The 144,179-nt window shown below is 36.7% G+C and overlaps 1 protein-coding gene across 2 annotated transcripts; it reads left to right on the top strand.

Moving 5' to 3' along the window:
* Nucleotides 1–56,322: 56,322 nt before the first annotated feature.
* AGK (acylglycerol kinase) lies at nucleotides 56,323–142,340 on the top strand. Of its 2 annotated transcripts, none has more exons than XM_074267723.1 (16): nucleotides 56,323–56,568; nucleotides 62,901–63,033; nucleotides 83,039–83,078; nucleotides 96,370–96,449; nucleotides 101,453–101,528; nucleotides 104,070–104,162; nucleotides 106,681–106,713; nucleotides 108,108–108,202; nucleotides 112,228–112,297; nucleotides 117,357–117,436; nucleotides 129,570–129,627; nucleotides 131,299–131,446; nucleotides 131,998–132,095; nucleotides 134,944–135,014; nucleotides 138,890–138,974; nucleotides 142,009–142,340. In XM_074267723.1, the coding sequence occupies exons 2-16, from the start codon at nucleotides 62,933–62,935 to the stop codon at nucleotides 142,144–142,146; spliced, it is 1,266 nt and encodes a 421-aa protein (XP_074123824.1). In that variant the 5' UTR covers nucleotides 56,323–56,568; nucleotides 62,901–62,932; the 3' UTR covers nucleotides 142,147–142,340. The 2 variants fall into 2 exon arrangements, with proteins under 2 accessions (XP_074123824.1, XP_074123823.1); XM_074267722.1 differs by lacking the exon at nucleotides 56,323–56,568 and adding an exon at nucleotides 57,170–57,556.
* Nucleotides 142,341–144,179: the final 1,839 nt, after the last annotated feature.

The raw sequence follows: 144,179 nt of genomic DNA, 5'->3' as shown, positions 1-144,179 counted from the left end.
AATTGATAAGTACAAGGGCTGTTGGAATAAACATGTGAAGTTTTGTGACCTTACAAATAAAATATTTGGACTGGAGATTAACATTAGGAGCTTCTGGAAACTTTCCAAACTTTAGTTTCCACAGCTGCAAAATATTGAGGTTGAATCTCTAAAGTCTCTATCAGCTCGAATTCTTATGAAGTCTTATGTTAAAACTTTGTCAAGATAAAATTGTTCCTATGACTTTACTCTGTTGTATCTGGTTGTTTGTAAAGTAATGAGATTGATTTAAAGTAATGAGATTGATTTTCATGCATGGCTTATAGAATCTATTCCATTTCTTTTTAATCGTAATATAACTATAGACATATTACTCTATAACTCTCTAAACTGTGGTAAAGAAACAAGCAGCATCTGCTTGACCTTAATGGAAAGGGTGGGGGAAATATTTACTTAAAAGTGGAGAAAGATGAAAAAGTAAGCAAAGGCCAAAGAGGAACCCTCTACTTTTTGTTACTTTTCATGGATACTGGTAGTGAGAAGGTCACCCAGACAAGCAGTATCAGGAACTCAGATGGAAACATGGTGAAAAGAGTGCTGGGTTTGGTGTAAGAATATGGGTTTGACTCTTAGCTCTGCCTACAACTTTTTGGCCTGTGGACAAGTCATTTTTACCTTCCTAAATCTCAGTTTTTCTATCTGTACATTGAGCCAGATGATCTCTAAGGACCCTTACTATTCTGATGATCTAATATCCAAAGGCTTTCTACTTGAGAAAAACCTTTTAGGCATATGCTTTAAGTGAGGTACACAATAGAATCTGGCAGAAAATAGATTGTAAATTTGGGATTGAAGTGAGAGCAAAAAATATAGCATTGGCCCCTTATAACTTATAAACTGAGATATTAGTATACCTGTCTTGAACAATTGGTTATATAGCCCATCATCTGAACCCCTATCTGGCTTGCTGTTTAGCCATACAAGAGATATATTAAAAACTAACTTCAAAAGTATTTAATCAAGACATAAATCAATGTAAGTAACAAAGAATGAAATATTGGTAAAAAGAAATCTCTGCCGCTATATATGTGGATATAATTTCCCATGGGAGGATGGGATAGAAATCTTGAAAAATAGGGGAAACTGTCTCTCAGTTCATGAATGCTAAGAGGAAAATATGAATAAGCACTCATCTCATCTTACTGTCTTTCTTTTTTCTGATTGTGTGGTTGGGTTTTTTTTTTTAATTTTTTATTAAGGCTTTTTATTTTCAAAACATTCATCCTTGCATAACTTTGTGTTCCAAATATTTTCCCTGCCTTCCCTCCACCCTCTCCCCTAGATGGCAGGTAATTCAATATATTGTAATCATGTGCAATTCTTCTATATATATTTCCACAATTATTGTGCTTCACAAGAAACAGATCAAAAAGGAAAAAATGAAAAAGAAAACAAAATGCAAGCAAATAACAAAAAAGTAAAAATACTATGTTGTAATCCACACTCAGTTCCCACAGTCTTCTCTATGAGTGCAAATGGTTCTCTTCATCATAAAATCATTGGAACTGGTCTGAATCATCTCATTGTTGAGAAGAGCCATGTCCATCAGAATTGATCATCTTGTTGCCGTGTACAATAATTTCCTGGTTCTGCTCATTTCACTTAGCATCAGTTCATGTAAATCTCTCCAGGCCTCTCTGAAATCAAGCTGCTGATTGCTTCTTATAGAAAAATGGAATTGTTCTTATAGAACAATGGAATTCCATAACATAATTATTCCATAATAATTCCATAATTGTTCTTATAGAACAATGGAATTCCATAACATTCATATACTATAACTTATTCAGACATTCTCCAACCGATGAGCATCCACTCAGTTTCTAGTTCCTTGCCACTACAAAAAGGGCTGCCACAAACATTTTTGCACATGTGGGTCCGTTTCCCTCCTTTATGATCTTTTAGGGATACAAGTCCAATAGAAACACTACTGGATTGAAGGGTGTGCATAGTTTAATAGTCTCTTTAACATAGTTCCAAATTGCTCTCCAGAATAGTTGAATCAGTTCACAGCTCCAACAATATATCAGTGTCTCAGTTTTCCCACATTCCCTCCAATATTCATCATTATCTTTTCCTGTCATTTTAGCCAACCCAACAGGTACCTGCTGCCTCAGAGTTGTCTTAATTTGCATTTCTCTGATCAATAGTGATTTACAGCACCTTTTCATATGACTAAATATAATTTCAATTTCTTCACTTGAAAATTGTCTATTCATATTCTTTGATCATTTATCAATTAGAGAATGGCTTGGATTCTTCTAAATTTGAATCATATATTTTAGAAATGAATCCTTTATCTGAACCCTTGAATATAAAATATTTTCCCCAGTTTATTGCTTCCTTTCTAATCTTGTCTGCATTGGTTTTGTTTGTACAAAAAATTTTTAACTTAATATGATCAAAATTATCTATTTTGTATTTAATAATGTACTCTCTTATTAAGTCTTTAAAGGCAGGTTGTAAAAACTCCAGTGTCATCACAGGGTTGTCAGGATTTTGGGGTTAGCAAAATGTCATGCAAACAACCTCAACTTGGCTCATTTTTTGTCTCCTACTCCCACTTACATCCCAGAGCTTTCCTCTCTTGTGTCTGCTTCTTCCTCTGCTCGTTCTTCTTCTCTTCCATTTATATTCACACTACTCCTGTAGCTTTTTTAAACCTCCTACTTTCTATATCATCCTCTACTAATCAGTCTTTTCTTGGTGATGTTACCATCCTGTAGCCAGATATGGAGTTTTCCTAAAAAGCATTATCTCGATAATTTCTCCTAATTAACAATATTCTCTTAGCTCCAATGCAATATTCTCCAAGTATTATAGACAATGAAATCCTGGGAACATTTTTTTTACTTCATCATCCTCTCTATGGAAAGAAAGGAGTGGTTGATGGGGAGGCATAAAGACAGAATTCCTTATTTAGGCATCAGGCTGCTGCCTCTGATTTATGGCAGTTCACCAAGTAAGAAGAAAAGTTGACAGTGGGATTCCTATCAGCATCTAAGCTTGTTTGAGTTCTTCTACTCAAAATTTGCCCTCTTTCTGACCCTCATCCTTCCCTTAGTAATCTTGTTTACCAGATATCTTTGCTTTGGGCTCCATCTTTCATGAATACTGTATCCTTCTTATAGATAATGCCCCTAAAATATAGAACAAAATGGTAGAGAAAAAGAAATGGAAAAGATGAAAAAAACAGATAGGTTCTCTTCAACAACAGAAAAAGTTGGGGAGGGGTGATTGCTTCACAACTTGTTGCAGCTGCTTCTTCTTAATGTAGCCAGTCGAGTTCTTAAGCCTTGATATTTGAGAATCAGAGAAATTTCCTCCCATAGATGAATTTTCAGGATCTCTCATGTTTCCCCAGAAAGGATTCAAGACCTGAGGCTCTGGATGTTTAGGAGCTAATACATGAATAGAACCAGCTAGATACTAACTGATGTCTGTTCTGCTGAGGAGATTAGGAGACCCAGAGTCAGAGATGCTGGCTTGCAGGGGTAATCAGTTACTTTATTAGCTGACAATGTTTCATAGTTGTCATTTCTTACAGCACAGCAATATTACAGTTATGTAGCCCAATTTGTTTCTGTTTCCCTGCTTCTATGGGTCGAAGCAACAGGAGAATAGACTGATGAGAAATGAGAACTCAGTTTCTTCTACTTGGTACTGAAAGCAAGATTTCAAAAGAACAAACCCTAATGGAGATTCAATTACTTTTCCTTCTTTTCCCATCTCTCTTTTTCTTCCCCATTCCTTCTCCCTCTAAAATGCTTTATTTTTCTCTTGTCCTTCCTTTTACTTCTCCCTCCTTCCTCTTCTCTTCCATTTCCTCTCTGCCTTTTCAATTTATTTCTCCTCTTTGCTTTCTCTTCTCTCTATCCCAACACTATGCCTTCCCTTCCCCCTCACTCAGAGAGGAAGGGAAAATTATGAGCCCTGCATCCTGCTTATCCAGTGGGAACATCCCTGCTGCGAGGTGTCCAATGAAATCACTGGGAAGCAGTAGTAACAGCTCAGCTCCACATAGGCAGCTACTGTTAAGTGCCACTGCTGCCTACGTCCCTTCTTTTAAAGGAATCTCTTCCTCCTTTCACCTTTTGTCAGTTTCCTTTTCTTTCACACATATTTTCCTAAATATCACCCATTCTTCCTTCAAATTTCCTTTTTTCTCTTTTATACTCCTAATTTTACCCTCCTTCCTTTCCTTCTCTCCCTTATTCCTATCCTATTGATCTTCACTTTTTCTCCCTTTCCCCCTTGCATCTTTCACATTATTTCTTGCCCCTTTTTTCTTTTTTTGTCCCAACACATCACAACCTATGGATTATATATGAAAATAATAGTACTTGTTTTTCTTGAGAAATGGAAAGCATCTTGGAATTCTGCTCTTGCTAGATAGGAATCAGTCAGTGACAGCTTTTTATTTGTACTATTGGAAATGAGGTGTTATACATAAGGGAACTGTCCAGATCGTTGGTATTTCTTCCAAAAATATCCAAACTTTAAAGCCTTAAACATTTCAGATGGAAATCTTTCTGATTTGTATCAAATGGTGACATGCCTCCTTAAGGGAAATATGCTTGGAAAAAAATATAAACTTTTTTTTGACAATGCAGAAAGAGAAAGAAAGAATACAGGAACAGAGAAAGAGACAAAAGCAAGAGAAAGATCAGCTTAGCTAGTTTAATGTTCAGTTTGGGTTTTGGATGTCTTTTGATGGGGTCCTCATGAGCTCAGATAAAGTTGTAACTAGGACAGGGTGACTTGGACTTTGTTGGAGGCACCAAAAAGGTGGGGGTATGATTCTTTTGTATCTTATTTCCAGCACTTCCTGTTACTCTGCAGGGATGGTCTCACTACCACCCTACCACCTCATTCATCTACATATTGTCCAGTGTCATTGCACTAGATAGGTCTTTCTCTACAAAAAGAATCAACCGGATCTTTCCTTAGTCTTGTCCTTTTACCTCTGGACTACATCAGAACTTAATCATCAGGTATCCATGATATCCTTACTCTCCTCTAGAGGATCGAGTTGTACTGCTGTGATAAGAGAGCCCTTCTTCTCCCCTACCACTAAATCTACCCCCCCACACACCCCTTCTCCAGGGTTGTCTATTTACAGAACTGTACCAGAAGCAAGATCCATCTTCTGTTTCTGCCTTCAAGAAGTAAGGGAGTACTATTCAGTTTGACTTGATCACAAAAGACCAGCACTTCTCCCAGGGGCCATGTCTTACTAATAGATTCTATCCCTCATCTTCCCCCACCCTCAAATCTTCTTGACACCCTTTCTCCTTATCCCTAGAAGTTACATGGTGCTACGGATCTCTATTCTTTGCCCCCACCACTTTTAAGAAGTTACAAGCCAGGAATTCTTGAGACTGGACAAACTGTCTTTTGGGCTCCCCTTTCCCTAACACCCCCCACCAGGAATTGCCCCCCATGTTAATGCAAAATCTGGGGAAGGGGAACTTGCCCCTGTGTTTCCTGCTTCCCTCTTTGCCTTCAGGAAATGGAAATTGCTAGATGAAACAAGGTGTGCAATACCTTCCACCCCACTCTTACTTTGCTCCAGAAATTCCTACTTATTGCTTAAACTCAGGCTCTGGTCCTCAGATTTTCACAGGTTCAAAAACTCAATTTTAGCCATTTACCCAGGAGGTATTAAACCTCTAAAGAACTGATCCATGAACCCAAACTCACAGAGATACTGATTTATACACCCAAATGTCAAGTTATTAATTTACAATAGAAAATAGCTTTCCAGTGACTGGAATACTGATGGACTCTATCCAGGGTACCTTATTTCTAGTATCAATGCAGCTGGAAAAGCAAAGTATTCATCAGATGGTAGCTGAGTAAGGTTAGAATCAGAACCAAGGGAATTGGGTATTCCCATGGGGTGTTTATCCCAGGCTGTAGAGGAATCCAGAAAATTATCTCTATTGCAGTCTATTCTGTACCTTCCTAGTGAGTAAAATACTCAGCTCAATCAGGTACAATGTCTCTCACTTGGATAGCATTCAGTAAATACTAATAAATTCTTATGACTTCTTTTTCTAGGTACTATTTAAAGCATCATTCTTTGGAGATAAGCACATCACCTCAGATTCTTTACAATTAAATCATAACTATTTTCCATTAATTTCATTTTAGTTTCTGTGATGAGATTCTAGAAACATCCTACCCTCCTCAGCTACAGAATTACAAATTATTTAAACCCTGTTCCACTTGCACCATATATGCACTATATGTGATCGTGGGCAATTTAATCTCTCAGTCCCTTAAGTAACTCTGTCATGCAATTCTGTAAATTGTAGAGGAAGTGCTGATCTACATTGGCCAAGAGAGTTTCCTCATCTGAGAATTTACCATACCCCAGAAATCACAGTTCTACTATCTAGCCTCGTCTTTCAAAAAGTGACTTTTAAAAAAGTCCTTGTCCCAAATTCTTCGGCTCTTTCATTATTGGATCTTGCATTTTCCTTTGGGCAAGCTATATTAATTTATAAACATTAATTATTCTATTGTGCTATAGTTCCTTGATGTCTTCAAAGGCTTTTGAGGTATACAGAGAGGTATGTCCCTATGCTAAATGCCTGAGACTATGCTTTTTAAAATGTTATTCATATATATTTTATATGACCTTCCTTTCTGAATATATTTCTCTGCTCCCCTACTCAGCAAATCATCCTTCATAACAAGATTAAAAAAAAGAAAGAAAAAATAAAAGCGGGGAATGAGTTCAGCAGTATCAAAAAAAAATCTATCTGCTATTTTATAGAATATACAATATTCCATACCTATAGTCCTCCTCTACAAAGAAGGAAAGGAGATTGTTTTCTCAACTCTTCTCGAGGGGGTCAGTTTATTATGATTACATAGCATCCAGTTTTAAGTGTGTGGTTGGTGTTGGTAGTTGGTATTATTTCCATTTATATTACTGTAGTCCTTGAATATAATGTTTCTATGGTCCTGCTTATTTCACTAAATCTGTTCATATATCTTTCCAAGCTTCTCTTCATTTTTCATACTTGATATTTTTACAGTACAGTAATAGTCCATTGCAAACACATTCCCCCAATTTATTTGTTTCTTCTCTTCTAAGCACTTAGAATTTGCTCTAGGGCAGCTTTCCCATCCCTCTACTCTAACTCCCTTTTTCCCAATCTCAGTGTCAGAGAGGGAGGAAGGTCAGGGTGAATCAGAATCATCAGGAAGCACCCAGATGCTGAAAGACAAGCAGAGACCAGAGAATAAAAAGTTTCTTAATACCCCCAAACTGAGAGGTACAAAGAATTCTGGTGTTTGGAAATTAATGAGAAAACTGTGTTCACTCATTACACTTTCTCTACTTTCCTCTGTTCATATAATCCAAGACCATGATTTTCGAATAAAGTGGTTTGGGATTTTTCCTGGGAGGGCAGGAAGAATTTTGGGAAGTGACTGATGGCATCAAAAATGTTCAACCTTCTTTCTTCTTTTATTATTATTATTTATTATATTCATTATTTAATAAATAAATATTATTTAATAATTTAATTTATTATATATTATTGTTATTATATTATATATATTATGTTCACAATTTTTTGGAGTACTTGAAACCTGTGAAAAGGAGGGGAAAGTAGTTTTTAAAAGGAAAATCCAGATATAGGCCCAAAGTTATAGACTTCATAACTTTTACTAATTTGAAAAAATATCCCATATTATACACTGGGCACATTCTAAAGCTGCAAATTTGGATTCAAACTGGTCAGTTCCACTCAAAACTGGGTACCATGGTGGTGGGGAAAAGGCTGAGAGTTTGCTTGCAGAGTGCTATCTAGTGGTCAGAGAGGAAACTGCAACCTTTTGGAAGGCTATCCCATTGGAACCAAGGGACTGTTGGATTGGGGATTTAGGGACAGTGCCACCTGGTGGCCTACGTACATATTATACCCTTCACTGGATAATTAATCCAGTGACATTCAGTCATCCTGCAGCACACAAGCTACTTTGGATAGCTGCCAATACTGCGGTGCCCTAAGTATCGCATACAGGGCAACAAAGTATAACATTTCCCCCCTGGCTTTCACAGAATAACAGAATTTATGCCTCCCATTGAGTGGGGAGAAAAAAGAATGAAATTACTACCACCTTACACCTGCAATTAGGCAAATGTAACATTTTAAAGGTCTCTAGTAATGAAGAGCCACAAAACAGATTATGTTATTTCAGGAAGGTGGACTTTTTTTTTTTTTTGCTTAATATTACAAACCTGCTTTCCTGAGCAAAGAACTAAATGGTTTCTGCTTTGAAACAGATAAGAGATGGTTTCACAAATATCTCACCTTTAGGTGGAAATTAAAATGCATCTTCAATATGGATGCAGGTACTCCCTTCAAAGTTCTCAGACCAAATGAAATAATATTTGTAAAGTGTTTATTTAGCACAGTACTAGCACATAGTAGGGCGCTTGCTAAATATTTATTCCCTTTTCTTTCCCATCCCCTCCCTGCTTCCTGTGCAATCTTTGTCCATTTCTATGTATATTCTCCACAGAGGTTCTATCCAAGCATTCTAGGAGCCTCTATTTCTTAACATTTTGTGGGTACTTGTATAACACAAGGAGCATCCATTTATTATCCCTTTTCTTATTCTGTGACCACCCTACCTGCCTCCTTCAGTCATACATCTTTTTGATTCCATATTTTACCCTGTTTCTTATATGAGATTGATAATATCATTGGTAATATGCTACAACCTCTTTATCCCCAACTTACATCTCTGCATTGCCCTTTGCATGACCCATAATTTTTATTCTTCTGTGATTATGGTATTCCATGAGTCACAGCCACTGGAAGAATATCGGTGTTAAAATAGACGGAGTTTGAAGCTAAACATTGAGTAATTGTGAAGATTGATCTTGCCCCAGAGAGGAGATGAGAAAGTACCTCTCTCCTTTTGGTAGAGAGGTAGAAACTATGGGTGCTATATGTCACATGGACTGTCAGATGCACTCAGGATCTCATTACCTGTTTTTCTTTGTCACAAGAGAGGGTCTTTTTTTTAAGGTGAGATAGTATATATAGAAATTGCTAAACTATTAAATAAATGACATTGCTAATATTTATTTGAATTTAAAATAAAATTATTTTAAAAGCAAAAAAAAAATCAAGATGGGAGGTTTTTTTGTTGTTGTTCAATTTCCAAATGTACAAATTCCCAAATGCAAATTAATCCCTCTTTTTTTTTCTTTCTCATTCCAGTTCAGTGGGTTCTCCATCTGCCTGCATGTCAGAGTAAGCATTGGAAGGTAGTAGAGGACCTTGATTTGATAACTCTTCATTGTATGACTTTAGGCAACTTACTTCCCTACTCTGTTTTATTTTAATTATTTTATTAATTTTATTTTTTTCAATAGTTTTTATTTACCAGAGAGATGAGGGGGTAATTTCCCAACATTGACAAGTTTTCCCCTCCTCCCCCACCCAGGTTGACCCCTACATCTTAAATATGTTAAAGTATAAATTAAGTACAATATACCTATACATGCCCAAAGAGTTGTTTTGCTGTACAAGACCAATTTAGGATTAGGGTTATTATTGTGGGTTTCTGTTTCCTTCTTCATTTTTAAAATGAGAGGGTCATAAATGACTCCTGAACCCCCTTATGTGCTATGTTCTATGATCATAGTTTGGGTAATTGTTATTCTTTAATTAGTTGGTTTTTCCTGCATAAATTTCTAAGCTCAACTCTTCTGAATGAGTATGAATCTCATCTAAAAAAATCTACAAGATTCTTAGGCTTGTTACAAATTAGGACAAAATCATTCCTAAGTGTTAGCATCTGGAAGACCTCCCCAATTCTAGCAATATTTCTTAAACGATGGGTGTGGACTCCATATGGGTTTTTTTAACTGAATGTGGGGATTGTGAAATTAAGATTTATTATCAGTAAATGTTTGATCTGCACACCTAATTTATATACATATATATCCAGGGTGTTTAAAATTTCTTGCATCAAAAGAGGTTGCAAATGAAAAAAGTTTTAAAAGCCCTATTCAAGGTAATTGCATTTTAGTTGAATTCTAGACTTGGTATCACTGGTAAACATGTTAATAATCATGTAATTTTCTTTTCAAGTTACCCCTGTTGTTGCCTCTATCAAGGAATCTTGTATGACCTTTACACATCATGGGAGGTATCTTGCTGGAAAAGAGTTTTAATCTGAGATAAATACTTTTTAAAATCCACAAATCCACAAATTGTGGGGTCCTCTAGTCTCTGAACCTTTCATTCAGTTGTGAATGAAAGATAAAGAGTCATTGGGTCAGATTTGACCTACAGTCTGTAGTCTGCCAATCTTAGAATAGATGGTCTTCAAGGTTCCTTCCAGTTTTATATTTACAATTCTAAGAATTTCATTTACAAAAGTCTTCCTGTTCCCCTCTCAGAATATCTTTTAAGATGTCCTTGGTAAACTACACACCTGTCAGATTGGCTAAGATGACAAGAAAAGATAATGACGAATGTTGGAGGGGATGTGGGAAAACTGGGACACTGATACATTGCTGGTAGAACAGTGAATGGATCCAACCATTCTGGAGAGCAATTTGGAACTGTGCTCAAAAAATTATCAAACTGTGCATACCCTTTGACCCAGCAGTGTTACTCCTGGGCTTATATCCCAAAGAAATATTAAAGGAGGGAAAGGGACCCACATGTGCAAAAATGTTGTAGCAGCCCTTTTTGTAATGCCTAGAAACTGGAAACTGAAAGGATTCCCATCAATTTGAGAATGGCTGAATAAATTATGGTGTATGCATGTTATGGAATATTATTGTTCTGTAAGCAAAGACCAGCAGGATGATTTCAGGGAGGCCTGGAGAGACTTACATGAAATGATGCTGAGTGAAATGAGCAGAACCAGGAGATCATTATACAACAACAAGACTATAGGATGATCAATTCTGATGGACATGGCTCTCTTCAAGAATGAGATGATGCAAACAGTTCCAATTGTTCAGTACTGAAGAGAGCCATTTTACCCAAAGAGAGAACTATGGGAACTGAGTGTGGACCACAACAATTGTATAAATATGTATACATATATTGGGTTTAACATATATTTTAACATATTTAACATGTATTGGACTGCTTGCCATCTAGGGGAGAGGATGGGGAGGGAAAGAGGGAAAAATATGGAACAAAAAGTTTTGCAAGGGTCAATGTTGAAAAATTACCCATGCCTATGTTTTGTAAATAAAATAGAATGTCTAGAGATAGAGAGAGAGACAGAGAAGTGGGGGAAACAGAGACACAGAGAGAGACACAGAGAGAGACACAGAGCCAAAGAGAGACAGAGAAGGAGGGAGACAGAGAGACAGTGAAACAGAGAGAGACAGAGACAGAGAGAGACACATGCAGAAAGAGAGAGACACAGAGAGTGAGACAGAGAGAGGGAGGGGGGAGGGAGAGAAGGGGAGCCAGGCAGGGATGGGCAGAGTAGAAAAGCCTGCCTCTTTTGGCAGTCAGCATTCCTTATTTCTTGCTGAAGTATTGGCACCTTTAAAAGCCTTTGCTGTCCTCGCCAACCTCCCCACTCAATCACCAGCAACAGCTCCTGGGGAAAAAATAAGGAAAAAAAAATCAATGTATTAAATCTCAACTGAGCTCAGAGGCAGCTTCCGCTACACCTTCCTCTGGCAGCCATATCCTTCCCTTTATCTGAACTAGGTGCTGTGACAAATCCTCTTCCTCCCTGTGACATCACTAGCACAGATAAAAGCCCCTGGACTTCAGGAGAGTCTAAGCACTGGTGTCCATTGAGTTCTTCACTTTTTCTCTGTCTCCTTTTCCTCTCACACACAGCTTGGCGCCCTAAAAAGAATACAGAGGGGAAGATATGGGTTCAGAACAGCTGTTCTGGCACTTATAAACTTGGTAACCATTTAATCTTTGGGAGCCCCAGCATTCTTTATCTGTAATATGGACATAATAGTGTTCAAGGTACCTACATAATGACAGAGTTATTATGAAGAAAGGAAGGGGTTTGTTACATTCTCAAGTAGTAGACTTGAAGTAAGCTAATAAGTAAGTTAATATTTTTATTTCTAGGATTAATATAGTAACCTATTAATAATATATTATTAGCATATTATATATAATAGTAGTGTTATATTAAATGTAATAATAATATATTGATCAATTAATTATATATATTAGTACATTATACATAATATTAGTATTGTATTAAATATAATATTAATAATATATTGCCCTATTAATAACATTATTAATGTATTATATTAAATACAATAGTAATAATCTGTTAGTCCAATCAATAATAGATCATTAGCATATTAAATATAATAATGTATTGGTCATATTAATAAACTATTATTAGTATATTATATATAATATCAGTATTGTATTAAGTGTAATATTAATAAATATTGGCCCTATTAATATAATAATATTAATGTTGATGTATTATATTAAATATAATATTAATAATGTATTAGTCCTATCAATAATATATTTTGGATATCATATATGATATTAGCATATTAAATATAATGTTAATAATATATTAGTCATATTAATAAATTTATATTATATATTAGTATATTATATAACATTAGTGTTATATTAAATATAATAATATATAGCCCTGTTAATAATATATTGTTAGTGTATTATATTAAATACAATATTAACAATACAGTAATCCTATATCCATAATATATTATTAGTATATTAAACAATATTAATAATGTTAGTCCTATTAATAATGTTATTAGTATGTTATATGTGATATTAGCATATTAAACAATAATAATATACTAGTCATTTTAATAATATATTATATATGGTATTAGTATATTAAATATGATAGTAATAATATATGGGTCATAAGTCTTGAGAACTATCCTTTATTCCTCTCCCAATTTGGTTTGGTTTTCTCTGGATTTCACCGCCTGCTCCCATTAGGATTCCCTCACATACAGCTACTTTTTTTAAAGCTCTCTTTAAGGCATTATCTTTCTCTATTTGAACACAAACTCCTTGAAGGCAGGTAACATCTTTCTTGCATCCTCAGCACTTAGCTCATTGCCTAACACATGTTAAGCACGTAATGATTTCTTTTTAACTACAACAGGAGCAGAAATCTGGACCCAGGTCATAGGAGCATAGATCTAGAGGTGGAAACAATTTCAGATATAATCCAATGGCCAGGAAGGCAGCTGAAGTAGGAGCTGGGCAGAGATAAGAGTTCAAGGAGACATTAAAGATGCCATGGTCATCCACTGCTTCATGGGCCATCACCACTTGTCCTGACTTTGGTCCTGGCCCTGTACTTTGATGACTCTGGAAGAGAGTGAGCTTGACCACTGTACAATTCTGCCTCACTTAAATCCAATTCCCAGAAAGTCAAGATATTGTTCCATGATGTCATTGGTCCTCTTTGAGAATGATAGATGACTACCACCAAATAACCTAGGATTCAGATTTTTTTTTTACTACAAATTCAGTGCCTTTTCCCTCATACTGTGCTTTCTTGAAAAATGACTCCTTCTAAGAGATAATTAATAAACTAATTCCTCCTTTGTGTTGGCTCTCCAGTTTTTCTTTTCTCTTTCCTTATCACCCTCTAGCTACTGTACCATGCCAGAACTGATGGTACCAGATGCCATAAGATATTGATCCAATCCAGGAGAAAGCCCATGATGGCTAATCTTGGCTAAATCCAAGCCAACCCTTAGATTATAAAGTCTTACAAAGGAGAGGTCCTCTTGGAAACATGGAAACAATCATAAGATATAGAGCTAGGAGGCACCTTAGAGATCCTTTAGTCTATAAACAACAAATAGTGGAAACTGAGTCTGAAACCCAGGCCTCCAGACTTTAAATGCATCAATAACACAATTACCACTTTTTGTTTACTATAACACATTACCTCAGAAAGGGGGTCCTGAATCAATAAACAGGTGTTGATTAAGTACTACGTGCAAGATAGTGTACAATGTACTGAAGATATGAAGAATCCACCCAAACAGATTGATATACTGGGAGAGTTCTGGAGCACACTAACAAATCCCCTACACCAAAAATTAGCTAGCATGAACTTACTTCTCACCCTGGATTTAATACCATGGGATTTAAATAGATGACAGAGCATATTTGTCTTATTATACTCACTCGTTCTACCTGAGTTCCTAGTCCTTGCTATGTTCCCCCTGTAGGTACTCTCCTGATGAAATTAGTAATTCTGCACATTTCCAATTCTCTCTGAGGAGTTTCTCACCAAAGAAAGTGATTTTGTTAGGGAATGTATACATGTCGCATTTTGAAAGATACTACTCCGTGGTATAATCTGTAGGTGGCATTATGCTCCTGAGCATGGCTCAGTGCCTAGTGACTAAAATATGTTCTTGACAATCTCTACGTTTCTACAATCTGTGAAAAATAACTTAAACTAAAATGATGAAGGTTCACTAAGTCAAAAAAGGCAGAAGCAAAGTTCCTGTGGCTAATCTACTTCTGCATATTTGAAAACTGACATATTATTAAACAAAGCCTTCAGCATGAGTAGCATCACCATTTCTCCCATTTGCCTTTCTTTTGGTTTCTTTTTTTTTCTTTTAGTTTGGCCTATGATTTCACAGACGTAGGGAATTGCTGGCTAAGAAACTTCCTAAGAAACCCATGCAATCTGGAACCTCCTCTAAAAATCAAAAGTCATCGAGCAAAATGTCTTAACCCTCCTGTAGATTTAAGGGAGTCCATTAACTTGACTAGGTTAAGAAATTGCCTCTTTATTTTCACTATCATCTCAATAAAATTTAGATTTTTCCTTCAATTGCAAATGGAAGGAAGAAGTCAGTCATGTTATAAGGACCCATAACTTTGTCTCCAGAAGAAATCAGATACTTTCAAAGTTCATTATGGTTGTTGCAAACCATCCCAAAATATTATTAATGTTCATCACTACTTCAAAATGACTATAGATAGATATCCTACTAGATCTGTGTGATGCAGTCTTTTTGTCTATATTTATGCAACATTGCTAATCAACCATTGGAGTTCATAGGTTTCTTCAACAGCTTTAATTTACTAAGTACCTACTATGTATCAAGCACTGTGCTTGGTAGTGAGAATACAAAGAAAGTTCTGCTATAAAGAAAGGCCCTGATTTGAAGGAGTTTATAGTGTAAATTAATCAGATTACCAAAAGAATCCAGGACACAAAAGAGGTTAAGAACCCTGTTTTAGTGCACTAAAAATTAAATGCTTTTGAAAGGGTCACACAATTTTTATGTAATATAGTTGAGACTTGGGCCCAGCTCTTTTTGACTCAGCAAATACTCTGAGTATTCTTTGGGCTATCTTTCTTTTTTTTCCCAGATGTAAGTTTTATTGTTAAAAAATTTTAACGGTATGTTATTTTTTCAAATACATGCAAAGACATTTTTCAACATTCACCTTTACAAAACCTTGTGTTCAATATTTTTCCCTCTTCCCTTCCCCCTTCCTAAAACAGCAAGCAATCTGCTGTAGGTTAAACATGTACAGTTCTTCTAAACATATTTCCATATTCATCATGCTGCTCAAGAAAAGCCAGATCAAAAAGAGGAAAAAAACACAAGAAAGAAAAAACAAACAAACAAACAAAAGATGAAAATACTATGCTTAGATCCACAATGAGTCTCCATAGTTCTCTCTCTGGATGTGGATGGCACTTTCTATCCCAAGTCTATTGGAATTATGAGGCTATCATTCAACCATTTACTTACTGAGACTATTTAGAATAGACTGCATCATTTAATTTTGTTTTTGAGCTGAAAGAGGTGGTTGATATTTCTGGCCCAATTCCCTCATTTTACAGATAAAGAACTTAGAACTCATTCAAGTGAAATGGCTTGTCTACATTCCCAGAGCTTAATAAATGCCTGGCATATAGTCAGTGCTTAATAAATGTTTATTGAATGAATGAGTGAGTGAATGAGTTAGTGAGTAAAGCACCTGGTTAGAGTCCAAGCCATTATGAGAATCCAATTCACTTTTCTAAAATAACACAAGTTTAGCAGCTTTCCAGTTTGGCTAACAGAGACAAATATTCCTTTCCATTTAAAAAACAAAAAAAACCAAAAACAAAAAACACCAACCTCCTCTCAATAAATAAATAGAAAAGCCCACTCTTTCTTTGAATGTCATATGCAACCTTTCAGAAATCAGAAAAGACTTGACACACCTATATATTCAGTTTCTGTTCCTAGGAAAAGCTATTTAATCCTCCCCTTACTTCTGACCCCTGTCATATCTTTTCTCCTGCTCAGCTTTCACAGAAGGAATGAACCAGTTCTGTTAGGCTGAGACTAGAAGGGATGGGGCTGGAGAGTGGATAAGAATGAGAATAAAAGAACTATGTTAAGTGTTGTGCTTTACATTTATCTGAATCATGAGATTACTCAGTCCCAGTATGGAGGAGATGAGAAAAACTGAATAACTTTCCTCCCTCTCTGCAGTTGGAGCATCATGGTGCCTTCTTATTATTCACAGCGTGCCTATGTCATTTTGCTTGACGTATTATGAATTCCAAAGTTTGTGATATATACCCATATTCATCTGCAAATACAGAAATGCATTCAAAAGCCAAATAGAAATGCTGGGTTTGGCTCCCCTTTTTAAATTATTCCACACTACTGTTCCTCTCCATCAGTAAGCCTAAATCCTAGCACAAGATGGGAAGACGTGGCTTTATGGCGCTGTTCATGTGGAAAAGAATTAAGGATTTTGGTGGACTCAGTATGAGTCAGTTATTAGGATGACTGCCAAAAAAAAAAATTGATGTTAACTTAAGCTGCATTAATAATACGTCCAGGGGAAAAATCTGTAATAGCTCCACTAAATTTTGTGTTGGGCAGATCACATCTGAAGCAACACAGTCAATCTGGGGTATCACTTTTTTTTTAATAGTTTTTATTTACTAGGTATATGCATGGCTAATTTTACAACATTGACAATTGCCAAACCTTTTGTTCTAATTTTCCCTCCTTCCCCCCACCCCCGATGGCAGGTTGACCAATACATGTTAAATATGTTAAAGTATAAATTAAATACAATATATGTATACATGTCCGGAGTATCACTTTTGAAGGACATTGACAAATTGGATTTCATCCAGAGGAGGATACCCCAACAGCATCAGATGAAGATAATTGTGTGACAGAAGAAACTTGCATTAAACTTGCAGTCTGGGAGCTGGGGGTCAAGGAAGCAGACCTTGCTTCCTTACTATTTGTGAGTCCTTAGGCAAGTCATTTGACTTTATTTTTTTCATCTATAAAATGAAAATCACCTTATTCTAGGTGAATTCTGAAGTCTTCCAGCTCTTAATCTATGAAATTATGAAAGATGACTAGAGGCACTGGTGATGGTTGACCTAAAAAAGTGTGACTCAAATGAGAAGGCATGATGGTACATTCAAATAATTAAATATGGAGAGACCAAGTCTGTTATGAATGTCAAATAGATTGTGTGTGACCTTGAGAAGTGATAGCAAGTATTTATATGGCACAAAGCACTTTAATAAGTACTAATTCATTTTATCTTCAAACAACTTTGTAACGTGCTCTCCTGGCAGTTACAATTACTAGTCTGTCCTAGACCCACCAGAGTACCTTTGACCACTGACCTTTGCAGTGTGAACTCTACCCGGCTCGCCTCCTCTGAGGCCTTCAAAGGTCTCTGGCCACAATCTCTTGAATCTATAGCTTAATAACCGGTAGCGCACTCAAGAACAGCCACGTGTAATCTTAAAAGCCTTTATTATACCTACTCACATAATGCCCTGACTGATGCCCTGACTTGTTGGTTCCCGAACATTAAATTAAATGGCAATTAAAGTTATCCCTTCTACATGGAGCGGAGGGGTTTAGGCACAGTGTTCCTACACTCTGAAAAATCCATGTAAAATGTTTTGGCCCTCCCTTTTGTACCAGAGAGAAAAAAAAATCTGAATTTTTTCTCTTTCTTTTATGTATTTATTTATGTATGTAAGTATTTTTATATTGTATATGTATACAATAGTATACATATATTTTTTACTTTATTTTTTATTATTTATTATTTAGTTTTTCTCCAGTTATGTGTAAAAAACAATTTTTAACTTTCATTTTTAAAACTTTGAGTTTCAGATTCCTTCCCTACCTCCCTTCCTCCCTTATTGAGAATGCAAGCAATTAGATATATTTCATACATGTATAGTTGCTATAATAGTCACATTGTAAAAGAAAGCATAGACCAAAAAAAAAAAAAAAAAAAGAAAGAAAAAAGAAAAAGACCCTACCCTTAAAAAATAGAATTTTTTAAAAGTATGCTTCAATCTATATTTGGACACCATCAATTCTTTGTCTGGGTATGGATAGCATTTTTAAACAAATCCTACAGCATTATCCTGTATCATTATGTTATTGAAAATGGTTATATACATGTATTTTATGCATTTCTGAGTTTCTAAATAGTTCCTGTTTCTTCTGATTGCCTTTGCATATCATCTACAACTTCCACAAAACTCCTAAAAATTTCCTATGCAATTTTTTTATGTTGACCAGCAATATATTAAAATTGTGATGGGGAAAATTGCAATGTGGAAGGGATAGCAAGGTAGTGAAAGCAATAGAGAGTGGATCTGGGATTTCATTGGTATAGAGAATTCCCTGATGAGGAAATTTGTTCTATCTTTTCTTCAACTTAGGGTCATTTAGAGACTTCCTTGAGGTACTGAAAAGTTCTAAGTGACTTGTCCAGACCCACAGAGCCAGTCTATTAGAATTATGATTTGAACTGCTTCTAAGTTTGTTATAAGTAGCTCTCCCTGGCTTTCAGGTCAGTTTCTCTATTGATTATACCTCTCTGGGTAGTTGATATCTCTCCAATTATTTGTCTTCCTTCATGTCTGTGAAGAGTTTTATACTTCTAGTCATATACTAAGTATCTTTTGAAAGGAGTCCCAGATACTTTAAAAATTCTGTAGTTATTTTGAACAGGATTCCTTTTTCTAGGTGTTTCCTGTTGGATTTTATTAATGATATAAGAAGGACTGATGATTTTTATGGGCTTATTTTGTATCTGTTCCTTTACTAAAGTTACTAATTGTTTATTTTTTTTCTCTTTCATTGATTCATGAATCTGGTGAACACCAACAAAATGAACATTCCTTTGTATAAAGAAGAACAAAGTTCCTAATTGATAAATGGTCCAGGGATAAATAAAAGTTTTCAAAGGAAGAAGTTCAAGTTATCAATAGCTATATTTTTAAAAAATGTTTCATGTCACTAATAAGTTAAGAAATGCAAAGTAATGCAATTCTGATGCTCAATCTCATATTTGTTTTAAAGGCAAAGTTGACTAAAAAAAATAAGAAATGTTAGATAGACTCTGGGAAAATGGGCATATTTACAGTAGGGCATTATTACTATAGTGGGAAAATTGGTCTAGTCACTTCTGGAAAGCAATTTAGAAATATGCTTTCAAAAGTTACTAAATGCTGCATGTCCTCTGACCTAGTATTACCACCAGTAGGTCTATACCCTCAAAAGATAAATAAATAGGTATCTATTGGTTGAAAAAATATTTCTAAAAAGAAAAGAACAAAATCAAGTATTTGGAAGCGACCTTTTCAGGGGGAAAAAAAGAATAACAAAAAAAAAAAAAAAAGACTAACTGCACCCAGAAATCTCATTATGTACGTGTTTTTAAAAATCTTAAATTTAACATAGTTCTAAAACTGCCTTGTTTGTGTCCTACTTTTTTTTTCTTGATTAGGCAATTTGGATTAACTGATTTGCCCAGGGTCACACAGCTAGAAAGTGTCAAGTCTAAGGCAGAATCTGAACTCAGGTCCTCCTGATGCCAGGGTTGTGGCTCTACCCACTGCACCATCTAGTTGCCCCAAGTGCCTCTTCTAAACTTCCTTTTACTCTCTTCTTTGTATTTTAAAATGTTCATTGATGTTTTTTTTTCCTTTTTTCTTTTTTACTGTCACTGTGATTTATCTCTCTACACCCTCTGATGCTTTCCTCCCCCCATAAAAAATAATTCTCACCAAAAAAATGCATTCTCCATTATAATAAATATCATCAAGAAAAACAAAACCACACATAGATATGTCTAAAATACACATCATATTATGTACCTTTAGTCCTTCACCTCTGCTAAGAGATGCAAAATGTGATTCATTAGTTTTCTGGGGTCATGACTATTCATAATGTTGATCCTAGCTCTTAAGTATTTCAAAGTTATTTTTCTTGATGAAGAACTCATTATCATATAAATTATTCTCCTGGTTCTGCTCACTTCACTCTGTAGCAGTTATTTCAAGTTCTCCTATCTTTCTCTAAATTTGTCCATTTAATCATTTGTTATGGTAGAATAATATTCCATTACATTTGTGTACCAGAACTAATTCAGCCATTTCTCCATGGCTGGGTACCCACTTTGTTTTCAATTCCTTGCTATAACAAAAAGTGCCTCTATAAATATTTTTGTTGTGTGGGTCCTTTGCTTATTTCCTTAATTTATTTTTCTTGATTTATTGCTATACCTAGCCTTACTAGAATTAGATTAAGTAATAATAAATTAGTAACTATAATATATATAGTAAATATAGTAACTCTATTAAGTAATAATAATGACAATGAACACCTTTGATTTACCCTTAATCTTACTGATAAGGTCTCTGGTGGTCTTCATTATATATGACATTAGTTCTTCATTTTTTATACCATTTACCATTTTGAGGAAAAGTACAGTATTCTTGTGGTTTAGAGAAGTTTTGACATAAATGAGTATTGCATTATAAAGGTTTTTTTCTACTTTTATTGACATAACCCTGTGATTTGTACTGTTATTTTTATTATGGCCTATTACATTTATAGTTTTCCTATTATTGAACCATCTGTATAGTTCTTCTATAAATCCAAGCTGATTAGAGTGTACAATTTTAAAATATGTTGCTTTATCCTCTTTGCTATTCATCATTTTCATCAATATTCATTAGAAATTCTGCTCTATAGTTCTCTCTCTTTGATTTCTCTCTCCTTTAGTTTACTATCAAGATTATATTTATATCAAAAAAGAAATTTCCATCTTTTTTTCTCTATTTTGACAAACAATTTCTGTACTACTGGAGTTCATTGTTCTTTGATTGTTTGATAAGATATATCTTTAAATTTATCAGTGCCCAGGTTCTTTTGCAGGGGGGAGGGAGAGATTAAACATTGATAATGGCTACTATGTATTAGGCATTGTGCTAAGCATTTTTTATAAATATTACCTCATTTAATCATAAAGGCAAAGTTGACTAAAGAGGAAAACTAACAATTATTAACAGCTTGTCCAAATTTTTTCACGGAGTTTAGATATTCTTAAATTATATGATTTATGTTAATCTACGTATTTCATATTTTCATAAGTATGTCCTATTTCTTTAATGTTATTAATTTTGGGCTTGTATTTGGGCAAAATTATTTTAACAGCTTTTTCACCTATTGCTATTTGGTTTTCCTCTCTTTAAAATTCTTTCTCGATGTTATTAGTCTTTTAAAAAGAGCTCTTAGTTAATCTTCAATCTTCAGAATCATCATTTCTTACAGAACAGCAATATTGCATTATATTCATATGTTATAATTTGTTCATCCATTACCCAATTTTGTTACCAACTGTGTTTCAAATTCTGTGCTACCATACACACACACACACACACACACACACACACACACACACACACACACACAAATGCTGCTTTGAATAATTTGGTATATATGGGACTTTTCTTAATTTGATCTTATTGGTATATATGCCCAGAAGTGGCATCCCTCAATCTTAATTTTAATACATACTTTATGAGTTTTCACTAGTCAGCAGCAGCTGAGATTTCTTGCTCATAAACCATTCCATGGCAGTGAAGTTAGGAGATTGCCACATATAATTCCCATCTTCACCCAAATTCCATCATAGTCAATTTATGCTCTGTATATAAGTGATGCAATTTCATATCTCTCTGTCATTTTCTTGCTTCCAAATGTTCAAAAAGTGATTAATGCAGACTTCCTTTTCCAGCCACAAGTATATTAGCCGAAGTTTTCAAGTCAACACATACCATTTTAACAAGTCAATTCAAATCATGTCTTCTCCAGCTATACTGTGATTGGTTTTAACAATGACAAAACAGAAACCATCTTTTCTGTCTGATTCCTTTTCAACTCTTTTTTTTTTTTTTTATCAGCAGAATTTGAGGATGAAGGTTCAAGATGAGGAAGTGTAAAAAAATCAAGATAAGGGAAAACCAAGGAAGGAAAACCATCCTTCTGGGTTAGGAATATTATATATGGTACCCTATTTGATCCATATAACTTATAAGGCATATACTATTATTATGCCCATTATATAGATAAAAAAGCTAAATCTAATAAGAATTAAGTCATTTATTCTGAATCACATTGGTAGAAAGTGTCTGAACTGGAAGTTGAAACCAGATCTTTCTTAATTCAAACCCTAGCATTCCTACTCATTATGCCATAATGACTTCAAATATCTTTGGAATTTATTTCACCATGTTATTTTGAGGCTCAAATGTCATAATAGTGAGAGAGTCCAACTTCCTTCACAAGAAAAGAATTGTTGGACCAAGTAGAAGAGCTTGTTGCATGGGGTACACTTACACAGGTGATACCTCATGATACACGGAATGATTTTTTTAATATATCCTAGGGCTTGGAGGTATGGTTAACAAAGGACACTGTTTTTAGAAGCATTAATCATTTCTTCTTGCCTCATCCCAGTACCTATTCCCAAGAATATGTGTACTGATAAATGTTTAACAATTGGCTTCAGGGGATTGGGTGGGGGAAGAAAAGGAGGAAATGTATACATGATACGCTTTTAAGTTTAGTCTGTGTTGTTGCCATTTTCTCCATGACTTTTTTAAAGTTAGACAATCAACAAAATAATAAATCAAGCCCTGATTTGTAGAATTTGCTGATTTCTAAGACATAAATACCACAATGAAAATTTAATAATTGTTTCTCCCAAGCAGAGTACAAGATATCTCCAATACATATCTGTCTGTTTCTCTAGCATTTTCTTTCCATACTTATCCCCAAAATGTAACAGAGATAAATCTGGATGTGTGAGATGACATCTGATTTAGCATTCAATCATGGGATTTTATTTCTAGGACTTTGTGATTATCTGTTCTAACCTCTTCCTTCTATATCTGAGAAAAAATGAGGTCCAGAAAGATTATATTGTCCTGTGTCATATACTAATTTGTGGCAGACCCATGAGTAGGATCTAGGGCTCATTCCACTAACACCAGCATAAGTAAAGCAAAAATAATTATTCCCTTTTAATGATGGAAAATCTCCATTGTAGAAAGATCATGGTGTTCCCATGTTTTAAAAATAGAAATCTTTATCACAATAACTGCTGATATTTATATTGCATTGTATGGTTTACATAAATTCTCCTCTAATCATCAAAACAGCCCAGTGAACTTAATACACAGCTATAGTTATCCTACAGATGTAGAGACATAAATGGTTTATCCAGAGTCACATAGCTAACATGTGGCTGACCTGGGATTTTAACACAGGTCTCCAGAATGCAAATTCAGCTAACTTTTTACTATAAAAGGAGGCCTTGTACCCAAATTGTTTTCTTCATGATTCTTCTTCTATATTGACTCCACTCAGACAACCTTGCTTGTATCCAAATATTTCCCCAAATCACTAAGTAGAAAAAATCCAATTTTGACTATATGTGGCTAATTCCAAAATTGCTTACTTCAGTCTTTTGGTCTCCATCCTACCCCTTTCTCCTTTTACATACATACATACATACATACAGAATGGTGGTCTTCTTTCTAAAATATAACTGCAAAAAAATATATTAATGAAAGCAATCTCCCTCAAAGGGGATGCCTATTTATCACAGAAAGACTGGCTTAGGAACAGAACTTACTATTTATTTCTGGGCTCAAGTCACAAAAAGGAATGGGGATATTCGCCTTCAAGGAGCTGACAATTACTCTTTCTACATTCCTTAACACCATACTCATTGGAACATTGTGGGAATTTGAATCTCAGTAATTTGTCTGCTGAATAATTTCTGCCCTTCTTGCTTAAAAAATATAAAACTTTCTTTTGATTTTATTTACCAAAGGGAACAGAGAAGGTGTAGAGTTGGAATCCTCTTTGGCAATCAGCTACCATTTTCCTTTAAACATTGCTGTTATCCTATTTTAACCATGGTAACCATTGATCAAAAAAACTTAGGCTCTTAGATCATAGAATCACATGTATAATAACATGTATAATAAGGGATTTACAGACCTTAAAACTAATGTTAGTTATTATGTTATTTATCTAGAATTGAAAGATTTCAATGATCATCTGGTCTAAATCCCCCCTATTTTAGTGCCAATTATTTTTAATAACAATAATTGCAAAATATTCTAGCAGCGAAAAGAGCCAAGTTTCTTAAATATATGTGTACACTAGGCACAAACAGAAATATTTAATGAGGAACTAGTTATAGAAAAAGGGGTAATGGAGGTAGCTAGTGGATAGAGCCCTGAAGTCAGGAGGATCTGAGTTCAAATCTGGTCTCAGACACATAACACTTCTGAGATGTGTGACCCTGGGCAAGTAACAATCCCAATTGCCTCAGAAAAAAAAGGGGGGAGGGGAATGGTATGGAAAGTGACCTCCTGGGTAGGAAACCCTAGTCATGTTGATACTTATTCCCTAGTAGGTCTACTGAAATTTCCCTGGATTTTTATTAAAATTCAATTTTATTTTATTTTCAAGTCTACATTCTCTCTCTCCTCCCTGCCCCCTACCATTGAGAAAGCAATAAAAATAAAAGTTATTATAAATATATATATATATATATATATATAGTAAAGCAAAACAAACTCCTACATTAGCTATGTCCTAGACATTTTAGAAACAAAGATCAAAACCATTAGTATGTGGCATTCTTTTTATTTTTTTTTAAATTGCAGTAAATACAATGAAGAAAAAGCAGAATAGAAAAAGAAAGACTGAAAAGAAAAATAAAAACAAGACAAAACATTGTTATGTTCCCAGCAGATAATCAGGGATGTTTCACAATATATAACAATAAATTTCCATTTCAAGAAAACATACATAATAATAGAAGAAATTATATTCATGAGTGTCCATCTTTTCTTTGCTTCCTTGTAGTTTATTCTTTTGTTCTTTGCTGTGCACTTTTCACTTTATTCTTTTTTTCAGCTTTTCATCCCCTCACCTCCCCTAAGCAGACTACAGTTAAGCACAGTCACATACACACACACACACACACACACACACACACACACACACACTTAAATGTGTATATACCCTCATGTATTCAGACACATTTGTACACACTCATTTATCCATATGTAAACATGCATCTAAAACAATATTAATATGACTGCTATATAATGTATATTTCTCTCTTGATCAAATCTTTAAATTTAACTTTGTCTAAGATCAATAATTACTAGCCCTACTTTTTTTCTAATAATTTCTACTCTTGAACCTTGTTGTAGTGTTTGTATATATTCCTTATTGGTGTTCTAATAGTGTTCTATTTAACCCATTCCCAATTATGCGGGTTTTCAGAACTACAAGTCCTCCTTCCTCCTTTAATGTCTCTGTCAGTTCTTCCTCTTCATCTCATTTGTATAACATAATTACTATTTTTACCTTTTCCTAGACAGTTTTGCTTTTTTTAGAATCAGATCATACTCAACTCTGCCCCAATTTTGCTTTTGAGCTGCCTTTTTAAAAAAAAATAAATATTTGTTAGCATTTATTTTTTAAAATTTTAAGTTCCAAATTCTCTCCCTCCCTCCAGTCTCACCAATTCATTGAGAAGACAAGCAATATTATATTCATCATACATGTGAAGTCATGCAGAATATACTTCCATATTAGCCATGTTATTATAAAAAAAAAAAAAGAGGAGAGAAGATGGAGGAGGAGAAGAAGGACAATGAGGAGGAGGAAGAAGAAGAGGTTAAAGAAATATTTCAATCTGCACTCAGAATTCACTAGTTCTTTCTCTGGAGGTAGATAGCATTTTTCATTATGAGTCCTTTGGAATTGTCACGGATCATTGCATTGATCACAGTTAATCATCACTATGTTTTATGTATTTCATTAAATATTTCCCAGTTATATATAAAAGAAGTTAACATTCATTTTTTAAAAGTTTGAGTTCCACATTTTCTCCCTCCACTCCCCCATCCCCAACAATATGACATCAATTTCATACATATGAAGTCATATAAAACATTTCCATATTAGCCGTATTAAAAAAATACACATAAAAAAACTTTGTTTTTTAAAAAAATATGTCTCAGAAATCATCAAAATTTTACTCAGGAGATGGATAGCATTTTTTTTCATGGGTCCTTTGGAATTGTCTTGGATCACTGTCTTAATCAGAGTAGCTAAATCTTTCATCGTTGACATCATTACAATATGATGCTACTATGTACAATGTTCTCCTGGTTCTGCTCACTTCACTTTGTATCTATTCATGTAAGTCATCCCAGATTTTTCTGAAACCATCCTGCTCATTATTTCTTATAGCAGAACAGAATTCCATCACAATCATATGCAACTTGTTCCGCCATTCTACAATTGATGTGCATCATCTCAATTTCCAATTCATTTCAACCACAAAAAATTGCTGTAAACATCTTTTTACAAATAGATTATTTTCTTTTTTCTTTGATTCAGTCCTAGTTGTAGCAGAATCGTTGACTCAAAGAGTATGCATGCTAAAATTTTAGTCCTTTGAACATGGTTCTAAATGGTCTCCAGCAACAGTGGATTAGTATCCCAATTTTTCCACATACCCTTTAGTATTTCTAATTTTCCTTTTTTGTAATATTAGCCAAGGTGATAAGTGTGGAGTGGTACCTCAGTTGTTTTAATTTGTAATTATTAGTGATTTAAAGCATTTTTCATATGACTATGTTTAACTTTGATTTCTTCTTCTGGAAACTGCTAACATTCTGTGTCCTTTTATAAACTGAATAATAGCTCTTATTTTTATAAATTTAGCTCAGTTCCTTATATAGTGAGAAATAAGGCTTTTATTGGGGAAACTTACTGTGAATGTTTTCCCCTAGTTTTCTGCCTTCTTTCTATAATTTTGGCTGCTTGTTTTTTCTTTGTACAAAAATTTTCTGATTTCAGGTAATCAAAATTAACCATTTTACCTTGTGATTTTCTCTAATTTTTTTTTATATCAGATCTTCTTTCATTCATAGTTCTAATGAAGCTGGTTGTGGTCCCTTTAAGAAACTGTATTTCCTATTGATCTGGGATTCCTTTCAGATTCCCATCCCCTCCTGGCTGAGGCATATCCTCCCCAGATAAGTTGTTTTTCAGGGATGCCAGAACCTTTGATTTATAAATCCTGGTCAAAAAGCATCCCTTTGAATTCCACTAGAAGATCCAGACTTGTCCCAGCCCCCACTGGATCTGAACCAACTTAGGCTCTCCCAGCCCCCACTGGTTCTGATCTGTTAGAGCTTCCCAACCCCCACCAAGACACCCAATATAATGAGCTTCCATCAACTAGTCTTTGCAGATGGACTTCGGTAGCTCATTCAGCTGCCAGGGCTTTCTGTCCACTGATATCTGCATTCTCAGTGCAAAACTCCATTTTCCATAGATCTGCCACTATAGAAGTCAGTCTCTTGGTAAACTGATTTCTATCTTACAATAAACTTTCATTTTGCAACTAATATTCGGGAATGAGTGAATTCTTTCACTTCTAAAACCTGCGGCCGATTTAAAGGGGATTCTTAATAACTCTCTTATAGCCACTAACCACCAGGAATCTAGACCACTGTAAACCTCATCACTTACTGGTCACTTTTTTCCTATGCTCCTCTAATTTGCTTATGAATTTTCTTACCCTTAATATATAAACAATATACCCATTCTGAACTTGTTTTTAGATTTTGAGATGTTGGTCTTTGTTTAGTTTCTGCCAGACTGCTTTCCATTTTTCCCAACAGATTTTGTGAAGTAATGAGTTGTTGCGTCAAAAGCTTGGATCTTTGGATTTATTAAATACTAGATTACTGTGGTCATTTTCTACTATGTATTGTGTACCTAATCTATTCCATTGGTCTACCAGTTTAGTTCTTGGCCAGTACTAGATTGTTTTGATAATTACTACTTACTAAAAATATAGCTAATTACTTCATTTTCCTTCTAGCTCTATTTCTTTGAATTTCTCCATTGTGACCTAAGCCCAATATTTTCCCTCCCCTTTCCTATCCCCCTTTCTTGTTGGCTTTTTTTTTAATGTTTTCTTCCTCCATTAGATTATAAACTCTTTGATGTAAGGACTTGTCTTCATTTTTCATATTGTATCCCTAGCACTTAACGGAGTTCATGGCATATAATAGGTGCTTAATAAATATTTATTGACTATTATGATATTACATGATGATTACTGATTTCTACATAAGATTATTTTGATAGGAAGATGAATGTTAGAACTAACTAAAATCTTAAAAGTTGAGCTAAACATGTGATTTTTTTTCTCTGAATAATTAGATTCAACTTCACAACTATTTAGTGTAACTACATTATGTAAATTTCTGTGCTAGGACCAGTTTGACTGGTGGTGACTCACATGAGTTATTCTAGTGGGCCCTGCTATGTATTAGGATATTTTGATTTAATTTAAGCATTTTCATTATTGTGTACATTTTTATTTATCCTGCACTGTTCAGTTCAAGCTCTCCTGCAATTGTAGTAATCAAGTTACTAGTCATCAGGGACTGAATTGAAAGAGGAGCAATTAGATAAATTGAATGACAACCAAGAGTACTATCTGTCAAGTAGAAATGATCACAATCTAAAGTAAGTAAATTTAGGCAAAAAGCCAAGACCATTAACCCAAATACAATTATTACCTGCAGCTAAGAAGGGCCCAGGGCTTTCACTATGCAGGAGCCCAAGGAGTATAGATTTTGCAAGGCGCTTCCTGTGCCCCTCCAAAATGGTTTCCCCAAAGTACCTCATTTTTTGCAAGACTCCCTTCTAAATTTCCTTGTTCCTTTTTTCTTTCCCTCCTTTTTTTGTTTCTCTTTTCTAGCTCAATTAGTGATATTTATGGTACTTGCTAATTTATAGGCCGTATTGTAGATATATTTCCTATTTTAGGGGAATTTCACAGCTGATTCCATGCACCTGATTACTGCTTTCCATTCTTGCTCTATTCACATTATTGAGACCCACATCTGTATCCTTAGGAATATCCAAGTCCTTCTATTATGGGACCCCCTTTGTACTACATTGAGATTTCTAAGATCTTATTACTTTATGGGACTTTACAGTCTATTAAAGCAGTTGCCAACATTTGTTTTCAGGTTCTGCTCCTATGTTTCCCCAGTTCCTCTTCATGAGTCTAAATGTCAATAATCATAGAATGAGGTAATAGCCCATATGGTGGCAGGAGTGATGTAGAAGAAAGGTCTCATCTGAAAGATATTATGCAAGAAGAATCAATAGTACTTTATGATTAATTGACTATAGAAGACAAAAGGAGGGGAAGAGAGTCACAGGTGGCATAGATATTAAGACTATGGGACCACTGACAGAGATAGGAAGAGGAGCTAATATGAGAAAGGAAATGATGAATTAAATTATGCATATAACACATTAGTATCTATAACTTAGACATGCTAAATAGAACTGTTTCTTTTTTTTATTTTTTACTCATAGCCAGAAATCTGGAGAAATCTTTACATTGGATGACCCAGAAGATGGGATCCATTGTCCTAAATTCTAAGTATTCAGTTTGGTTGGAATATATCCCAAAGAAAGCTGACTCCAATCTATTTATATTTTAGTCTTTCTAACATATTTTATATTCTTTCCCAGTGGACTATTTGCTGGTCCCTCTACATGCCATTCAACCTCCCATTTCACTGCTTTTTGCACATGCTAGGAATATTTTTCTTTCTCGTGTCTTGTCTTAGAAACTTCTCTAATTGTTGAACCTTAGGTTCATCTCAAGTGCTACTTCCTATAAGAAGCCTTTTCTCTATTATTCCCCCTCTAAAATAATTTTATATAGTATAAATTATTTATATAACCTAAATTCACAAGTAGTCAAAGAAATTGAAAAAGTGAGGCAGAGGCAGAAAGAGAAAGAGAAAAACAGAGACACAGACAGAAAGATGTAAGAAAGGAGAGAGATAGGGAGGGAGAGAGGGAGGAAAAGAAAGAGATGAAAGGAGGAAGAAAGGAAGGAAGAAAGAGGGAAAAGGGAGGAAGGGAGAAGATGGAGGAAGGAAAGAGAAAGAAAGAGAAGAATAAGGAGAGAGAAAAGAGAGAGAGGAAAGGGGGAGAGACAGGAACACCGAAGGAGAGAGAGAGGGAAAAAGAGACAGAGAGGGGGAAGGGAGAAAAGAGAGACAGACAGACAGAAAGATGGAAGAAGGAAAAGAGATAGGGAGGGAGAGAGAGAGGAAGAGAGAAAGGGAGAGAGACAGAGGCACAGAAAAAGAGAGAGATAGGGAGAGAAAGACAGAGAGAGAGAGGGAAAAGAGAAAAGAAGAGGAGACAACTCAGAAGGGAAAGAGAGAGAACACAGAGGAGGGGAGAGAACTAATAACTTGGGGGAATATAATCAGGTGGTACCCGAGCTGTTTTTTAAAGTTAAGGATTCTCTAAGATAGAAGTAAGGGCAGAGTGCTTTCTAGATGTGGGAAACTTATGCAGAGACAAAAAAGTCAGAATTGGAATTTCATTCACTTTATTTATGTCTGGTAGAGAGTACTATTAAAGACTCATTCCTCTCCAGGCCTCTAAACCACACCTCACCAAATTTCAAGTAAAGCTTTATTCTTAGGACCACTGCTTTCAATTTTTCTCCATGAGAGCCCAGAGAAGGTCTTTTTTGGAGGTCATTTCTCAGAATTCCTCCTCCACCTACGTGATGTTATAGATATATTGAGTTTGAAGTGGCGACAGGAGAGTCAAATAACAGCTGGAAATACAGGCCTGGGGCTTAGGTGAGACGTTGGGGTTAGAGCTGAAGATTTGGAAGGCGCAGTAACAGGATCACATTTAAGCTGTGAGGATGAGTTTTCAGGGAGAATTAGTATAAAGGAAAAAAAGCAAAAAGTATAGAACTGTATCTTTGACAATACCCACAGTTTAGCTGCATGAAGGAAGGAGATTTTATGAAGGCAAAGCATTTTTCTAATAAAGAACATTGGATTTGAAGTCAGAAAACCCAGGTCCAAACCTACTGCTAAGTGTTACAGGTCTTGGTTTTCTAGTCTGTAAAATAAGCGAATTGGATTACAATTGACAGTTTTTAAAAAGCACTTAATAAGAAAATATTTTAAGTAGTAAAGCATTTAGGGATTCTGCATCTTAAGTCTTATCACATGGAGCTGAGAGAGAAAAATTGGGTAAATACAACATGATAAAAAGGGAAGGAAGGAGACATTTGTAAGAGAATGTTTAGTTTTAAATGCATTAGAAGTTGAATTCCAGAATCTAAGTAGCATCAGGAAAGGCTTCTTGCAAAAGACAAGAGTTGAATACTGAAGGAAGCCAGGAAGACCAGAAGGTAAATATGAGGGCAGAGGGTTTTCCACGTATGAAGGACTGGCAGAGAAAATACAGACTTGGGAACTGGCTTGCCTTGGAACATTAAGGAGACCTCTGGAGCCAGAGCACTCACTGATGGAAGGGGAGGAAAGTACAAAAAGTTTGGAAAGAAGGGAAAGAATCAGATTGTGAAGGGCTCTAAATGACCAATGCAGCATCTTCTATTTGATCCTCAAGGTATTCAGGAAGCCACAAGTAATAATTGAGCAGAGGGGTGATAGGGTAAGACCTGATCTTTAAGAAAATCACTCTGACAGCTGAGGATGGATGGGAGATTGGAGTGCAGAAATACTTGATTCAATAGCTGGAACAGAGGAGAGAGAGAGAATTCTGGGCATAGGGAATAGTCACAGAAAATGGCTGGAGCTGAGAGATGGATCTGTGATATAACCATCAGGCTAGTATCTGTGAGTTGAAGACTGCATGCTGAGGAGTAAGCTATAAAAACAACAGAGCATCCAGTTTGAAATGTCCAAAAAACAACTGGTGGTATGGGACTGGAGCTTAGGAGAAAACCCAGAGCTAAATATACAGGTTTGGGAACTGTCTACATGAAGATTATAATTGAATCCATGGAAGCTGATAAGGTAATCAAGTGAGAAAGTATTGTTATAAGAAAACAAGGCCCAAGTCATATCCTAGGGAATATAAATAGGGAGGAACATGAACTCAATAAAGATCCAGCAAAGGAGACTGAGAAAGAGCAATCAGACATGTAGGGAAAGAATTAGAAGGAAGAAATGAAAATCTAGAAAGAAGAGAGTATGGGGGAAAAGAGAGGCATTAAAGTTTAGAGAAGTGAAAAAGTATGAGAATTAATATAAGAGAATGAAGTATGAAAAAAAATTCTCTATTACATACAGCTTATTTCTAAAAAAAAAAAAACTAATGAAATAAATTCAGTATATTACTTTCAAATCTATCCTGTTTATGTTTTCAAGTTTCCTTCATTTTTCTTCTGTACATTAATGTATATTCAATGACCCTCTTTTCTTTCTTTTTTAAAAATCACTATCCCTAATTATCTTCCACTAAATATTTTTAGAAAGGCACAGTCTTTTTAATAAGCCTAATCAGGCAAAGTAAATATGTACATTCGCCATTTTTGAAAATTTATGTCTCATTAAGTGCCTTGAGTCTTATCTTCTTTAAAGAAATGGGTAAGCATACTTTCTCATCAATATTCTGGACTTAAAATGGGTTAAAATAGGTTATTTCAAAATTGTTTTCAGAACTTCATTCTTAAGAGTTTCTCTTCTTTTGGGGGCTAATTTCCCCTACAAAAAAATAGAATAATGGGTTTAACTTCTCGTTCCTCTGGATCCTTTGAAATCTATCCTTTTTAAATCTAGGGTACAGATAAGACAATACAGGATTTTTTTCTGGTCATCTTTCACAAACTGTGATGAAGAGGTCACTTGTCTCCACGGATTCAATAATCTCTTTTTCAACTACCAATTCCTCTTTGTTGATGAAATTCAAGTGCAAAGCTGGTTGGCTCCTTCATCTTCTGAAAGATGAAAATGTCATTAAGTTAAGGCACAAATTTATCAGGTGCTCTGCTTTTAGCAGAACATTTCCCACCATCCATACACACCCTCATCTTTCCCTCTTTAAGGGAAAACTGAAAAAAGATCATCATCTAACTGTCACCCATGCAAGTGAAACCAGAAGGAATTTCCATTTTATCTACCAATTCTATTTGGGAAAAAAAATTAAAAGAGTCTCATCATCATCTCACACTCTCCTGGACATCCAGAAACCTTGAACCAGTCTTAGTGGGTCTTACTCTTTCCACACGCAATGTTCCAGCTATATAATACATGGAAATGGGGATGGGACAGGGATCCCCAACTATTTAAGGGTGGCACAAAAGGTCCTAAAATCTCTCAATGGTGGGCAATCTTCTCATGAAGACATAGCAAGGGGCTGCACCATGATATAACAAGAATAGTACCAGTTTGAGAGTCAGAGATCTGGTTTCTAATGTACGCTATAGTTAATTGTACAAGTCACCCAATTTTCTGAAGTTCAAGTTTTTCATGTTTAAACTTATCTCTAAAAGTTTACTTTCAACTTTGAAATCCCCTGAAAATAACATCCAAGCTCCAGGTCTGAAACATTATCTGTTCAAATCTACAACTCACAATCCTCCCATCACTGCTTTCCTTTTTCCAGATAAAATGAAATTACACATTAATTCAAAATAAAAGATACTTAAATAAAACAATATAGCAAAGTAAATGAGAAAAATCCTCCATATACATTTGGAAGCACATTCTCCTATAGTTTTCCCTGCTGATGGAAGGAGAAGGAACATGTGGACAACTCATATTTATGAGGTTATGTCTCAACTGAATCATTTCTCTGCCTTCAAAGTCTCTACTTGCTGCTTCCATGTGGAGAGGCTCATGTTATTTCCTAAGATGCTTTCCCTGAAGAACTATAACTTCACTGATTTTCATTCCTAGTTGGCCCCTTTTTCACAAGGGAATGGTCCCAGATCTTTTATGAAATAAACTATAACTTCAGGGCTATTTCAGGTAGCTCCACAAAAGAAAACCCATGAGAACTATATGGAGAGAAGGGCTATAAAGTCTTTGTTTTCAAAATCCCCTTTGGATGGGCATATAATAAGAATTTATTTAACACTTAATATTTGGAAGAGGCTGTCCTAAGTATGGGGGATGAAAGAAAAAGCAAAAATATAGCCTGGAGTGGAGGGCAATGCATGATGCAAATAATATATACAAATAAACATGCAAATAAAATATATATATATATATCTATATGTACATATATATATGTATGTATATATAGATATATGTATATATATGATATATACAGTGTGATGTATTAGCAACTCTGATGCCAGAGGTCACGCTCTTTAAAGCTGCTTCCTCCCTCAGCTTGCAGTCTTTTTCTATCCATGTCAGTCTAAAAGGTATTTCTCTGCTCTACATTCACTATATATATATATGGAAAGGCAATAATCCAGTAGCTTTCCTCCAAAGCTATATGAGTGATAGAAGGAAAGAGATGAGAGAAATATTCCTTCATGTCCCTTTGCTATAGCCTCCTCCATAGGTTCCTACTGGTCTGAAATCTTTTCTAAGTGCTGGACATTTCCCTCTGGACAAATTGCTGCTACCATACTCTCTCTGTGCTTCTATGGGCTCCTCAGGGTTTAGCTATTTCAAATCCCCAGATGTGTGGCTAATTTGTTTGCTCAGCAAATTCCTTCAATTCCTTTCTTGACTCAATCAGAGATGTAGGTATTCACTGCATAAAGAGATTAAGGATAGAGACATCTTTAAATTTAGTTTAATACCTCATTAGCATCTTATGATTATGTTCTTATTTTCTAACTACAACTGGGGAGAAGAGGCAAAGTGGGGACCCACCTATCCACTCCCTCCCACCCTTAATCAGTCTAACATAGCATCTTTTCTGGAACTCTTTTCCCCACCTTGAACTCACACAAGGTTTGCATTGCAAAGGGATTGGCTTCCTACTATTATCAGGGGTCTAGGAAAAACCCTAAGGAGGTGAAGTTTTAGTTCTATTGCTTCAAGGCCCCCATTGGTGTGCTCCTCATTAAAAATCAAGCAATCAATTGACTTTTAGAAAAAGCCTTTAATGAGATGATAAATTAAGAAAGGTTGATGCAAAACATTTTCTTTTAAATCTGGGGCACACTATTTTCTTCCCCCCCCCTTTTTTTTTTGAGGCTGGGGTTAAGTGACTTGCCCAAGGTCACACAGCTAGAAAGTATTAAGTGTTTGAGACCAGATTTGAACTCGGGTCTTCCTGAATTCAAGGCTGGTACTCTATCCACTGTGCCACCTAGCTGCCCCCTCTCCCCCCTCTTTTATTTATTTTTTATATGTTTTATTTTTCCCAATTGCATATAAGACAACTTTTTTGTTGTACATGTACATTCATATTTTACATATTTCCATATGATCATCTTGGGAGAGAAAAATCAAAACAAAAGGGAAAAAAATACAAGAAAAAAAAACAGAAGGAAAAAATAGTCTGTGTTAATATACTTTCAGTTTCCATAGTTCTCTCTCTCTGGATGCAGATGGCATTTTCCATTGAAAGTTTATTGGGTTTGCCTTGGATCACTGAACCATTGAGAAGAACCAAGTCTATCATATTTGATCATCGCATATTCTTGCTATTGCTGTGTACGATGTTTTCCTGGTTCTGCTTGTTTCATGTAGCCTCAGTTCATGGAAATCTTTCTAAAATCAACCTGTTCATCATTTTTAATAGCACAATAATATTCCCTCACATTCATATACACAACTTATTCAGCCATTCCCCAATTGATGGGCATCTACTCATTCCCCAATTCTTTGCCATCATCAAGATCTACTATATTTTTGCACATGTGGGTCATTTTCTCTCTTTTACAATTTCTTGTCATATAAACCCAGTAGTAGCACTGCTAGATCAAAGGGTATAAATGATTTATAGCCTTTCGGGCAAAGTTCCAAACTGTTCTTTAGAATGATTTGGATCATTTCACAATAACACCAACAATGCATTAGGTCCCCATTTTCCCACATCCCCTCCAATACTTGTCATTATATTTTCCTGTCATCTTAGCCAATCTGATAGATCTGAGGTATTTCCCCAGAGTTGTTTTAATTTGGGGCATACTACTCTCACAGGATACACAATGTCCAGAGGGAAAGTATACTCAAACATTGTATAATGACAATAAATAACATGTGTTACAAAAAATAAATAAAAATATGTCTAGCAAAAGGGTACTTCTCCTCTTTTGACCCTGGAAATCCATTGCTTCTTGATGGAAATTCTAATGATCCTCTCCTTATGTATAGTTCTCTGCTGTTCTACAAGGTCACTGATGGTCAATAGCCAGAATTTCTCTTTGCTCCTTGAAGTTATAGTCAATTTTGTGAGACAACCATTGTCCCCCACACAACTGCAGGTGTTTTCACTGCTCCTAGCCACGACCTCTTCATTGCTGCTGGATCCATTCATCTCTGGCTACATATAGGGATTTCTATATCTCCCAAATTTCCAAGTAATATCTCAAAATACTTATTTGCCTAAGATCAGGGAACAACAAATACAAAAAGAAAGAGGAGAACAGGTCCTTACTTACAGGTACCATGGCCAAGTGAGAATCAAGGCAGCCTCTTTTCTTCCACTAAGTTCTAAGGAAAACCACTCAAAGGAATCCTATCTCCTCACAATTTCAGAGGGAAAAGAGTGACAAAGGTATAGCTCATTTCTTTTCTTTTTTTTTTCATTTTATTGGTGCTTTTTATTTTCAAAATATATACAAGGATCATTTTTCACCATTAGCCCTTGCAAAATTTTGTGTTCCAATTCCCCCCCTTCCCTCACCCCCTCCCATAAATAGCAAGTAATCCAATATATGTTAAACATGGTAAATATATATAAATCCAATATAGGCATACATATTTATACAATTATCTTGCTGCACAAAAAAAAATCAGATCAAAAAAGAAAAAAATGTATAGCACATTTTTTATGCATGTCCTCCGAGTCCTGGATCAGTGACCTCTGAATCATTAGTGTTTTTTGATTCAGTGGTAAACTAGAACCAAACACAGTGCAAGTCACTCACACATAACTGGAAACAGGCTCTCCCAAAGTTTTCACATCATCATTTAGCTTGGAATTGGGTGGTTAATATTCCTGAATTTCCCAAAGACTAGACCCCAGATACCAGTTCACTAACACTAAGAAATAACAAAATTAAGTAAAGAGGACAGTTATTTTCTTCTACTCTCCTCAGATCATAGAGATTATTCCTGGAACACTGAGGAGGAACTACCCTCCTGGTACTTGACCTGCGAGGGCAGATTAGAGGAGAGAGGATGCTACATATTCCTTATGTCCCCAGAATCTCTCATAGCATCCCACTCATGGGAGGAGCTTAATTAATTCTAGCTGTTTGCTTACTCACTCCCTCTATGTACATCAAACTGTGCTGGGCTCTGGAGGGACAAAAACAAAAAATGAAATCATCCCTTTCCTCAAGGAGGTTAAATTCTGCTGTTAGCCATCTGATAGCTTGAATTGCTCTGGAATGCTCCTTAGCAGAGCCCTTTGGTCCTGAGAACTGGCCATATAAGGCCTGAGGCCGGTTCAGGCTTGCTCTGGGGTCTTCTCGGGGTAAAGGAACATTTCCACACAATGCACTTAGTTAGTAACCTTGCCATTTTGGTGCTGACAGCAAACTAGTGGGTTATAAACTTATTGATTTCTTATTATCAAAGTCTCTTCTTCCTCCACCAAGGGCCTATTCCAATGGCCTAGAAATGACTCTGCACTTTCAATGCTATGATTAGAGCACAAACTCTAAAAAGCCTTGTCAGACCTCCAGGATGCCTTATAATATCTGGAGAGAAAAGCCAAGGAAGGGAATAAGCATTTATATAGTATCTACCATGTGCCAGGCACTGTGCTAAATGTTTTACAAGCATAATCTCATTTTGTTGTTATAACAACCCCATTATTACCCCCATTTTATAGTTGAGGAAACTGAGGCAAACAGTGACTTTTCCAGGGACATATAGCTAATAATAGACTTGATTTGAACTCAGATCTTCTTGATTCCCCCACTCTATGCACTGTGCTGCTTCTAACTAGCTGAATTCAGAGAGTTCATTATTATAAGATTTCCTTCATGATGATAATGATGATGATGGCCATAGAAACTCTTGAGATTACTTAGGCACTGAAGGATAGATACATCATAACTGGATATATTAAAACAAGAAAGAACTTGAGTTCAATTTCATCAACTTACACATGAGGAAACCGAGACCCAGAGAACTGATGTAACATATTTATGAAGGGAATATTCAACCTGATGAAATCATGGGTCACTGGAAATCTGAAAGTGCAAAGTCTTTTCTAATTCTTTCATAAAACCATACAGCCCCCAAAATGAATAGCTATAGTATTACAGCTAGATGTTGTAGTGGACATACTAGAGTTAGGAAGATCTGTGTTCAAATTTAGTCTTAGATATTTAATATTGGTATGACCATATTAATATCCAATATGAATATGGTAAATTAATAATTTAATATTAGACAAGTCGTTTTACCTCTGTCTGACATAATAATAATAGCTAACATTCATATTGTAACTATTACATTCCAGACAATGTGATAAGAGTTTTACAAATATTATCTCATTTGATTTTCACAACAACCCTGGGAGATAGGTGCTATGGTTATCCTCATTTTACAGATGAGGAAACTGAGTTAAATGGATCGATTGCTCAAGATCACTCAGCCAGTAAGCCCCTGATGATGAAATTGAATTTAGGTCTTCCTGACTACTGACCCAGTGCTCTATACATTTTTCCAACTAATTGCCTCATCTTCCTCATCTACAAAATGGGATAACCATAGCACCTATCTTCCAGGATTATTGTGAGGATCAGATGAGATAATATTATAAAACATTTTGTAAACCTCAAAGTTCTACATAAGTGCTAGGTATCATTATGACAATTTTCTTCTGCTCCTAAAGTCCTGCCTAAGGATTTCTCTAACTCTCTGCCCCCAAATGCTTTTCTATACATAAAATCAAGCTCCAATAAACATCAAGAAGAATATGGAAAGGGAAAAGAACGAATGAAACATATAGTAGCCTCAGAAATGTATACAGAAGGAGGTGGGGAGAGGAGGTCCTATTTTCTTTTCTTTATTCATAATATAAGAGTTTTTAGACTGATATTGACATACAAGAACTTTTGGTCTTTGTTTAGTATTTGATAACAAAGATTTTTCCCCTCCTCCCAAATAACATCCCACCTGTCAGTAGCTCAGGGGTCATAGGAATTAGCTGTTCATAAACACCATATTAGGCTCTGATGTTAAGGCTAAGAAAGATAGATATGATACCGATAGATGTGATAACTATAAAACAATGTGATATATTTATAGTCAAAGACTTGACTTTGAATCCTAACTCTGATGTTTTCTACTGTATGACTGTAGGAAAATCACTTAGCTACTCTGACTCTTAATTTCTTTGTAAAAATGAATTGGTCTCCCCCAACCAAAAATTAAACTCGAAATACAAAAATTAAAAGGAGAAATCAATAAAATTGAAAGTAAAAAAACTATTGAATTAATAAATAAAACCAAGAGTTGGTTTTATGAAAAAGCCAATAAAATAGATAAACCTTTGGTAAATTTGATCAAAAAAAAGAAAGAGGAAAATCAAATTGATAGTCTTACAAATGAAAAGGGGGATCTTTCCACCAATGAAGAGGAAATTAGAGAAATAATAAGGAGTTACTTTGCCCAACTTTATGCCAATAAATTTGATAACTTAAGTGAAATGGATGACTTTCTCCAAAAATATAGGCTCCCTAGATTAACAGAGGAGGAGATAAATTGCTTAAATAGTCCCATTTCAGAAAAAGAAATAGAACAAGCTATTAATCAACTCCCCAGGAAAAAATCCCCAGGGCCAGATGGATTCACATGTGAATTCTACCAAACATTTAAAGAACAATTAGCCCCAATGTTATATAAATTATTTGAAAAAATAGGGGATGAAGGAGTCCTACCAAACTCCTTTTATGACACAGACATGGTACTGATACCTAAACCTGGTAGATCAAAAACTGAGAAAGAAAATTATAGACCAATCTCCTTAATGAATATTGATGCTAAAATCTTAAATAAGATATTAGCAAAAAGACTTCAGAAAATCATCTCCAAGATAATACACTATGATCAAGTAGGATTTATTCCAGGAATGCAGGGCTGGTTTAATATTAGGAAAACTATTAATATAATTGACCATATTAATAATCAAATTAATAAGAACCATATGATCATCTCAATAGATGCAGAAAAAGGATTTGACAAAATCCAACATCCATTCCTACTAAAAACTCTTGAGAGTATAGGAATAAATGGATTATTCCTTAGAATAATCAGGAGTATATATTTAAGACCGTCAGTAAGCATAATATGCAATAGAAATAAACTGCAACCTTTCCCAGTAAGATCAGGAGTGAAACAAGGTTGCCCACTATCACCATTACTATTCAATATAGTACTAGAAACGCTAGCCTCGGCAATAAGAGCCGAGAAAGAGATTCAAGGAATTAGAGTAGGAAATGAGGAAATTAAACTATCACTTTTTGCAGATGACATGATGGTATACTTAGAGAACCCCAAAGACTCTGCTAAAAAGCTACTAGAAATAATTCAAAATTTCAGCAAAGTGGCAGGATACAAAATAAATCCACATAAATCCTCGGCATTTTTATATATCACTAACAAAATGCAACAGCAAGAGATACAAAGAGAAATTCCATTCCAAACAAATGTTGAGAGTATAAAATATTTGGGAATCCATCTACCAAAGAAAAGTCAGGAATTATATGAGAAAAATTACAAAACACTTGCCACAAAAATAAAATCAGATTTAAATAATTGGAAAGACATTCAGTGCTCTTGGATAGGCCGAGCGAATATAATAAAGATGACAATACTCCCCAAACTAATCTATTTATTTAGTGCTATACCAATCAGACTCCCAAGAAACTATTTTAATGACCTAGAAAAAATAACAACAAAATTCATATGGAAGAATAAAAGGTCAAGAATTGCAAGGGAACTAATGAAAAAAAACTCAGAGGAAGGTGGTCTAAGTGTACCTGATCTAAAGCTATATTATATAGCAGCAGTCACCAAAACCATTTGGTATTGGCTACGAAATAGACCGGTAGATCAGTGGAACAGATTAGATACAAAGGACAAAAAAGGGTACATCTATAGCAATCTAATCTTTGACAAACCCAAAGATTCCAACATTAGGGATAAAAATTCATTATTCGGAAAAAACTGTTGGGAAAACTGGAAATTAGTATGGCAGAAATTAGATATGGATCCACACTTAACACCATATACCAAGATAAGATCAAAATGGGTCCATGATTTAGGCATAAAGAGGGAGATAATAAATAGATTAGAGGAACAGAGGATAATCTACCTCTCAGACTTGTGGAGGAGGAAGGAATTTATGACCAGAGGAGAACTAGAGATCATTATTGATCACAAAATAGAAGATTTTGATTACATCAAACTAAAAAGTTTCTGTACAAATAATACTAATGCAAACAAGATTAGAAGGGAAGTAACAAATTGGGAAAATATTTTTAAAAACAAAGGTTCTGACAAAGGTCTCATTTCCAAAATATATAGAGAACTGACCATAATTTATAAGAAACCGAACCATTCTCCAATTGATAAATGGTCAAAGGATATGAACAGACAATTCTCAGAGGAAGAAATTGAAACTATATCCACTCACATGAAAGAGTGTTCCAAATCACTACTGATCAGAGAAATGCAAATTAAGACCACTCTGAGATACCACTACACACCTGTCAGATTGGCTAAGATGACAGGAACAAATAATGACAAATGTTGGAGGGGATGTGGGGAAATTGGGACACTAATACCTTGCTGGTGGAGTTGTGAAAGAATCCAGCCATTCTGGAGAGCAATCTGGAATTATGCCCAAAAAGTTATCAAACTGTACATACCCTTTGACCCAGCAGCGCTACTACTGGGATTATATCCCAAAGAAATACTAAAGAGTGGAAAGAGACATATATGTGCCAAAATGTTTGTGGCAGCTCTTTTTGTTGTGGCTAGAAACTGGAAGATGAATGGATGTCCATCAGTTGGAGAATGGTTGGGTAAATTGTGGTATATGAAGGTTATGGAATATTATTGCTCGGTAAGAAATGACCAGCAGGAGGAATACAGAGAGGCCTGGAGAGACTTAAATCAACTGATGCTGAGTGAAATGAGCAGAACCAGAAGATCACTGTACACTTCAACAACAATACTGTATGGGGATGTATTCTGATGGAAGTGGAAATCTTCAACATAAAGAAGATCCAACTCACTTCCAGTTGATCAATGATGGACAGGGGTAGCTGCACCCAGAGAAGAAACACTGGGAGGGGAATGAAAATTGTTAGCACTAATATCTGTCTGCCCAGGCTGCATGTACCTTCGGATTCTAATGTTTATTGTGCAACAAGAAAATGATATTAGCACACATGTATTGTACCTAGACTATATTGTAACACATGTAAAATGTATGGTATTGCCTGTCGTCGGGGGGAGGGAATAGAGAGAGGGGGGGTAATTTGGAAAAATGAATACAAGGGATAATATTATAAAATATATATATATATATATATATAATAAAAAAAATTAAAAAAAAAAGAATGAAATACTGAATTGTTTAAAATAAAAAAAAAATGAATTGGTCTAATGAAGAAGTGCTCTAAACCACTTTTGATTAGAGAAATGCAAATCAAAACAATTCTGAAATACCACCTCACATCTATCAGATTGGCCAATATGACAAAAAAAAAAAAAAAGAAAAGAAAAGAAAAGAAAAGAAAAGTGATAAATGTTGGAAAGGGATGTAGAAAAACTGGGACACTAGTGCACTGCTGGTGAAGTTGTAAACTGATCCAATCTTTCTGGAGAATATTTTAGAACTATGCCCAAAGTGCAACCAAATTGTGTATAGCTTTTGACCCAGTAATACCATACCTAAGTCTGTATTCCAAAGAGATCATAAAAAAGGGAAAAGAATCTGTATCTGCAAAAATATTTATAGCAGCCCTTTTTGTGGTGGCAAAACATTGGAAATTGAGGGGATAGCCATTAATTGAGGAATGGCTAAACAAGCTGTGGTATATGAATGTAATGGAATACTATTGTGCAATAAGAAATGATGAACAGTCAGATTCCAGAAAAATCTGGGAAGGCTTGAATGAACCAATGCAAAGTGAAATAAGCAGAACCAGGAAAACATTGTATACAGTTTCAGCAACATTGTGTTGATCAGCTATATTTGATTCAGCTCTTCTCAGCAACACAATTATCCAAGACAAGTACAGAGAACTTATAAAGGAAAATACTATCCAAATAAAGAACTAATGGAATCTGAATGAATATCAAAGTATAATTTTTCATTTACCCTGTTCTTTCTTGTGTTTTTAATCTATTTTTAATATATGCTTTACATGATAGTACATTTAAAAACCATATCAAACTATCTACTATCTTTGAAAGAAAGGAAGGGAGGGAGGGAAAAAATTTGGAATTCAAAATCTTATAAAAGTGAATGCTAAAAATTTTCTTGACATATAACTGGAGAAAAATAAAATAAGATTTCAAAACAAATGAGTTGGTTTAAAAAAAGAGGAAAAAGTAGAAAAAATGATGGATTGGGGATTTTAAAAAAATCTGAATTCAATTTAGTTATCTTCCTAACTATGTGACCTTAAGTTTCATCTTTTGGGGCCTCAATTTCCTCATCTGTAAAATAAGAGGCTTAGACCAGATGACCTTGAAGAGCTCCTTCAGCTCTAAATCTGATTTTATGACAGCAGTGAAAAAAGTACTGGGCTTGGAGTCAGGAAGACCTGAGTTCAATTCTAGCATCAGATATTTTATTAGCTGTGTGACCCTGAGTAAGCCATGTAACCTCTGTTTGTCTCAGTTAACTCAAAGCTACCTACCTTGCAGAGTTATTGTGAAGATCAAATGAGATTATATTTTGTCAAGTGCTCAGTACAGTGCCTGGCAAATACTATAAGTGTTATAAATTCTTATTCCCTTTCCTTCCCTTCATGGATTATCCATTCCTTCCAAAATCCTTGTCAGCTCTAAATCCTTTTTTTTTTTCTTTTTTGAGGGGATTGTTATTAAAGAGAAATCAGTGTCACAGTGAAAACAGCACCACATTTAGAGTTAGGAAACCAGGATTCTGATCTTAATTCTAATATTTATTGCTTTGTGGCCATGGACAGAAGTCAATTTTTCTGAGCCTGTGTTTCCTCATTAGTGAAATGGGGATAATGTTCGCACTTGAAAGTCCAGCATGGAAGAATAGATAGAATACTAAACTGAGCCAGGAAACCCTAGCTAGGTAGGTTCATGATCTGACTCTGAGATAAATAAATAGATAGATAGATTTACAAATATATATATATATATGTATATATATATATGCTATGTGACCCTGAACAAATCACTTAACTTAATCAGAATATCAGGCAACTTTAATCATATATATATATATATATATATATATATATATATATATATATATAAACTTTATCATATTTAATCATATATATATATATAAACTTTAAATTAATCAGAATATCAGGCAACTTGCAAAGAATATAAATTGCAAAGCTCAAAATATTTTGCATTGATATAAACTTTATGAAATCATAGGTCTGGTAATATGTACATATATATAATACACACATGGGCATATATACATTTTTGTCATATATAATACATATTATATATACATAGAACATGTAATAACTATTTGTGTATAATAGAGGCAATATGTAACATGCATATCATATGCAGAATATATAATACATATATATATATATATATATATATATATATAAAATATATGTGTATAGTATATGTGGGTAGTTAGGTGATACAATGAATAGAGTACCAGACTTAGGGTCAGGAAGATTCATCTTCTTGAGCTCAAATCTGACCTCAGACACTGTGTGACCCTGAACAAACTACTTAACTACTCAGTTTCCTCATCTATAAAATGAGCTGGAAAAGGAAATGGAAAACCACTCCAGTATTCTTGCCAAGAAAACCCAAAATGGGGTCACAAATACTTGGATACGAATGAAAATGACTAAAAATTTTTTTTCTGCATTTAGATATGTTATAAACTATAAAGTGTTATGTAAATGTGAATGATTGATAGTACTGAAGATCTGAGACTGATCAGGTCCTTTTTCATAGGCCCCAAGATTTGAGGTAACTGTAATTATAAGCTTAATGCCTCGGGGAAGAGTCCTCACTGTTTCAACCCGTGTAATATTACAGAGCAAACTACCAAACATTGCAGGGAGATCATTTGCATTAGATTCAACTTATGACATTTCCAAGATCTTTTAACAATCATGAAATAGCTATAGGCTACTGGCCCATCAGCTATAGGCAGAGGAAAAATACATTTATGCAGTATTCAGGCCCAATTTTCTTTTCACCAACTGGTCTTGAGAGCCACCTAGTGGTCAGTGTTCCCATTTTGCCAAAGGCTTTTAGCCAGCCTGCAAAGAAAATAAAATTTTAGGATTTTGGCCTACTCTCAAGGATGCAGTGATGCTTGTTGGATCTGAGATGGGACACTTATGGAAATACCGTAATTGAGGAGGTGAGGATTTTATGTCAGAGAACAAGAAAAAAATGTAATTTCCCACAACACTATGTCTATAGTGTCATGGAATAAATATCACCCTGGGCATCAAAAGACCTGGGAGTCAGCTCCAGTTCTATTAAAAACTACTTGTTAGTATTAAGGGAAAGTTATCTAGCATCTTAAAAGTCTCGCCTATATGAATCAGAATGGATGACCTCTAAGGTCTTTTTTTGTTGTTGTTGTTGTTCTAAATCTTGATCTAAGGTCCCCCTCACATTATTGACCCAATAAATATATGTTGTTGCCCCAAAATACTATTAATCTAGCAGCAGCAAACAACACATTGCTCCCCCAAAGCAGGGACGATTTCATCTTTGCCAAGAAGAATTTATTATGTTCTTAGTTTTGCAGAATCTGAGAATTCTACAGAAAATAAGTTCCAAAGCTCCCTTGGGATAAGGACAGGAAAAGAGGGAGGCAAATGGGTTCTTTTTGAGTAGACTTATGTCTCTATTTTCTCTTTGCCTCTTTTATTTTTCCTATCACTAGGGAAAGGCAGAGATTGGATAGGAGAAATGCTAAATGCTAACCACAGGGCTTGAACTGGACTATTCCAGATAAGGAGTAAAATGAATTTGATTTACAACATTTCAAACTCAAGCTACAAAACATGTGCTGGAGGCAAGGTGACTCATGATTTTCAATGGCATGTAGACTGCTAACCATTTTCTTTAAAAATGACAAAATTGATAGGATGCAGTAGCCTAAAATTTTACAGGAGAAAGTCAAATTAGTAGGAAGGGGGAGGACATGAGAAGCTCTCAAGAATGAAATTCTGAAGACAGAAAAAAATAAATTATTCTGATGAGGATAAAGCAAAGTTAACTAAAGAGGTGGATACAGCTATACAGAGATCCCATTGACTAAGTGAAATTTTTATTAGACATATAGAAAATGTAAAAGCAAGGTCAAAGAATAAAATGATTACAGAGTTGATGCAAAGTCCTTCGTAAATAATGTAGAGGGCAAAGACATAAGCAAGGGGGTGTATCCAAAGCTTGAGTCCCAAAGTGCTGACATTGTGGGGTGGGGGAGACACTTTCTTCCCATCACAGCCTTGGTACACTGTACTTTTCAGTTCTTCATGGCTACATGTATCACCAGGGCTTGGGGGAAGAAGGAGGAAGGAGAATATGGGATTATAGGTAAGCAGAGAGGAGGAAAAGAAGGGAGACAAGTCAAACACTATCCTAGAGTGCCTGTACGCATGAGCAGAATATTCTCCGTGCTGCTACCACAATACTCCTAACTGTAACTGATTCTGCTTTATGTGAAAAAATTCCTAGTTATCCTTCTGAGTGCTAAAACTCAGAATGAGCTGAAGCTGGCATTTGAAAGCTAAAAACAACCCCAAATCAACTGACATTAGATATTCCACAAAAAAAAAAAAAAAAAAAAAAAATCACATTCCTCAGCCCCACAGTCTCCTATTGCAAATACTCCCCAATGTCAGCTAAAAAGCTGATGAATTCAGAGGGCAGATGGAAACATATTTTTCTTTTCTTTTTCTTTTTTTTTGAACATTGCCAATGCAGGAATTTGTTGTACATGGCTATACATACTTGTAATGGTGTTTGTTTTTCTTGCCTTCTCAATAGATGGGAAGGGGAAGAAAAATAAATATGAAGTAAAAAAATAATATTATATGTATATATATATATATGTATATATATATATATATATATATATATATATATGTTGCTGAAGCAATTGGAGTTAAGTGACTTGCCCAGTGTCAAACAGCTAGGAAGTGTTAAGTGTCTAAGGTCACATTTGAACTCGGGTCCTCCTGACTTCAGTGCTGGTGCTCTATCCACTACGTCACCTAGCTACCCCCCCAAAATAAAAATTTTTAACAAGAGTTGAGGAAACTGAGACAATCCAGGGTCATGCAGCTAATCTGTGTATAATTTAGTTGGAGGCTAATATTTGAACTCTGGACTTTGTTTCAGGCTCCAGTACTCTTATTAATTGGGGCACCAGCTGATAAAATTCTTGAATAAAAGATCTTTTCCCATGGGGCTCTTCTTTTGTCTGCAGTAGCCCTTCTGCTGGTTTGAGTCAGTCCAAGAAAGCTTACGGCATCATCTCCACTGGTACTGCTGTCACTCTGTTGATTTGATCTTCTAAATGTTCTCCCCAGTTCTTTCTGAGTGCCCCAGACATCTGTTCAGTGCTTAAAGCTCTCACCAGTGTCAAAACAGCAGGGTGTGCTGGATGGAGCATTGGCCTTGGCATTGGGAAGAACTGGCTTAACATCCCAGCTCTATCTAACACTGGGTGACTTTGGGCAAAACCACTTAGTTTTTCTGATGCCCATTTTTTGAACCATGAGCTAGAGAGAGTAATGTAGAGATCTCATAGTGTCGTAGACAATAAGAATATATATATATATATATGTGTGTGTGTGTGTGTATTTATATTTACATGTGTGTACATGCATATATGTATATAATGCATGCACATATGCATATGTATCTGCATTACATATATCACAATACACATGTAAATATGTTACATATCTTTATCTAGCTTTGCAAATCCTGAAGCCCTACCTAAGTAAACAAGAGCTACTTTTATTAATGAAGTTCCTTTCTCAGAGTCTGCAGCCCTAGCATTAAAGGGCCAGACTACTTTTCCTTCTGTCTCTTACCTGTTTTCAACTAAACAAAATGGATAGAGCAGGGCTCAGGATCCTATCCATCCTCTCACTTTACAGCTTCCTTTTGTTGAGTTGTCTTCCTTCTTTAGATTATAAATTTCTTTAGTGCAGAGGCAGCCTTTTTCTAATTTTATCTCTGAAGTTTAGCACTGTGCCTTGCACTCAATAGGTACTTAATTAATGTTGATTGAATTGAAATACCCACAGCTTTTAGAGAATTTTAGAGAATTCTGAGAAGGAGGGAGAAGAGAAAGAAGAAAAGTGCTTAACCTACATATGACTTTCTTACTCCTCAGCATAAGGTTTTATGTTTTTAATTTTAAATTTCATTTTATTCTTAATTTAATTTAAAAATTTTCCTTATGTAGTAGAGTAGGGAAAAAAAAGATGATTGACATGAAACTGCAGATGTATTGATATTCTTTTAAAATATATAATGAATTTATCATCTAAATTCCTCTTCTTATGCAAATTAAGACAACTCTGAGATACCACTACACACTGGTCAGATTGGCTCAGATGACAGGAAAAAATAATGATGAATGTTGGAGGGGCTATGGGAAAACTGGGACACTGATACATTGTTGGTGGAGTTATGAAATGATCCAACTATTCTGGAGAGCAATGTGGAATTAGGCCCAAAAAGTTACCAAACTGTGCATACCCTTTCACCCAGCAATGCTACTACTGGGCTTATATCCCAAGGAAATACTAAAGAGGGGAAAGGGACCTGTGTGTGCCAAAATGTTTGTAGCAGCTCTTTTTGTAGTGGCCAGAAACTGGAAAATGAATGGATGCCCATCAATTGGAGAATGGTTGGGTAAATTATGGTATATGAATGTTATGGAATATTATTGCTCTGTAAGAAATGACCAACAGGAGGAATACAGAGAGGCTTGGAGAGACTTACATCAACTGATGCTGAGTGAAACGAGCAGAACTAGGAGATCATTATGCACTTCAACAACAATACTGTATGAGGATGTATTCTGATGGAAGTGGATTTCTTCAACATAGAGAAGAGCTAATCCAATTCCAATTGATCAATGATGGACAGAATCAGCTACACCCAGAAAAGGAACACTAGGAAATGAGTGTAAACTCGTTGCATTTTTGTTTTTCTTCCCAGGTTATTTTTACCTTCTGAATCCAATTCTTCCTTTGTAACAACAGCAACAACAACAACAACAATCGGTTCTGCACATATATATATTGTACCTAGGATATACTATAACATATTTAATATGTATGGGAATGCATGCCATCTAAGGGAGGGGGTGAAGGGAAGGAGGGGAAAATTAGGAACAGAAGGGATAATGTTGTGAAAAAAAATTACCTATGCATACATACTGTCAAAAAATATTATAATTATAAAATTAATTTAAAATTTCATATTAAAAAAAAAACAAAAAAAATTCCTCTTCTTCCCCTCTTTTCTTCTCCCCCCCCCTCATGGCTAGTATTAGACAGAAATATGTATATGTACAACTATCATTTCTATTTATCAGTTCTTTCTCTAGAAGTACATATAGAATGGTTTTGCATATACATATAGATATAAGAATGATTTTACAAATACATACATATATATCTAGATAGACAGACATATGGTTTTACATATACCTACATAGGGTGGGGGGAGAGATGAAGAAAGATCCTATCTGCATCAAGACATACTTATGTCCTAATAGTAATTAATGTGGATATTTATCATAGTCAGAATGACATAATCACTCAAGAGTTGTTCTTAAAACAATGCTATTGAACTGTATACAATGTTCTCTTCATTCTGCTCATTTCACTTTTATTTTGTGCAACTCTATCCATGGTTTTTTTTAAGATCAAGAATAAGGTTTTCAAGTCCATTTCTCAAAAGGTTTCAAATCTCTTAAGTATGAACCATGTGAAGGTGAGGGAAAATGTGAGTGCTCAGCATTCTTACTGTGGGTAAATAGAATTGTGAAAGTTCTAATCCACCATCATAAGATGCTATCCTGGATAAATTATTGGACCAATTTCCCTCAGACACTTTCCTAGGTATGTGACCTTGGTGAGCTGTCAATATCAGTGTCTTTTTTTTTTTCCTGTAAAATGGGAATAATAGAAGCATTTGCCAAATAGTATCATGAGAATTAAATGAAATTATATTTGTAAAGAGCTTTGCAAACCTCAAAGTGGGAATGTAAATCCTCATTCTTGTTATCAGTAGGATATGAATTGAATTATTTTTTAATTATTTGAATTATTTTTCTGTTTGCATGGATCCTCTTGTTGATCCATTCTCCCTCTTTTAATCCCATGGGATACAAAGGACATGGGTTATATTTGTGTCTATGAAATTGAGTAAGCTTAACTGGCTTTCACATAAATTAGAGCCTATATCCTTACCTTTATTAACTATTTATTAACATTTCTTGTCTAAGGTATGCCACAGATAGCTCCAAAAGTCTTTTGAATAAGTGAATAAGATAGCTGAATCAGATCATGATTTAATTCCTCTGGACCTTGGTCCCTCTTGGTGTCCCTCAAGTAGCTGCTCTAACTGTTGAAGCAGGCAAGGGGCAGAGGGGAGATACAGGATGGGGAAGATGAAAGCCTCACTGGAAGAGATGGATCATGGGAAGAGAGTGGAAGACCGAGAGATAGAAGAAAATGGCAGGTTTGATTGATGGTACTTGGTACTTGGATTGGTGAGTGATTTTGTCACTATGAATGTCCCAACCTGCTTTGCCTTTCCCATCATATGCATTCTTATCTAGGTTTTTCCAAAATCTTACATATTTTTGTTGCTCTTGTTCAGTTGTTTTTAGCTGGGTTTGTGGGATTTTCTTGGCTGAGATACAATTAAATTAAATTTAAAAATTAAATTAAAATAAAACAGCTAACATTTATTATGTGACAAACATTTAACAAACGTTATTTCATTTGATCTCACAAGAAACTCTGGGAGATCGGTACTATTATTATCCCCATTTTATAGATGAGGAAACTGATCTTAAAAGACTTGCCCAGTCACACAGCTAAGACAGAATTTGAACTCAGGTCTTCCTGACTCCAGATCCAGTGCTGTCTATTATACCATCTCTCTCTACAACCTTTTCTTGGCCTCTTTTAATGTCTGGAGGAATATTCTTAAGATCTATAATGTCTTAAGGATATGGATAAATGTAGCATTCAGTTGCCTTTCATTCTTAATACATGACCAATCCTTCCCCCATTTGGTCTTACATTATAATCTTACATTATATCTTATACATTACAAATATAATTTCATGTGTATAAATGGAGTAGCTAGATGGCACGTGGATAAAGCAGAATCAAGAAGTCCTGAGTTCAAATATGACTTCAGTCACTTTCTAGCTGTGTGACTCTGGGCTAGTGACTTAACCCTGTTTGTCTCAGTTTCCTAATTTGTAAAATGAACCTGAGAAGGAAATGGTAAACCCTTCCAGTGTCTCTGCCAAGAAAACTCCAAATGGAATTACAAAGAGTTGAACATGAGTGAAATGACTCAATACAGACAACAAGTTAGACTCAGGCTTGGATATAAGTAGGAAGATGACATTTGGGCAACTGCAGATCTTTTAATGATTTCATACTGCTCACTGCCACAAAAAATCCTTTTTTAGGATCAGAGATATAGAGCTGAAAAGAACTTCAGAGGCCATGCTGTCCAAACTCCACATTTTACAGATGTGGAAACAGATCAGAGGGAAAAAAGTAAATTGCCTAAAGTGACATAGGGGATGTCAGAAATAGAATTTTAATCCCTTTTCCTCAAATTCCAGAACCTGATTTTTCTACTGTACCAAACATCTCCCTCTTTATAATCACTCATTTCACCTGGTGATGTTATATGGGTACACATCAGAGAACTTCATACTTATATTACTAAATCTGGGTTTTAAACTGGCTCATATGAGAGTTACCCTAAAAACCTGACATCTTCAAAGGCTTCCAGATTTGTAAAATACTTCAATACATTAGGTCATTTTTAGCCTCTTAACATTCTTTTTTGAGATAGATACTACACTGTCATTACAACCATTTTACATGTGAGGAACTGAGAGTGAATCTTTGTACAATATAATTTACAAGTAAAAACTAATATCGATTTAAGACAAAAGTTATCAGGTAAAGAGAAATCCTCTACATGTCATTCTTCCATTCAGTAGTCTCTAGTGGCTTCCTATTGTCTCTAGGATCAAATACAACTATCCTTCCACACTGAGGTGGTTAGGGGTGAGGTGCCCCCAAGATCCGGAAAACCCATGTGAAATTTTGTGGCGCTCCTTTTGAACTAGATTTGAAGTTTGAATTTTTTTTTTCTTTTTCTTGTATGGGTGTTTCAGTACCTTATTGTAAAATTTGAGTGAAGTGTTTTTGTCTCATCTCCTGACCTTCAAATATTGTCTGAGCCTCTGCAAAATTCCCCCCAAATTCCCATTTAATTTGTTATGCCTCAAAAGCACAATGGGGAGTCATGATGTGGAAGGGATGTACATGTATAAAGTCTTTTGTGGAGATTTTAAAACACTTCAATCACCTTGTTCCAACCCTCTGGGTTTATTACATATTACCTCACACACACACTGTGTGACCCCAAGTCAATCTAGCCTTCTGTCTATCCCTCACAAATAAGATTTCTTTCTCCTAATTTTCTCTTTTTACAGTGATCTGCCCTCATTTCTAGAATGTACTCTTTTCTTACCATAGTATCCCTTTCTTCAACCAAGACACAGTTCAAATATCACCTTCTCTATAAAGCCTTTAAAGATGCCCTCAAGTGCTGTTCTCCCTCCTCAAAATATTTTCTTTATATTTATTCTGCCTATGCTTATGCATGTTCTTGTTGTCTCTTCCATTAAAATGCAAGCTTCTGAGTAAGGACTGTTTTATTCATATTTGGACCCACAGTGCCCTGCAGTGTCTGTCACATAGCAGGCAATTAATAAGTTTTTCTGAGATAAAAGGAGTACCCTGGCTCTACCTACATTTCAAGGATGATTACTATCAAGAAATTCTTTTTGCCAAAAGGAATGGGACCTCTTGGAAGAGTTGTACCCATTGTTAGAGATCCAATGATATAGGTCAAAGATAAGAGACTAAACTAAAAGCAAGGAAATGTATTCTCATGCTACAGAAGATGATTCTGATAACAGCTTAAGTTTCCTAAGATACAGACTTAATTTTTATAATTTTTCAGCCCGTTACAGTTAACCAATAGCATTTTTCAACAAATCTTTCACAGGAAAGGAAAAGATAGTGAACAGGAAATCAGCCAAAGGGAAAAATTGGGTTCTGGGAGAATAGTTGCCATGTCTTTGTCAGGATTTGTTTTTAGAAGGAGAAGAGATTTCCTGTTCAAGCATGGGAGACAAGAGGAAGTGACTAAAGCAGGGGTTCTCAAACTACGGCCCGTGGGCCAGATGCGCCTGCTGAGGACGTTTATGCGCCCACCGGGTTATGGCAAACCGGCTGAGGGGCGGAGACAGAGTGTGAGCTTTTGTTTTTATTGTAGTCCGGCTTCCCTCAGTCTGAGGGACAGTGAACTGGCCCTGTTTAAAAAGTTTGAGGACCACTGGGATAATTCGGAAGACAAAATAAAAGTGTTAAGAATTTTAGACTGGATGGACCACAGAGGGAGATGAATAGTTATTACAACAATGAAACCTTCCATTTTTATCATGTCCTAATATAGTTAAGAAAGATAAGTGTAATTCCCTCTTTTAATTACTTCCTATTATTTCCTATATAGCTTACTTTGTATATATTTATTTACATGTTGTCTCCACTAGATTGTGAGCTCCTTGAGGGCAGGGACTAAATAAATATTTATTGATCTCCTTCAATAATGATTAGGGACACTTTTTTTAAACCTCTTTCCTGAATTATTTTTTTAAAATGACATTTTAATTACATTGCAAAATAATCTAAAACATTTTTTAAAAGTTTTGCGTTCCAAATTCTATCCCTTCCATCTTCCCACCATGGTAAGCAATCAGGCAGGTGATATATATGTTCAGTCATGTAAAATGCTTCCATATTAGTCACTTTATGGCAGCACACTCAAAGAAGGGGGGAAAGAAAGGAAAAGAGCACAAAGGGGGAATAGTATGCTTTAGTCTGTAGTCAAAGGCGATAAATAGCATTTTTCATCATGAAGACTTTGGAATTGTCTTGTTTTATTGTATTGCTGAGAATAGCTAGTCCAGTTACTGGTTATTAACGATTGGCATAATATTGCTGTGACTGTGTACGATATTCTCCAGTTCTGCTCACTTCTTTCTGTACCAGTTAATACAAGTCTTTCTAGGTTTTTCTGAAATCATTTCTTACAGCATGATGATATTCTATCATAATCATATTTAGTCATTCCTCCTTGCCACCACAAATATCTTTGTATAGATAGTTATTTCCCCTTTTTTTTCATCTCTTTGGGTGACAGACCTAGTATTCCTGGGTCAAAGGGTATTGCGCAGCTCTGGAAAGCTTGGATAAGTTCGCAACTCCCACGGGGGGTTATTAGATTGGGGACTTTTAAGCCTCAAGGTCGGGGGCATCAGTCCATGCAGGTCTTATGAAATAACTGTGGTTTGTTTTATCCCTGCTTTACCGGTCGTTCTCCATCTATTTCACTTTCTGGCCATCCTGCTCGCTGGTTTTTCAGACTCTTGTCTCTCAGCGGCTCAGGCTTCCTTCCAAGCTCAGCTATAATAATGGCATTTTTTAGAGGTCTTGGGGATCTCCCCATCTTCCCCTGTCTCTGAAATCGCCTTTAATTTATATGTGTATTTATGTATTCTTTATAGCCCGACAGGTGAGTTTGGATGTGGGAGGCAGGCAGCTGGACCGGGTCATTAAATCCCACCTCAGACAGCCACCAGCTATGTAACTCTGGATCACTTAACCGCTCCGTGCCTCAGTTTCCTCATCTGTAAAATGGGGGGTATCCAGCTGAAAACACCGGATCCCATGAATCACCCGTCCGCTGTGTGTCTGGGAAAATGGAAACAGTAATGACTGAAACTCAAATTCTCACGGGATGGATGGATTGGAGGAAAGGGAAGTGAGGTGGGGAATGAGGAGGAAGGCAGAAGGAGAGCAGGAAAAATGGAGGGGGGGGAAGGGAAGAGGGAAGAAGACGGAGAAAGGGAGGAAAGAGGAAGGTGGGAGAGGGAGAAGGGGAAGAACGGCGGAGTGGAGAGAGGTGGAAGAGAGAAAGGGAGAGAAGGGCAGGGGGAAAGCGGAGAAAGAAACGGAGATAAGGAAAAAAGAGCGGGGGAAGAAGTGAAAGGAAGATGGGAGAGGGGGAAGAGAAATGGAGGGAGAGAAGGAGAGGGAGGGGGAGAAAAGAAGGGGTGAAGAGGGAGAAGGAAGAGGAAAGAGAGAAGGTGAAAGAGGGAAAAGGGAGAAAGGCGGAAGGAAAAGGAAGGAAGAAAGAGGGGAAAGTGGATGGGGGAGAGGAAGAGAAATGAGAGAAGAGATGGGGGAAGGGAGAGGCAGACAGGAGTGAGACGTTTCCGCGGCAGCCGCTAGGACTGGGGGGGTTGGGGGGGGGGGGAAGGAGGCCCCGCGGCCCACCGAGCCTCGGGCAGCTGGACGCCGGGCGCGGAGGAGCGCAGGGCCCGTCCCGCCTCGGCCCGGGCGCACCTGCAGCGCCGCGGAACCCGAGCGCAGGTGGGAGCGGTTTTCCGGAGCGTGGGGGGAGCGCTTAAATTCGCACACCGGAAGGGCGGCCCGAGCCGGCGTGCGTGGAGCGCGGACTGCGGAGCGAGGCCGGTAGAGGCGCTGCCGGGCGGCGGGGCCGGCGGTGAGTGGGGAGGCCCGGGCGGGCGGGCTGGGCGGCCGGGGCGGGGAGGGCCCCGCAGCTGCGGCGGGCGGGGCGTGGGTCCGGCCGGGCCCAGCTCCGGGGGAGCCGCCTCATCGGACCTGTCAGGCGAGGGTGCCGCCCGGTCGGAGCCGGCGTGGACCGAGCCTTGGTCCTCCTTCACATCCAGGACCTTAAACCGTCCTGACGCCGGACACGTGTCCGGACGAAAAATAGTCCGAGCCGTCTGCCGGGAGCTGACGGAGAATCGCGGACGCGTCCGCGCCGCCCACGTGGCACTTTCCATCCCGAGTCTCGGGGGTCTGGCACGTTTCCAGCACTCACTACTGAAGGGGCCGAGGGCGTCTCCAACCGGAGCGAATGAATGAATGCTACCACCTCACTTTGGTGCAGCACTTTCCTCCTCCGCTGCTGCCTCCCCCGCGCTCCCGTGAGACCGGCAGGATAGGGAGTGCTCCCTCTACCCATACGGAAACCGAGCTAGTAACTGTAGAGCTGGGGCTGGAGCCCTCGTCTTAGAGTAGTGAGCCCTCCTACAGTGACTCCCAGAGCCGCTCCGCCGCGGGCTCAGGCCCGTCTTGCGTCTGTTTCATCCTCTGCTTCTAGTCCATAGGAGGATGTCAGGACATGGCAGGGACGGAAGCTCCTCGCAGCGGAGCCAGGTGTTCGCGAACTAAAGTGATGGGTCCGACTGCTTAAAATGAAGGAATTGGGGGATACACCACCAGAGTTGGGTCAAGATTTCTGTGTCCCAATGTCAGTGAACATTAGCCGATAGTGACCCCGCTGCTTGTTTCTATGTGCTCATCCGGCTCTAGGAAGACCCTTCCGAATTCAGGAACGGCTGCATCGATTCGTGCCCTCATAGTGTCCGTCCTTTTCTGTCTTAAATGAGAGAGCCGTGAGCCAGGAGCTAGTGCTCCTCTAGCTATGTCAGTCCCCACGTGTCAGAATCTGAGGCGAACCCAGGGTGAGGCCTTCCGGGACCGTGAAACCCAAACTCTCTCTCCTTTTTAATAGTTTTTGTTTACCAGATATATGCAGGGGTAATTTTACAACCTTATCCCTTGCACTCCCTTCTGTTCTGAATTTCCCCTCCCCCCAGATGGCAGGCAGTCCCATACATGTTAAATGTGGTATAGTGTATCCTAGGTAACATCTCTTCTCTCATCCAAATCATTGACAGAAATGTGAAATATCCCAGGCCCGAGCAGATCTATTTGAACCCTCCTGCCATGTTTACACCGGACCTTTAGCCGTTCAGCCCAATCGGGGTCTGACTATTATTATTTAATTTATATCTCTCCATACTTTCCCAAAAGCTTTCCTAAAATCCGGGTTAACTGTTATCTGCTCCATTTTTCTCATCTGCTAGTTTAGTAGTTTGTCAGAAAAGGAAATAAGGTTCGTTTGGTATGATCTATTATTGAGGAACATTTCACTTTCCAGATGTTTCCCAATCCTTTGGTTATTTCTAGAATTTTCCCAGGAATTGAAGCTAAGCTCACTTAGTTTTGCAAATTGTGTTATCTTCCCTTTTTTGAAGATCAGAGCATTTACCCTTTTCTGGTCATCTCTTTTTTTCATGACCTTTCAGTTATTACTGACACTGCCAGTTCTCTTACCCAAAGATGTAATTCATCTGGATCAATTCTTGATAGGGAGGAAAATGCAGAAACGCCTTGACATCTAAGTGGCTCAATCCTGGACCCTCACCCTAAACTAAGTTTTTGTTTTGTTTTTTTTCTCCCCTGAGGCTGGGGTTAAGTGACTTGCCCAGGGTCACACAGCTAGGAAGTGTTAAGTGTCTGAGACCACATTTGAACTCAGGTCCTCCTGAATTCAGGGCTGGTGCTCTCTCCACTGCGCCACCTAGCTGCCCCAAACTAACTTTTCTTGAAATTTGACCAAAGAATTGAATGCTCACCTAGGTTTGGCTCAATAGAGACAGAACTTAATCTTGGGCACTTCCCTAGGCTAAAGACAACTCAAATTTTTTTTTACTTCAGTTGTAAGATATATATCTTTGAGTGCCAAGCATTCTTGTTTGTTCATTTGCCATTTTCAGCTCTCCCTTACCTCAAACTACTACTCTTTTGCAACATGAAGTCAGTGTGAATGGCTAAAGTGGAGACTATATTTGTTCCTGCTAAGCCTTCCTTATTAAGTAATATTGAACCAATGGTAACAAAAAGGAAGAGCTTCTTACTTTAGTCTGAACTCATGCACAGGTGCTGTTCAGCCTACTTAAAGACTTATCTATAGACCTCAGGTCATCCATATCTTTTCAGACTTCGGCACTGCTAGACTTTTAAGCATCAAGGATCCTCTACAACCCCACGGGGGATCTTGTAAACAAATGCGGGGGTCACAAAATGATTTATTTTTAGTTATACTTGATTTATATCTATATACCGGGGGTCATGTAAATATTTTTTCTGGTAAAAAGGGGTCATGAGTGGAAAGTTTAAGAAATCTTGCCCTAGAATAGGGGTTCTCAAACTACCGCCCCCTGAGGACGTTTATGCGCCCGCCCGGTTATGGCAGATGGGCTGAGGGGCGGAGACAGTGTGAGGTTTTGTTTTTACTATAGTCCGGCCTCCCACAGTCTGAGGGACAGTGAACTGGCCCCTATGTAAAAAGTGTGAGGACCCCGACTCTGGAAGAACATTTGTATAAAATGAGTGTTAGTAACAGGGAACAGGTTAATGTTAGAAATATTACAGTTTTCTAAATGCAGTTGAACCTATTCTCTTCATTCTGTTCATTTCTGGGTTTCAATTTATTATCCATATGAAGTTCCTATTCTAAATACATGTACTAACATGCAACCTTGCCTTCTGCCTAAATGCCATAATCTAGAGAAAAGGCATGTTTTGTTTTGTGTTGTTTTCCTTTTAATTCTTCCTTCATAGATTAATAATGCTGATATCTTTTGAATGGTGATGGATCATATTGAGGAGGACTGGCTTAACTAACACATTCAGCACTTTTCTCATTCTGAAGCGGATACACCTAGAGAACCTCTTCATTTCTGGGGAATCCTCCCATTTTATAGGGCATTTTTTAAAATCATGCCTTTGGCAAGCTTATTCTCCCTGATTTGTGCTTTGTTGGACACTGATTATCAGAAGGGCATTGGACCTCTATAGTTGCATTTATTATGGAATCTTATATGATTCTATAGAGAGAAAATATCTTATTGGAGGAAAATCTTTAAAGCTTCATTTTGATCCTCCAACTGAAGTCTGCAATTAAGGGACTATAAAGATGACCTGCTGTAGACTTTTTTTTTTTTTTTTTTTTTTGAAAGGTTATCTGTTCCCTTCTCATAATTTCATCAAGGATACCTTGAAATGCATATAGATAGTTCTTATAAAAACTTTTTTATCAAGATGAGAAATTGAGCATGTGGGTTATCATTGTTAATGCCATCTTGATTGCCTTTTTTGGATATTAATATTGTCATTGATTTTTTTTTTCCCCATTCTTTCTGTGCCTTTTCCTTCTTGATGTATTTTATAAAATGATTGGTTAGGATCATAGAGTTGAAAGGGACTTTGTAGGCCATTCCAACCCCCTCATGGTATAAATGAAGATATTGATATGCAGAGAAATTAATTGATTTACCAGAATTATACAATTAGTTATGGAACTAAGATTTGAATCCAAATTGACTCTGACTCCAAATCCCACCTTGAAAAAGTTGATTTTTCAAGCCTGTCTTTCCCAGTCAATCCACTGTTTCTAATTTAAACTATATTCCCTCTCACTCACTCATCCCTGTATCTGGAAATGTCTATATAATTTGTTCAGTCAATAAGCATTTATTTGCTAAGTTCTGGGGATGCAGGAACAAAATTGAAATGCTTCTTGCTTGGCAGAAGCAGCTAAGTGACACAGTGAGAACACTGGACCTACAACCAAGAAAACTTAAGTTCAAATCTCGTCTCACACACTTACTTTTTGAGTCTCCTTGATCAGTTGTAAAATGAAAATTATAATACTATCTCTAAAAGTTGTTGTACATATTGGATTAGATAATTTTAAAGCACTTGGGATGGTACCTGGCACTTAGTACACATTTTTAAATGTATTCATTCTTATTAAAAACACTAGAGAACACAGGAATAAATAGTTTTCCTTAAAATGATAAGCAGCATCTATCTAAAACCATCGGCAAGTATTATTTGTAAAGGGGAGATGATGGACGCATTCCCAGTAAGATCAGGGGTAAAATGCTTGTTCCCTTCAAGGTGCTTACCTTCCAGATTGGAAACTTCAGTTTAATTGTGGGACAACAATCTGACTTGCCTGAGTAGGATTCCTCTAAGTGAGCTTATAAATATCCAAATTATCCAGCAGCATGGAATAGGAATTTGAGATCATGATGAACTTCTTTCTCTTGCCATTCCCTGAAGTCTATTGTTCCCAAAATTCCCTGATGGAATCTTGGTTGTTTCCTGATTGTGCCCTGCCCAGTCCCATTTTGGAGATATCAGTTCCAATTCTGAGCTCTGGAAATCATTGTGTTGGCCTAGTTTGGACTCCTTAGGCCTTGGCTATCACTGGGCTGCTTTTGAGGATTGATTTATCCTAGTTTAGAGAAATGCTCAATATCTTTTATTTGTTGGCCCTGCCTCTCTTCCATCTTCTCTTCTGTGGGCCTAGTGCCTAACTTATGTCCTCTTCTCTTAAAGGTGTTGAATGAAAGAACATGGCTGGGTTTTTTCAGTTCTTTGTGAAGCCTCTTATTCCAAGCAACAGGCCCTGAATGCTTTTATGATTCTGGTTCCTTTGGGCAAATTTCCTTTGTGTTACTTAGGTTGGCTTGCCCCTTCTTTCTAGCTATATATTCTTAAGTAATCTATTCTCTTGTGTTCCAAAGAAGGGTCTGGGATAAATATCCACTATCATTCATTATAGAGATAAAAAGTTCTAAGATATTAACAATATTTGTTCCATTTTCCACCTAGTTATCTTCCTGTCAGCATCTATTGACTGCTTTTGGGGGGAATATTAAAGGCTTCAACCAAAATCTGTTGAATTGTTTCGCCCATAGTACTTTTCACAGTTTGGGAGAAAATTCTGCTTATATATCAGGTAGAGGACTAAGAAGATTAGTGACCAGTAATTAACTGGAGACAATATCCTAAAAAAAGAGCTACAAAAAACCATTTTCTTAGATGAACATATACATGCACAAAGTGCAGATAACATAGAATATGAACTCTTTAAAACTAATACAAGGAGTTAAATTCATCCTCATTGTTTCAGTGAGATTTGGTGGAATGAAATTCATGACTGGGAAATGGCTCTAGAAGGGTTCTTTTTAATTAGGAACAGAGTATATGTTGAATAAGAAGAGACGTTATTGTGAAGAACATTTGGATGAGAATCTGTGGAGGAATGAACAAGTAATTTTTTTGTGTGTATATGTGAGTATACTCTAGACCATTTGTACAGAAGGAGATAAATTCAGAATTTGGGAAACTTTATAAACCTCTCATGGAGTTGTGGTGTTGTAAGGCTGAGGAACTTTACATATTAGGAGATCTATTAAAGCAGGAATTCTTATACCGGGTCCCATTTGCTTAAAAAACTTTTTTGGAGTAATATTGCAATATAATAGGTTGTGTGTTTGAGACCGTTATTTTGAGATATGGTGCATGAGCTCATCAGAGTGCTGAAAGTTTAACAAAGTTTAAAAACTCTTGTACTAGAGTAAAAGCAGGATGCCTCATAAATTCTTTCACTTGTCTTACTAATAATTTGATTCTTCAGAAAGTAGAAGAAAATACTTTAAATCCTTTAATGAGGCATCCTGTCCAGATAGAGGAATCTGATAATCTTGCTGTTTTTCTCTATCCTGGTCAAACCACATGTGGAGTATTGAGTTTTATTCTGGGCACCACATTTTAAAGATCATTTAGGAGGGCCATTTAGGAGAACTAGAGTATTACAAAATTACAGTAATCTAAGAAAGAAAAGTGCTTAAAGCCAAAGGGATTGCAGAAGAAATAAGTTCAGGATGAGATATTGTGGAAGAGTTTTTGATCAGACTTGCCAGCTGATTGTATTCTCTTAAGGAAAGAATCAAAAATTATTTGAGTGTTGGTAATTTTTTAAACAGAAGTCGGGAAGGTATAGATTTGGAGAAGATTAATTGATTTCTGAATATCTTGAGTGGGCTATCTGGGTGAAGATGCACATCAAGCAAAGATAAAAAAGAAAGAATAAAACAGGAGAAAAAAATATGAATATTATATGATTACCCTGGAGACCTTATGCTAATGCCTGCTCTTCATTTCCAGATTCTGGAAAACCAGCTGGCCTACTAGAGAAGATGACTCAACTTGTCAAAACCCTTCGGAACCATTGGAAGAAAACTACATTTGGTGCCTGCCTGTTGACTTGGGGAGGACATTGGCTGTATGGAAAACACTGGTAATTACCTGATTTTCTTTTTTGGAAAAAATAAAAAAATTTTAAAAAAAGATGGTATAATGAAACTAATTAAAACCTTGTGCACTTTCTGTTCTAAATTTGAGTTTTTTTAAAGTTCTTTTTGTAACTAGAGGTTACAGGAAACTAGAATTATCAATAAGTCATTGTCTAAAGGATAAAGAACAGAAGGGCTGGGTTTTTTTGCATTCTAGAAAGGGAAAATTGTCAAGAGTAGTTTCCTATGATGGGGAAAAATCTAGGGTTAGGAATTTTCTAGAGTTTTAGATAATAAATGGATGCCAATAAGCTTGTAGCTCCTTAACCTCATTTTTCTGTTCCTTTGGGACTTCTTATCATTCTGCCCCTCCTAGTCCATTAGCTTTCTAAATAACAATTGATTCCCTTGCAGCCTTGATTCTTTGTTCAATTTGTATACTTCTCTTCTGTCCTTATTCCACCCCTGGTTGGGCGACCCTTCCCAGTTCACCCCAGTATGCTGCTATTTTCTACCTTCCTTTTGGATGGTATGTTGGTGGAGAAAGATGCAAATCTGTCCCATTCAAATTCTGTGACCCTTTATGCTGCTCCCCAGTCCTTCTTATTGGTTCTCTGGCAGTTTGCTCAATAGCTATTCTAGATTCTCTCTACTGTGTTCATTTTTTCCTACATAGAAGCATAGTCCGGATTATCCTTGAGCAACAGTCATCTCTGTGGCTTCTGTGACAAATAGTCTTTGTGTTGTAGACTTCACTATATTCCTATGCACTCTGCATATATCTTATTTTGAAGTGAAGAAGCAAAATGGGAACAAATACAATATTTAAAATGAAGTAAAATTAAATCAACAAACTTACCAGTATTTTAATGGGAACTATGGGCCTGCTTTTGGCTAATGAGATGGTCATTGTCTGGTTCCATATTTGTCACTGCTAGTCTTAACAAGTGATATAAATGTGCATCCATTAGTCTTGATCTGGTTGGAGATTTCAAATGTTTCATTCTGAAAAAGTCTGTTCACAGCCAAAGGTGGTTGCCATTTTGAGTGCATGGTTCCTGAGATGAGGATATGTCTCAGAGGGGAGAGATGCATAGAAATTATGAAGGCTGCTTGACTTGAATGCGTCTTTCAGAGAGACACAATTCAGCCAGTTCCATTTGATAAATTGTATCCACATTTTCAATGTCAATAGAAAATGGGTTATGGAAAAGCTGTATGTCCTGTTAGTGGAGATGAAGCTCTTTAAATCTAAATTGGAATTCCTTTTGCAATTTTTCCAATGAGTCCACACATTTTGTTTGGGAATGCAATCAGCGGTTTTTCTGCTAATAGATTTTGAGTTGTGGGGAGATGGCAGAAGTTTTCTTCCTTCACTTGTTTGATGAGGAGGCCTAATTTTACTTCAAATACTTTGACATGTGATTGCATATCACCGATGAGCTTCCCCTTTCCTTGAAGTTGCATATTGAAATTGTTGAGTAGCTCTGTTACATCTGTCAGAAAGGCAAGGTGCCATTTCCATTCTGCATCATTGAGCTCTGGTACTTTTTTGTTTTTTGAAAGCAGAAAAGTTGTAATCTGTGAAAGTAAGTCATAGAAACGTTTCAAAACTCTCCCTTGACTCAGCCAATGCACTTCTGTGTGATATAGAACATCTTCATACTCAACATTTAGCTCAAACAGAAATTCCTGAAATTGATTTATTGCACTAGCTCTAATGAAGTTAACACAAGATACCACAATTTTCATAACAGAGTCCCACTTCAGTGATTTACTACACAGCACTTGTTGGTGGATGAGGCAGTGTATGGCTATTGGATGAGAATGAGAATGGTTATTCCAATACATTCTCATTCCTTAAAATCATGCATTCCTCTTTCCTTTTTCCTTCAAAATCTCTAAGATTCACACTATATAGGGGAATAACTCAAAATCCCCAAAACTCATACATGTCCAGCAGGGATGGATTTAAAGTATAATTCAGGCTAACAAATAAAACAGTCCCAGAGTTTGAAAGAGAAAAGAAACGCTTTTAAGAATGGACTTGCCAGAGAGTTGGTGGGTGGAGAGGGATTGGAATTCAGCTAATCTATTCGGAGTACAGGTGCTGAAACTGAAGCACTTTTCTCAAACCCAATGTGTCTCTGCATTTTACAGGAGGTTCTCTAGGCATGGAGGATGGAAGCTGACCCACAAGCCCGAAAATTTTCCATTTCTATAGCTTAACCTGATCAGACATCTCTGTCAGATTCCACAAATGCTCCCTTGTCTCTGTACAGGAGACTATTTGTCCAAAACCAGGAATTCATTTGCACCCAGCATCCCTGAGCCAAACGATCGTCAGAGCTTTCTAGCTCTTGCAGTTCAGGCCACTGTTTCGCGGTATTTTTTGAACTGCCCCCCGCTATAGAACGGTACTATGTTGGGCTTGTTTCAGTGAAAACCTCGTGAGAGGGCCAGTGAATAGGGCAGGGTGGCAAGAGGTGTATTCTCCATTCGGTAGCTCCTCGCCTAACTCTAGACAGCATTCATATTCTATAGGCCCTGGATTCCTGAGGTATCAGGGAGCAGGTATAGAACAGAAAACAAATCTAGAGAGAGCTTGAGAAAAAGACAACAGAAAAGACAGACGTCTTTCCTAAAGGTTTAATTTGATTTGGAATTTTATTCCCCAGCCATCATTCTAAAGTTTCTTTTTTTCAGTCTGGCCAGGACTGGCTTAGAAACTTTTAATTGTTGGCAGGGGCATAGAGTGCCAATTGAGAAAAATAGGAGAGTGAGAGAGAGAGACATAGCTGAATTCCAGTAGATAGTTAGGCTATTTATCTCTCCAGGAGCAAGCGGCAAAGTACCATTTTAAAAGTTAATGGAAAACTTTTTCTAGAAATATTTAAGATTGAGTCCCCAAATCTCCCCACTGTACCCCAAGAAGGAGACAGGATGGGAGCATTTAAATGGCAGGTTGCTAAACCATATGGGAGAGGTCTGAAAAAGGCCTTGAGTTCTGTAATCCCCACTTCATGGGGGAGGGGGAGGGGGAGGAAAGTCCAGAGCAAGGGTGGGGGAGGAGATGCCATCTTACCCAGTGCATTTCATCCCGAATAGCGAGGGCTTCTCTGCTGAGGGCGGGGCAGCTCATCCAAGTCCCCCAAATCTTTCTGGAAGAGCAAGACCTGAAGGGGAGACCGCTTGACCCTGTCCAGGAGGGAGCAGCAGCCGGGCAGAGACATATCTCCAAGCACACCCCAATTCACCTTTCTCCTCAGTGGCTACAACCTGGGCTTGAGAGGGGCTCAAACACAGATTTCTCTTCCAGAACAGATCCAAAGGGAGTGGCGGTCTGGGATTCCCAAGAGGGGTGGGGTCCTCAGAAGGCCATGTGGTTGGGGGGGAGGGTGAAAAAGAGACGATTACTCCAGAGTCCAGAGGCCTGAGGGCTAGTTTTCTGGAGAAAGAAAAAAAGGATTAAAAATGCCTTGAAATACAAAAGAAGGTCTTTTGTCTCTGGTAGCAGCCTTCTCCAAACCCAGCATCTGCTAAGGAAGAATTTTAGAGGTAGATGTGTCTAGATAGTGGACTGGTAAAAGCTTTTAGTTTTCCAAATGCTTGCAGGCTCTCTCTTATCTCTAGTGACTGAGAGTGAGACAAAAGGAAACCTTTTGTCAATCACAGCAATTCGTAAAGAATTGTGCCCGAGCATAGAGCTTTAACCACGATCCAGGCCTGAAGTGGCTTGGATGTCCACTGCAAAATAGGAAAAGAAAAAATCTTTTACCTTGTCCACAATTCTGTTCAGTATCTAAATTATGTCTAGTTTTTGAGGATTTTTGTCAGAGAACCAAATGATGAGGTATAACCAAATGTTGAGGTTGCTACCTCAATAAAATTAGGATTAATTGAGGTCTAGTGGCAGGTTTGGGGTACAGGGAGTCACATGGAGCTCCCCTGCAACCCTTTTGGATTTGGCGCAAGGATACAAAGTTAAATGAGTTCTAGCGGTGGCAAGAGTCCCCTGTAAATGAATTTACGGCCCCAAAACCTAGATTGATAAAAAGAGGTTTATTGAAGGGTTTGGAAGTAAGGTTAAAGTCTGGTTAGTAAAAGGTATTAGAGAGAGGAAGAAATACACCAAAAGTGGTGGACAGAGTCTGTGATGCAAAGCATGGTGCTTGCATGTTTCAACTCTCTGCCCAGAGATGATTCCAGTTTGGCTCTTTTATTTACTTGAAGGGGCCTAGGGTGGAGCCCAGGTTGATTCCTCCAGGGCCAGAACCCATCAGGTGGGGGTTGGGCTACCTGAGCAGATCATTAGAATGGGGGCTGGGTACAGTCCAAACTGGCTCAGATCTGGATCTCTCCTCTTGGAATACAAAAGGGTGGTTTTGACCAGATCATGTAAATCAAAGGTCAGTCCCAAAGGAAGTTGGAGATCAGAAAAGGAATCTTAAAGGGGGCTACGCCCGCATCAGTTTGACTAATAATTTCTTCCCTGTTTCACTGTACTCAACTGTGAGTGTGTGTGTGTGTATGTGTGTGCGTGCGCGCGCACGCATTGTTCCCTTCTTTAACTATTTCAGGTATATCTTAGGTTTCTGTATTCTGCCCCCTTGCAGTCCCTGTTTATGTGTAATAGAATTTTTTCCTTCTTCCTCTTCCTTTTTCCCTCTCCCAGTCCATTCCTCTTCTGTATTCTTCACTTGAGATTATCCAAACACAATAGAATCATCTGGGCCCTTTGTCTGATTAAATCCTGTCTTTGTTACCCTGGATGATAAATAAATTCCGAAGAGTTATGTTTAACTCTCCATTTAAGAATGGAAACAGTTTGATATTTAGTTTCTTATGATTTTCATTCATATTTGTCTTTTTAAGTTTCTCTTGACCCCTGTGTTTATATATCATTTTCAACCTACCTCTGAGCTTTTTATTAGGAATGTTTGAAATTTCTCTATTTAATTCAAGGTCATCTTTCCCTTCATAGGATTATACTCAGTTTTGATGGATAGGTTTTTCTTCTGGAATGTAATGTTCCAAGTTTTCCACTCCTGACTAATAAATTTTGTTTCCTAATTGTGGTTCATTGGTATTTTAATCATTTCTTCTGGCTGCGTCAAAAATTTTTCCTTGACTCAGAGCTTTGAGTTTTGAGTATAATAGTCCTGGAAATGTTCATGTAGGGGTATCTTTTAGAAGGTAACTGGTAGATTCTTTTAATTTCATTTTGCCCTCTGGTTCTGAGATAAATGTGGACAATTGTTATTTGTGTTTCTTAGAATAATATATTAGGGTTGTCCCCCACCCCCCCTTGGCTTTTGAGTAGTCATATATATTTTCTAGGTCAAGTTATTTTTATTATGAGATTTTCTTCTTTTTTTTTTTTTTTTTTTTTCAGTCTTTTGGCTTTGTTTTATTATTTCTTGATGTTTCATGGAGTCAATTAGGTTCTTTATCTACTTATCTTCCTCACTGTCTCCCCCGCCCCCACATACAGATACACCTACTTCTACCATGCCTACCCTACTCTGACAAAACTTTGCCTTTGAAATCCTATTCATGCTTCAAGACCCAACTCAAATGGCTCTTTCTGAATGAAACCTTTGCTGACTTTTTTCCCTGTCAGAATTTTTTCTTCTACCAAAATCAGTTGAAAGTAATAACAGTTCTCATCTGCATAATACCTTAAGATTTACAAAATTCTACTTTCCTAACATTCTCATTGGACTTTCATAACAGTGCTGTGAAGTCTGTACTATAAGTGTTACCCCATTTTATAGAGTTGTTATATGATCACCCATGAAATAAATGTCAGAGACTTTGAACCCAATTTTTCTGACTCTTAAGTCCAGCATTTTATTAGTTCAGATTTTGTAGCTTTCATTTCCATGAGGCAGACATTTTCATTTTTTTGTCCCTATTAGGTACTCATACAGTGTCTGACACATTGAAGATATTTAACACATGCTTTTTGAATGAATGGTTTGCATATTGAGTTTTGTAAGAATAGAGACTGTGTGTGGGGTACTGTTAGATGGCACAGTGGATAGAGTGCCTGCCCTGGAGTCAGGAGGATCCAAGTGCAAATCTAGCCTCAGACATTTGTACTTAGTAGCTATGTGATCCCGAGTAAGTTATGTAACCCAGATTGCCTTTGAGTGCTTGCTGACTTCCTGCTTCCTCCCTCCCCCCCAAAAAAAGAAAAAAAGAATAGAGACAGGATGGTATCTCTCTCTGTATCTGTAGTGTACAGCCTTCTTAAAACATAGTCTAAGAGATGCTAAGTAAATGTCGGAATGAAAATAAACACTATTATGTAGCAAAGTCCTTGGCTCAATCTTGTAGTTTCAGTAAAGGTGAAAGTAGAAGAATGCATTTCTTAGAGATGTTGCATTCATTTATTCACTAAATATTTATTGACTATCTGCTGTGTTCAAAGCTTTGTGCTTAGAGGCAGAAGAGAATTCAAAGAAGGAAAAGACTTGATTGCATCTCTTCAACTTATGTCTCCATGGGGAGTTAAGATTCATATACCAGAATACAAGTGGTATATACTATCACCTATGGATATGATAGAAACTAACATATATAGAAGTATGGGGAAGAGGAAGATTACTTCCGGCACTGGGGAGAAAAGAGCACAGAAAAGTTGGCATTGAAACTAGGCCTTTTCAACATGGATAGGACTTCAGAAAGGGCAACATAAGTAAAAGGATAATTTTGATGGAGAAAGTGAGTTGCATAAGGATTAGAGTAAGGAAGGTTCAGTGCTTATTTGGAAAAACCAGTTTTCTTAGAGTATAAGGTTAAAGAAACTGATGGAAAAATAGGTTGAGTCCACATTGTAGAAAAGTCTTAAAAGGGCCAGAATGAATTTGGATCTTCTTTGTGGGAACCCATTGAAGGTTTTTGAGCACTTCACTGTCATCACAATGGTGTTTTATTTAGCATCATTAATCTAGCTGTAATACATAAGTTAAATTGGAGCAGGGAAACATTAAGTCCCATTAATAATACTCTTGCAGTAGGCCTGATGTTTTAAAGGAGGAAAAAACGACTTGAACTAGCTGGTAAGAGTTGGAATAGCAGGGAAAAGATGCATTTGATAGATATTTAGAAAAAAAAGAATGAATAGAATTCAGTGACTGGTTTGACAGAAATAAAAGAAAGGGAGAAGACAAAATCTATTTGCATTCAGAGTGACTATGGGAGAATGATGATAACATTAACAGGAACAAGGAAGTTGGGAAGAGGAGTTGGCCTCTGGGGGAAGATGGTAACCTCAGTTTTAGACATGTTGAATTTGCCATGTGTTAGATTCAAGGTGAAATTATTATGCATGAGATAAATAGAACTAGATTTCTATTTTCTCTTTTAGGATAGATTAAATATTTAATGAAGGATTGAAGTTCAGGAATCGAGGTTTTGGGTTTCCTTTTGTTTTCTGGAATTTTCTACATTTTTGATAAAATGGGATATTTTAACATGACACCAGTTCAGATTAGACTCTGACTTTCTGGAATTAGCTATCTGTGGCATAGTTGGTTCATTTGCAACTGAAGGAAGGAAGATTTTTCCCCCTTTATGGATTTTCATCCTTTTAGATTTTATTGAACTTGAAAAAAAACATTTTATTTTGTTTTACCATTTTATCATTTTTATTCTTTTGCCATTTATCATTTCAAAGTTCATCTCTTTCTAGATTTGGAGTATTCATGGGGGCTATTTAAAATAGCACATTTGTTAGTAATTAAATAACATGACTGTCAAACTAGATTTGTTAGAAGTCAGACTTTTTAAAAGTGCAGTATACAGTTGTTATATTTCCTTTCCCCTTTCATTCCCTTTTCCAACTAATAGATGCTAATGAATCTAAAGCTTTTTTTGTTGTACCTTATCTTGGGGGACCTATGTATGTCATAGGTTGTCTGGTTGTGAAGGAGAACCTATTCTTTGGAAAGAATAGCAAGAGTTAGAAGCAGATCTGTCTCCTTGGAATGGGTCACAGCATGGTCTTTGTTAGTAGCTAAGTGCAGAGGAGAGGCAGAAAAACAAGATGCTATTGCTTACCAGGCAAGGTACAGGAAACTTGGGTTGTGATAAAAGCAGTTACCCACACCAAGGAGCTTGAGTCCTGCTATATGTTTTAATTCCTTGTTTTTCACAAAATTGGACCTGTACTTAGGAAGTTAATAAATGGGGGAAAAAAAGAATAGACATCTCCAGCTCTGCCTTTTCTACAAGTACACATCCTCAATTACCCTCTTACCAGTCCCTTAGTACTGCCTGGTCCCATTCTGCTTTTACCATAATAAAGCCTTTTTCTTTGAGAAACCAGTCTGGTCTCGAGGTGATTCTTACCCATCAAAGCTGCTCTCCTACTGTATCTTGACTAGGAAGCTTATATTCTAAAGGGATAAGTAGTATTCAGATTTTTCTCTTCAAGAAGATGATCAACAATAGCTGTGGGAGTCAGACCTTGTCTAGCCTTACTGTTTATTGTGGAGCCAAATGAATTGAGATAAATAACACTTTATATCACTTATCCATAGAAGTAGGTTCTGATGAAAATCTTTCTAATATAAATGCCTTTCATGAATAGGCTGCAAACAAATTGTCCACTTTTTGCTTTATTACATAAAGGAAGCGTAATGTCATGATTGTAGCAGGGGTTTGAGAAATATTTATTTAATAAATGCTTATTGATAGATAGTGGATGTAATCACTGACAGAAAAGAAAGAAGAGATTGCCTAAGCTGGCTGATACAACTAAATGATGGATGAAATGAAATGGTTGGATCAGATTTGGAGGGGAGAACAGCAAGGCAAGCAAAAGAAGTTTATGAATAAAGGAGCAAGGAGCAGAAAGATGAGAAGTAGTTCATAAGTTGCTGTAGGAAAATAGGTTACTGTAAAAACTACAAGTGAGAAGAACCTAGTAAATAATAGATCTGCCAAAGAAGTACAAAGAGAATTGAGTCGAGTCCTCCTATGTGGCATGAAAGTGGATTGTCTAAGGTTCAGAAAACCTTGCCTTCTCAGTGATAAAAGAATTTAGGCCTCATTATTGGGAAATCAATGGTGTCCCAGGCACAGAGCAAGTATGGTTATAGTAACATGAAGCCAGAATAAGAGAATGAGTCTGCAACAAACAATAAGGTACCATAAAGGGAGAAAAATAAAATGTGAACTTGAAGCAAGGGTTTTAAAACCAGAGTGTGAACTTATAAAAAAAAATTTTTTTTAGAGTAAGGAGAATGGCACCATTAGAGAAAAGGCACTATGAGGGAGAGAAAGAGAGAAAGTACCTTATGATGGGCTTAGTTCTGAAGCGAATTTATCAAAGATTTTCATCATAAGCAGATCCTTTATATGGGGAATGTATTCTTGGATATTTCTCAGGAAGACCCTGGAAATCAAGAGGGAGGAGTAAGGAGCCAGATGGAATCTATTTGCCTAAAGATATGCTAATCAACATCTCAAAAGGTTGTTTGAAGATACCCAGAGGTTGGGGGATTAACAGTTGGGATAGATGAAAAGTTTCTTTCTTGATATCTGGGAGAGCTAAATTCCTATCTAGATTGTCTCAAAGATTGTTGTGAATGTCTTTAAAGATGCTAACCAATCTGGTCTCTGACACTTAACACTTCGTAGCTATGGGATCCTGGGCAAGTCACTTAACCCCAGCCTCAGAAAAAAAAAAATAAAATAAAATAAAGATGCTAACCAGATTGGAGACTAGATGGATGAATTAACAATAAATAGACTTTTCACATTATACCAACAGGATCTTGGCTTCTTCCTGATCAGGGAAGATGTCCTATGCTGCGTATCCAATTTAAATATAGTATTCTTTAACATTTATTTTCAATAGTTCTTTTTTAATTGAAAAAGCAGATTCATACAGAAAATATTCTGTAGTATAGAAAATATTTAGTTGACCACAACTGTGAGAAATGTAAATGTCTGAAACAATAAGCCTTAAATAAGACATCATCATTCACCTGTTGGTAAGAATATTAATGGCAGACCAACTGTTTATAAGGAAAACCTCTAGAGTACAAGTCTGAAACATATACAGTAAAAATGGGTATCACATTTGTCAATAAGGATCAATTCTTCATCTCTACAATGCTCTAAAAAATGAAGTAGAGAAATGATACCATGGGAAAATTACATTAGATAACAAGAAATGCTTCTGTTGGTGAATATTATTCAATATTAGAATTGTTACTAAGTAGAGCTATAGTATTTTCTCCTTAAATGATCTTTAAAAAATTTGACTGGAATAATTTATGTGTGATCTGGTCTTGTAGACGTGCAAGCCAACATTATTCTATAGCATAAATTATGTGGAGTTCAGCATCAAAATGATATGGGCACCAGATGATGGTAGGCACGAAAATTTGGTGTTTGATCATGTGAAGAATTCCCAATGGCCATTCTCTTTGGCAAAAGGTAGATTTATTTAAGGAAGAGGTTACAGACAAAATAAAGGGATGCAATAGACACGGGGAATGGTAAATATGAAATGGAGTGGGAGAGCATATGAAATAGAGTTCCTCAGTGGAACTCACAATTACCCAGCAGAAAAGGAGCACCCCATGAGATTAGAGCATGCCCTTAGCTGGCAGGATATATCCTGAAGGGGACACAGCACCCTAAAAGAACTGTGAGCAGGAGAAAGGGGTTGGGAAGCCTAGTGGAGTTAGTAATTGGCATGGAGAAGGGTAAGGGGAAAGACCTCAAGGCAATTATGGCAGACTGACCCAAAGGAAAGCAGCAGCCATGGGATATGGCCTATAAGTAGGTTTTCTAGAGAAAATTTAACCTTGAGGGCATGAATGGGATTTCTGACAAGACCCCTACAGAGGGTAGGTCTTGGGTTTGACATAACTTGACTTACAGACTAGCTGATCTCCCCAGAGGTCCCCTTCATGGGACCATGAAACTAATCTGATCTCTATCAGTGCCTTCTCCTTGCCTACCCCAGGGATCAATTCTGTAGCTTGTCTCTGTCCAACAGACCATTCAGGACCTCATCATAAGTATCAGCAGCATATTGTTATGATCTATGCCATCTTGAAGGTAGATTGAAAGAACCAAAGTATTTGGTTGTCTTCCACTTGGTTCTCACTATACTTCCTGTTGTGCTATGATTATTTTGTGTTAATAGAAATTCTTACCTTGTAGTGAGAGTGATGGCTTCAAGAAAGTCTATTCTTTGGAAAGTATATCAGACAGATTGTCTACCATAACATAATTTATGAGTCTATAGAGCTCTGCCAGTATTAGCTCTAGTACCTGAAGAGATTATTCTTGTTTACTTGTATGATAGGAATTGTATGTAAATATCAAGTTCTCATCTTTAGAAACATTCAAGAAGACCATTCAAGAAGCCATCTTGAATGGCTCAGACATTTACTTGCAGAAGATAGAGCAAATGACTTCTTGAGGTCCTTCTTACCATATTAGAATTTAGTACTTTGTCTTTACATCCCCAGTATCTAGCATAATGCTTTGTATGTAGTAGTCGCTTTATCAATATTTATTGATTAATTGATATTACATTTTCCTGAAGAAGTAGTGAGCTGAAGCCATCCACCTGGCAAACTAACCCATATAATAAGAAGAAAGTCAGACTATTGAACTAGATACCAGCTGGCATTTGTAGTGATCTGGGAACATCCTTTTGTTAATGTGAGAAAATGGCAGGCATATTATATTTATATACTTGTGCAGACTTCCAGACATAGTATTAGAGTATTGGTATCTCTAATAAAAAATACCTGCTTGATTACTTGTTAGTGCTTTTTGTGCTCATATAAAGCACTTTGTAATAAAGATAGAAAAGATGAAGGCCACAGTTCTGCTACATTTTTCCACATATATTCTAGAAAAGATGTGTTTAGACTTCAGGTCTTCCAGCAAAGTCCAATATTGTCTGTAAAATGGGACCAGCCATATCTTTCCTATGGTGCTGAGCTATTTAATATCTGTTGCCTTAAGGATTAAGGAAAAAGATTTTTATAAGCACATGAGGTATTGCTACTCACTCTATCTTGGCTCAAGTCCAGAGAACAGGTAGTATTGCTACCTGGTTAATTTCATTACTACATTTTATGTCTCTGCCAGCTTCTTGACTTGAAGTTTTCACTTTCAGCAAATTGCTAAATTCAACTATAGATTTTTAAAGAAATTAATTTAAAAGTAGTTTTCAATTTTAAATTCTCAAATACAAACGTGGTATACCTTTTGCCATTCCAACAGTAAATTTTGCTGTCTATCAGAATTGTCAAACACATAGAGATTCCAATAGCCTACAGTATTCCTGAGTGCTGCCCAAGCCATATTAAAATAAATAAATGTGTATATAAATTTAAAATAAATAAATAAAAATGCAGTACGACACGGATGATGTTAACTTTTTTGACTGCTAAGTCAATATGTGATATGAACTTGCTGCTTTATATGATAGCATTCATCAAGTAGTAACTACCTACTATGTGCCAGACATTATGCCAAGTAGATACAAATATAGCAAATGAAACAATCCCCAGTTACACTGAGCTTATATCCCAGTGGCTAAATAGGGTGTCCCAAAAGTTTTACTGCTAAAACTTAAAACTCTGCCAAGGCTTTTGGGATACCTGCTCATAAGTATATCCAGAATAAGTGTACAGAGAATAAATTACAGATGAATACATTGTAATTTAAGAATAAGATGCACTAGGAAGGAGCTGAGGGGAATTAGAAGACTCCATTTGTACTCAAGCTGAGGCTTGCAGAAAGAAGCATCTATTGAGGAGAGATGTGCCTTCCAGGTGTGGGAGACAGGGCTTGGAACACCCATGTGAGGAACAAAGATGGGGCCAGATGGACTGGTTTGCAGAGCGTAGGAAGAAGTATGACATGCAGTGAGGCTGGAGAAGGGCAAGGCTGAGAATGGCTTTAGCGCCAAATAGTTTATATTAAATTCTAGAGATGATAAGAAGTCAGTGGAGTTTAGAAAGATCTACAAAGATCTTTCCCCCAACTCTTTAAGATGGGTAATTGTAAGATTTTTCTTTCTTTTGTAAAGATGAGACTGGAGATTCAGAGGGGCTAAGTAATTTACCCAGAGTCTGATCTAGGCCTTCACTGTGAATCAAGATCTGATAGCCTATATGGCACCATATTTCTCACACATTTTATGATACCCATGGAAATCAATGTAGTCTTAAATGGATATATCACAATATAAAGCCATCAGAAGCACTTGTTTATGACACTTTATGGAGTTAGATACAGGCATACATCCTTCCTATAATCTCATCTCAATTTTGTGTTGTAGTAATGTTAACTAATATAGTATAACTAAACCCTGTCGTATCATTTTAAAACTCCACCATGATGTCATTTGACAGGTTGGGTAAGGCATCAATTGTATGCTTTAACTGCCCTCTATAATGATGTGTAGCTTGCTGTATTATTTTTGTGCAACCAATTGATGACAGTAGGTAAGGAATACTGTCAGCTGCTTTGCCCTTGTTCTTACTGTGCTATTTAGAAATAAGACCTAGTATCTCCAGTAACAGCTGATAGATAGATCAAAGAAAATGAAGGTTTTTATGAGGAGGTCTGCAGGGAGCAAAAGATTTTTCATCTTTTGTTTAGCCAAAAGATTAGAAGATCCTGAAAAACATTCAGACATCATGAACAATTTTTCTTCCTTTGGGGGATTTTCAAATGAAGACCTATTCATTTCCTACCAGTTTCTTTAATAACTATCTAAGCCTAGATCTAAGCATTTTTCTAAATCAAGGGGTGTGTGTGTATGCATATATATGCACACATGTGTGTTTATGTATACACACGCACACATACAAACACCCCTCTACTCACTCAATCATATGTCATATGTATTCTCTGAAGTTTATTTTTCTTTATGATTGTACTCCTACCCCAATCCTTTGCTGCTCCACAGGGCTGCCAGAGGACACAGCTACTGGCAATATAATATTTAATTTCAGGGCAAGAAAATAGTCTTGTATAAGTTGAAGTGGTTGTTATAAATGCTATACTTGGAGTCTATTTTGCTGTAAAGCATACGCTGTGTTGGCATGCTACAAAGGAAAAGCTGGTGGTACAGATTGCTGCACAATTTGTTTTTAGATCAAAGTAGGAAATGTCTTTTTTGAGGAAGAATCAGATGGATCAGTATGATTTCTCTCTCCCTGCAAAGTTGTTATTGTAATAAAATCTTATCTTATTCTGCAGACCTACAGTAATAAATAAAACATTAGAAATTCTGTGGAATAAATTTAGAGCAACCCTTTACCTGTGATAGCAGAAAAGTTCATGCCCTTTAAGTCTTTGGCATGTGGACATCAGCAGATTTTCCTAACTTGGTGCCTTCTAAATTCTTTTTTCCAAGGTCTCCTCTTTGGCAAGTGACAAATGATAAAAGAAGCTTTAAACGTAAAATTAAAATTTGCAACCCCTTTCAGATTTTTAAACTACATTTTCTCATTACTTATAGTCCATGCACTTTTAAAAAATCTTTATACATTTATGTTCTCTTCTTCCCCTCCCTTAGTAGTAATGTTTATGCATCTCTTTAGAAATTATTTTTTGTATTCTCTGCTATATCTTTTGGTCTCAAAGACGTCCATATAAATTAAGGGGGACCTAAAAGGTAAAGATTCACTCTTGGTATTCAGATTTTCATTGTAACTCTGAGATTTGAGTATTTTGTAGTTATCACATTTTGATTCTCAGTTATTATCAATATAATCTACTAAGTGTGTTTAATATCAGGTAACAAGACAGAGTCACCTATGTAAATATCATTCATGAAGGAAGCTAACTCATCATCTCAGTGTTTGCTAGAATTGAGCTAGATTTGTACAAATGATGCTAGACTCCCATTCACTCACCACCTGCTCTGTCTTGGGCTTCTGCCAGTCTAGCTTTTTTATCTCTAACACTTGCTTAAAGGTTACTTTTTTTCTGACAAATCCATTAATTGTTTTTTGTTGTTTTTTTCTTGATGATGATGATCATCTCTTTGACTCTTCTGTTTTTACCAAAGTTTTCCAGTTGGTAGCTACTTTCACAAACTAATCCACTTCTCTACTCTATTTAGGAAATTCATTTGCAAATGGTTAATAAGATCATGTCTTTATGAATGCACTCAGATAAGGGGAATCTACAATCCCATGAGGCTATCTATTCTAATTTTATACCATCTTGACTATAATCTCTTAAATAGAAGTGAAATCTTTCTCCCTTGTGCTTGTACCCCTTCTTTTACAATGGCATAAAATAAATAAGAATCCTCTTCTATATGTCAGCCCTTCAATTTTCTGAAGGCCCAGAGAAATTAAGTGTCTTGTCAAAGATGACCATTTATAGTAAAGCTAAAATTAAGACCTCAGCTTCTTGACTCCCACTCTATTGCCCTTTCCATTCTGATAATCCATTGTTTGGAGGATGACAAACACTCTTAACAGATAATGAAAGGAAAATTGGAGTTAAATGGCTACATTTTCTGTGCGATATAGTAACTGTTAATATCAATCTGTGTAAAGCAGTAGTTCAGTCCTTTGTTTTTGCTACAAACCCAACTTTGCAATCCATTTTTATTCTTAGCATTTTGCAGCTTATTTTGGACTTTGACTATTTTGATATTATCTTAGAGGACCCTTGCCCCTATTTTATTCTTTCTTAGTTATATGACCTTCATCCCATTTACTGTATTTATGTTTTATTTTTGAGTTTATCAGAGTTATATGTAGCCATATACATATCTTAAATGGCTCTTCCATATTTTGGACTATTTGTCATAAGAATTTCACTGTGAGAAGTCCTATCCTTATTGAGCCGTTTTTTGTTTGTTTGTTTTTTAAACATGTATTGGACTACTTGCCAACTAGGGGGAGGGAATGGGGGAAAAGGGAGAAATTGAAACACAAGGTTTTGCAAGGGTTAAGGTTGAAAAATTATCCTTGATATCTTCAACATAAAGAAGATCCAACTCACTTCCAGTTGATCAATGATGGAAAGAAACAACTACACCCAGAGAAGGAACACTGGGAAGTGAATGTAAAATATTAGCACTACTGTCTATCTACCCAGGTTACTTATCCCTTCGGAATCCAATACTTAACGTGCAACAAGAAAATTGGATTTACACACATATATTGTATCTAGGTTATATTGTAACACATGTAAAATGTGTGGGATTGCCTGTCATCTAGGGGAGGAAGTAGAGGGAGGGAGGGGAAAATTTGGAAAAAATGAATACAAGGGATAATGTTACCAAAAAAAATTACTCATACATATATACTGTCAAAAAAATTTATAATTATAAAATTAATTTTTAAAAAAGTAAAACAAAAACAAAAAAAAGTGAGGTAATTCAGGCCAGTTCCAATAGACTTATGATGGAGAGAGCCATCTACAACCAGAAAGTAAGGTGACTGAATATGGATCACAGCATGGTATTTTCACCTTTTTGTTGTTGTTTGCTTGCTTTTTTTTTTTTTTCTCATTTTTTTTTTTCCTTTTTTGATCTGATTTTTCTTGTGCCACATGACAAATGTGGAAATGTGTATAAAGAATTGCACATGTTTAACATATATTGGATTACTTGCTGTTTAAAGAAGAAAATGTGAGGAAGGGAAGGAGAAAAAGTTGAAACACAAGATTTTGTAAGGGTAAATGTTGAAAACTATTTTTGCATGTATTTTGAAAATAAAAAACTATTATTTAAAAAAAAGAAAATTATCCTTGCATATGTTTTGAAAATAAAAAGCTTCAAGAAAAAAAAAAAAAAAAAGAAGAAAACCCTGCTCTCCCCTCAAGTACCACAGAGCCTACACTTAGCCTTGCTTTTACTTTTTTTTTCAGTGACACTTACAGGGATGGTTAAGCCATGATAGAGTGAGATATAGCTGCTTCTAACTTCTTCATAATTATTCACTTCTTTAAGGGACACATCTCTGGCCATGTCACCTGATGCCAGATGCAGAGAAAGCTGGTAAAACATGGTAAAGAAGTCTTTGTGGGTTTATACCCCCAAGATCCCTGCTTTTTAGCCTTCTCTTCCCAAGATCCATATCTTGGAGCCTTTGGACATCACAATTGATTGATACACACAACGATACAGGGCCTACCTTTATAAAGTGTTACAGAATGGTTCTTTATGCTGTGGACTTCTTTGACTGTCTATAGCCTATGAACCCTTCTTCGAATAATGTTTAAAGGCATAAAATCAAATATATGCAATTACAAAAGGAAACCAATTATGTGACATACATTTGTCAGTTTTTTAATTCATAAACTTCAAATTAAAAGCCTAATTTATAGAATATGGAAAACTTGTATAATGAGGCCCCTTAAAAATTCAGGAATATAATTAAGGATCAGTCATGTGAATGTGAATATGTTGTGTCTCCAAATCAATGCAAACATCTGACTTTATGTGAAACCCCCTATTTAGGAAGGTGTGTTGCTCTGGAAATTATATCATACATGATCAGTATTAGAAACACAATCTTGATACTGAAATCAGATATTGAGGAAAATATATTAAAGAAGAATCTTAAGGAATCATCTTAATGTTTCTGATCAGAAGCAGACCCCACTTCTCTTTGAAAAAAAGGAGCTGTGAGCACAGAAATGGGAGAGCCTTTATACTTGCTAGTGTGGTGCAGCCCCTCCCTTTAGAGAAGGAATTGGTCCATTTGTTCCAGGTTATAATTTTTCTGGTATGCCACAACATGTTTCTCCTAAATATGTATAAACATGTTCTCCCTCCCTCATCATACATCCCATGTTCAAAAATGGCAGAAAACTCCTACAAGGTGTGTTGTTTAATATTCAATTAGCCTATTAAGCAGGCACTGTAGTGATTGGGCTGTCATTGATCCCAACTATTTTGGGCTGGATCCTTAAGTTTATGGTTTTCTCCAAACCACAATCTGATTGTCTGAATCCACCAGTGCCTTCCTGGCTCCCCAATTCCTTGTTTGCTCAAGGCTTCTATTGATCACGTAATTGTTCTGTAAATCCTTCCTTAGCCTCTCACATTCTGAAAACCTCTTGGTCAGTGGTACCCACTATCTCTCACTACCTAGAAGCTTGCAGCATTGGAAACCCAAGTTTTCAGCATTTCTCACACCAGAAACTCAAGACAGATATGTTCATCACTAAGTGACTTGCCCAGGGTCACACAGCTAGGAAGTGTTACTGAGATCAGGTTTGAACACAGGACCTCCTGACTTCAGGGCTAGGACTATATCCACTGAGCCACCTAGCTGCCCCCTAAATAAGATTTTTAAAGGACAAGCAGCTGAAAATGTCCAGAAGGAGCTTGACTGTGTGACTAGAGAACCAAATTGGGACTGGTTTTGGGATTGACTGCAGATTTGGGAATCATCTTTATAGAAATGACAATTGAATCCATGGAATGTTAAGTTCGTACTAAGTGCTAAATCAATACTTAACCATTCTCTAGTTCCAGCCTTTAGGGGAGTTTTACCCCTGTGAATTCCTGGGGAGGAGCTTGCATGTTTAGGAGTAAGTTCATTGGTTGAAGTAATTTTTCCCAGAAGCCCTTGCGTTATCCCACTCCCATTCTCTGGGAGGATAAAAGAAGACACAATTGAGTAAGGAGAGTCTTGTCTGGGCCAGCCCTGGAGCGGCTCTCTGGAGGAAGAAAGAGTCTCTACTCGAGGTCAGAGTTGGGACAGCAGATCTCCTCCCAGAGAGCGATCGGCAGTCTCTGGAGACAACAGAACATTACAGTGGAAGGCAATGAGCAAGAGAGGGTAGTAAGAGTGGGGAACCAAAGGCTTGGGACAGAGCCTTAGGAAACTTATATTTAGGGATCTTCTATCTGGAGTCTTACAATTGCACTAAATTACATTCATATTGCAAAGTCAACTAGGCAAGTAAAGTTGATGTTCTAACGGAATTTTAATGAAACTTTTTTCTTAGATAACACCATTCAAATTAGCAGCTTTTATACCTCCAGATGAATGGTGTTTTTTAACTTGGAGCTTAGAGACACTTGTAGGTTAGCAGCTAAGGGTATTTTTTTTTTTCTTCTTCTTCTTCCAGTCTTGCTGTATCATTAGGAAGTAGGCAGCCCTTTCTTTTAGCTATGGCAAAGAGCAAGAAACAATTTATTTCTTTTATTTCAATAATAGATACAAAAAAATGGATTTGAATTCATGTTGAAATATAAAGAACATTAAATATAATGTTAGCGGGAAAGCATAAAGAAGAAAGAATGCTGCAAGTATATATATATATATATATATATATATATATACACATATATATATATATATATTTTTTTTTTTAATTTTTTTTTTTTTTTTTTTTTTTTAATGAATTGCCTCTTTGGTTGCCTGATCCAAGTATAGATTTTCATAATGGCCTGAAACCACATGAAGTTGTTATCTTAATACTTTCAGCAAATTGCATCCATTCTACACTGAGCCTTTTCATTGAAAAGATTGTGGAATTGTTAGCCAGAGGAGCCACTTGGTGTCATAATTACACAAACTATTTGAAAGCTTCTTGAAAACCTTGAAACTAAATAGATGAACTTTTTCTAGCAGCTTTTCTAGCAGAATTCTTTTCCAAACTGGTCTTTATGTTATGCAAAAAAAGTTTTATTTTTTGATATTATGGACAGTGACATTAAAAAAGACAGATGGATGAAATAAATGAAATAACAGTGTGGGGGGTGGGGCAGATGGAGAAACAAATTATTTCGTCATTATCCAGTGACCTGAGTAATTTAGCTGGGGAAGAAATAAAATTGGAAATTGAAGAAATAACCAACACAAAAGAGATTAAAATTCTTTTTCATGCTATATTGTGTTCTCCTTCTTAAAATTATCTTAGTAATTTAGAAGGGGTATTTACAAATATTTTGTAGAAAGAACTTTCTTGTTTGAATCCTAAACTTTTTATTGAAATCTAATGTCTATTTCTTTTTCTCTTTTACCTTGATAGTGATAACCTACTAAGGAGAGCGGCCTGTCAGGAAGCCCAGGTAATACCATTTAATGTGATAAAATTAAATTCTGCATTTCTTATCTCAGTTGTGCAATATTTCAGCCACAGACTATTTCAGGGACTTTGGTTGAATACAGTACTTCATATCACTAAAGTTTAGGACCATTTCTTCCTAAAATGAGGGTCAATCTCAGGCTATGAGGTAACTCTTTGTAGAACACTAGCAGGTTAACGATATGGTGAATAATAATTCTTGCTCTTCCCTCCTCACCAGTTTGTTTCTATAAACATGTAACATAGCAGCATGGCCCTGGCTAGTCACTTGACTCTGTTTGCCTCAGTTTCTTCATCTGTAAAATAAACTGGAGATAGAAATGACTAACTACTCCAGTATGTCTGCCATGAAAACATCAAATAGAATCACAAAGAGCTGGACATGATTTGGAGAGGAAAAACCTGGAATAACCTCAGGGTTGCATATTTGACCTAGGTTGGACTCCTTAAGTATGCTTTTACATGCAATAGTCTCTGAAGGATTGATCTAGCTGTGTATCATCCCTTCATCTAAATGAACTTTGAGGATTATGTTCCCATGTAATACTATCACTTAGGAACTTGTCTTTCAAATTGTATTGCTAGCTGCTAAAATCCACCTTCAAGATTCTTTTTTATTTACAAGAAAGCACCTTATTTAACTTGATGTTTTGTTCTTCCTGGCATTAGAGCATAGAACTCAAAAGGGTGCTGAAAATCTTCTGATGCATTCCCTTCATTTTACACATGAGAAAACCACGGCCTAGTCAGGTTAAATGACTTGTCCAGGGGCCACAGGTAGTAAGACAAAGTGTGAGGGTTCAAACTCCAAATCCTTACTGCCTTTTCAGTGGGTTTGTGGCTTTCTTTAGTCAAGAAGATTCATAAGTTTCAAGAAGTTTAGTGACATTTTGAGAATGCATTGTGTCCTTTAAGCTTATCATATCAGAAATATAGAAAAAGAATCATAAAAGTCAACAATAGAAAAGAGAAGAGTACATTGAATTGGAGAGGTGGGTGGTAGATAAATTCACATTCATTCCTGAAATATTTTAAGAGATTTCACTGCTATTTCATACTATTAATAGATTCCCTCAAAGTGGGAGTGATAAAACCACTTTAACTATTTTAAAACCTTGTCAAATTTTCAGTTTTAAAACGTTGTTCAGAAATGTTTTATTCTGATTGGGACATTTCTTTTAGAATTATTTCTGAGGAACCCTCTTGCCAACACAGCATTTATAAAACAGGCTGTAAATATTGCCATCTCAACTGCTGGGGAAAGTGGTTTTTCCATTGAAATTACAGGTAACAGCAGGGGGGGAGGGGAGCAGCTAGATGGTGCAGTGGATGGATAGAGCACCAGCCTTGAATTCAGGAGGACCCGAGTTCAAATGGTGTCAGACACTTAACACCTCCTCGCTGTGTGACCCTGGGCAAATCATCTAACCCCAGCCTCAGAAAAAAGAAAAAAAAAAAAAAAAAAAGAAATTACAGGTAACAGCTAAGCTAACAAGTAGCAACTGGAAATTCCTCTTGGGAGAAAGAAGACTGCTTTAAGAAAGAAGAAAGTTATTTGCTTCTGATTGGGAAGTGCTCTTTTCAGCTGTTTGGAGAATGAGTTATAACTCACTAACAGCAAACCTTCCTTACTCATAAAATAAAAAGATTAGAAGCATATCTTTCTAACTAACCTGATCAATTTAAGCAAGTAGATAGACCACATTTGAATGAAAAAAGTGAAAAGTAAAGAAAAAAGTCATTATCATTGGAAGGGTTTTTAATATGAAGCTGATCTAAAATCTCAAAAGTTAACTTAAAAGTATTCACTTGGAAGTTAAAACTAATAATTAAGCTAGAATAGAACTTTCTAATAAGGCTTCTGGATCCTGCTAGGGTTAGATTAAATCAAGGATTAATAAAAAGTTTCCAAATTTTCAATAATAAAGCAAAGACAAGTAATTTCACCTTACAGATTTTCAGTGACCTTGACAGACAAGAGAGGTCTTCTTTTCATAAAATGGTTGGCTTATAGCAGGACTTCTTAAATTTTTTCCACTCATAACTTCATTTAGCCTGGGAATTGAGGCATATAAAATAGGTGTACAAACCAAACATTGACAATAAATCATAAAGAAATTTATTTTAAAATGACTCTTTGGTGTGCATATAATTTTATCATTTATTATAAATGAAAGCAAATTTGTATACTAATTAGATGAATTTGCATTATTTGCTTTTACATACAGAATTAAATCTTGATGGACTATTTAATACTGTTTATAGTTGCCAAATTTTTCATGACTCCCACATTCATTTACTCTCAATTGTGACTCATAGCTTTAAGAAGCTTTGAACTCTAAGAGTAATTGAATGATACAGTGAATAGAGTACCAAACCTAGAATCAGGAAGACTCTTCTTCCTGTGATAAAATCCAGCCTCAGACATTGACTAGCCTTGTGACTCTGGACAACTTACTTAACCCTATTTACTTCATTTCCTCATCTGTAAAATGAGCTGGAGAAGAAAATGGTAAAGCACTCCAGTATCTTTGCCAAGAAAACCATAGTAGGAATCATGAAGAAATGACATAACTGAAAAACTACTGAATTGATTAGATGGTTTATTGTGTGAGCAAATAATAAAGTAAACACTTTTCCCTGTGGAAATCATTGAGATTTTGCTTGATCACTAAACTATGAATTCTAAATAAAAGTATACAATTTGGGAGAATGGACAGCTAGCTTCAGTAACAACTTTTGATTCTAAGAATGCATAGTGACCGATGAGACCTCTCCTTTACATTTAAACACTTGCTAATTTGTTTTATAGATAATAAGCTTGTGAGAACAAAGACAATGGTGATTTTTATCTTCATATTCCGAGAAGCAATCAGGTAGTCCATTGGATAGAAGGCTGGACTTAAGAGTCAGGAAGGCTTCAGTTCAAATATATTTTCAAATACTTACTGACTGTGTGATGCTGGGCAAGTTGCTTACCCTATCTGCCTTAGTTCCCTTAATTGTAAAGTAGGAATAATGATAGTACATACCTCACAGGCTTGTCATGAAAATAAATTTAAGTGTTTAGCCCAGTACTTGGCGCTTTAAGAGGGACCACACATGTATTTTCTTTTCTCTCCTTCCCCAAGACTGCTAGGCATATTGCTCAGCATAGTATGGCATTTGAAATGAATGAAGGTTAGTGAAGGTAGATTTCATTTTGTCCAAATTGATCCTCTGTTGACTACAGCACTAGATTATCCTTGGATCTCCTTTCCTTTCTCCCTAACCCCAATATGAAATTCAAAACATTCTGGCCAAACAACTTATCCTAATAATCAGTGTCTCACCTACTAGACTAAACTGTCTTGGGGCCTTTTATCTTGTCTACAAATCTTAATGTAAAGCTTTCTTAAATTATTTCTTTTTATTATTTTTATTATTACTTTAAATAGAAAATAGAAAAAGAAAAAATATTGCCTCGTGCACAGTAGAAAGTATGAGAGGATTGAAAATATAGAACAATAACTTTCCATTTTAAGAAAGTATATGTAATAAATACTCCACATTGTGTTCAGAACTGTTCATCTTTTCTTTGCTTCCTTATAGGTTTTCTTTTGATCTCTGCTGTGTACTTTTTATTTTATTTTTCCCCTTCTCCCCCTGTCCCCAAGAAGGATATAGTTAAGCACAGATATGCATGCGTCACATACACACATATATGCATGTACATACACATAGATATGTATAGTCATATACATATATATATTTCCATTTGTCTTTTGTTTCTCTGAATGTGGATAGCTTCCTTCATAAGTCCAAATCTTTGCACATTTTCCTAAATCCACCAACTCATCATGTCCTGCACCACAGCAATATTCCAGTCTTATACAATATATTTATTTTAAATAGTCTAAAACAAAATTGATTAATATTGTTGAAATGTTAGAGTTCCCCAGTTTTTCTCTCTTGATTAAATCTATTTTAACTTTAACTTTGTCTGAGATCATGGTTGTTAGTCCTACTTTTTTTTACATAACAAATTCTACTCCTGATCTTTATTTTATGTTTGTGTATATCTCTCATTTTTATAACATTTCCTGAAAGTACCATATTGTTGAGAGTTCAAATTTTTAATCTACTGTTTCCATTTTATAGTTGAATTCATCTAATTCACATTCTAAGCTATACTATTTATTCTTTTTCTTCCTGTTTTCCTCTCTTATCTTTCTCACTATTCCTGTTTTTCTTTACTTTTCTGCTTTACGTCTTCCTATTACCTTGCCCCCTCCTACTACTTAACCTACCTTCCTTCTAAGAATCCTTCCATTATCCTCTCATTCGCCCCATTTCTTTGTCCTCATATTTCTATTTGAATTTAGGAGACTTTTATAATCTTCCAAATATGTGTGTGGTTCCCTCTTTATACCATATACATCTTTCTTTACCTACCTTTATCCTATTCCTTCACCTTCTTATTTCTTTGTAAATTTAGAAAACTTTTATTTCCTTCTAAATGTATATGTTCCCTCTTTAATCCAGATCCATTACCAGTAGAGGATTCCTTCCAAAAACCCTCCCTTATCCTCTTTTCCCTCTCTATCCCCTTAACCCCCTTATTTCTTTCCGAATGTAGAAGATTTTTATACACTCTTAGATATGATTGTTCCTTCTTTAACTCCTTCCCACTAGGAGTAGGGCTCCAGAACTACCTTCCTTCCTCCCCCATCTAATTCCTCTGCATTGGTTCTTCATCTTGCACCTCATTTGTGTGCTCATTGTTCTTTTTACCTTTGCCTATGCGATTTTGCTTCTGCTCTACTCCAGTGTTGTTTTTTTTTTCCAGTTACTAATGACAGTTTGAGACATACAGTTTGTATTTCCATGTATAAAAATAAACAATTTGCTCTTATTGAGGCCCTTGGTGGAGTTGTTTTCTCCTGCATCTTCTTTTCTGGTCAGTCGATTTTCCTTTTAATAATTTTTGTTCTTCTTAGATTGTGTTTTTTAATCCTCCCTCCCAATCACTCTTATTGGCTTTTAGCTCCATTTTTTAATTCTTCTATTGATTCTTTTATGTCAGATGACCATCTAATGCCCCTCCTTGAGGTAGGAGGGACTTTTTTGCCTTCAGTGTCCTGAAGTCCACTCAGTCTTCTCTATGCCCAGAGTAAAGGTTTCTCATTGGTTCTTTCTCCTTTGTCAGCTCTATTTGTTATTTAATTTATAGCAGCTCATATTCTAATGGCCTCTAGTCCTGGCCCCCTTCTGAGCCACAGATTGCCCCCCTCCCTTGCTTCCCCTCCTACTGTTCTCTGACAACCCTTCCCACCAGTGGCCATAACCTTCAGTTTTCCCCAAGGGCCCAGAGCATGAACTGAGAACTCAGCTCTCTGCTGGCGCCCACAGCAGTTGTTTCTCTCCCGAGCTGTGTGAGCAGCACTAGAGCAGCCTGGATTCCTTTGCACTAAAAGTTTTCTCAATCTTCCCTGGCCCAGACACAGCCTCCCTACAGCAGGCTTAGATGCCCAACTCCTTCTACTGTCCAGCAGGTAAAACTTTTTATGGCCGGGAAAGAGGCTACCTCTTCAATCAGTTTCTTCCAGGACTTGCCTCTCTACTTCTGTGTTATAATTCAATTGGACCAAACTTTGGTCCTGGGATTTTAATTAGGATTTTCTCTGGTTGTCCTGGGAAGACTACTCTTCTGCCCCAACTTTGTTTATTTTTGCTGCTCTGTGTTCACTCTGAGGCACTATTTTGTCTTGTTTGTGGAGGTAATCTGGAGAGCTTGAATTTTTTTGACCTTTTCCCCAGAATCTTCATGTAGTAGAACTTTTTTAACCAGATCTGGAGACCCTCTGTTTTATAGTTTGGTTTCTGCGGACTCTTGACTTGGCTGAAAGAAGAATCTTTTTCCAGATTACATAAAGAACAAATGTTTTTCTAAATTCACTCAGGCTTAGTTGTCAATCAAAAGCATTAAGTGTGTGCTCTGTGCCATGAAACAACCATGTGCTGCTTAAGTTTAACCACAGAACTTATTGATAATAAACCATTGATGATATTTGCAAAGACTCTGGAACTCTGCTGCTACTAAGTTTTCGGCTGCCTTTCTTGGCCCTTACATGGCAAGGCAACATTGTGCTTCTCTTTCCCTTTCCGGATTGCAGTCTAGGTCCTAGCAGCAGCATCTGCCAGGAGCAGCACTGTTTTATAGGAGATAAAATGACAGGAACCTTTTACAAGTGTATCAACATTCCTATTGTACCCTTTGTATACATTAGTCATGGGCAAGCTAGATAAGGAGATTGGTAGAATTCCTCTCCTGTCACACTGGGTAGGGTTGGAGATTATGCTCATGAATCTTTCTGGTAGAGTAGCTATTTCTGTTTATCTGTATCTTCTTCCTTAAGCGGAGGGGGTACTTCTTGTTTGCATTATACCAGTACCTGAATCAATCAGGAGTATTTGTTTTTAATAATAATAAAGATAATGAAGACCATGAAAAGATATTTGTGAGAACCAGTTGCTTAAATGTATAATTCATATTTTCTTCCTTTCCCTGCCCCCCTTTAGTCTTTCTTCTTAACTGTTTCTTACTTATACAGTTTCTTTCTTTACCTCAATTTGTTCATTTTTGAAAGATCTACTCCTGCTTCCATTTTCAGCCTCAGTCTAGTGTTTTTCCCCATCAGAAGAAACTAGCAATTATTTCCATTTTATATACCCACTGTGACACACCTCCCTGTCCCTCCTCTTTCCCACTTCTACCTTTTGTCCTTGTATTCTCCTTGCCTCTTGATTCTCTTTTATATCTTATAATTTCTTTTCAGATCTGTTTCTTTGCTATGTAGAGGTATGGAATGGCTACTACAAGATTATGAAGAGGCGGTAGAAGATTGATAGGTTTTATATATAACATAAAAAATTGTTTAGTAAACACTTTCATTCCATATAAATAGCTTTTGTAATTAAAGAGATAAGGATAATACTTCTAAAAACCAAGGAAATAGTGAATGGATTTAATTTCCCATCTGACAGACTACAGCCTCAATGGCCATGTCTTCTTGATCATGGCCCTTGATATTTCTCTTCCTGGGAAGGAAAAAAAAAAGTTAAAATTAACTACTTCTGATAAAATGCCTTTGGAAGACTAAGAAAAGCTTTCCATTGCTTAATTTCAAATCTGCTTCATTGGAGGAATTTTTTTCGTCTAATGCCTGGTAATCTGAAGGAAAATTGACTATAGTTTTGTTCTTCTCAAACCAGATGTCTGTGGACCTGATGTCTTACTTCAAAACAAGATTGGCATTGAAAAGCTATATAAAAAACATTAATGAAGAGTGCAGATAGAATAAGGAGCAAGAATTTAAGATAGTCAAGATTGTTTGACCTAAAAGAATCTTTATCTACTCATAACTTGATTCTTAGATTATTATTCCTACCCCTATGACAGGGACCTGTGATTTTTAATTACTAAGGTCCTGGGAGCTCTGAAGAAGACAAGGAATGTCTTAGGGCCTATGGGGACATTGCCATAGCCATGATTGTCCCAGATGCTATGATATACCTTGTTAGGATTACTAAGTGAGAACTCAGGTTGTCTGGATGGTGACAAGGTGAGAATTCAGGTTTTCTGGACAATTACAAGGTGAGAACTCAGGTTGACTTGATAGAGGGGGCAAGCTCATTGGCTGGGGTGGTTCTTCCCAGAAGCCCTTGCATTATCCCACGCCCATTCTCTGGGAGGATAAAAAGAGACAGCACTGGGCGCAGAGGGCAGATCGGCCTGGAGAAGGATAAGAGCTGGAGGAGATTCAGAGCCAGGATTCAAGAAGAAAGACTCTCTGCATTACATCAGGCCTGATGGGGCTCTCTGCAGGAAGGGAAGTCACTTCTAAGGACAAGAGTTATCAGCAACTGCCTGGAGACAACGGTTCTCTACAGGAAGAAGAAACTGTCGGAGAGATTTGAGTAGAAGACACAGCAGATCTCTTCCCAGAGAGCGATCCAGCAGCTTCTGGAGACGACAGCTCGCTACAATTTGGCGCCCAACGTGGGGCAGACACAGTCCTGATTCCAGTGGAAAAGCTTCCGATCTAGATCTCAGTCTCTCTGACCCAGAACCGTGAGTAACGAGGAAACTTTGTTAAAGATTAAGTGAGTGTGCTAATAGATAAATAAGGAACTTAACTTGTTAAGGGCTAAACCAGGAATCTCTTATAGCTGAAATGGGGCAGATGTTAGCTAAATTCAATCCCTGGACCTCAGCCGACTCAACCCCAGCCCCAGAAGCAACCTCAGCTCCATTCAGGAGTGGTACTATAGAGAGTATAATCAAGATAATTGAGGAGCAGAGTTTACTTGTAACCTGGGTACAGATTGCTAAACTCTTGGCTGCATTAAGACGCACATCCCCTTGGTTCTTAGAGGAAGAAAAGATAGATGTAGATAAATGGAAGCTAGTGGGATATGAAATGAAAGAATTTCAAGCAAAAAATGGGCCTCGTTCAATTTCTGCAGAAGTATTTTATATCTACAACATAGTTCAATTAGCCTTAAACTATCAAGCAAGTTGTAGGAGAAGGAAAAGTTCTAAAAATGAACAGAGGAGGAAGTGTGAGGAAAAAAGGAAAGATCAAGATCTTTCCCTAGAGCAAGAGGATTTAAATGAGGAATTATGGTATGATTCTCTTGAAGAAGCTTCAACCCTGCCTAGAGAACAGATTATTGACAGGCCCACATCAACCCCACCTTCAGAGATGGAGGAAGAAAGAGGGGAAGAGGCAGAAACACAAACAGAATTGCCTGTGAAGAAGCCTAAGCCTATGACAAGATTAGAAAAAGCATTGGTTAAAGCTGAGAGAGAAGGACAGGATATAAGTGATTTTATACATGCATATCCTGTGATTGAAGAGATTGACTCTGTAGGTAATAAAAGGAGAAGATATGCACCTTTAGATTTGAATAAAATTAAAGATTTGAAAAAAGGTTGTACCCTTTATGGGGCTACATCAGCTTATGTTAAAATGTTACTAGATGGTTTGTCTTATGAAGTCCTAACCCCAAATGATTGGAAATCCATAGCAAGGATATGCCTGGAACCTGGAGAAAATTTATTATGGCTTACAGAATTTCATGAATTATGTAAAATTCAAGTCAGATGCAATTTGGAAATAGGAGTTAACACACAATTCACTTTTGAGCACTTAGCTGGTGAAGGTCAGTATGGAGAGAATTCGGAACAGATTAATTATACCATGACAATATATGAGCAAATTGCTAAGGCTGCAATAAAAGCTTGGGGTGTCCTTCCTGGACAGAAAGATCGTGGAGAGGCTTTCACTAAAATACAGCAAGGTCCCAATGAACCTTTTGCAGATTTTGTGGGACGTTTGCAAACTGCTGTCAAAAGAACTATTGGAGAAAATTCAGCTACAGAAATAATGACCAGACATCTGGCTAAGGAAAATGCCAACGAGATTTGCAAAAGAATTATATGGGGATTAGACAAAGATGCTCCTTTAGAGGAGATCATAAGACGCTGTGCTACAGTGGGAACAAATGCTTTTTACACCTGGACAATGATGAATGTGGAAAGACAGGGTCCCTCCTGGCAAGGGCCTTCTAGAGAAACTCGGCGATGTTTTCAATGTGGAAAAATTGGACATCTAAGAGCTCAGTGTAGGTATGGAGATACAGTGAGAAGACAGGGTGAGAGAAGACCTAAAACCCCATGTCCAAAATACAACAGAGGACTCCATTGGGCATCAGAGTGTAGATTAATTCAGGGAAATGGGATGAGGGGCCCTGGACCTGGGCCCCAGGCAAAAAAGACTTGGGGCATGATGGCAGCTGATGTTACACCCAAAGAACCTTTAGAAGGCCAGGACTCTGATTTAATCAACCAGCAGAAAAGCAATCACATGGCAGAAAGGGATTACCTGATAAGTGAGTCAAAAGGCAATCAGATTGCAAAAATGGATTACACTTGGGGAGAATACAGGCCTTTTAAACCAACATGGCTGTATCCAGTGCAAACAATTCCAATGTAATTGCCAGATGATGAGAAGATATTTAGAAAGTGGTAAATAGAAGGTAATTAGATAGGTTAACTGCCTGGGAGAGAGGATTTGCTTGTATTTCTTCAGCAAGAGAAGGAATCAGATGGGTGCCAACGAGTCATATTCGCCTTGTCCATCAGAGAGAGACAGAAAAAGAGAAAGACCTCAAAATAAAGGAGAAGATCTAAGAAACATCTGACACTGAAAGAGCATGGATAATAAGAAGACTGTTAAAGAACTTTAAAAACCAGCAGGAATCATTGGACTTCCTCATACAAGATGAGACTAATGGACAATGGACTTATGGACATTTATAAATTTTCAATTTATGATTATGTTATATACTTCTAGCATGTGTTATGTTACTATGTTACTATGTGCTTATGTAATTCATGTAATTATCTGTAATACTTCCCATATTGATGGATTTATGTTTCAAGGTCATTTATGTAATTATCTGTAATACTTCCCATATTGATGGATTTATGTTTCAAGGTCATGACTGTCCTATGTTCTAAATCAAAAGAAAGGGGGAGATGTTAGGATTACTAAGTGAGAACTCAGGTTGTCTGGATGGTGACAAGGTGAGAATTCAGGTTTTCTGGACAATTACAAGGTGAGAACTCAGGTTGACTTGATAGAGGGGGCAAGCTCATTGGCTGGGGTGGTTCTTCCCAGAAGCCCTTGCATTATCCCACGCCCATTCTCTGGGAGGATAAAAAGAGACAGCACTGGGCGCAGAGGGCAGATCGGCCTGGAGAAGGATAAGAGCTGGAGGAGATTCAGAGCCAGGATTCAAGAAGAAAGACTCTCTGCATTACATCAGGCCTGATGGGGCTCTCTGCAGGAAGGGAAGTCACTTCTAAGGACAAGAGTTAACAGCAACTGCCTGGAGACAACGGTTCTCTACAGGAAGAAGAAACTGTCGGAGAGATTTGAGTAGAAGACACAGCAGATCTCTTCCCAGAGAGCGATCCAGCAGCTTCTGGAGACGACAGCTCGCTACAATACCTACCACATACAACTTAGATATGGAAAGCAGAGCAGAATATATATAGAGAAAGCCATCTTGTACCTGCTTTACTGTTTCTTAGCTTCTGAGACACAAAATTCCACAGTTGTGATAGTACAGTAGTTTAACAAAAAAGTGGCTCAAGAAAGAGTTACAGACAGAAAGATAGAATTTTCAGGTTTCTTGCAATAGCCCCTAATTGCTATTCCACCCCCATCTCTCTGCTTCATTCCAGTTCTACAGCTCCACTATGAAAACTCTGATCTCTTTTGAGGGACAGTAAGGTTACTGGCTGGTATAATCACCACTCTTGTTTTCAAAGTATAGATAAAGCTGAGTTATCTCTGATCTAATTTAATGGAAGGACCAATTCTGTCTAGTGTGACCATGTATGTCATTCTCCTACTCAGTAAGTTTGAGTGCTGCCTCCCTTTTGAATAAAACTTCTTCTTTCCAGCACTTAAAGCTCTTCCTAATTTTTCTCCAACTTGCCTTTCCAAACTGCTCATTGTTCCCCCTCATGCATTCTCCATTCCAGCCAGACTGGCCTCCTTGTTCACCATGTTTCATCTTTCACCTTCATGCCTTTGTGCACATTATCCTTATGTGTGGGGGTATTTTCCTTCATCTTAAGAATCTTTAGCTTCTTTTCAAACATAACTCATATGCAACTTCCTACAGATTATCTATCCTGGTACCTCCAGTTGTTGATTCCTTCCTTTTCTGCCCAAAGAAATTGTATTTATTTTATTTTTACTTGTATACATGGTTTTTCCTTCCTGATAAAACAAATCATAAGCTCAGGGACTTTTGCCATTGCCTGACCCAGTTAGACATTCCATTGATTCTTGTTGAATTCAATTTATTTGCAAATCTGTCTTGGGTATACTAAGTCTATATGATTCTAAATAACTGTGTTAATTTCAAGCACCAGACCCACCCAGGATTTCTTCCCTTTTCCAGAATGAAGATTAAACCCAATTCTGCATTTGAAGGACAATTCAGACAGGCAGTTATCAGCAAAAATTTGTTCAGATCTTCTCGTTATTGCTCATCTCTAACCTTGTACAGTCTTTTTTGTGGCCCCATTCCTACCCCAGCCTTGGGAGCTATTGGGCATGGTGAATCATCTGAATCATCTAGGGTCATAGGGCTACCCAAAAGCAGATCTCATCTGAATATTCATTGATGTCTATTCAGTGTTGTTAGCTATACATACCCACCTGCTGATTCTTCCTCACTGCCTCAAGAGACTGGGTCATTGACTACTCTTGCTACAGAGGTCTTTTCAAATAATCCCATTCTATGGCTGAATAAATTATAGTATATGAATGCTGTGGAATATTATTGTTGTGTAAGAAACGACCAGCAGGATGATTTCAGAGATATCTAGAGAGACTTACATGAATTGATGCTAAGTGAAATGAACAGAACCACGAGATCATTGTATACTTCAACAACAATACTGTATGAGGATATATTCTGATGGATGGGGCCTTCTTCAACAGTTCTACTTATGCAGTGATGAAGAGAACCATCTAAATCCAGAGAGAGAATCATGGGAACAGAGGGTGGAACACAACATAGCATTCTCACTCTCTCTCTTATTTGCTTGCTTTTGTTTCTTTTTTCTCAGTTTTTCTTTTTCTTCCTTCTTGATCTGATTTTTCTTGCACAACTAGATGGCTGTGTGAATATGTACATACAAATTGGATCTGGCATGTATTTCAGCATATTTGGCATGTGTTGGACTACCTGCCAGGTGGGAGAGGAAGGGGAAAATTTGCAGCAGGGGATCATTCAGGGGTCAATCCTAGAAAAATTACCCATGCATATGCTTTGTGAATAAAAAGCTTTAATTTAAAAAAAAATAATAATAATCCCATTCTAATAGCTTTACATGCACAATCACAACAATTTATACCCATAGTAAGAGGGTCACTTCTCACAGGTAAAAATATATAGGATTGAATGAATAGTTATTGTCTTATGGCATTTAGGCATGCTGTGGTTTGCAAATATGGGAACATGAAGGCATTCGCTTCAGGAGAGGTTTAGTGGAGTATAGATTGAGAAATTCTTTTGCCATAAAATAATTAATTAATAAAAAATTAATACTAAATAAATGGAAAGGAAAGGGAAAAGGAAAATAAGGGACTATCCATTCCCTTAAATAAGAGAAAAATCCTTTAAAATATTTTATTGTCTTTTAGGTATTTGGAAATCAACTCATTCCTTCCAATGCACAAGTAAAGAAGGCAACTGTCTTTCTCAATCCTGCAGCTTGCAAAGGGTAAGTGAGAGAGAGGGAGCGGGGGAGAAGGAGGAAGAGGGGGGAGAGAGAGAGTGTGTGTGTGTGTGTGTGTGTGTGTGTGTGTGTGTGTGTGTGTGTGTGTGTGATAAGATATAAATTACTTTGCTGCCTCAAAGATCTGGAGTATTCCTGCACTGGCATTAGTCAAAAACCCTTTGATGACAATGTAGATAATCTTCCAGCATGGTCATAGTTGAAACATGAATTGCACTGAAGCTGCCCTGAGGTTAAGCCTTTTTAATTGAGCTAGCTTGACTTCAGACATTAAATTAATCAGAAGACCTATGGGGACCTAGGGCATCTACCAGTACTTGATTATTGTTGCTTTTGTGAATCTGAAGTCACTACCACACCATGATGAGATACTGGAAAAAAGTTTTGAATCACCAAAGTTAATAAAAGAAAAATTATAACTCAAAAAGATAATTAAAGCCATAGGGAGAAGTCAGAGGAATTGGGATTCTTCCTTTTCTTCAGTCAAACCTTGGCACTCTGTTCCAGGTAGCTAGGATCAGAGAAAGACAGATATACAAAACCATTGTAACAGGAAGTTAGTTATATGGCTTCTTTAATACCTGGCTTATACTTAAATATTGTTATTCTGAGGTGTTACTATGAAAATTGATTTTTCTTTTTAAAAAATGTATTGATTGTGTAGTCATGTTGGAAAACCGCATTCATTCCAATAATCCTGCTCACTCTTGTGGAAAAAATAGTATATTTAGCGCTCTTAGGGACCCTAGAGGCCATTGACTTTAATTTTTTCATTTTATAAATGAAGAAACTAAGGACCGTAGTAATTAATTTGATCAGATGTTAAGTGTCAGAGACAGACATATTTAAACCTTAGTCTTCTTGATTCCCAAGTTCAAAGCAGAATCCAATATGTCATATTGACTCTAAGCAAGATATAAAGATGTATAGCCTATGTGGTTGATTCAGAATTTGTTAAATGTGGTTTTAGGATAGTGTCCACTATTAAGTTGATAAGATGAACAAAGGATGTATTTATAAAAGTAATAAAGATAGAAAGATATGTCACCCCATGACACTTACATTCAGCCTGCTCACAAAATCAAAGTGACTTACTTTATTCAGTGCACATCATTTTAAAATACATACATATGCATGTATACATATATGTATATTTGTATGTATACATAAACATTGTGTGTGTCTATCTCAGTGTTATACAGGTCTACTATATCTAGTAGCTAGTTTTAGAGAAACATGATTTCATGGGGCACTGGTATAGGAACAATAAATTCTATGAGAACTATGGTATTGCAGTGGGATTGTAAGATGTGGTTATGATGCTACCGTTGTCATTGTGGAAATTTATTTCTGAGGACAATATTATAGAGGGTATGTTTTAAGTATCAAATATTTGTACATATATACAAACATATATTTTCTAAAGGAACGATATGTATATATGTATTTGTATGAAAATACACAAAGAAGAAAGTACAAACAATTCCCTGGACAGAAGAAGAAATGGATGATATTTCTGATACAAATTTCACAATATACCAGTTAGACACTCTTATAAGAATCATTATACTAAAAGTGAGTATATGACAATTTTTTAAAATTCATTGATTTTATTTCAACAAAACAAACAAAAGCAAAGTATATTTCCTGAAAATAATTTTAAAGAGCTTCACAAAAGAAGCTGATTATACATAGAATTATGTATTTTCATATTTCACTATTACTTAAAAGAAAGGGAAGCTCAAACTTGTCAAGACAGTTATCTGAATAAAAGGCAGATTGTCCAGCTTTCTTGTAGCCACTGAAATTTGCTCTAGACTAAATCATGATCAAAAACAATCCAGTGAGAAACTACTGTAAATGATTTTTTTCCATTTTAGAACTGCACAGAAGGTCAGCCATAAATCCATAGACAATAGGAAAAAGGCCCCCTCTAGCAAAACCATGATCAGTACAGTTTATGCTCTCAATACAGTCTTATGCAGAACAGGTGTAGCCTGTATAGCTCTTTGTCTGGAGGTAGCAAGAATTGAGGGTTCCCCTAAGAAAGTAGCAGAGTAGAGATCTTCAGGGAGTAACAGTGTGCAACAATCAGCAGTGTTATAGTGCTCAGACCTGGATAATCTAGGCCCAGAGAAGGCTCTGAAAATCTAGCCCTCTGAATTTTAAGTTCCAGTCTGCTTTATTCTGGGAGGTGAATATAAACATGAGAACAGAGAGAATCCAGGATGAGATCAAGCAAGACCAGCAGCCTCCCTCCAAAGTGGAGAAATGGGCCCTGGCACAAAATCTTAATTCAAGAATTAAAGCTAAAAAGATGAGGAAAATCAAAGAAAACATTGATCTGTATCAAAAACTGTTGGAAAACATATTTAAAGATCCCACAAAAGGACAGAGTAACTAAAAATTTCAAGTAGAGACTTAGAAGTTAAAGTGGATTTCCTATAAATAGCATATTAACACTTAGAAGAAATGAAGCAAGATTTAAAAAGAAATACAGACTCTGAAGGAAATAATCGGTAAAAGAATAGTTTTCAAAGAGAAAGTAGCAAACTATACCCAAGAAATAGAATTTCCTAAAAACTACAAGAGACCAAACAGAAGTCAATGAATCTTTGTAACTGCAAGAAATATTAGGACAAGTGAAATGAATGAAAATATAGAAAAAAGGAAGATATGTAAAATAAAAAATAGCTGACCTCAAAAGGAGAGAAGTCAGAAGGAAAGAAAATTTAAGAATCATTTGGATTCCCTGAAAATCATGTTTTGTTTTATTTTTTAATACTAGACACTGTCTCAAGTCATAAATGAAAATTGTCCAGATCTGTTACCTGAAGGCCATGGAAAGATAGTCAAAAGAACCTCTACAATATCACAGTTAAAATTATTGTCAAAGAAAAACTAGTGCAAGCTTCTAGAATTAAGCAATTCAGATGCATGAACTACAGTTGGATACTTGCCCAGATGGGTGGTGCAATGATTAGAGCACTGAGCCTGGCATCAGGAAGATCTGAGTTCGGTTCCAGCCTTAGACATTTACTACCTGGGTGACACTGGCCTGGTCAGTTAATCACTACCTGCAACATCGTAAAATGGAGATAATAATTGCACCTATCTATTAGAATTGTTGTGAGGATCAAATGATAATATTTGTAAAAAGCCTTAAGTACAGTTTATAGCATAGTAGATATTATATAAATGTTAGCTATTATCATTATTTTGTCCAAACCTAGCTATCTTGGAATGTAATATTCCAAAAGACAAACAAGATAGGTTTATAATCAAGATGACTAACTTGACAAAGCTGAGTATATACCATAAGAGGAAAAATGGAGTAGCAAACTTTAAAGCCTTTTTCTCATGAAAAAAAAAACAGAATTGAGGAAGATTTTTAAAATACAAACAAAAATCTGGAGAAACCTAGAAAAGTAAATTGATTTGAACATTGGGAAGGAAGTTTATGAGAGGAAGAAGAAGCAAGTGTTCCTTCATGTCTTCAAAGGGTGTTAAATTTTTAATAAGTGATCCAGGTTATAGATTAATCCAGTTCTGAGGGATTGAAGAAGACAAACATTACTAAGAAGTAAAAGGAGAGATAGGCTGGGATAGAGAGGAGGAAGAAGGGGATATAACCTGGTATTTTTTGTAATTGAGAAGACAGGAGAAGAAGAGTATACAAATGTGGTGGGAAAGAGACTATCAGATGAACCCCTCCCATATTTGAGAGGGACAAAGAAAAATTGAATGCCAAGTTTAGTGGAGAATTGCATCATAGAGAAACAAGTAAGGTGGAATAAGGAAGGTTATATAGGGAAGGAAATAACTACAAGCAAAATAAACTTCCTAATCCAGAAGGAGCTATGCTATGGGGGAGGGGAAAAAAGGAGTTGACTCAAACTAGAATGTCTGAGATTACATCTTAGACATCTGGGAAATGGCTGGGGGGGGGGGAGGGGAATACATACATATATACACACACACACACACATATATATATATATATATATATGGCATATGAATGTAACAGAATATTATTGTACCATAAAAAAAATTACAAAGAAGATGGTTTCAGAGAATCTTGGATAGTGTGAACTGAAACAGAGTAGATCCAACTAAACCAGAAGAACCATTTATGCAAAGACAGGAATATTACAAAGAAAAACAAGTATGAAAAACTTCAGAACTCTGGGTTCCTTGACAGCAGGGACTGCTTTTTTCATTTCTTTGTATTCCTAATGCTAAGCAAGATGCTTGGTACATAGTTGACACTTAATAAATGTAAGCTGGCTGACAGCAGAGGGCCTCTGTCTGTCCTGTCAGAGAGGTGAGAGAGATACAAGGAGCCAGAGACGTTTTGGGATATGGCCACTGTTTGGATTCATTTTGCTTAACTGGCTTTATTTGATAGAAGAATTTTTTTTTTAATTTCTCTCAGTTTTTAATGGGGATAGCTATCATTTTACCTAAGAATAGACTTAAACTTTCAGTTCTCTGGATCTAAAATTGTTCACTGCAATTAATCTTAGTTCGGCCTTTTTTTAAGGTTGCTTTCATTTATCTTGTTGAATTCATTGTTTATATTCTTTTCCTAGTACTGCTTTCTTTGTGTCTCAGAAATTCTTTATACTTGTTATTACCATAACATAGTAATATTTAATTACATTCATACATCACAATTTATCAACTATTTCCCAGTTGCTGGGCACTCATTGATTTCTATTTTCTTGCTACCACAAGAAATGTTGCTACAGATATTTTAGTATATATGGGACTTTTCTTTATTTGACCTCTTGAGGACAAAATGCCAATTATGAGATCTCTGGGTTAAAGAATGATTTATTTTTTAAATTTTGAGTTTGGGACTTCATATAATTTAGTAGATGCAATAAAACTGTAAAGATTCATAATGCTATTCTTTTCTATAGGCTTTTAAATCTCCTTTTGAAAGGTTTGTTAAAATATTTTTCTTCCTTTTTCTCTATTTACAGAAAAGCTAGAAATCTTTTTGAAAAAAATGCTGCCCCCATTTTACACTTATCTGGCATGGATGTGACTGTAATCAAGGTGAGACTGACTTATAAATGTACCTTTATACAGAATTTGCACATAGAACAGTCTGCACTATGTTTCTAGATCTCTTGATTGAATGAAGCCCTAATTAAGTATCTACTATGTGCCAAGAATTATGCTAAGCACCAGGGATACAAATACTAAGAAACTTGTCCCTGCCCTTTAGGAGCTTTACATTCTGGTATGGAGAGATATAATATATATAGGGAAATGGTGGCCAGGGAAAGATATTGTGGAGCCTTCAGGGAGTCAATTAACACTGTCTTTCCAGAAGGAATGACAGACTTATGGTATCTGGGGAGTATAAATGAATTGTTAAATTGTGGCCGCGGTCAGTTGTAGGTATAATAGGCTCCAATGGCAACCAGCAGTCAGGGCAAAAGGACATCAAGATAGGTGTTCTTCATATGAAACAGCTAAATCTTTCAAGGACAGGTTTCTGATCTGAGCAATACGGTGGCCCATAAGGAGCTAGCAGCTTTTCTCCAGCACAAAATACAATACCTAGCATATAGAAGGCACTTTTAAAAAAATGTTTATTGAATTGAATGAAAAAAAAAATCAATCTTCCACCTTACAGAAATCAGTCCATGTGGCTAAGTTCCCTCCATTGTTAACTTTGCCATTCTTTACCATTTCTTTGAAATGAACTACAACAATCTAGCAACCCTTGGTCCTTTGAGACAAAAAAAATCATATAACAAGTAGAAAGAGAGAGCAAGATGATTTCTTTTCAGGTGTGCTAAAAAACAAAGGTCAAAAAACTCACTGGTATAGCTTTGACATTCTATTATGAAATTATTGCTTCTTAGATGACAAGAATTATGTCCATGAGAATTTCCTTTTCCCCCTGAAAGTATAAAATTCCTTTTTTAACAATAATAGCTTTTTATTTTTCAAAATATATGCAAAGATAGTTTTCAACATTCACCCTTATAAAACCTTGTGTCCCGAATTTTCTCCCTTCCTTCCTTTCATCCCCTATATAGCAAATAATCCAATATAGGTTAAACATGCACAATTATTCACATTTCCACAATCAACATGCCGCACAAGAAAAATCAAATCAAAAAGAAGAAAAATAAGAAAAAACATGCAAGCAAACAACAACAATAAAGGTGAAAATACAATGTTGCGACCTACATTCAGTCCCCATAGGCCTCTCTGGATGCAGATGGCTTTTTCTATCACAAGTCTATTGGAATTGGCTTGAATCACCTCCTTAAAAAGAGCCAAATTCATCACAGTTGATCATCATATAATGTTGTTGCTCTGTGCAATGTTCTCTGGGTTCTTCAAATTAAAACATTCTTAAGACTTGAGGATTATTTCAGTACCTGACTATATAATCTTAGCCCCTCAAATAGATCTTCCTTTTTTTTTTTTTTTCCCTTTAAAAGGAACTCTAAATGATGATCCTTTTAAATTCTCAATGATTTAATTAAGAGAGAGGGAAAAAACCCCCAAAGAGGAATAATACTATTTTAGAGATTCCTATAAACTTTTAATGATGAGTCTGTCTTTAGCAATCAGTAGACATGTATGTAATTTTGTCTTGCTAATATTTTTGTAAGACTGCATTCATATTTTTTACTCTAAACTCTTATCAGTTTATTGCTCAGAGTTTCTAAAACAAGAATGCTGCGTACATGTATTTTTAAAAACTAGTTCTCCAGACTTGAGCATAACTTCATTCTGTTGTCAAATATTTAGGTATACTATTAATTTCATTCCCTTGAGTAAACAGTTAGGCCCCAGAATCATGTCTTTAGGCATTGTTTTACCTGGATTTGTTACAGCTAATGTATAGCTACGTTTTGCCCATATATAAATGTTCTTCATGTAGTCTCATACAGTTTTCATTTCTTTTAGTTCCATGGTGACTTTTAAAGTATTGTTCTGTCACAAGATAAGCACATTTCATTTTTTTAAGTGGCCTCTTTAGGCCATTATTTAATGCTAAGCAGATATAAGTACTGTCTGTATATGTTTAGGATTTTATATACCAGCTTTATAGATAGCTGAGTACAAATGTTGTTCCCCTCCTAAGCAGTATAGAAATATTTGTTGTCCTTTGGGAAAAAAAAATATTATTTTATGATTATTCCACAGACCTATGGAATAATAGTGTACACACACACACACACACACACACACACACCTGTGTATTTAGTTACCATAGCATATTAAAAAGAAAGCACTAACTAAATAGTGATTAAATGAGCGCTTGTATTGGAATCCAGGAGCTTGGTTTCTTTTCCTATTCCTGATCCTGACCATACACTTTTAGAGAAGTCATTTAATTTCTCTGGTCTTCATTTTCTTCACACACAAAATAGAAGGCTAGAATTCTCTTAGCTTCTTTCCATAGCTTAGATCTGATTATTATTTTGCTAACATTTTAATTATCAATAAGGTATCAATTACTTTACTTTTTGAGAGTGATTGTCTAACTTAAAAGTCCAAGATTTTAAACTTTGTATGTTTGTACTCCTTGAATTGATCAATTAAGCCAGCATTTTATTTTCCTTCTAGACAGATTATGAAGGACAAGCCAAGAAGCTGTTAGAATTAATGGAAAACACAGACATGATCATTGTTGCAGGTGGGGATGGAACTCTTCAGGAGGTAGGATTATTTTGCTGTTTGAAGAGATATTGAAGATAGAAGAAATGGACATCATGTTTTAGCGTGTTGCCACTGAGGAATGATTATGTTCCAGAAAAAACGATTTCTTTCTAAGCTTTAGTTTTTAGGATGGTTACCACTTTCTGAAATGTATGATGAAATTTCTAGGGTATTCTGCCCACTATGTTCTCTAAAACCTTCATCCCAAGAACAAATTTTCATTCTATAAAAGTTTAAGGCATTTCATTTGGGCAGGAAGTAAAATGTAGAAAAAAAATATTTTAATATCAGGTCAACTGTGAGAATTTTTATGATACTAGAATGGACCCCAGCCCATTCACTGTTTGTAGTTAGGGGCAAGGGGAAAAAAAAAAAGTTGTTGTTACCAATCAAGACAGGTGCAGCAGGAGGTTGCGATTGTAGAAAACAACATGTTTAACCACATAACTAGGTGGAAGGAGCTTGGGTCCTAGGAGACAGGTTGGATGCCAGGAAGCTTGGGTCCTGCTACATGTTTCTATTTCTTGTTTTCCTCAAAATTTGGCTAATGATTAAGAAATAACATTTCTCTTGAGAGGGTCTAACCAATAAACAAAGAATAAACATCTCCCCTTTAGCCTTCTTTTCCTAATAAAATAATCATCCTGCAGTACTCTTGTAGACTAACCAGTCTCCTGTTCTGTTTGGTCCTGTCCTGCTTGATATGACAATAAAGCCTTATTCATTGGGAAATCAGTCTGGTAAATAGACAGTGTCACCTATCAGACATGCTCTCCACTATAATATGACTTAACAGTGAACCTTAGTATATACTTTCCCATATTATACTTTTGTATTTACACCAGTATTAATTTGTCTTTTCTCACACACACACACACACACACACACACACACACACACACACACACACACATCTGTGTCTCTGTGTGTTTCTCTCTCTGTGTTTCTGTGTGTGTCTTTCTGTCTCTTTCTGTGTCAGTCTCTCTCTCTGTCTCTCTGTTTGTCTCTCTCTGTCTCTCTCTGTTTCTCTGTTGTATGTCTTTCTGTCTCTGTCTCTTTCTGTGTCTGTGTGTGTCTCTCTCACTGTTTCTCTGTCTCTGTGTGTGTGTGTCTGTGTGTCTGTCTCTGTCTGTGTGTGTCTCTCTGTGTCTTTCTCTCTGTCTACATATACATATATGTATGTGTTTATTTTGATGTTATATGTAGTTTCCCAAAGATAGTGGACCTTTTCCATTGAAAGATTGACCATTTTTCTGGAGCAAATTGTAACATCTTTAAATATCAGAGAGAGACAAAATGCAGTCCTTACTGGCTGCAGTCTAATGAACATCAGTGCCTCATTTCTTTATCTAGTATAACTTTATTCCTTTTCCTCAGAGATAAAGCGAGAAGACTACAATAATTAGAATTCTGTCTGATGCTTATATTAGAAATTCTGTAAGATATTTTTTAACACATTTTGTTGATGACATCTTCTTTTTTTATATCATTCCTGGGACTTACAATTAAAAAAAAAAAAAACACCTGACCAGAAGGACTGTATCCAATCATGTTACAACATTATAACTTAAGTCTATTTTCTAGTTAGTGGACACCCTCTTTGTTTCCCTGAGTTCCTTTTTAAAAGGCTGTATTAATAGCCTTAGTAATTGTTTTTGTAGTGTAATAATTGATTTCCTGTGAATTGTTTGATACTCTGGTCAGTTCAGGAAAATGTGAAGTAGGTTCTTTGTAAAGGATAAGAAAGAATGGTTTTAATTTGATAAATATCTATTAACTACACTATTACATCTTGGGCGATACAAGCAATTATTAACAGTACCTATACTCAAGATATTTATATTTGCTGGAGAAATATCATTTTTAAAATAAGTAAATATAAGCTATTTTGAGAGGGAACATTAATAATTATGTGGGTCAGAAAGAAAGGAAGTTAGACTTAACCAGAGCTTAGAAAGAGGGGAAGTATTCTAGTAAGAAATGTTATATACAGAAAATGATTTGTAGGTTTTCAGGATGAGACTGCAAAGTCTATAAGAAGTAAAGCTTGACAGTATCGAATGTCTGTTGTTGCTGGCTTCATTTTAGTCTGAAAGTGAGAGGTTGTTCATTTAGTTCTGAATAAACTGAAAAAGTTGGAAGGAGGGGAAGAATTGTACCTAATTTATAGAAAGAAGCATGGTTTGCTTTATTGAAGACTGTGGATACCTCTTTTGTGAGAAAATGGAAGAAGAGTGCTGTAGGGAATTATTCTGAGAAGTTTGGAGGGGAGAGGGCCAAAACTGACCTTAATTTTCTTAGTGTAAAAGAAAGCAAAATTACCTAATATAAATTCAGAGGGGGGAGAGAATAGTATAGGACTTGTGGGGAAAAAAAAAAAAAAAAAAAAAAAAAAACCAAAACTTTAAGTTACATTGGAGATTAAAATGGAATAACAATTTTGCAGGCTTCTATTTAAATAGAATCTTATTCTATATGGTAAAGAAAATGCTTGTTAAAATCTTACACTTCTTTGTAGGTTGTTACTGGACTTCTTCGAAGAGTAGATGAGGTAAGCATTTAGAACTTCTAGGTTCTAAATTTTGAATTTTGCTTCTTCCTTTCTTGTTATTTCCTTTCCTTCTATCTTCTATCTGCTTCCATAAAAGAACTTTGTAGAATGGATCTCTTTGATTTGAGGGAGAAAAGTACTCAGGATGTATTGACTTCTCTTTAACAAGGAGTTTTCATTAACTTAAAGTTAACTATTCTACATACAAGTCCATCAAGGGCTATTCCTGCAGCTTGTACCCACTGTTGCTCTTTACCACATAATCTTCCTCCTTTTCTCCTCCCTTATCCTCACCTCTAGCAGGGGGGAAAAAAATTTGTTTAGAGAATCTTTTCTATAGAAAGTCTTTATTTCTGTGCCCATCATTTTATAGTATTTAATGCATTTTAGTGCTCTTGCCATCTTACTTGTCTCATTAGCCCCTTATTTCTGTTTGCCTCAGTTGGGAATAATCCATTACAATCACATTGATTACAAAAATCAGAGGCACTGGGAGAGATTTTTCTTGCTTCCTAAATAAATTTAAAATCCTCTCTAAGTGGTGGTATAGGGGAGGTGAAAATAGAAATGAGAAAAATATCAGGAAATTTCACGTCTGGGTTCCTAGCAATCCCATAGAGAATATCTCTTGCCAGACTAAGAAGTTGAATAATGTAACAAAACTGAAAAAAAAATTTACTAATGTACTGAGGGAGAGTACCTTTGTTAATAGTACTTCCTTCCCAGCATACAGATTTGGTACTCTTAGAATAAACAACAAATAAGCAGTATTCTTCAGCATTTAATTGAACCAGTGGAAAGCTAATTACTAGGTGTAATTGGAGGTTCAGCTGTGATTTGGTTGATCAGCAGCTTTGTGGAAAGCCCTTTTTGGTCATATAGTACATTTCTAAAATGATGTCTTTTCTGCTTCCTCAAAAGCTAACTTAATTCCTATTGTAGGTTGAATTCAATTGAATCACATTGTAAATACTCTAGGTTCCCTTGGTCTAAGGTCTAGGTTCCCTTGGTCTAAGGTTGACCCAAAGACAACTCATGGGGTATATAAATTGTTTTAACCCATCAAAGCATTTCAGATTAAATACTTGAGAATATCTCATTGATTCTATTCCTCTGTTTCTTATTAGTCTATTTCCATCAAGTTTATGTGGTCATGGCCCTATTCATTTCACAAAGCTCTTTACTAACTTGTGGACACTAGTGACTTTTCCAAAGTCTGTCAAATTCTAAGTCATTATTATGATTGCCTGCTTTGGAGAAGTGCCCAACTACTAGTACCTGAGTGCCATATCCAGAAATGGTGATTGTACATAATTAATACAGATATGCTCTTTGCTCAACCTGATTTTTTCCTATTCTTTCCTTCTCTCCCTTCCCCCCTCCCCCCTCTACAGGTTACCTTCAGCAAGATTCCCATAGGATTTATCCCATTGGGACAGACCTGCAGTTTGAGTCATACTCTCTTCCCTGAAAGTGGAAACAAAGTCCAGTAGGTTGTATATGTGGGGATTTAACATTAATGAGTGTGAAGAAATGGAAGAAAGAATTCACATCTATGATGTAGCTTGTGCCTGTATGTTGTAAGCTTGTAGTCACACATCAAAAATATAGAAACAGTTATGTGAAAGAAAATTATAATGATGAAACAATATACTAAAATTTCTGGATTACTGCTAAGGCAGTTGTGGGGGATTATGAGGAATTATATGCCTAAAGGCATACATTAGTAAGTAGAAAAGGAGAGGGCAAATAAGCTTGAATAGTCACTTAAAAATAAACCCAAAATAAGCAAAAAAAAGGGGGGGGGGGAAGGGAAATACTGAAAATTAGGGGAGAAATTGGTAAAAATAGAAACCAAAAAGACTATAGAAATGATAAACAAAAGTTGATAGAAGTGAATTAAAATAGTTGTAAATTTCCTTATAGGATTGTGGACTCATAATTGTCAAGAAAGGAGATATTGTAGGGAAGATAGGTATTGACACCAGAGATAGGAATAAATATTTGAGCAAATGACCTGTCAAACAGCATATGTTAGCAACACTTCTGGTGCCCCATCAGTAGAATTTGAAATTGGAATTGTTATTTCTTTTGTTTTGTTTTCAGTGCTCCTTTCTAAGTCCTGTTGTCAAAAATAGCATCTTCTTGTGAATAAGATAAGGCCAGGGTACTTGAGAATAGCCACTGCTTGAATTAAATCTGTTCTTTGTTCTCATTCCTATAACTCTATAAAGAAATGAACGGAAAACTTTGTATTCCCTTTCAGGGATAACTTCAATAGGTTACATCAATGTGTTCAACAACAAAAAAATGTAGTTCTAGCACCTAAAATGTGATCATAAACATAATTTTGAAAATAACTTTTCATCAAGTGAAGTCTTAGAGTAAGAATGAAGAAATTTTTCTTTCCCTTTTCTTTCCCTCAAAAAAAAAATTTTTTTATAAACCTAAAGGGGTGCTATGGTGCTTTCTTGGTTGTTAGTGCCTCTCTCTCTCTATAGTTCAGAACTGTTTTCTTGTTTTCAGACTTTTTTAAAAGTTTATTTTAGTGGGTTACAAAGTACTAGGTCATTTAATGCTTCTCATTTGTATATAAGCATTCTAATCTCTAGGTGCCTAGATATTTGACAGGTAAACCAACACAAATCACACCTTTCATTAAAACTCCCCTGGTGATCTAGTGTATTAAACCAGGTAGCATTTGTCTTATCTCCCCAAACCCTGAAACCTGGGTTAGATGCAAGAGACCAGTTAAATTAGCTGTGCTTGTTCTATTCAGGTAAGATTTTCAGATGAAAAACATTGAACTGATAAGAATTTTATTTACCTGACATAAGCCTTCTGTGGTTTGGGTCTTGATTGCTTTTGAGGTCTTCTCTTTTCTTCCTTTCAGTATTGATCAGTTGACCTACTTTAGCCAACATTTCTTTTCTATGTAATTTAGGAAACCTAGAAGGCAGAACCTTTCCCTTGAAGGGAAGATATGTTTTTGTAATTTTATACTATTTCCTTATCCTTATTCTTCATAGCCCAAGGCTACTTTTTCTCAGGCTAAAGGACAAACTCCAGTTTTTAAGCTTGCTTTATCCCATAATTAAAATATTACTGTTCCTTTTACAATCTTTTAAAATTAAATTAAAATGAATTTGTAAGCATACCCCAAGGCTCTTATGTAATCAAGTCAGCCAAGCTTAGGTTCAGAATTTTTGCAGCCTCTGGTAATATGGCTAGTGCCTAAGGCCATTTAAAGAGTGCAAGATATTGCTTTTTTGCACTGCTGTCAAGATTTGTTAAATTGTAATTACCTTAGAGAAAAAAGAATCTTGAATGTGGAGGGTTGTTCAGGTAAATGAGTTGAGGATCCTATTATAAAAATCCATTCTGGTATTAATACTAAAGTGTGGTAATATGCTGAAGTGTTACTTTTCAATGCTTCGGACAGTTGCTGAACAATGACACTTTTAAGGCCACGAAGTTGATTGACTTTTGTGCTTCACTTTAAAAAGCAATTTGGAAATGACATGCCTGAGTTTTAAAAGACACAGCAGTGTTCCACATTAAGGTGAAGATCATTCTTTTCATCAAAAACTACTAAGCACTTAAATCTATAGTAGTGTTCCTAAGGTTTTGCTTAAGGTGAATGAAAATTTTTATGGCCTTCAGTGTTTCTGGTTAGTTTCTTTTTGAGATGAACATAATTGAAGTGACTATATATTTCCTCTTTCCTCAAGTGTTAATCCTGTACTTTAAGTGCTCTATTTTCAAAGAATAAGTAATTTTGCCCTTGGAAGACAAGAGAATTGAACTTCCAGACTGCTTTCTTCTTTTTTCTATTTTGGGAGAGCTACAAGTAGGCCTTACAGGTTGGGTGGCCGGGGGATAAGAAGCTTAAGTGTATAGTTTACCCCATGCCTACTAGCTGTGTGGCCCCTCTAAGCCACTTTTCTCATCTATCTCATCATTATCTAGTACTCTAATATTACCTCATAGTGTTGGCATAAAGAATATTAATAATATACACAAAACACTGTGTATAAATTATCTAAGTGCCTTGAAGTTGGAACTATTATCAGCTATTACTTGGGAGACTTGTTTATCTCTCAAATATAAACGAGATAAAGTGAGTAGTTTTCTCTTAAATTTTAACTGTTCACATAGATGTGTTTTTGAGGCCTTTTCTTAACCCTTGCTTTCCTCAACCACTTTTTCTCTTCCTTGTTAACATTCTTCTTTCTAGGTTTTCAGGACACTGCTGCCTCCTGGCTGTCTTTTTCCCTACCTTACTGCTCCTTTTCTTTCTGCTTTGTTGGCTCCCTCTCCAGACCATATCTTCTGACCTTATGTATCCCTCAGGATTCTGTCCTAGGCCGGCTCAACTGGGGTGATGACAGTCCTGTAGACTTCTTCACTTGGTGATCTCATCACCTCCTATTCATTACCATCTCCATGTTGACCATTCTCCCATCTCCCTATCCTGCCCTAATCTTTCTGCTCACCTTTAGTCTCACATCCTCCAGTTGCCTTTTAGACAACTAGAACTGGATGTCCAACAGACATCATAAGCTCAACGAGACTGAAGGACTAAACAACCACACGGTGACTGTCCACTAGAGTTCTTAAATGAGTGCTGCTTAATTATTATCTTACCTGTAGCTTGTAGAGTGATTTTCAGCATATAGTTGCCAGCACATTTGCACTTAAAATGGCAATAACCTCTAAAGGGAAATAGAGATTTTATAGAACATAATGTCCTGAGATTCCACGTTTGATTTTGCAGAAGAAACTTTTCCGTATTTCTTAGATTCATGCTCTCTTACACTTGAGGTGATGATTTTATTTAGTGGCTTGAATGTCTTAATAAAAAATTAAACTTATTATTGTTAGTTATTATATATATTTTTTGCTTCATTCCTGGATTGTCAATTGCTAATAAATTCACTCACCAGTGAATTCATTCTTTTGTTCACATCAGGTCTTTCTGTTATATTTTTATCTGGTATCAGACTTCATACATATCCTATCCAAAAGTCTTAGTCTTAGCTAGTAAAGTTAATTAAATAGCTATCTTAATAGCTGCTTAAGCTATTAAGCCAGTGTTTGGGACACCCTACAGAAATTTTCTTTTGAGTGTTTAAATATTAGGAGGGATATGCAATCCCTGTTATTTCCTGCTGTCTCCTACCCTGCCCCCTTCTCCCACCATCAACACACTAGTTTAACTTTTTCAGAGAGTGGTAGAGGTACAGTTAGGAAACTTTTCCAGTTTATTTTACAGATGAGGAACTGAGGCAAACATGGTTTTGTGTCTTGTCCAGAGTTACACAGCTAGGAAGTGTCTGAAGTCAGAATCTGTCTTTTAGACAGATTGTGAGCATAAGCACCCTCAGCTTTCACACCTGTAAAATGGGTAGAATAAGATAGTAGCTGCTTTACAAAATTAATGACAGGAAAGTAGTTTGCACATCTTAAAATTCTATATAAATGTTTATTGGTGGATACCTGACTTTCTTTTAGGCACATTACAGATGCCACACTGGCCATTGTGAAAGGAGAAACAATTCCACTTGATGTGCTGCAGATCAAGGTAGGCAAAGGCATGGAATTTCTGCTGAGAAGTTACTTGCTATATACATCCAGGTTTCTTTTTTGCATTCTTTTTCCATTAGTAAAGTTCCCTTTTAAAAAATTAGTGACAGGAGGATTTAGTGTGTATAGGCATTGATAAATTCCATTGTCTTATTTCTAATTGTTATAATTACTCTGATATTTGGAGCTGACTGTTTACACATTGAAGATGGGCACATCTTTCCTTTTGTATAAAAGGAGTGCTCTGTACTGAAGTAAGTGCTCAAAGCCTTTTAAAATCTATTCCAAGATGATGGATAAGATTAAAACATACTTGTAAAATGTTGCTAGTTACAAAGGGAGTTAGGATCTGCTCTCAAGCACTTTATGTGGCTCTTTTTTTTTTTTTTTTTTTTTTTTTTTGCCTGGTTGAAATGGTACAGATTGGTTGGGTCTTTTTTCTCTGTTCCTTTTTCTGCCATCACCCTAGTTGAGCCTTTTTATTTATTTATTTATTTGTGACTGCTCTGTGCTCCAGTAGAGAAAGTGCCTGGAGGCCACAGGTAGTTTGTTTGGCATTGCAACTAAGGTGAAGTAGAAAGCATTCTTTTTGACTAGATATCATCTCAGCACCTTCTCTTTTGTTTTTTTTTTTTCTTTTCTTTCTTTCTTTTTTTTTTTTTTTTTTTTTTCCAAATGTTCCTATTTTGTGAGTTGATTAAGCCACTGATTTATAATGGTTTTAAGGCCAAGGCAGTGGAGAATATGCACAAATCAGTTCTTAGATCCTCAAAAAATGTGGCATTCCAGATAACTTTGGTTTCTTTTGTATCTAGCTAAAATAAATTTTGTCTGCCTTCCTGGATCAATTTCTTTGTGAATTAGGAAAATAAATTATCTAACTGTTATTCCTCATTCTACTTATGGCCTCCTTCTTCCTTGTGCCACCTCTCCACTATATAATTATATCCATATAGTCCTATTCAAATTCTAATTAAGCACATAGTTAAGAATTCTCTGGAAGGTATTGCACTTGAGTAAAAAAACATTTTGTTCCTATCAGGTCAATAGTATGATATGAATAGAATCCCTGCTGAATGACACAGCAGATAGAGCAGTGGACCTGGAATCAGGAATACCTGAGTTCATACATCTGCCTTGGTTTCTCCATATGTAAAATAGGAATAATGATAGCTTCTCTCTCTTTTAGCATTGTAATTGTGAGGATCAAAGAAGTTAATATTTTTTAAGTGCTTTGCAAACCATAAAAATACTATGAAAATATTAGCCATGATTTAATATTATTATTGTACCTGAAATGTGCGTGGAACCATACTGGTTCTCTTCTTTCTGATGTACCATTTAGAAGCTTTTAGGATATATCCACAAAGAACTGTTTTTGTGTTTTGTCTGTTATGTCCCTAACCATTTTCATTGTCTCTTAGACATAGTCAATATTTAATATGAAGGAGTGAATGGAATGTAGGATAAAATGAGAAGGGACATCATTTCCCTATCTATCTTATCTTGCTTTTTTTCTTACCAGCTTAAATGCTGTTCCCTAAAGTGGGGTGAACTGTATGAGACCTTAGTCTTCAACTGTGGTGAATTTCTTAGTGATTAGTGATCTCGGTGATTAATTCCATAGATCAGTGTTCCATCTAAAACCAAAGGAACTGATTCCTATTCCCTGGCCTAACACTGTTCACTTACATTCCTCATTAAGCCTCCAGCCCAGGTTCACTTAGGGAGTTAATCAACAGGTGAAGCTTTGTTGTCATTGTTCAATTACTTGAGTTGTGTTTGACTCTGGGTCCCCATTTGGGGTTTTTCTTGGCAAAGATACTGGAAAAAATGGTTTGTCATTTCCTTTTCCAGTTTATTTTACAGATGAGGAACTGAGGCAAACATGGTTTTGTGTCTTGTCCAGAGTTACACAGCTAGGAAGTGTCTGAAGTCAGAATTCAACTGAGGTCTTCCTAACTCCAAGGCCCAGTGCTCTATCCACTAACCCACCTAAGTGCTTCTTAACAGGTGAAGTGTCCCTATTTAATTCATTTAAATTCTTTGAAAGTAGAGATCTTCCCTTGCTGGATCTTCTAGTTGCCCTGAGGGACTATAAAGATAAATAAAATGTGATTCATGCTCAGGAGAAATTTTCAGATTTGTTTTTTTAACAAGTACTGTGTCCAGTATCTCTATCGTTTGAAAAAATGATTTCCTAGGGGAAATTCTTTTTCTTAATCTAGGGTTAATTAAATCTTTCACTACTTGCACTCAGAATTTCATCTCTCAGAGTATCCTCTACTTCAGCCACAGGTTCCCACATAACCATTTAGAAAGCTCATCTCCTCCATGTCAGGGATATATTTTCTTCAGTCAAAAAAAGTGCTTTTTCAACTGAGAACTTCAGAGGTGTCTTCCCATCTTTGTACTTCAGGCAATGTTTCATTCTTCCTCCACCATTTTCTATGGTCTAATGTTGAAAAATCTTTAGCTTCATTAACAAAGACAGCCTGGAAGAAGTTTGCAAAATACTTTTGGACACAATACTTTTGGACTTGTGGATTAGAAAATCGTACCTCTGAGTAGCATTCACTTACTGTTAAATAGTAGCTAAAGTGAATCTGCTTCTTAGCCTGGCACCTGCCAGTTTTCTTACATGACTGAATGGCTTTTTACTGCTAAGCTTTCCCAGAAGAGATTCAAGCCTTTATTCTTATACTTTAGAATTACTGATGAATAGGTAATTAATGTACCTTAGGTACCTTAGCCCTTAAGGATCTGGATCTTGGGGCAAGAGAGTTTTCAAAAACTATCCCTAATACTATAGTGTATATGTGTCCATTAACTCAATTTCAGCAGTAGCTCTTTGAGAACTTAGATTTTCATCACTTTCTTCCATATTTGATTTTTATATTTCCTATAAGTACATTTTGATATCAAGTCCTGTCAATACTCCCTTCACAGTATTTAACACCTGATTTTCTGGATTGTTGCAATAGCCTTTTGGTTTTTCTTTCTCGTCTCCCCCATCTAGTCCATCTTCCGCCATTTAGCTACCAAAGCTATTTTTCGAAGGACAGCTCTGACTATGAACTTCCACCCCCATCCCACCTCCAGGATCAAAAACATAAGCTCCTCTGTTGGATTTGCAAAGTGTTTTACAACCTGACCCCTTTCTATCTTTTGAGATTCCTTGCTTGTGTTCCCTATCATGTATTCTTTCTTTGATTCAATGTTACTGACCTCATAGGACACTCTGTATCTCATGCCCAGGCATTTTCACTGGTTGTCTCTCATATCTGGAATTCTTTTCCTTCTCAACTTTATCTTCGGCTTCTCTAGGTTCTTTCAAGTTGTAGTAAAAAGTCCCATCTTCTACATCTAAAGAAGCCTTTCCAGCTCCCCCTTAATTATAATGGTTTTTTCTTCTCTTGATTATCTCTACTTTATCCCATATAAACCTTGTTTGTATATTTTCATATTGTTCTCTTCATTAGACTGAGCTCCCAAAGAGCAAAAATCCTTTGTATTTCTTTGTATCCCCAGTACTTGGCATCGTACCTGGCACATGGTGGGCACTTAATAAATGGTTATTGGTTGACTATTACTATTTCTGGCACATCTTTCTTTGCCTATACAATGGGTTTGTTGTACCTGCTTATAAGAGAAGGAATCACTTCTCCCAGAATGGAGTCCTTTGGAAGCAAAACTAGATTTGAGGAAAATTTTACCTGGTCCTAGAAACCAGGCCTTCTCACACAAAAATAACCATATGTGTTGACAGACTGGTACAAAATACTGCCCTTCCTCATAAGGTAAAAGTGGAGGACCTAGGACTTGGTTTGCCTTAATGGTGAGTTGGATGCCATTATATTTGATTATTTAAGATTTTTCCTCAGAGGAAGCAGTTGCTGAAACTATTTTCTCTTGCTAAATGACATTTTCCCCATTAGTATTTCACACTGTCCATTTGTTTCATCATTCACAGTTGACATTTCTTCCATTGATGTGGTTCAGAACTGTTTTGGCCAAAAAAACTCATCACCAGGTCATCAATCTTTTGGTGATATGCTTTGCAAGAATTAGCTAGTTGAGTCCTCAGAGACACACAGCCCACCCCCAGATCCAAACTCCAACTTGGGGTAAGAAAGTACTGCTATAACTTAAGCTTCGCCATCATAGCCTTCAAGAATTCAGAGCCATTTATTTTCCCACCATGAGGAAACATCAAATTAAGTCTTTAGTTAAAGAAAAAAAGCTCATTCTCCTTCTATCTATAGCATTCTGAGCTAGCCATTCTTTACACAATTTACTATTACCTTCCTTGATCTTCACACTAGATTAGTGATGTACATCATATAGCATAGAAAGGACAAAAACCCTTTCAGATCAAAATCTATCAGAATTATGGATACCCTCTCCCCAAAAAGATATTCTAAGAATTTGGAAATATAGTAAACCGTAAGTGTACCACCAACAATAATTAGTAATGGGACTTCCTAAGATACTCTGTTGTGCCAGTGTTCTGGTTCCATTATTAAATTCCTGGACTGATGAAGATGGCAGCCTCCAATCACCTTTGTCCTAGACAAGGAAAAAGAAACTATGATAAACTCAACTCCTAAGTTGTATGTAAACCAATAAGTATCGTCAAACCATTTTTGCTTAAGAGTTCAAAGGAAGCAACGTGATTTCTGGGTTACAGTGGTCAAAGATTAGCCCTTTTTTCAAAGTATAACTGAGCAGCTGTTTCAAGGACTATGCAGAGCAGCAATCTAGTTTGATTACAATTTTAAAAGAATTTTTATCTTTGTTGTGGTTAAAAAGAATCAAGAATACTATGTGCTTATAAGCATGTAGAAAAATTTTATTGTGGCTACTAAGAAAATATGTTTTGCATATCTTCACAGGTATAATGGGTATCATATTGCTTTCCTTCTCAATGGGCAGTGAAGGGCTGGAAGAAGGGACATTATTTAGAACTCAAAAAAATGACTTTAAAAGTTTTAAATTATGTTTGTAAAACTGCATTTGGTGGAATCATTAACCTTCTGTTTTTACTTAACTTTCAGGGAGAAAAGGAACAGCCTGTATTTGCATTATCTGGACTACGATGGGGATCCTTCAGAGATGCAGGAGTCAAAGTTAGCAAGTAATGTAGTATTATTTTTACAAATATGGGATTTTTATCCCCTTATATTCTTCTTAGGATTTTCATTGAGTGCTATGATCATAGTTTTTAAAAAAGATTCTATTCATTTAGAGTTTTAGAGATACAGTACTTCATTCATTTCATGACTTTTTTCATGCTGTTTGGCAGATTTCTCAGTTGTTTGTTTTTTTTTTTTTTTTTTAATTAGGAGATAGAGGTTATTTTTGTAGAGGCTGGCCATTCTTAATGCAAAGAGGATTAGGAGAGTTTTTACACTGGATTGATGGTGTTTGAGGAAGGCAATAGATTCATTGTTTAAATACAAGTTTTCTGAGGATGAGAGTATTTAAATTTGGGGCCATGACCATGTTTTTAGGGCCTGGTTGGCCACAAGAAAAGCGCTTCATAAGTTTTGTTTCTATATTGATGGGTGGGAGGGCTTCTTCAAAAGAAGTATTCCTTTTATTGCATTGAGAAAGCAAGGGATTTGTTTGGTCATATAATAGCATATCATAGAAATAAACTGGGAGTATTGCTGACCTCTCAAGGAAAATGAATTCATTTCTGGAGATCTCATCATCAGGGACTATGAATTGTTACAGTGAGTCAATAAACATTGCTAAGTATTTGCTTTGTGCTCAATTCTGGGGGAGATAAAAACAAAGCTAAGATATAGCCAATCCTCATATTGCTTATTGTGTAGTAGGGAGATAGAGCTCAAACAAAAAGAATTATACAATATTGAATGAAAGTGCAAAACATAGTGGCATAAGAGGTCCTGCCAGCTGATGATGTTACAGATCAGATGATCAGGAAAGGCTTCATGGAAGAAGTGATGTTTGAACTGAGCTTTGAATGAATATTTTTCAAGAAACAAAAATTCCAAGCCGGAGAAAGAACATGAAGAAAGACGTGAAAATGGGAGAGTATTTTCAGGAAAAAGAGTATTCCAATTTTGTTGAGTCAGTCATAGGGATAACATGGGAAAATGAAGATCTATGCCAAAATATCAAGGGTCTCAAAACCAGGTAACCCAAGTATGAATTTTATTCTATCTGCAATAGGGATCTGCTGAAGATTTTATTTTTTTATTCTTCATTTAATGAATACCAACCAAAAAAGGAATATTTACCTTAATAAAGCAGAACAGAAAAAGAGGGTTATATCTGAAACTAAGAATCTTCATTACATATAGCTTGTTGTTTAAGTTTATAATAATTCAAAATCACTTCCAAAGCAGTCTGTATTTCCTTAGAAAATTTGTTTTTTAATGTATTAAAAAAAAATTTGGTAATTCTTTCCTTTTAAAAAAATGTCTATTTTTAGCTCTCCTCTCTTCCTACCCACCAACCTCTCTTTAAAAAAAAGAAAGAAAGAAAGAAACATTATTCATATAACATTGAATGCAAATCCACATATTTGTGCATTTGTCTGTGCTAAGACACACGCACACACAAGTATGTCATTCTAAACCCAGAATAGACCTTCCCACTTTCAGGAGGTAAGGGTTTGATACTTCATCATAAGTCTTGCAGTATCGGGTGATTACAGCAATTACCAGTTATCATAAGTCTTTCATATTTGTTATTACTGTATGAATTGTCTTGGTTCTGCTGACTTTACTGGGCATAAGTTCATACTCGTTTTCCCAGATTTTTTTCAACCATTCCTTTTGTCATTTCTTATGATACAATAACATTGCCCAAAAGTTTTTTGACATGGCCAAATCCATGCAAATGAAAGCTGCTTTCTTTCTTTTTTTTTAAATGGCCTTTTAATCCTGAGCTTTCTATTTACAGTATAATTTTATTGAATAAAATGTAAACAACTTCCTGTTTTTCCTCTCATGTATTATTACCAACTCATTTTGCTCCTGTTTATCTTTGTAATTACACGTTCTTTTCTGATCATCTCTCTCTTATTTAGTTAAGAATTTTCTCCCTCCTCCACTCATAGTTATAAAACATCTCCTTCCTTTGTCATCTAATTTTTAATGTATTCATTTGTAACATATTGTAGCTTAACATAGTTGTCTAAAGTGAGTGTTCTTAACTTATGTGTGTCACAGACTTTTTTGGCAATCAGTTTATCAGCCTCTGGACCCCTTTTCAGAATAATGTTTTTAAAATGCATAAAATAAAATACATAAGATTAAAAATGAAATGAATTATGTTGAAACATAAGTACCAAATACATCAAATTCACAAATCCCAGGATTAACACTCCAAATTTAGACTTATTTCTTCATTTCTTCTTCTGCTTTCTTTTTAGCTCCTCCCTCCTCCCTCCCCCCGGCCCAGTAATTTTTGTTTATCTATAGAGTAACTGTACACATTATTAACTGTAATAGTTAATGTCCCTGGCTTTATCAAACACTCTCCTACTATATTTGATTGTTTCCAGATATTGACAATCTGATTTCTTTCAATGGTCAGCTTTTATGTTTTTTTTTTTGTTTGTTTGTTTTTTAACAAAGACTAAACCTCTTGATGATTATATCTTAACAATATAGCTTGAGATCTGGTATTGCTAGGTTCTCCCTGTTGGGATTGGGAAAGGAACCCCAAAAGTTTGGGGTCATAGGCCAATGTTGAGAGGTGTCTCAAAGGAATTTGTAGTCTTGAACCCATTTCCTGGCAAAGTTTTATTGTAATTATAACGCCATTACAAGAGGACTAAATTCCAAGAGAATTAGCAGAGTACTAAGAGAGAGAGAGCGAGAGAGAGCGAGAGAGAGCGAGAGAGAGAGAGAGAGAGAGAGAGAGAGAGAGAGAGAGAAAGAGAGAGAGAGAGAGAGAGAGAGGGAGAGAGAGAGAGAGGGGAGGGACCCCCTTTATCTAGCTTGCTATCACTGACATGTGATTCTATTGCCCAGTGTTGGACAAGGAGTGGTTGTCTCAGAAGTTTGGTTCTCACTTGACCAATGGATTATTACTTTTATCTCAGAAGTTTAGTCTGAAGGACTATTCTAAGGCCAAAAGCTATTTGCAGTCAGCAGTGATTTGAGGAGTGGTCTATTCAGAATCAGACAGATTATTGTTCTTAGATTGGGAGTGTGGGAAGCTGAGGCAAACTCGAAAGCCAGAAGATTTAGGATTAATGACTTACTGTTAGAACAGAAACCCACCCCCCTAAAATTAGGGGACTTCAAAGTCATTGCTGTGTCCCTAGAAATTATATATCACTACCTCCTAATTTGAAGACTGAATCCGAGAGCTGATTCTTTAACACAAAGAGATTGAAGGTGCATAACAGTCTTTCCTTTTGAGACAAAGAAAAGCATGAAGGTAATACACCAAGAAGACAATAATCCTAAGTGTATGCAGTGAATTATTCCATAAAAAAAATTCAATTTACATCTACATATGACAGGCTCCTTTGAATTTACACCCAGCCTTTGGGGGATGGACAGTTCCTCTGAGCTACTGACACACCCTGCCCAAACCAACCAAACAATAGTATTTAATCCTTATACATCTTGGTGCTTCATCCCAGTTCTTTTTAAAAGGCCATCTTCCCAGGACACTAGATAGTTTTTTTAGAATTAACTAGATTGTCCTTCCCCAAGGTTCATAGTATCTTAGTCTTTTTATGGAGGACTCACTCGATATTACCAAAGGAAAATGTGAGAACTCTTAGGACTTGAACTGTTCAAAGGGAAATGGGAGCCTTAAATTCTCACAATCCAAGTCACCCAGGTGGCTCACTAATTCTTGCAAAGGGAAAGTCTTCTTGATGAGGTTTTAGTGGCAGAAAAGTTGTTGTGGGAGAATCTCCTTTTGATTGGAGGTTCAGGTCCTTGTGACAGAATTCATGAACCCAAAATATTAATGGCAAAAATGGAAGTTTGTTGGATGAGAAGGGGGGGGGGGGGGCGGATTTGCTTTAAAAAAAGGCCCAGCCTGGGAAAAACCCCCTCTCGTAGACTTCCCGGAGCCTGAGAGACCAGGAAACTCCCTTCTTTTACAGATCAACTTGACCCACTTGTGTGGCTCAGAATGGTGAGTGGTCACCATTTAATAAAAAGCTGGAAAGATCTTTTAGGAACAAAACATAAGTTTATTGTACGTTCTTGCAAGAAGCGGGCATCCCTCCTGTGAAGCAAGCAATCAAAAGGAGGAGACACCTTTTGGGATGGGTTTTACCACCACTGACTATCATCCTCATTGTCTGAGGATCTTACATTCTAAAGTTTACATGGGAACTACCCAAGAAATTGGCCTTGGCCAATAAGTACATAGTTGCCCATATTTGATGGAAGTAGGGAGAAAATAATGTCATGGGAAGGGGACTTAGGTGTGCCCTTGAATCAATGCTCAAAGAAAGACCTTCAGGCCTACTCCAGTTCTTAAGTAGATGAAGCCTTACTCGATTTTCATAACTGTCTTGAAAGATCTCACCTCATCTCATTCACACTTAAAATCTGTCCTTCCCTCATCAGTTTCTTGCCCTACCTGAGTTGGGCACTTACCTGACCAATTTTAAATTTTTCTCAGATGGCTTATCTTTGCTAGCCCTCTTCCATTTTTGCTTTCTCTGAATGTCTCTCCGGGAATTTACCTGATTGGAGCAGGAATTCTTGAGCCAAGTCTAAAGATCACTGGAGAACTCTCCAGAGAGCTCCTGCCCAAGGATTCAGTATAGGAGAGACCCCTCATGAACAGGAAATATCCCAGAATGAGCCCTCAAAACTGTGCAGGACAGTGACCCTTACCCAAATTAAAATCTCAAGATAAAAAGAAAAAATTTATTATGATCTCGTGACAAAGGCCAACTCCCAACAGACAAGGTCAGTAGAGAGTCCAAAGCACAAACTGCAAAACACAAGATTAAATAAAGCCTAAATGCAGAAGCCCCCTACACACACCCTTTTCTCTCATTGTCTGGGAAGTCCAGGCTTATATTGTAAATGAGGAAATCTATCCCACAAACAAAGCAATACTAGTAAATAACAAACTCTTAATTTAAATTTCCCTAGTGAACTGCTAAACAAGCAGATATTCTTGGATGAGAGAATTGTTACCTGAATTGCCACAGCCATCATCACTTTTAAAAGAAGTGCTTAAATGCTGATTAAGAGGTGGGAGTGAGGGGGAGATTGGGGAGAAAGGGGGTGAAATGTTCATCCTAGATAAACAAAATTAACTATTACAAAGTCTCAAGTCACAATTAGGGAATAGTTCAAGGCCACTTTGTCATGAGAAGTCTTCACTCAGTTTATCCCATTCTGGAGGCTTTTTGAGAAATATTTGAGATTGTGCAGATGCCAAGATGCATTAATCACTAATGGAGTGCAGGCAGCTCAGCACTGATAGAAATGTCCTCCAGACTTGGCTGGGAATGCAGCCATCTTCTGTCTGGTGACAGCTGCCTGATGCTTTAGCATGCTGCTTGATATGCAGTTTAACATCTTAAATGGGACTGGCCACTGCCTGAAGTGCTCTGGAAAGAAACAAGGGGACAGAAGTGTTCCCTAGCCTAATAGAGAACTGTGTAGTACCAAGTCACAGCTGCTGGGATGTGTGGGCATCTGGCAGTTTAGAAGAAAAGGTTACCTGTTTTGTGTGAAGGGCTGAAACTCTTGAGTCAATGCACTAAGGTCGGACAATGGAGTATTGAGGCTAATTACCGATTGGACAATACTCTATAAGAATGTGCTTGGAAAATGGCCCTTCCCACTATCCTGTGCTGGCTCAATTGTTTGGTATATACAGAGAATTGTGGGAGGGACTAGGAGGTGCAGGGAGACTAGCCAGGGTCACTTCTGCAAGAGAGACGAAGAGGTGAGGTCGCAGAGATCCTACGGGTGATCCTGTGCATCCACTCTCTTCACTTCTACCACTAAAGACCAAGAATAAAGACTTTTGCTTATCCTGACTCCGGCTGATTCTAAGGTACTCAGGGTGCTAACGTGGTCGCCACAGTTTTGCAGTTGAAGAAATAGAATTTTTTGTAGGAAGCAAACTACATAACTTAGAGAATTTACCTATTGAAGAATAGAAAAAAAGGTCAGCCTTATCAGTGGGAATCAAATCATTCTGATTATAAACTTTAATAACTTTCCTTTCCCTAACAATCAAGTTTTAACTTCTCTTTCTAACTTTGAATTGGAGGTGATGTTAAAAAATTCCCCCATGGGAGGGAATGGAGGGGGGGGGGAATAATTTGGAAAAATGAATACAAGGGATAATATTATTTAAAAAAAAAATTACTCATGCATATATACTGTGAAAAGAAAAAAGATAAAAGATTCCCCCATAATATGGTCCTATTCTACTTGCCTGATCTTGTCTCTTAATATTCCTCAATGATCTATAAATTTCTTAAAGGCAAATTATTTTTGTGTGGATTTAGTTCCTTGCATATGGTAACACTTAACTGTTAACCACATTGAATATGTATACTTGTTTCTGACTTATACTCTGGTTTTTCTTACACCTTGATTGTTTCTGATTTTCTCTCCTGCTCTTTCCCCTCCCCCCAAGCTATAGTGCTCTCTGAGCATCTCTTCTATATTCTAGGCCTGCCTCTGGTTTCTCTTCTCCTTTAAGCCTTTCCCAGTAATTTAGAGCTTATTTTACCCTTTTCTTCTTGAAATCTTTGGCCCTTGATGTTCGTACCATTTATCTAGATACTAGATTATATTCTTTTAATACTTTTATCATGTAGTGGGATTTGTAGGGATCCCAAAATGTTGTTACTCGCCAAACAAGGTTGGGGTCACATACTAAGTAAGGAGTCAACTAAGAGTGAAACAAGGAGCTATTTATTTCTTTCAGCCAACCAGGGCAAATTCTAAGAGGAGACAGACAGATGCCTACTCTGACCATGACTTAAGAGGCTCCTTGTATACAGAATTTTAGGACAGTTTTCATAAGTTAAACATTATTTAAAGTTATGTCATATGAAACACAAGAAAGCTTCTTATTAAAACACTGGTTGTTATACAAAACGAACAGTGAGAAAATGTGTATTCTTTGCTGTTGGAGGTGGATGAGTGATGTGAATTCTAAACGAGCTCATTCTTTCTCCTTTGTCAAAAATAATGTAAATGCTAAAACAAGCCCATCCTGTTCCTATTATCAGCCATAATTGCACACAAAAGAAGGTCATTTTCCTTAGACTGTCTTGTTAAAATATTTTAGACATTCTCAGGATTCTCATTATATGCTCGTCTAGTGACTTACTCATGTAGACACAGCATGAGTATTCCCTAGCTTTTCCCCAACTCTTCCCTAACTCCCTCGATCCTGCCCTTACACTCCCCCTTCTCTCCTCCCCAGCTTTTAAGTCACTCCACTCAAACTCATGTGGCAAAAATAAAAATGATCTTTGGATTTTGTCCTTAACCTTTTTAGCTCTCCCAAACAGCTCTCCCACTTTACTTCATAAGGTCATTATTGACTGAATATAGCTGTTCTCACTTAAATCAAAGAAATCTGCTTGTTGGACTGGACAGAGAGGAGAACTTTCTGAAGGATTCTAGAATGCTCCACCCTCAGTAATTAAGTCTTTTGGTTTCTGTGACACATGAGAATGAAACTATGAAGGATACTAGTTGCTGCTGTTTGCAATGAACCCAAGTCTTTTTTTTTTTTTTCACATGTTTTTCAGTGTCCTCTATTTTATGTATTGTATCTCCCTGACATGATTATAAATTCCTTCAAGTATGAGATCAAGTCACTTATTTTTCTTGGATCCTATAGCATTTGTCATAATTCTGGGCAATATTAGGAGCCTGGTAAATATATGTTGAATTGTAAGGCAGATAATGTGGAGAAGCCAGTTGTTTTTTAGACCTTAATATAAATATATAAGGTAATACTTTGAGTGCTTCTTAAACCTTGTTGCTGACTACTTCTTCCCTGTAAATCGTCATATAAAAATTTACTATTTACATACCACTTTAATTATAACTCAGTCCCCCATATCTGCACATTAGTACTAGCAGCACTAGTCCTAATGGGCTTGTCTTCCTCTACAAAGATATTACTGTGTTAGATTCTTACTAAGTGCTAATGAGATAATGAGATATTAGGTTTTTACTAAGTGCTAAGTCGGTACTTGACAATTCTCTAGTTCTGATCTTTACTGGGAGTTTTACTTCTGTGAACTCCTGGGGAGAGAAATATACCACAAGGCAGAGAGACACACTGACCCCAAAGGAAGGCAGCCAGACATGGGATGGCTCATAAGTAGATTTTATAGGGTGTAACGTGCTGTCGTCTCCAGAAACTGCCGATCGTTCTCTGGTCTAGAGGAGAGACTTCTTCCTTCAGAGAGCCGCCTTAAGTCTGGCCCAGACTAGACTCTCCATCTTCAGCCAATTAACTTGCTCCTCCTAAGCATGCAAGCTCCTCCCCAGGAGTTATCTCATTATCTCATTAGCACTTAGCAAGAACCTGTTAGGATTACTAGGTGAGAACTCAGGTTGTCTGGACAGTGACAAGGTGAGAATTCAGGTTGTCTGGACAATTACAAGGTGAGAACTCAGGTTGACTTGACAGTTCTCTGGCTCAGACCTTTGGCTTGGGCCTTTAAAGGGAGTTTACACCTTAGGAATTCTAAGAGGAGCAAGCTCATTGGTTGAAGTGGTTCTTCTCAGAAGCCCTTGCATTAAACCATGCCCATTCTCTGGGAGGATAAAAGAGGCAACATTGGGCCTAGACAAGCAGTCTGCCTGGGGAAGGACAAGAGCTGGAGGAGATTCAGAGCCAGGATTCAGGAAGAAGAAGAGGCTGGCTGGAGGCTCCAGAAGCCTCCCAAGAAACCTGCTCATAGAGGAAAAGATCATACAGAAAAGAAACCTCCTCCCAGAGAAGGATCACAACTGAGAGACGACCAGACCCTCACAATTTAAGAATATTACACCTAACATTTCCTTTCTTTTGATTTAGAACATAGGGTGGTCATGACCTTGAAACATAAATCCATCAATATGGGAGGCATTACACATAATTACATAGATTACATAAACACATAGTAACATAGTAACATAACATGCTAGAAGTATGCAACAAATAACATGATCAAATAATCATAAATTGAGAATTTATAAATGTCCATTGTCCATTAGTCTCATCTTGTGTTAGGAAGTCCAATGATTCCTGCTGGTTTTAAAGTTCTTTAACAGTCTTCTTATCAGCCATGCTCTTTCAGGGTCAGATATTTCTTAGATCTTCTCCTTTGTTTTGAGGTCTTTCTCTTTTTCTGTCTCTCTCTGATGGACAAGGCGAATACGACTCGTTGGCACCCATCTGATTCCTTCTCCTGCTGAAGAAATACAAGCAAACCCTCTCTCCCAGGCAGTTAACCTATCTAATTTCCTTCTATTTACCACTTCCTAAATCTCTTCTCATCATCTGGCAATTACATTGGAGTTGTTTGCACTGGATACAGCCCTGTTGGTTTAAAAGGCCTGTATTCTCCCCAAGTGTAATCCATTTTTGCAATCTGATTGCCTTTTGGCTCACTTATCAGGTAATCCCTTTCTGCCATGTGATTGCTTTTCTGCTGGTTGATCACATCAGAGACCTGACCTTCTAAAGGCTCTTTGGGTGTGACACCAGCTGCCATCATGCCCCAAGTCTTTTTTGCCTGGGGCCCTGGACCTGGGCCCCTCATCTTATTTCCCTGAATTATTCTACATTCTGATGCTCAATGGAGTCCTCTGTTGCATTTTGGACATGGGGTTTTAGGTCTTCTTTCACCCTGTCTTCTCACTCTATCTCCATATTTACACTGAGCTCTTCGATGTCCAATTTTTCCACATTGTAAACATCACTGAGTTTCTCCAGAAGTCCCTTGCCAGCAGGGACCCTGTCTTTCCACGTTCATCATAGTCTGGGTATAAAAAGCATTTGTTCCCACTGTAGCACAGCGTCTTATGATCTCCTCTAAAGGAGCATCTTTGTCTAATCCCCATATAATTCTTTTGCAAATCTCATTGGCATTTTCCTTAGCCAAATGTCTGGTCATTATTTCTGTAGCTGCATTTTCTCCAATAGTTCTTCTAACAGCAGTTTGCAAACGTCCCAAAAAATCCGCAAAAGGTTCATTGGGACCTTGCTCTATTTTAGTGAAAGCCTCTCCTCGATCTTTCTGTCCAGGGAGGACACCCCAAGCTTTTATTGCAGCCTTAGCAATTTGCTTATACACTGTCATGGGATATTTAACCTGTTCTGAATTCTCTCCATACTGACCTTCACCAGCTAAGTGCTCAAAAGTGAATTTTGTGTTAACTCCTATTTCCAAATTGCATTTGACTTGGATTTTACATAATTCATGAAACTCCGCAAGCCATAACAAATTTTGTCCAGGTTCTAGACATGTCCTTGCTATGGATTTCCAACCGTTCGGGGTTAGGACTTCATAAGACAAACCATCTAGTAACATTTTAACATAAGCTGATGTAGCCCCATAAAGGATAAAACCTTTTTTCAAATCTTTAATTTTATTCAAATCTAAAGGTGCATATCTTCTCATTTTTTGACCTACAGAGTCAGTGTCTTCAATCACAGGATATGCATGTATAAAATCACTTATATCCTTTCCTTCTCTCTTAGCCTTAACCAATGCTTTTTCTAATCTTGTCATAGGCTTAGGCTGCTTCACAGGCAATTCTGTTTGTGTTTCTGCCTCTTCCCCTCCTCCTTCTTCCTCCACCTCTGAAGGTGGAGTTGATGTGGGCCTGTCAATAATCTGCTCTCTAGGTGGGGTTGAAGCTACTTTAAGAGAATCAGAGTCATCACACCCTAATTCCTCATTTAAATCCCTTTGCTCTTGGGCAAGATCTTGATCTTTCCTTTTTTCCTCACACTTCTTCTTCTGTTCATTTTTAAAACTTTTCTTTCTCCTACAACTTGCTCGATAGTTTAAGGCTAATTGAACTATGTTGTAGATATAAAATACCTCTGCAGAAATTGAACGAGGCCCATTTTTTTCGTGAAATTCTTTCATTTCAAATCCCACTAGCTTCCAGTTATCTACATCTATTTTTTCTTCCTCTAAGAACCAAGGGAATGTGCGTCTTAATGTAGCCAAGAATTTAACAATCTGTACCCACGTTACAAGTAAACTCTGCTCCTCAATTATCTTAATTCTACTCTCTATAGTACCACTCTTGATTGGGGGTGGAGCTGAGGCTGCCGCTGGGGCTGAGTTGGCTGAGATTGAGGGAATGTTTTTAGCTAACATCTGCCCCATTTCAGCTATAAGAGATTGCTGGTTTAGCCCTTAACAAGGTTAAGTTCCTTATTTGTCTATTAGAACACTCACTTAATCTTTAACAAAGTTTCCTTGTTACTCACAATTATTTCTGTATCAAAAAGTCTTTTCCACTGGAATCAGGATCATGTCTTTCCCTGTTCGGGCGCTAAATTGCAATGGTCCAGTCTAGCTCCTCTGAAGGGCTCAGAATAAGTCCTTGTCAGGATAAGCAAGAGTCCTTGCCCCATGTTGTGGACACTAATATGTAACATGCTATTGTCTCCAGAAGCTGCCGATCACTCTTTGGGAGGAGAACTGCTGTGTCAACTCAAATCTCTTGGACAGATTCTTCTTCCTGTAGAGAGCCCTTGTTTCCAGACAGTTTCTGCCAACTCTGGTCCAGAGTAATGACTTCTTCTTCCGGAGAGCTGCCTCAAGTCTGGTCCAGACAAGACTCTCAATCTAATATCTAAACCTAATATCTCATTATCTCATTAGCACTTAGTAAGAACCTAACATTACTGCTTTCTCCATCATACTTCAGTGGGTAGTACTTCTTCTCAGGGTTCTAATGGCTCAGTTCACAGTCTATCCAAACTTTTATTTTATGTCATTCTTGCCTGTGTCTTCTCATCATTCTCCGCAAGAGATTTCCCTCCTGGATTGACCTCTTATCATATAGAAATATCTGTTATTGACCCATACATGCCAGTAAAAGAATTTTTTTTTTTATATACTGACACAGATTCATTTTTCTGACTCGGGTCTAGATATATCCCTCTTATCACTATAGTCTTGAGGTATTTATCACTATGTACTTGAGGGTATGAATATTTACATTTATGTTGTGAATGGTGCAGATAGGACTTTTGGAAATATTGCTCATCATATTGTCTAATCAGAATTTCATCTAAAACCTTTTCAGGTACTGGTATCTTGGACCATTAAAAACCAAAGCTGCTCACTTTTTTAGTACTCTTAAGGTAAGTAAAACATAAAATGTGGAAAATTACACTTAGAAGAACATTGCATTTTTATATATTGTTTACATTTTTCATTTTGTTTGTAGTAGAAAAAGGAAATGGGAGTGAACAGGACATCTCATTTTGCAGACAAACTGCATAAATACATCTCTACAACAGAATACACACAATATGTCCACAATAATAATCTTTTTGCTGATAAGTTTCCTTCTTTCATACCTACCCATTTTCACTCCTGCTTTCATCTACCCTTCTAATATCACTTAACCTATTCATTTATTCCCTATGATTGAATAAACTATAAGCATCTTACTTCTGTGTAGATACCCATGTATTTGGAAAAATTTGTGTGTGTATTATATATGTATAATCTGTCTGTGGGTATATATACCTAGACAGGCTTGTTTGTGTTTAGATGTGTATCTCTGTATATGGTGAACAGATCTCAGGTTGGAATAGACATATATTATTAATATTATGTGTGAGCAAATGGGCATTTGGTAGGCTGATGTGTAAAAGGAGAGTCAAGATAACTAACTGGATTTTTAGAGTATAAATATTGGTAGAAATAAGAGCTAGTCATAAAAGGCTTTATATTAGGGACTTTTTAACCTAAGATCTGTGAACCTTTTAGAAAAATATGCATTTTGATATATTTCATATCAATGAAACTATATTTCAATATAATTAGTTTTTTTATTCCATATATTTTATTTATGTATTTAAAAACACTCTGCAAAAGGATCTACAAATTTCAACAAAAGGTCCATGACACAAAAAAAGAAGAAATTACACTATATAAAAGAAGTATGGCCAAGAAGCTATTTATATGGAGAAAGGAAAGAAAGTTTTAGGATTTAAGGATTCTGGTGGCAGTAAGTCACTTGCTTGTAATACTCAAGCAACTAGCTTGAATTCATCAGTTGTGGAGAAGGTGCTTACCTGCATTGATGAAAGAAACACCCTCCTCAGGAAGTTCCATTACTCTCTAGCATTGAAATCACAAGTCTGGTTAATAACTCTGAGACTAGAACAGTAGACATCTTTGCCTGGGACATCCTCCTGTCTTGAACAAAGATAACTTTTTTAGGACCTCTGTTTTCTGTCTTAGAGCATTGTATCACATGCCCGTTTACAGGCTATATATACATGTACACACACACACACACACACGCATTAATATTCAGCACTGCTGAGCTCAGAGGTTCAAGGAGGAGGAAGAGCTAATTTGTGAGAGATAAATGAATCCAGAGATGGCCTAATTATGTATTTAGAAGCAGAAAATTAGTATCTTTGTCTTTCAGTTAAGTAATCCTTGATATAACTCAATCAAAACAAATTTTGTTTTTATTATCATGTGTATCTGTAAAATGAACTTTTTATGAACCAATCCACTCCACACACTTAGTACTATTAGCTTTGTTTTTTTCCCTGTCTCAGAAGGAAAGACTGTCATGTACCAAGTTGTTGGTCTGAAGGAAGGATTCCTTCAATCTCTTTGTGATGAGGAATCAGCTCTAGGATTCAGGCCTCAAATTACTTGCAGAGTCACACAGGGAAAAAAGGAGGCTGTTAACCTCTCCAGCACATGTATACACGCATCCTAATTCACTGCCCAGTCTCTCCAGGAGTTGCATTACTAACATGTTTTAAATCTTCATCTTAATCTAGGAGTGGCCTCAAATACATCAGGCCTCCATCTCCTATGTGGGGCCCACTGAGAGGCCCCCCAGTGAACCTGAAGAGAAACCTCCCAGGCCTGCTTTATACCGGAGGATATTCCGAAGGCTCGCATCATATTGGACGCGTTCTCAGGAAGGTGAGAGAGGTTGTTTAGAGGACTGGGATACTCTTTCTCTGTTTAAAACTGACCTCAAACAGCTTCTCCAATTCATCATTTAGCATTTATTATATACCAGGCACAATATGGGTGTAGGGGATGCAAAACGGGTGCAATGGCCCCCTCTCAAAAGTAAGTATAGAGACCTTATTCCAATTAGGAAAGACCTTCAAAGGTGATTTGGTTCATCCCCTACTTCCAGTTAGCAAGGCAGTATTCATTAAATGGCAGCATGCTAGTCCCATAGATGGCTGTTGTTTTGTTTTGAGTCTGTGTTCAAGAATGCTGCCTCCCTCTCCCCCTTTCCTTTGGCTGCTGCTCTTGGATATCTCCTGCACAGAACTCCCTCAGTGCCTCCGACTCGCCCTCTCCTCTGTGTCTAAGTGAGGTGTGCTGTAGATACAGCAGACAGCTTGAGCAGGCAGAATGAAGTGGAGCTGAGCAGCTGATGGCTCCAGTCATTTATTTTGCATTGGTAGTAGTGGAACACTAATGGAAGTAATTGACCTTTGCCTAATGGATCCACACAGCCGTCTCCCAGAAGGCAAAGCCAGAGGTCTGGAAAGAAGTGCAGCTGTCTACCCTTGAATTATCCATCACAACACGGAATAGTCAGCCTGACCTGCAGGTAAGAGAGTCATGTTGGAAATCAGTATTTTGTGTCCTTAAGTGAAATATCATAGGTCACTTGGTCTTTCTACAACTGATTGTTTTGCTTTGTACAATGTAAACAGTGAAAGGAGAGAGATGGAAGGGTCAGGATGGAGTCAGGGGAGAGGTCTGAAGGAAGCAATGACATACCACTGTGGGATAAGACTAGTGAGATACAGAATCATGGAACATGGAGTTTAACCTTTTTCACTTTCTAGGTGACAAAGGTGAGGTCTGATCATCAGATCATCTGATTTCCAGTTCATTTATCTTCCTACCACACTCGTGTCATTGGAGAGGATGTTTGTTTTAAAGTTTCTTGAGCTCTAGTAAAGAATTCTAGCCCTGGAAGTATTGGCTTAGAGCAGTCTTCAGCTTGTCTGCCCTCAAAGCCACTTTGACAGGGCACAAGGACTACCAGCCCCATCAATTCACTCTTGTCATTATAAATTTTAAGACACAATTTTATGTGATTTGCATTTTGACCCAGACCTAAAACCTAAGTTACATTCTTTAAAATCACTGATTTAGACAGTTTCCAAAATGATTGTTAAAGTGCCTTTTTTTTTTTACATTGTGAACTAATAGAAAAATATCTTCTGTCATTTGATGTGCTGAATAATACTAAAAATCATAGGTGACTCACATGTAAAAACCAATGTAGTCACAAAAAGGTTACAGTGTTGCTAAAGTGGGAGAAAGTAAAAATTTTTCCTTCCTACCAAGATGTGCCACATAACCATTTAGAGGCTGTTTTCATTTTTTAACCAGTATATCTCCATCCTCTCTATTGACTTTACCTTTACCTTTTGCTGTTTGTAATCTGTGAAAAAGGTGAGGTGTCATTATAGATTTAGATAGTGTATTTATTTGAACTGTAATTTGATTCTCAAGTTAAAATTAGGCAGAGAAAGAGAAGAAAAAGAACCCCAAAGATGCAGAAGTAATGGCCATTCATCTAAGAGAATGATAAAAGTGAGATTTTAGACCTTCGTATTCTCCAGATTCACCAGTGGACTATCTGAGAATTAAAAGAAAAAGAATCTAATGGGATTTTTTATTCTCTGCTTGGATTTTAGTTTAGCTTGTCAGATTGGACTTTCATGCTCAGATCCACCTTGAGGAGATCATATATACTTCATACCAGCTTCACTTTTTTTTTTTTTTTTTTTTAAAGTCAGTGCCGCTTAAGTTTTAAATATTTCCTTAGTTCTCTTTGTCACCATTTCCTTAGTCTCTCAGGCAGGGGATGATATCTGAGTCCTGCATTTGCCCCTGTTAGCATTTTGGAGGGATTATAAATTACTGTTGGCAATTGTTATCTTCTCAAACCGGTTGTATAGTGACACAGTTTCAAAGCTGCTGAGTGGAGAGACTTCACTGGTGATTCCAGATACCACCTTAGTTTTGTCATTCCTGGCCTGGCAGTTGCCAGTAGAGGCAGAGTTATTTCTACTTAAGACCTATCATTAAATGAACGGATGCCCATCAATTGGAGAATGGTTGGGTAAATTATGGTATATGAAGGTTATAGAATATTATTGTTCTGTAAGAAATGACCAGCAGGAGGAATACAGAGAGGCCTGGAGAGACTTACATCAACTGATGCTGAGTGAAACGAGCAGAACTTAGGGGATCATTGTACACTTCAACAATGATACTGTATGAGGATGTATTCTGATGGAAGTGGATATCTTCAACATAGAGAAGAGCTAATCCAATTCCAATTGATCAATGATGGACAGAAACAGCTACACCCAGAGAAGGAACACTGGGAAATGAGTGTAAACTGTTAGCATTTTTTGTTTTTCTCCCCAGGTTATTTTTACCTTCTGAATCCAATTCTTCCTGAGCAACAACAACAAAAAAATTTGGTTCTGCACATGTATATTGTACCTAGGATACACTATAAGATATTTAATATGTATGGGAATGTCTGCCATCTAGGGGAGGGGGTGGAGGGAAGGAGGGGAAAAATTCGGAACAGAAGGGAGTACAAGGGATAATGTTGTAAAAAAATGTTATAATTATAAAATTAATAAAAAATTTTTTAAAAGAGACCTATCATTTATGGCAGCCAGGTGGTGCAGAGGATAGAGCACCAGCCCTGAAATCAGGAGGATCTGAGTTCAAATTTGGTCTCAGGCACTTAACACTTCCTAGCTGTGTGACCCTGGGCAAGTCACTTAACCCCAATTGCCTGGGGGGGGGGGGAGAAACTTACTATTCCTGATTAGAGCTGCAGTTAGCTCCTCATAATCAGGATGACCAGAATAAGGCTGGTCAGGAAGAATCAAGAGTAGGAGTCTGATTATGTAGGAATACATCTTGTTTTATAAGTTAGATAAGCTTGAGGTTACATATTTAGTAGAATTTATAGAAGTTAAGTTGAGCAATAAAAGGGTAGTATTATAAGCTGGTCTTTAAACCTGGAGATCTAGAGTACAGTCTTCACACAAGATATCCAACTGATCTATCCAGTCTCTCCACCTCTCTAAACCCTCCCTTCCTCTCCCCTCTCCCTTCCTTTTCCTCCCTCTCTTTGTTTCTGTTTTTCCCCCATCCCCTCTCTGTCCCCCGCCTTTGTCTTTCTGTTTGTCCCCACCCCCATCTCTCAGTCTGGCTGGGAGACAGGGACTGTCCTTTCTAAACTTATCTTTCTTACTTACTTAGCATCATGTTTTCCTCACATTCAACATTTACTTACTAAAGCCTCACTGAATTGAATGGAACCATGTACAATCCAAGGATAACAGCCAGGCTAAATCCCATTAGCTGCAGTGTTATAAACACTAATAAGAGTTTTCTGAATTCTCTTTCCTCAGGGCACAGAAGATTTCATGAACATTTGCATTGAACCAGATACTGTCAGTAAAAGTGACTTTATCACAATAGGGTAAGTACAGAAGAAAAGATGCTGGGTTGGAGAATGATAAAAGTGAGATTTTAGACCCTCGAGTTCTCCAGATTTACTAGTGGACTATCTGAGAATTAAAAGAAAGAATCTAATGGGGTTTTTTATTCTTCTGCTTGGATTTTAGTTTAGCTTGTCAGATTGGACTTTCATGCTCAGATCCACCTTGATGATATCATATATACTTCATACCAGCTTCACTTTTTTTTTTTTTAAACTTACAAGAAAAGTGAGACTCTTTCCTTCCCCAGAATTTTAATTAACCAGCCACCAACCATTTGATAAATGCCTGCTATGTACCAGGAATTATCTTAGGTGGCTATAAAACCAAAAGTGAGGCAAGTCCCTGCCTCCAGAGACTTCCATTAGGAGAGATGCCATCAATAAAGGGAGCTTGGGCAGGGGAGAGGGACAAGACACTAGCTGCTGAGTGTCAGAACAGGCTTGTTACCAAGGGTCTTTGGAAACCCGCCCCCTGCCAGATCGTGGATGGACAACCCTTTCCCCAGGCCTCTACTGCACAGCCCTTTGGGTCTTTAAGAGCAGTTAGAGAGGCCACCATGTTCCTGGGCCGAGGCTTTCCCTGCCTCTTGGTCAGTTTTCGTTCTGTGTTCCCTCTGTTGCCTGAAGAGGGCAAAAGCACCTTTATCCTAGCAGGGTCCCCATGGTTATTGTGACTGGCCCAACTCTCAGTGCAGTCTTCAGACTCAACACAATCTTGGGTTTATCTGTGTGGAAAATGCCTTTTGTTTTCTTGAAGAATTGTCACTGAGGCCAGATGATGATGAAATCTCTCTGGTGATGGGATTAATCTCTCTTCCTGATCTGATAATTCTGTTTGTCAAGTTTCAGGTCCTTATAATAGTTTATTCTGTTGTACTTGTGGCTTTTTGAAGGGGGTAGGAAAAGAGTCACATGTAGTGCTGGGTTCCTCTAAGAAAAGAACCCTTTAGCCACATTAGGAAGGCAAGATCAGGAATGGGGAATAAGGACTAGACCTGTAAGTTCATTGGTAAAGGGAATTCTCTAGTGAGGAAACAGTGCAGGTCAGTAGCTTTTCTGAGACTAAGTCTTAAGAGTTGCTCAAGACACTGAAACACTCAGTAACCTTCCCACAATTCCACAACCAGCATATCAGCAGGGAGACTTCAACACAAGAATTCCTGATTCCAGCTCTCTAGCCATTGAAAGGGACAGGGCATTTTTTTTTAAGTATATGTATAAATATGTGCATGTATGCATGTGTATGTTCATATGTATATATGAATAAATTGTTTTTAGAGAAGAACATGTATCATCTGGTTTTATTTAGATGAGAAGAGTTTAGACCGCTTTTTCTAGTGGAATCATAAAGTGTCCCTTATGTGTGTCTTGTGGAATCAGTTTTTTCTGTCCACTCTCATACAAAGAAAGGCTTCCTTGCTGCTATGATCCCTCTTGAAATCCACAAAATAGTTTGAGGCAGAACTAAGAGAGACTCACTTCTCTTTATTCTGCTTTCTTGAGAAAATAGGGCTTCCATATCCTCATCTTTTAGATAATAGGGAAGGAGAGAGACTGGAAGATCTTGAGGTTCTTTATAGCTCCAAAATTCTGATTTTAAATTAATTTGTAAGGACTAAAGGACAGATCATTTACCCTTAGTTAATATCTTTGTTGCCTTGAACTGTTAACAGGATGTTTTTTTCTTGACTAGAACAATATTGAAAAGGAGAAACAAAGAGTTTGGGGTTTTTGTGTTTTTCATTGATTTGAACCCTTTTAGGGTTGTTCTAAGCCAGAGTCCATTTTCCAACTGTGTCACTTTTACAATGTCTGTACTTCTAGGGAATATTTGTCTTTTCCCTAAAGTCACGCTTCCTTTCTTTTTTTCCCTCCAAGATTTCTGCCAGTATTTATCAAGCTTCTGCCTCCTCTTTGGTTTCTCCTGATTTTCTGTTGTCCCTCTCATCCCTGTCTCCTCCCTAATTACCATTTAGGTTGTTAAACTATTTGTTTCCCAAGAGTTACCAAGTCATTTGGTGATTTCCCAGAAATACTTCCTTCTGAGATCCAGGCTTCTAGCCTAACTTCATCTACATCTAATACCTGGCTTATCTGCTGACTGCACATACCTTTGTCTAGTCCAATAACTACAGATGGGTGATCTTAAAGAAGAGGAGACTCAGGGTTTGTGTCATTTTCATGTACTTTTGCTCCCTACAGGGAAACAGCATCCATTGCATCTGAATAATTGATAGCAGAAAAGATAAAATGAGATCTGGGCTTTCAAGAGTTGTTTTTTTAATTATTTTTGTTTTGTTTTTTAATCTGGTGGTTTTATGTTTGAAGACATAGTTAGAAGACTAGGCTATAAACATTAGATCAATTAGATTTCTTATCTTTTCTCCATTCCTTAAGGAATTTGATATTTGATGCCTAAGTCTTTTTGTCAAAAACCCATTGGATTTGGGAGATTTAATAACCACTTAGTTTGGGGTAAAGTACTAGATTCAAACTTTGAATTTTGGAAGGAAGCTAGAAATTTTTTTAAAATTTGGGTGAGAAAGGCATGGAGGACAACCTGTCCAGAGGCATAAGGATGGAGAGCTACAATGTAGCTACAATGTCTCGTCTGGGGAGTAGCAAAGCAGCCAGTTGGGTTGAATCCCAAAGAATGCCTAAAGGGGAGCATAATCCCAGTTATCAGGGTGAAGGGCATTACATGCTAACCATAGTGCCATAAAGTCATACCCTAGAGCTGAAAGAATACCTCAGAAATTATCTAATAACAACCCTTTCGTTTTGCAACAGCTGTAGAAACTTAGGCCCAGGGACATTATGTGTCTTCCTTAGGTGATATAGCCAGTGAGCACCAGAGGCCGATCCTCTAACCCCTTAGCTTCTTCAGTTGCACCAAGATGAATTTGGCTCTAGAGACCCTAAGGAACCCATTGGATTGACTCCATTATTGGTGGAAAAGCAACATGGTCAGAGATTTCCTTAAGGAAATTCCACTTTGTTAGCTCTGCATAGGATGAATTGAAGGGCAGTTTTGACAAAGTTACTGTAATAGTGAGAAGGTAGGAAGTTATTTGCATGACCAGGAACAAATCATGTATTCTTTCTACAACTATAATGACATCTATAAAATGGAGGCATTTAGAATGTTCCCTTCCCAAGTGTTATAAGAAAAATGTTTTGTAAATCCTGAAGTATTACAAATGTGATTTAACATTTTTATTCTAGGTGAAAGCACTCATAGACTATGAAGGACTAATTTTTTTTTTTTTTTAACATTTCTTAGCAATGCTTAGATGAACACCTGATTTCATTTAGAGTAAAAAGTATTTTTGATACCATTTAGTGTTAACACTAAAGTAAATACTTTAAACACTAACAATTAGTGTTGAAACCTAGGTTTATATCAAGAAGTAAAAAATGGGGGACAGGGATGTTGTCTTTTATTGTCTTTTGTTGTTTTTCACAAATCTTCATTTCATTATAGTTGATAATAAAGCCCTGAAGTCAAGAGGACCCAAGTTCAAATTTGGCCTCAGACACTTAATACTTCCTAGCTGTGTGCTCCTTCTGGGTTAAGAGCTTAGAACATGAATGGAGGCAGTATTACTACTTTGAATAAAAGAACTAATCCTTGTTATGCATAGTCATGTTTTCTAAGATAAGCTTTGTGTCTTGAAATGCTCAATGGCCATAGGCCTTCTTTGACTACCAGATATGTTTGGGAATTTTCGATCTTTGGCTTCTGTACACTCAAGCCTTAGTTCTATCTTGAGCCTGCTCCTTTATAGCACAGTAAATTCCTTATTACAGTTATTTCTGTAAGTTTCTAAGCTTGTTTTTTCCTATTTCAATAGAAGTCAAAAGATGAGAGACCCTCATGTGTGTCCTGAAGGCTCCGAGTACCTCCAAGCCAGCCAGTGCACATTGCTTCTTCCTGAGGTAAGCGTTCAGAGGTAACAGGCTTGCACCATTTGTCTTTTTATTTCCCTATAGCAACATTTATAATGGAATCAGCATCAGATTGGAGCTGGAAGACCTGGATTCAAATTCCATTTCTGACATTCTAGCTATATAACCTCCCCCAATATACTCATCCATTAATGGTGAATAATATGTATGCTCCTTACTTAACAGGGTGGTGGCAGTTGTTTTTTGTTTTAAGTTGACTTTGCTCTTTTTTTTTTTTTTGGCTGAGGCATTCTATAAAATAAAAGCTTTCATTCTCATTCCTCCATGTGAAAACACATTGGAGTGATTTCAGAGATGGTAGCCTCCAACACTAAAGGTCCAATATTCTGCCTCACAGAGTACAAGGAAAAACCACTTCCAAGGCCAGGATTTGATATCTCCTTCCCAGAGGGGGTTCTTTTTTTTTTTTTTTTTTTTTTTAAACATTTTCATGTTAATAATTTTGTACAAGAAGACTTGAATAAAATGAAAATGCATGCTTATAATTTGGGTGCATTGGATTTGTTTGTGCAAAAATTTTTTACTTTCGAAATTATTTTTTATTTTGTAATGGTGTCTATATCTTCTTTGTTCTAAATTCTCTCCTTGTCCATAAATCTGATAGATAAGCTATTCCATGTTCTTTTAATTTGCTAATGGTATCGCCCTTTAGGTGTAAATCATTATCCATTTTGACCTTATCTTGGTAAAAGATGTGAAATTTGGTCTGTACATGGTTTTTGCCAAACTGCTTTCCAATTTTCCCAGCAGTTTTTGTTCCAAAAGCTTTGATCTTTGAGTTTATCATACACTAGATTATTATTTACTACAATGTAATTTGTACCTTATCTGTTCTGATCATCACTATTTTTTAGCTAGTATCAAATTGTTTTGATAATTACTGCTTTAGGTATGGCTAGATGACCTTCTTTTACATTTTTTTTTTAATTGATTCCCCTGATATTCTTGAGTTTTTGTTCTTCTGGATGAATTTTGTCATTTAATTTTTTTCCTAGTTCTATAAAAGAATGTTTTGGTTGGTATGATATTGAAGAATTGTCATTTTTATAATATTGGTTCAACCTACCCATGAGCAATTAATATTTTTTCGGTTGTTTAGTTTTGACTTTGTGTGGAAAATGTTTTATAGTTGTGTTCATATAATTGCTGAGTTTGTCTTGACAAGTAGACCCCCAAGTATTTTATTTTATCTACAGTTATTTAATGACAGGGGCAACTAGGTGGCGCAGTGGTTAGAGCACCAGCCTTGAATTCAGGAGGACCCGAGTTCAAATTTGATCTCGGACATTTAACACTTCCTAGCTGTGTGAGCCTGGGCAAGTCACTTAACCCCAGCCTCAGGAAAAATAAAAAATAAAAGTAAATAAAAATAAAAATGACAACAGACTAATAGGTGAAGATGTCCCTTTTACCAAGTAACATGCGAAAATAATTACTTCAGGTCATAAAAAGACTTCCAATATAATTCTCTATTGAAAATAACAAAATGTACCTGTCATCATCTCCTGAAAAGCCTTCTAATTCATCCATTTTCTAGCCCATATCTGCTTAGGACTTGCCTCAAGTTCTTAAACCAAGATTTTCATTCATCCTTTAGTAACAGCATTATACCTCTCAATTTGCTCACATGCAATAACATCTTTCATCTGTACTCTATATGATTTCATTAGAATCAGCACTCCTTTCAACATGATATGCTTAAAGTCATCTGTAACTTCTTTATCCAATGCAAATTGCCCATGTTTTCCCTTCAGTCCTTTATGGAGGAAAGGATGGGTTACTGAGGTTCTATCCCTAGAATAGTTTTGATGTTGCCTGAATGGCAACTGGAATGTAGCTCTCTGATTATAAGATTTTTGTCGAGTCATTTTTCAGTCCTATCTGAATCTTCATGACCCCATTTTCTTAGCAAAGATACTAGACTGAGTTGCCATTTCTTCCTCCAATTCATTGCACAGATGAGGAAACTGAAGCAAACAGGGTTAAGTGGCTTGCCCAGGATCACAGAGCCAGTAAGTGTCGGAGACCAGATTGGAATTCAGAAAGATGAGTCTTCCTGACTCCAGGCCCAGGGCTCTACCTGCTGTGCCCTTTGGCATTTTATGATTAGCCTATCTCTTTCTAGTCATAGTTTTATCTAGTGGATATAAATTACACTGCTTTTTTGCATGATTTTCATTGGTAATTAGTAGCAGCTTACTTAAACCTATCATTTGTATTTCCCTTGCTCTTACTCTGAACTTTCTTAGGCAGCAGCTAAGCTTCCATAACTAGCCATATAGCTTCACCACTGACAAGGGCCTGTGTTTCTGGAAGAATCTCAGAATCATTGAAATCATACTCTGTGCCCCAAAGGAGTCTTTACTTCCCTTCTCTGCTTTATCCTATTAGTTCTGAGTGGCGTTCACTATCCATCCCTCCTAATTGTTCAGTATATCTCCTAATGGGATAGAGTTAGAGACTGACCATATAATTTGCCTCATGATTTTAACAAGTAATTCTCATCTCCTTTTTCTATGTGAACATAGAATTTTTTTTTTTTGAATGATAATTGATCTAATGCAACAGCTTGATACACTTAGCATAATGTCATCTACAAAAAGGAGCTGTAGCATCATCAGTGGGAATGCCCTCTTCCATTTGTGCTCTCCATTGGGCATCTCTGTGGTGGGGACAAATGTAAGCATGTCTCCCTGTTGTATGCCTCACTTGCTGCTAATAACCAAAGGGTCACTGAACAGTTTGCCAGCTAACATCTCTTAAGAAATCTTGTGAGATCCTGACTTGTGCGTGGGAAATCTGTTGGGAGAAATCCACGAAAAAAATCAGTGCCAACAGCTATGGGAACAGTTAAAGTTGGAGCTGCTTGAGTTTCAAGTCAGTCTCATGTTAGGATGTGTTCAGGATATTGAACTGCATCTGTTCCAGTTGTATGCTGTGCCATTGGTAGCGTGTGGTACCGCGGCTGCTGAGTTCTCCGCTCTGGGCTTCTTCTTCTCTATAGGGAACAGGTGGGTCCTTCAGCATCGACAGTGAGGAGTACGAAGCCATGCGCGTGGAGGTGACGCTGCTGCCCAAGAAGCTCCACTTCTTCTGTGACCCACGACAGAGAGAGAAGATGCTGCAGGGGCCTGGGCAGTGAATGTGGTTGGGCGCTCTTCTCGGAGCGGGGGACTGTGCAAGTGAGGCCCTCCTCTGGAGAGCAGCACCTTTGTCTGGGGGGTTGCTGCTTGTGAAAAGTGCCCCCATGCCACTCAAGAGCATCCCAGCATGTCCTGTTCACTATCTGTCGTGTAGCCAACTTCCATTAAAATGTGCTTCAGTTTTTGCTCGATAGTCTACCCTCTTGGATCTTGGTTTCCCCTGGTGTGCATCCTGACTTTCAAGGAGTTTCTTATACTGCCAAACAGCACATGGAAAAGAGTGGGAGCATCTATTACCCCCACCCCAAAGTGCTCCTCTGCTGTGTCAGCATAACAAGGCAATGACAGTAGAATGGAAGCTTGGTCAAGTCCTCCTCAGCTGGAAAGGGTTGAGTGTGAGCTTGGTTCGCAAATTCCGCTGTTACTCTTTGGGACCATTCTGGTCACCTGAGTCCGAAGGCTCATCCCCAGCTTGGATGCAAAGGATAGCTATTTCTGGCCATCCCCAGTAGGGCTTAATCCTAAAGGGGTTTTCACTTAATAGGAATATCTACACAGATGAAATTATAGCTCCTTCAAGTATTAAAACCTATCACCCTTTATATCTCTCTTTTCTCAAGGCTTTTTCTGTCCCCAGCACCTTCTGAGGAGAGACCCCTGTTGGCAGGCCCTCATTTTCATTTCTCTTGACTTGATCCTGCCTTAACAGAAATCACAAATATAGCTGCTTCTCCCTTAAGTTGGAATATGACATTGTGATGCACCTGATTTTAAATGAATATAAACATAGTTCAGGAAAGAAAAAACAAAGTCCTGAAGGAGAGTCTTCTCTGAGAATTTTTTCCTTGCCAGCCTTTCACTCATTACCTCATGAAAAAACAAAACAAACAAAAAAACCCCCAGATACACATATCTCCCCCCAGCTTAGTTAATTTGTGCTTAATGTACACTTTTATGTTCTCCTTGTGCCTTCTATCTTCTCAAATAGGACCTTTAATAATAACTTACAATTATAATGCTTTAAGATTTTCAAAAATGTTTCCCTTACAGCAACCTTATAACTTAGATTTAAGTTATTAACCTTGTTTTTCCGATAAAGGTTCAATTAAATTAAACAATTTGCTCATGGTTATACATCTAGTATTTGAACCTACATCTTCTGACTCTAGACATGTGTTCTGTATATTATACTAGCCATGTAATTTTGAGTAAGTTTAAATATATTTAGAGAAAATCTCAAACTCCTCTGCCCCTCAATTCCTGGCCAGTGAGAAATGATCAACTTGTAAAAAAAAAAAAAAAGGAATAATTTTTGAGAGATGGACCCCCAAATTTGGAATCCGTAGAGTAGGATGCAAATGCTGGCCATTTTAATAGCTTCTGAATTGTAGATGTATTAACTGAGCTTTTATTTGTTTCATTTTGCTCATCTGTAAAATGAGAAATATTTGTACCACCTGCCTTTTGGGGCATTTTGAAAATCAGCTGATATAATGTCTATAAAACACTGTATATAAAGAACCATTTAAATGTTAATTTTCCCCCCTCCCTTTTTGCAACATATAGGGTATTTTCTATAACAGAGCTTATAAACAGCAAAATCCATTTTTCCTTCAAAACTTGTATTCCCTCCCCTCCATCTTTTGACTTCCTTTTGTGAAACAGAGTAGTTACAGTTTTCTGTCCTAATTTTTCCCCCAAATTGTGCATTTGGATTGATGGTAGAGAAAGGATGTATTGAACAAAATTAATATTACATACTACCATCATCCATTTTTGTTTTTAATGTTAACATTTTAAAGTCAAAGTACATGAGGGTTTTTGTTGCCTGTTTCTGGCTTTTATATATATATATATATATTATACATCTTTGTTTTGCTGGTGATATTATAAGGATAACTCTTCCTGCATGAGTTTGCTGTATTTCTCTAAGAAATATATATGTATACACACACACATACACACATCTCCATATTGTGACATTATTTCTTTGCCTTTCTCCATGCTATATACTACCTTATAAAAAAACAGA

The sequence above is a fragment of the Sminthopsis crassicaudata genome, chromosome 5 (assembly GCF_048593235.1).
Source record: "Sminthopsis crassicaudata isolate SCR6 chromosome 5, ASM4859323v1, whole genome shotgun sequence".
Lineage (NCBI taxonomy): Eukaryota > Metazoa > Chordata > Mammalia > Dasyuromorphia > Dasyuridae > Sminthopsis > Sminthopsis crassicaudata.
This window is presented reverse-complemented; position numbering and strand designations above follow the sequence as displayed.

Bases quoted from the DNA above. Each gene is read 5' to 3' on its own strand.
- AGK (XM_074267722.1), top strand. From the start codon at position 57,517: ATGTCAGTCCCCACGTGTCAGAATCTGAGGCGAACCCAGG. The intron at 106,714-108,107 runs GTAAGCATTTAG...CCCCCTCTACAG, and splicing joins TTCTTCGAAGAGTAGATGAG to GTTACCTTCAGCAAGATTCC. The intron at 138,975-142,008 runs GTAAGCGTTCAG...TCTTCTCTATAG, and splicing joins GCACATTGCTTCTTCCTGAG to GGAACAGGTGGGTCCTTCAG.